Raw genomic sequence first — 144,179 nt, forward strand, 5'->3', positions numbered from 1 at the left:
GGACTCACCAACGCTCCAGCAACCTTCCAAGGTCTCTTGAATGATTTATTTTGTCCTTATCTCCGACAATTTATTTTGGTTTTCTTTGATGATATCCTCGTATATTCGAAGTCATGGGAAGACCACCTTACACATCTGCAAATTGTTCTACAAATATTATCAACTAACAGTTTCTTTGCAAAGGAGTCGAAATGCCAATTCGGAGTTTCACAGGTCGACTACTTGGGTCATGTAATCTCTAAGCAAGGAGTATCGGTGGATCCAACCAAAATTCAAGTTGTCTTGGAATGGCCAACACCAACTACAACCAAGGGGGTCCGGGGGTTTCTCGGGTTAGCAGGTTACTATCGGAAATTTATCCGCCATTTCGGAAGTATAGCAGCTCCTTTGACCCGTCTCTTGGGCAAGGATGATTTTCAATGGAATGATGACGCAGAGATAGCTTTCCAGTTATTAAAAGAAGCATTGACGTCACCCCCAACTCTACGTCTGCTTGATTTTACTCAATGATTTGTCACTGAATGTGATGCCAGCGGAATAGGACTCGGTGCAATTCTGACTCAGCATAATCAACCAGTGGTGTATTTTAGCGAAGCATTAAAAGGTTCGGCCATGGCACTGTCCACCTATGAGAAGAAATGTTGGCAATTGTTAAAGCTATAAAGAAATAGCGACCATACTTGCTGGGGAAACCATTTACAGTCCACACCGACCAACAAAGTCTCAAGTACTTACTGGAGCAAAGAATTACTACACCAGCACAGACTCGTTGGCTGCCCAAAATTCTTGGTTATGATTATGAAATTGAGTATAAACGTGGGCCTGAAAATCAAGGTGCGGATTCTTTATCACGTGTAGTTGAATTCCGATTTTTATCTATTTCTCAACCATGTGTAGATTGGTGGCCAATGCTTCAAAAGGAAGTCTAACAGGATTTCTTTTATAAAGACTTATTACAAAAAGGGCCATCTCAAGCAGGACCCACGCTACTCCAACATGACGGTGTGTGGTTTATAAAAGACAGTTTATTTAAGCCCCACCTCATTCTTGATTCCAAAGATCATGGCTGATTGCCATTCGTCGCCTATAGGTGGGCACTTTGGGTTTCATAAAACTCTCTCCCGTATCAAACAGAGTTTCTTCTGGTCTAAAATGCGCCATAAGGTAAAGGATTTTTTGCAACAATGTGATATCTGCCAGCGGTTTAAAACCGATTGTATGAAGCCCGCAGGATTGCTTCAACCGCTACCCATACCGACTCAAATGTGGACTGATGTCTCAATGGATTTTATTGAAGGTTTACCCTCTTCCCATGGGTATACTGTTATCATGGTAGTCGTCGACCGATTGACAAAATATGCTCATTTCGTAGCATTGAAACACCCATTCACGGCTGTCATAGTTGCCAAGGCATTTGTTGCCCAAGTGGTTCGCTTGCACTGAATTCCACAATTAATCGTTAGTGATCGAGACAAGGTGTTTATCAGCTCCTTTTGGCGAGCATTGTTCCAGTTACAGGGAACCAAGTTATGTATGAGCTCGAGCTACCATCCTCAAACTGACGGCCAAACGGAAGTTGTCAATCGAACTTCGGAGCAATATTTACGTTGTTTTGCAGGGAACCAGCCGCGAAAATGGATCGAATGGGTTCCCTGGGCTGAGTTCAGCTACAATACTTCCATTCACTCTTCTACCAAGATGACACCTTTTGAAGCTGTTTACGGTATTCCACCTCCAAGTTTACTAGCTTATGTACCAGGCACTTCTCGTGTACAAGCAGTTGATGAGTATCTATGTGACCGCGATGTCATCCTACGTGAACTACGGCGTAACCTTCTGTTGGTTCAAGAGCGGATGAAATGTCAAGCAGACCAACACAGATGAGAGGTATCATTCCTGGTGGGCGATTATGTGTATTTGAAACTCCAACCCTATAAACAGACTTCTGTGGTTTTTAGGGCCTCCATAAAGTTTGCCACACGTTTCTTTGGGCCATACAAAATTATTGAGAAGGTTGGTCTGGTGGCTTATAAACTGGCTTTACCTCCTGGTTCTCAAATTCATGATGTGTTTCATGTCAGTTTGTTACGAAAGCATTTGGGTCTAGTTACTCCAACATCTACCCAACTTCCCCCTGTTTCGGACACGGCAACGGTTCTTCCACAACCCGAGAAGGTCTTAGATCGACGTGTGATCCAAAAGGGTAAATATCGCCCAAAATCTGAAATCTTAGTGAAATGGGTGGGGGCACCGGCTGAAGATGCAACTTGGGAGAATGAGTGGCATTTCACCAAGTCCTATCCTGGTTTCATCCTTAAGGACAAGGATTCTTAAGGGGTGGGGAATGATATGGCCACATGAAGAGACCACAAAGGTAGAACCAGATATGGCTAAGGCTGTTGGTATTTGGGTAGTGGGTTAGTGGTTTAACAGTTATTAATTAGTGTTTATTCAGTTACTTTTAATGGGTTAATCAGTTCTTTGATCGTGGGAGGTTATTTTCGTTTTCAGAGTCATGGATAGTTTCTTGTATGGCTATATATAGCCGGGATGAAATGTAACAGATATGTGTGATTAATCCTGAAATCTATCTTCCTTACTCTGTCTTCTCCTTCTCCGTTCATATATTCTTCTTCATCTTAAATTCCTGTATCACAAATCCTGAAATAATTATAGGATATCGGTGCTATATATGTCATCCGTAGAACATAGATCATAATCTTCTGAAAGTAGCAACATCCCGAAAATGTATAATCTCCAAGTTTGAAGCAGCAAGGAATGACGACAATGATAATTCAAAAGTAGTGCCACCTCCGAGTTTGCAGCAACAAGGAATGAGGATGATGATAATTCAAAGTGGTGCCACCTTCAAGTTTGCAGCAGGAAGGAATGACACCGAGATTACTAAGCACAAAGCCAAGTTTCCTTGTACACAAATTTGATCAAAGAGACTTCTGATCCCCCTGCCAAGACACCACCGAGATTACCAGTGATACTGGATTATCAAATATCAAGAGAACGTCGGGAAGAAACCAAGAGACCAAGAGAAAAATAAAACTTCCCTGAATAGCAGCAGTAAGCGATGGATTACCAGACTCAGGATTCGCCATGGATAGAGGCGTTGTTAAGGACGAAGCATGCAGACTTTTGCAATGTCAGAATATAGAAGATTAACTATAGCATCTTTTGATTAATCACGTAAAGGGAAAAAACGCATGGAGTCCTAAAAATCATAGCTCTGATACTAAGTTGATTTATTGGGACTCTATAGATTACATCTTGGGTAAAGAAGATAAGGAAGAAGAAGAGAGAAGAGTGCACACATTAAGGAGAAAATAGGAGAAACAATAGGGCTATCGACTTTATCCAGACCCTCCCCTTAAGCTCTATTTATAGATGTTAAATGTACCAATATTATGATTATATCTTTCACCCTAGTAAGAGTAAAGAAGAGAAAAAAAAACATAAATTAATTACATCATTGACATTCCAACATATTCATATTTTCCAACACCAAATAAGATGATGTCATCCACATACACTAAGATCACCACAATCCCACATGATCTCCTTAGGATGAAAAGAGAGTGATCATAGTGGCTCCTAGAAAAACCAATGGACTTTACAACATTACTAAATTTTTTGAACTAGGCCCGAGGACTCTTTTTAAGTTCAGATATATTATTTTCTTAAATTGGCATACCTTATCAATCTCCCCTTGAGCAACAAACCCAAGTGGTTGCTCCATATACACTTCTTCATCCAAATCTCTATATAAATTGACATTTTTTATGTTTAACTGAGAGAGGGACCACCCTTGATTCACTGCCACTAAGATCAAAATTATAACAAATGACAACCCGGCCACTGGAGGGAAGTCTTAAAAATATCCATTCCATAAGTCTGAGTATACCATCGACTACAAGTCGAGCTTTGTATTTTTCAACAGTTCCATTTGCATGATACTTGACCTATAAACCCATCTACATCCTACAACAATAGCACCAGATAGTAGGTCACATAATGTCTTGTTAGATTTAGGATCCCATGAAAGGTACTCGACCAAGAGGGTGAGAGAGGAGAGAAAGAAGAAGAAGAGAAGAAGCAAAGGAGAGGAAGAAGGAAGAGAAAAGAGGGATGACTAAGGAGATGGAGAGAGAAAGAGAGAGGGTTTGAGAGAAAGCTGTAAGAACAAATTTGAGAGAGAAGAGGGGAGACTTAATGATCTACCCCTTGCATTGAGTCTCTATTTATAGTTTATGAAGGAAGGTCATAATGACTACATTTCCCTTAGGGCTACAAACCCTCAAAAGGAAAATACATAACTAGGCATACATTATCTTTTCTATTTACACCCTTGTGCCATTGTTATAAGAAGGACATTAATTTATAGCATTTGCCATCTCTTTGACGTGGGGAAGGTATTTACCTTAATGCCCCTTTAAGATGTCTTCCAACACTCTCTCAAGCTAGGGGAGAGAAAACGTCGTTGATACCCAACTTGTTGCATATAGTGGTTTGTATGTTGGATGTAACCTGCTTCATGAGTATATCTGGTGTTTGACCTCAAGATGAAAAATGTTTTGTTCTCTTGTGGAAGACTAGATTTGAAGTAATGTATATGACTGCCTAAGAGTCTTTTTGTGGACCCTAGTTCATTGAGGAGAGATTTGATCCATAGAAGTTCACTCACTACATGAGCTATAGCCCTGTATTCTGCTGCAGCATTGGATCTACCAACCACATTCTATTTTTTACTCCTCCATGTAATGAAGTTCCTTCCAACTAAGGTGTAATACCCAGAGGTGGACTTCCTGTTATCAAGTAATCCAACCCAATCAGCATTCACAATTCCTTCAATGTTGATGTGATCATGACATTTATATAGAAGTCCCTTGTCGGGAACTCCTTTTTAAGTATCTGAGGATTCTCTCCAGAGCTTGCCTGTGAATAACTTGTGGTTTTTGCATGTACTAATCGACCCCACTTATAACATATGCTAAATTTGGTCTGGTCACCATTAGATAGATGACTTTTCCAACAACTCTTTGATATTTTCATACATCCACATCTTCGTCGGAGCTTGTACACAACTTGGTGTTAGCATCCATAGGATTATCTATCGGTCGACATCTCATCATCCATATGTCTTCTAGCATATCAAAAACCTACTTCCCCTAAGATAAGATAATCCCATGTTTTGACTGGAAGACCTCAATACCCAAAAAATATTTTAGAAGTCCAAGGTCTTTTTCTTTGAATGCCTTCAATATATTCGCTTTTATTTCTTGTATTCCTTTCGCATCATTGCCAGTTAAGCCAATACCATCTACATAAACTGCAAGTAATACATTTCACTTCAAGGTATTCTAGAAAAATAAAGAATGATCAACGAAGCATCTTTGGAACCCAAACCGCAACATAGCTTGGCTAAATTTGTCGAACCAAGCTCGAGGAGACTATTTTATGCCGTATAGTGATTTCTTCAATCTGCATACCAACTCCCCCTCAACCACAAAACCAAGTGGTTGATGCATATGGATCTCCTCCTTAAAAAAAGGCATTTTTCACATCGAGTTGATGTGCCGACCAAGAAGAATTTGTAGGAAGTGATAATAGATTCATACCGAATTTAACTTGGCCAACGGGGAGAAGGTTTTCTCATAATCAACTCCATAACACTAAATATAGCCTTTGGCGATGAGACGAGCTTTAAGACGAGCCACGTAACCATCATAATTGTGCTTAATGGTAAAAACCCATTTACAACCAATGGGTTTCTTCGCGGAAGGAAGCGAAACTAAAGTCCATGTCTGATTCTCATATAAAGCAATCATTTCTTCTTCCATTCCTACCTTCCATCTTGGATGTCTCAGAACCTCCTACGAGACAAATACAGAGGAGATGGATGAAAGAAATTGACAACAAGGAGAAGACAATCGATGGTGAGAAACAAAATTTGATATAGGATGAGAAGTGGAGGGCCTTGTGCAACTCCCGCCTCCTGTCGTAGAGCTATGGGCTTAGGTGAAAATGGGTTTACTTCGGAGTGATCCGTAAAGTCCACATGTGTGGTGTCGGCCGTTGCTTCAAGGGGTTGAAAGAGATCTGCATCAAGTGGCACAACAGGTCTCAGAGTCGTTTGAACTTAGGAGAGTCTCAGAGGAGCATCTTTGGAATAATAAAAATGTGTCCTCAAAAAAAGTAACATCACTAAAGATAAATACCTTATAAAGAGAAGGATTATAGCAGACATAACATTTTTGGGTACGAGAGTAACCTAAGAAGATACACTTAAGAGACTCAGGATCAAGCTTACTCTTTTGGGGGATGTGACATGAACAAAACGTCCATCCAAAAACTTTTAAGGGAAGAGAGATGGAACCTTCATCAGGAAATAACAATGAATAAGGGGATTTATGTTTAAGCACAGAGGAAGGACCCCGATCAATAAGGAAGCATGCAGTAAGTATGGCGTGAGGCCAGTAAAAAACACATTCATATAATAGAGTAGACCACAGGCCACCTCTAGGAGATGTTGGTTTTTTCTTTCAGCTACACCATTTTCTTGAGGGGTGTAGACACATGATGTCTAGTGGATAATGCCCTAATTCTGACAAAAGGATTGAAATTCACTAGAGAGATACTCTTTGGCATTATCAGAACGAAAAACTTGTATTACCATGGCATGGGAAGACTTAAAGATGGAAAAAATGTCACTTAAACAAAAACAACCATGTGATTCGAGTAAAATCATCCACAAACGTGACAAAATACTTAACTTGTGAAATATCTGAGACACTCAATAGTCCTCATACATCAGAGTGAATTAAGGAAAAGTGAACAACATCTTTAATTTCAACTTGAGGAGAGTATGTGGTCATCTAGTGTTTGCTCAACTGACATACTTCATAGTTTAAACCAGACAATGTTTTTAAAAGGAATAATTGTTGAAGTGATGTTGTTGATGGATGTTTGAAAGTAATAAAGGCCCCTTGTTCATGGCCTCCACCAATCACCTACTTCATTGTTAGATCTTGAACAACACAAGAAGAAGGTGAGAAGGTGATAGAGCAATTGAAATATTTGGTGAGCTAGCTAACAGACAATAAATTAAAGGAAAAATAAGAGAAGTAATAAGACATCCGTGGGATGCAAAGATGTAGCGGAGGAGGATCTCTTCCCAAAAACACTAGTTTGGTATCCGTATGGTAACAAACGTGTCTAATAAACAGGGAGACATAGAATGTAATAGGCTTTTGTTACTTGTTAAATTCTCGGAAACTCCTGCATCAATGATCCAAGATGAAGAAGTAAAGAGCATATCTAAAGCAGTAGTGGCAGCAAGAATAGAAAAGGATATAGGAGAAGATACAACCATAGTAAAAAGGTTTGCAACTTTTACTTTCTTCGACACATATTGGGAATCAATTATAAATCCTCAAAAAACCCAAGGAGAGAGAAGAAGAGGGAAATCAGAATGGGAACCTTTAACAAATCTTCGTTTTTATGTTGTGCTTAGCATGGTCTATTAGGTTGAGGCGGGGCTTACGCTACTCTATTTCTTCCAGTTTTTTAGGTTAGGAATATTTGCTAACCATCCCGATTCGTAATGTTGTGTATGAGATGGAGAGTGAACGTGAGCTATCATCCAAGTGGGAAACCCATTATTCAGTCGAACGCTATTGGTTGCTATAGAAAGTAAATATTGCCTACTCTACTTGCCCATGTTGTAACTCCTCTTTGTAGTTTTCTGAACCATCTCCTTAACATAAGCACTCATATCTCATTACCAAATGAACAAAAAGTGCAGTTACCTCAAAAACACTCATTCAAAATTATAATATGAGGCCAAAAAGTATTATAAAAATTTTTAAAAATTAATATTGAAATAATGAGGCAAATTGTCCAGAGCGAGTATCTTCAAACCCAACCCTAGGTGGCCTCAAACCCTAGAAAAACTCGTTCCAATCCCTACTAGTCCATGAGTTCTATTATTATAGTATATTTTCCGCCAGTGATCACTATGCAAATGCATAAGAAAATTTTAATCCAATCATTTCTTAATTAATACAAAACTCCCAAATGTTTGGCTCCTGAAACATATATCTTGCACAAAGGGAACTTAAAAATGAGATAGGGATTAAAAAATAATAATAAAATCTCATTTAAGCAGCACCAGCACTTCCCTTGCCCTTCTTCCTCTGGATTTTCTTCGTGTAGAATTCCAGCTCCTTACCCTCCAAGATATACCTGTCAATGAGTGAATGAAAATCAAGTTACCTACAACCAAAACGGTATAAAACAAAGCAAAGACGAGTTTCCACAAGTGAGAATACTACTAAATCCATTTTTTCCCAAAAATCAAATATTTTACTTGCACTGTGCATCAACCCTTAAATTGGGTTGTGCTGTATCATTAAAAAACAACAAAGAAACAAAAGAAGAAACCCAGTCAGAGGCTGACATAGTATTAGGTTAAATTTTCAACTGATTGAAGGTACAAGTGGAGTTTCCAATCTTCCTAATGCTGGAAAGAGCAGAGTATTTAATGCTGGATTTTGCTTATTTACCCATCGGAACGCCCACACTGGCCAGGGCGAGATGAGATACAAGCCAAAAGCCTGCCACTACCAAATTGTTCTTCAATATGAGAGTCAAGTTTGTGATCCTGTTGGCGTTTCTCTATCTTCCTGATCACATGATTACTTTTCTTTGCCTCCTCTTGAGAAGCAGATTCACCTTCCTATCAACATCAGATTAACAAATTACAAATGAAGAAAAACATAGATGACAGAGTTGAATGTAGCAAGTGATCATGTTATTATAAGTTATTTTGAAAAGCAGGAACAAGAGATCTAGTTCTTTATTTACATAAAAATGGCTGAGACAGCCACGTCCTCCCAGGTATATCAATCAAATGAGTATTCATATAATCAAATCTGTAGTAACAGAGAAGAGCACTTTATAAAACCAAGAAATATATGCTGACTGCTCCTCAACTATGACGTTCTCAAGCAGTCAAACCCAAGGTTGGTCCAATTCAATAATTGGTAGAAGCCACCTGCCAACATACCCCCCATCGCCTGCCCAGGAGACCATGCATGGACACAACTGAAAAAGCCTACATAATGATATGTAAAGGTAGACAAGAGCAGGAGGAGAACAATACGATTAGACATGGCAATGCCTTCCCAGAGAATAAAAGCGTCTATTCAGTTGCAATCTCTACAGTTTTCAGGGATCAACATGGTTACTCCATTACTAACCCTCTAATTGCATTCCCAAACATGCCACATTTGTTCAAAAATAATAACAAGCAATAGATTTCATACTCATGCCAAATATTCAAACAATTAATCAAAAGAGTATTCGATTATAGCAATGAAATCATCAAGCAATACCATTTCTGAGCAATTTCTTTTTTATTACTTTTGGGAGAACTAATAAATTTTGTCTTGGAGAAATGGTATAATTGAACAGTCCAAAAATTATTCTTAGACTTAAATCATACTTAGAGCACAGTTAATTAGGTATTTCTAACCCCACTAGTAGAACAAGTACATATGATGTCAAACCATACAATTGCAGAAGAAAAAGAAGAGACAAAAAAACCATTCAGTCACATGTCAATACATTATCCAAGTAGAAAAAACTATAGAAGTGAAGTTCACAAATATTGGTTATCTTACAAGCCATATCAAATGTCATGCGTAATCCATAGAAATTTTATGTCTGGTCTTTGCACTCTCTTAAGTATACTCCCTTTGCTCGTATCTCAACTGGATCATCTTCAATTATGTTACTTTTTTGAAGGGCAATTGATTCTAATGAAAAATTTGGAACTCGGAATTTGCAGTTCAATATTTGTAACACATAATAAAGATAAGATCTTATAAAATTGAACATAGTGCTGGAACCATAAACGTGTCCATAACAAGTAACTTTTATTTTAAGAATTTGTTTCAATTCACATCATAAATGTTGGGAAAAGGACAAAAACCAAAAAATTAGATAAGTCTGCATTTGTGAACTTTATACAATTGGACAATAAAAAGCAGGAAGATCTTCCCCATGTCAAGGTAAATACCTTCCCTACATCAAGGAAATAGCAAAGGCTATAAATTAATGGTCTTCTCATTAGGATGACACAAGAGTATAATTAAAGAAGATGATGTATGTCTCTACTTATGTCTTTTTCTTTTGAGAGCTTGCAGCCCTAAGGGCATTGTAGCCATTGTAAACTTTCTTTTTCAACTATAAAAAGAGACTTAAGGCAAGGGGAAGATCATAAAGTCTCCCCTCTTCTCTATCAAATTTGTTCTCTCAAACTCTCTCTCCTTCTCTCCATCTCCTTAGTCATCCCTCCTTTCTTCCTTCTTCCTCTCCTTTTCTTCTTCTCTTCTTCTTTCTCTCCTCTCTCTCCCTCTTGGTCGAGTACCTTATAATAGGATCAGAGCTTTAGGTTAGGGATCCCGAAATTATGATGTTGGTTAATCAAGGTTTTATCAACTCTCTTGGTGGAAGTTGAGGTATTGAACAAGGTTCGGTTTTGAAACTATTTTGGCTCACAAAGACGAGTTTTTTCTTCTCTTATTTTCCTTGAGAAGAAAATTGTTATATATCTCAAAGAGTTGAAGGTTTATTAAACATGTTTTTATCATAAAAGATAGAGTTACTGCAACTTATATATTAGCTTCAGCTTGGTTGATATCGATGTGTTTAATCCATGTTATCTTAAGTAAAAGAGATCGGTTTTTAGATTGATACAGCTTGTGGATTTCTGGTTCTTTATTTGTTGAATGAAGTCATAGTTCCATGGTGCTTTAAGATTGAAAAACTATATTTACATACATAGAAGGTTTTAAGAATTAAAGTTAATATCATTGTTCAATTTTTTTTGAACTCATGAAGATTTTTTCTTTGAAAGGATACATGTTCTTTCACGTTAGAAGATTTTCTATCATTAAGATTAGCTCTTGATTTTCTTTCCTAAAAGTTTAAGATCTCCTTGTTTATCAAACATGTTTGTTATCATAGCCAACGGATCTCAAACCAAAGTTCTTGGGAAGGGATCCTCCTTCGCTACACCTTCACTTCCGCTTACTGATACCTTATTTGTTCCCCAGTTTCCCTTAAACTTATTGTCTTTTAGCCAGCTCACAAAACGTTTCAATTGCTCCATCACCTTCGCAACTTCTTCTGTTTTTTAGGATCTAACAATGAAGCAAGTGATTGGTGGAGGCCATGAACAGAGGGGGCCTTTATTACTTGTAGTTGTCTCCGGCGACTACAATTTCCACTTCTTAGATAGAGGAAAGATTATGGCACAACTGGTTCGGACATATGTCAGCAACATCGCTTCAACAACTATTTCCTTTTTTTGAAAACTCTGTCTAGTTTAAACTCTGAAGTATATCATTTGAGCAAACACTAGAGGATAACATATTCTCCTCGAGATCAAATTAAAGGTGTTGCTCCTTTTTTTTAATTCACCCTCGTGTATGAGGACCATTGAGTGTCTCGAATATTTCATAAGTTAAGTATTTTGTCACGTTTGAGGATGATTTCACTCGAGTCACATGGCTATTTTTGTTTAAAGAAAGGTTTGAGATTTATTCCATCTTTAAGTCCTTTCATGCCTTGGTAAAAACTCAATTTGGTAAAAACAAACAAGTTCTTTGGTCTAATAATGCCAAAGAGACGTATTTGGTGAATTTCAATCCTTTTGTCAAGATCAGGGCATTATCCACTAGACATCATGTATGTGAACTCCTTAACAAAATGATGTAGCTGAGAGGGGTAGATAGATCATAAATTTTCTCTTCTCTCTCAAATTCATCCTTGGACTTTTCTCTCAACCTCTCTTTCCTTCTCTCCATCTCCTTAGTCGTCTCTCTCTTCCTTCTTCCTCTCCTTTTCTTCTTCTCTTCTTCTTTCTCTCCTCTCCCACCCTCTTGGTCGAGTACCTTATCATGAGCCCATTTGCTTTAAGATGAGCCAAGGAACCATTGGGATTTTGCTTGATGGTAAAAGCTCATTTACAGCCACTGGCTTTCTTCTTGGAAGGAAGGAAGCAGAACCAAGGTATATGTTTGATTCTCATATAAAGCACTCTTTTCTTCTTCCATTGCTGCCTTCCACGGTTGTCTTCCATCTTATATGTTTCGGAGCCTCCTGATATGATTGTGGGATAGATATTAAGGACATGGATGGAAGAAATTGACAACAAGAAGAAAATATTCGATGGTGAGAAACAAAATTTAATACAAGATGAAAAGTGAAGGGCCTAGTGCAACTAGAGTTATTGGCCTAATATCAAATTGTAGACCAAATATGGTAGTTGAAAAAAGATGGATTTACCTCGAAGGGATCCGTAAACTCCACAAGTGTGGTATCGGCCGCTGCTTCAGGGGGTTGAAGGAGAACCGAATCAAGTAGCACAACAGGTCTCAAAGTGGTCTGAACCGATGAAAGACCCGGAGGAGCATCTTTGGAATAATGAAAAGTTGTATCATCAAAAAAAGTAATATCCCTACAGATAAATACCTTTAGGAAAGAAGGATTATAGCACACATAACCTTTTGGAATACAAGAGTAGTCCAAGAAGATACACTTAAGAAATTTAGGATCAAGCTTATTCTTCAAAGGGAATGTGACATGAACAAAACATGTGCATCCAAAAACTTTCAAGGGAAAGGAGACGAGGTCTTCATCAGGAAATAACAATGAATAGGGGGATTTATGCTTAAACACTGAAGGAGGCAACTAATTAATAAGGAAACAGGTAGTAAGAATGGTGTGAGGCCAATAAAAATGGGGCACATGCACAGAATAGACCAGGCCACGAGCTACCTCTAGGAGATATTTGTTTTCGGTGTAGGCACATGATGTCTAGTGGATAATGCCTTGATCCTGACAAAAGGATTGAAATTCACCAAAGAGGAAATCTTTAGCATTATCATAACGAAAAACTTGTATGTTTTTACGAAACTAAGTTTTTACCCTGAAAAGAAAGGACTTAAAGATTGAAAAAATCTCAGACCTTTTTTAAACAAAACCAGCCATGTGACTCTAGTGAAATCATCCACAAACGTGACAAAATACTTAACTTATGAAATATTCGAGACACTTAATGGTCTCTGTACATCAGAGTGAATTAAGGAAAATGGAGCAACACTTTTAATTTCAGTTTGAGGTGAATATGTTGTCCTCTTGTGTTTTTAAATGACATGACTTCACATTTTAAACTAGACCAAGTTTTCAAAAAAAAAAAAAAAAAAAAAATTGTGGAAGTGATGCTACTAACGGATATCCAAACTGGTTGTGCCATAATCTTGCCTTTGTTTGAGAAGTGAAAATTGCAGTCACCAGAGACAAGTCCAATTAATAAAGGCCCTCATATTCAAGGCCTCCGACAATCACCTGCTTCGTTGTTAGATCTTGAAAAACACAAGAAGAAGGTGAGAAGATCATGGAGCAATTGAAACATTTTGTGCGCTGGCTAACAATCAATAAGTTTAGGGGAAATTGGGGAACAAATAAGGCATTAGTAAGAGGAAGCGAAGGTGTAACAGAGGATGATCCCTTCCCAAAACTTTGGTTTAGGATTCTTCAACTATGGTAACAAACTTTTCCGATAAACAAGAAGACATGGAACATAATAGACTTTTATTACCTGTCAGATGCTCGGAAGCTCCTAAGTAATTGATCCATGATGAAGAGGAGGAAGTTGCAGAGATCATACCTAAAGCATATGTGGCAACAACAGCAAAAGATGATGTAGGAGAAGATACCATCATAGTCTTCAGTTTTTGCAAGAATTCATAATCTTCATCGGTTATAATCGTCTTGCCTTTTTGTGACTCAGGTTTGTCTTCATTTTTATTATATGAACTGAGCCCTAGTTGGCAATGGCCAAGGTTGGTTTGCGATGTAACTTTCAGCAGGTTTCTATTTGATTGAATCCACCACAATGAATCCAGACCCCGTAATTAGACCTCAAAGGACCAAATCTAGTCCTACCACCTCTTGCTAGGCCTCCTCTGTAATTTCTATCACATCCTCTAGTGGTAGGTGTACCTCTGTTATCAGAGTACATAGCATATGACAACGCAATTTGAGAAATGGAAGAATGGTCTGGTATCCGAAGTAAGGTGGCACTTATGTCATCAGATGATAGAAGTGACGAGAAGCTGAGAAGTTGACTCTTGGCCACCTCAAGGTATATTTACTAATGTTTCCGGCTATTGTTCTTGAACTGTTATATCAATGGAGTAGGGCTCAACATAGCCCGTGAAATCGTGCCAAGAACTCATGTAGATTGTCCCCTTGTCTGGTATTGAACATGTTTTGAATAACATCATACAACTTATGGAGTTTCTCTATGCTTGAGTACAACATCACACAAGCGTCCCATATTTGTTTAGCCGTCTCAAGGTGAACCACATTATTGGCCACATGCTCATCCATGCTATTTATCAATCAGCTAATTACCTAAGTATCATTCTTCAACCACTTAATAATGGAATTGTCATCCTCATCAATAGGTGGAGTTGGTTTGGTGAGATAGCCTAAGAAATCCCATGTAAAGAAAAACCTTTTAACCGACTGTGACCAGCTCAAGTAATTAGATACTTCTTTCAAGGATATAGTGGTAATCTTGAGAACATCACTCCTACTCCTCATGTAATCTTCAACCATAAGGAATAAACCAAAAATACTTTACTTATAAAAGAATTGTAACCCAAGAATGACCCACCAAAGAAGACTTGTATGAAAAAGACTTATAAAACTTTGCAAGTCTGAACAATGTGTTAATGCTCTTCTGATATGAGTAATGAAACACTTTGAACTAAGCCAATACGACAACCAAAAAATATGAACCAACCCAAGAGGAGGGAGACCAAGGCCAACCCCGACTAGAACCAACTTGGGAAAAAAAGCTAACCAGCTTGGGTTGGAGCCAATTTGGGAAAGGAGAAAGATCTAATCCAAAAACCAAAGATGTAATCTTTGTTGTAACTAACCATGCACTAAATATGGAGAGTGCATGCTAGCTGAGATCAACAAATAGGTAATGCATGTAATTATTTTCTCACTTAGGAAAGAAATTTCAACAAGAAATCAATTCAAGGAAGATCTGCCTTCATCAGCCACTTTCCAAAAATAAAATAAGAAACTATTCTTTAGTGTCTTAGGCGTCACTTCAGTAAATCATTCTCAATCCTTGATTTGCCATAAATATTTTAGGTAATGGGATAATTAAGTAAGGTAATTAGTAATCAAGGAGATCTTAGATATCTTAGAGATTTTTTTAAGAAGGAACTTTTCCTTCTAGTGGTTTAGCGCCAACAATTAACCCAAAGAACAAACCTTTGCTGCCTTTTTTTCTAAAATTTTTTTTTTGTGAAAGTCTATCTAATTTTGTCCTTACGTGGGAAGATCAAGGTATGTGAAATTATACACAAACTCAAGAGATCTCTATCAATTTTGAGGATCTTCTTAAGAAGAACATTTCCTTCTATAAGTCATGCGCCAATTAATCATGTAACTCCAGTCTTTTCTTTCCTTTTTTTCCTCTAAAAACTTTTAGGAAAGAAAATTAAGAGTCAATCTTAATGAACAACATGTATCCTTTCAAAAAAAAACTATTGCACCCATGCACTTCCTTCACGAATAAAAAAAAAAAAAAAAAAAGAACAATGATATCAACTTTCATTCTTAACAATCTTCAAGGTATGTAAATATAGTTTTTCAATTATAAAGCACCATGGAACCATCAATGAAATATCATGGCTTCATTCAACAAATAAAGAACCAGAAATCCACAAACTATATCAATCTAAAAACTAATCTCTTTTATCGAAGATAGCATGGATTAAACACACTGATGTCAACCAAGCTAAAGCTAATATATAAGATGCAATGACTCTTATCTTTTCTGATCAAAGCATGTTTAATAAACCTTCAACTTTCTGAAATATATAGCAGCATTCATCTCAAGGAAAACAAGAGAAAAAAAAACTACCTTTGTGAGCCAAAACAGGTTCAAAACCGAACCTTGTTCAATACCTCAACTTCCACCGAGAGAGCTGATAAAACCTTGATTAACCAACATCATAATTTCGGGAGCCCAAACCTAAAGTTATGAACCCTTTATAAGGTACTCAACCAAGAGGGTGAGAGAGGAGAGGAGGAAGAAGAGAAGAAGAGGAAGAAGGAACACAGGAAAAACGTGAGAGAGGGAAGGCCAAGGAGATGGAGAGAAGGAGAGAGAGTTTGAGAGAACAGTCTAAGGACGAATTTGAGAGAGAAGAGGGGAGACTTTATGATCTACCCCATGCCTCGAGTCTATATTTATAGTTGAGGAAAGAAATTTACAATAACTACAATACCCTTAAGGCTACAAGTTCTCAAAAGGAAAAAATATAAGTAAAGATACATCATTTTCCTTAATTACACCCTTGTGTCATCCTTATGAGAAAGACCATTAATTTACACCCTTTGCCATCTCCTTAATGTGGTGAATATATTTACCTTAATGCCCCTTTAAGATGTCTTCCAACATTTTTTGATGGGCAAGAGATTCTAATGAAAAACATGCAACACAGAAAAATTGCAATCCAATATTTATAACACATAATAAATATAAGATGTTATAAAATTAACCATAGTGTTGGAACCATAAATATGTCCATAACAAGTAGTTTTTTATTTTAAGAATTTGTTTCAATTCACATCATAAATGTTGGGATAAGCATTTGTAAACTTTATACAGTTGAACGGTAAAAAGAACCCAAAATGTTATAACCCAGATCATGGAAAAAGAAATTCACCATATGAAGCCATTGTTCTTACTACTCACTTCTGATGCCATATCTTTACTCCACATTCAACACTATGGTACACACCATCAAGACAAACAATAGCACAGTGTTGATGGAGTTATGCATGTGATGAGGAGAATAGAGAAAATCTAAAACACGAACCATTGAAACTAATAACTAAGTTAAGAGCTAACTTCACTACTCTTTTGACAAATGAATCAGAAACTCAAGGGAATAAATGAGCTAATCCTATAATTGATCATACTCAAATAATAAAATAGAGCTCAACAACGAAATCATCCATTATCACAGCATTGTCTAAACTATGTTGGGATCGGCAACACAAATCTTCCTCCATCTTGACATTTTTTTTACTATTAGGTATGTCCATGTCATAAGTGACACCTCTAAGGCACAAAGACTCGGGATTCCAAAACTTCTCATCCAGCAATGCATTCAAAAATCCTGATAAAGGTCGAGCATTAATGGTCTCAACAACAGTACAAAAAGTGTGACACCACCCCTACAAACAATTCTACTCAAATAAACAACTGATCATGCATCCACATATCTAGATAATAAAGCAAAAGATAAAGGAATATCAAACAAAGCAGCAGCATAAAATTTTCAAAGAAAACACGACATTTTAATTTCTGTACACAAAACTGCCCAGTTGCAAAAACCAATTGGAAGCATCTGTTCTGTTGCAGTTACCTATTTGATTTAGATAATGCCTGTGATGAAATGGGGGGAAAAGGACTGATAAATGCACAACTGTGAATGAAAATTCTCAAAATAAAAGTCTGTCAGCAATACATATATACTTCACACACACACACACACACACACAAAAAAAAACAGTTAATTAGGTGCTTGCTAATACCTCTCCTTCCTTCTTCACTGCTTGTGATGGCTTCTTCTTCCTTCCGATGTCAACACCATAGTGCTGCAAGTACCATTGCTTGAAGGGTGCAGCATCAACTTGAACTATGGCACTCTTGACCAAGGTTTGAGTTCGCACAAGCTCATTGTTTGAGGCATTATATACCACATCGAGGATACGAGTCTTGCGAGTGACTGCCTCGCTGCCCCATGAGTAGTTACCCGTGTCCAGACGCAGAGCTCGCCACTTCACATTACCTCCACGCACACGTACCCTTCGGACGGTCTTATTGCTCGAGAGCTTGGTATTTGCAGGCTGACGCCCAAGCTCGTACCTTTAAAAGTTAGAACTTAAATTAATTGAAAATAAAGAAGATACTCACAAGAAGAACTAGAAGAAGTAAGATACATTCCACCAGACAATACATTAAAAAAAATCGAGAGGAAATTACCAAATAATGAAGAGAAAACAACGATCGAAACAGGCTAAAGAAAGTTACGATCTGGATATTAAAAATATGTATTAACAAGATCATTTACAAAAATATAGAACACTGATGAAATTAGAGATTGATATCATCTTGAAACAATTAGCACTCAACAGAACCACTCAGAGAGTAAAAAAGAAGTTACTTTCGCTTCTTTCTCCATGCTTTCTTCTTACCACCGGTGGCGCGCCTCTTATGCATCGAATCCCTGGAAATGCCTGCGACAAACCAAAGTCATTCGGCATGAAGATAAGCATAAGATCACACCGAGAGAGCATGTGAGCTTGAAATTTACCCATTTTGCCTTGCGGAAGAGAAAGTCCCTAGAGGTCTGGTTTTGTACCTCCGGAGTATCAAGTGAAGGTCAAGGGAAAGTAAGAAGAAAGGGTTTGGCTACTATAAAACCCTAATGTCTTATTTCTGCTTTATATAGTAATTTACGAAAATAGCCTTGACTTGTTGCACGAGTGATGAGCGAGGAGTTACGTGAGTCGACCCGTGGCACGAGTTTGTTATAACTATTGATTAAACTAAACAATCTTATCAACATAAGTATGGTTGGAAGAAGTTGTCAAGCAATTTTTTCTCTACCTCAACACCGATCGTCTCCTCTTTCTCTTTTAGGAGGGTTAGTTCATAATGAACTTAAAATGAAGTGAAACTTTTAATTCTATCTTAAATGAATTTATTTAACTTTAACTTATCCTTGGGTGTTAGTGTAGACAAGTTCAAATGTACTGGAAAATAGATTCCAATATTAGTGTCACCAAATAAAAAATATGATATAAACAAGAGAACGAATAATTTTTTATAGAATACTTAAATAGAACATATAGTTAAATAGATCATTAACCAAAATAAACATAGTTACTATACATACAAGTGATTTAACGTGTAGTATTAAAATATATTAATACAATAATTAATGAAATACAATATTTTATTACTTAATTATTATAGTTTATTATAAATTAATACAATAATTATGTGTGACTAGAATAAATTATAAAAGAATATATTCATTAAAAAGTAAAAAATAACATAAACGAATATAATAAATAAATAAATTATTTTTTTAATAACATAAGATATATTTTACCATTAAAACTCACTAATTTAATATAGTAGTAAAAAATAAATATAATAAATAAATAAATATATTAATTTATCAATAGCATAATATATATTTTTACTTATTATTAATTAATAATATATTACCACAAAATGTAAACCCACTAGTTTAATAAATTATAACAATGGGATAATTAAACCAATTAATGATTACAGTTTATTATAAATTAATATACTAATTACGTGTGACTAGAATAAATTATAAAAAATTATAAAAAAGTAAACAATAACATAAGTGAATATAATAATGAATATAATAAATAAATAAATATACTATTTTATTTATTAACTAGGATAAATTATTAATAACATATATATATAATTAATTAAAACTTTAAAAAAAACATGCTTGAAAATGAACTGAGTTACTCGTAATAGTCCTCAATTTACAGTATAAAAGCAAACGTTTATGCCTTGGAATATAACAACGAGTTCGTACATTTAATATTAAAATCATCAACTTACTAGCTTAATACATACGAACGACAACATACATGTTCAAAAGCAATAAGATACAACCATCAATGATCACTCCAGATGCTAGTCGCCATGACATCTCGAAATTATGCGACTCTTGTGGATTCTAATGTACGCCGCCTCCGCATGTTTGTTAATAGGTTGACTTCATCCACAAAATAATAGTTATCATTGTTATCTCCATCCTCATTTACACCTGTTAATCGGACCTAATCACCTCATCCACCAAGTTCATCATCCTTATTATCATCTTCCAATTCAAACATATCATTGTAATCCTCTCTACGTATATAATTATGTAATAATCAACAAATTATTACAATTTTTATCTGGATCTTATAAGAAAACAGAGGACCGCCTTTCAACATTTGAAATCGAGCTTTTAAAACACCAAAAGTTCGTTCAATAGTATTCCTCAAAGATGAGTGCCTTCGGTTGCATAACTCTTATCATTTCTAGGAAGGTTATCTCCAAATTCTTGCAAATGATAATAAGTTCCTCAATATGGAGCCAAAAATCCTGGCATATTTGCATAACCAGCATCGACTAGATAATATTTACTTACACTACAAAATATATTCCACCTAAAATAATTGAAGATAATAATAGATAAAAAGAGATTGAATAAAAAAATATTATTTACCTTCAAGTACAAAAAGTAACTTCCCGAGTCAATGCGTTCTTCTGTACACGGGAATCAGTTACTAATCCCTCCCATCCAACAAGTACATAAGTGAATCGCATGTCAAATGTACATGTTGCCATCATGTTTTGTGAAAGATAGCCCTTTCTATTCCAAAACATTTGTTGTTCTTCAAATGGGATGTTTGCTTTGATATGAGTTTCATCAATAGTCCCAATACAATGCACAAAACGCTCATCAAGTCCAAATTCACCGAACACCCCTAGTAGACCCGTGTATGACTTTGTAGTCATTACGAACCGTACATTGTCAGTGATGGGGGTCGAGTTTCGTTAGTTAATTGATGCCCGTGTAGGTGACTCAACCTTTTTTGAACTAGACTAAACACCCCAAACCTTAAACCCTAAACCCTAAACCCTAAACCCTAAACCCTAAACCCTATCACCCCAAACCCTAAACCTAACCGAGAACCATGAAAAATTAAAAAGAACCAAAAACGATAAATCCTAAACCCTACAACCCCTAAACCGAGAACCCTACATTTTTTTTAAAAAACCCTAAACTCTAATTCTAGACCTGAAGGCTAAATCGTAGACCTTAAAAACCCTAAAAGCCCCAAACCATAAACCCTAAACACTATCACCCAAAAAACCAAGAACCATAACAAAATTTAAAAGAAACCTCATGTAAATTTTTTTATCAGATAACCATTACCCGTCATAGTAACTAGAGACACATGTAAACACAAACAACAACAACAAAAAATACCATGTAGTGGATATTTATAACACCCTAAACTCCTCACCACATGGCAAGATTACTCCAAAGCACTTCAAAAATATTCAACAATATTTTAAAATATTTCAAAATTAATCGAACTAATTCTAATGTAGATGACTAGAACAATACAAAGACACACTCATCAAGTCCAAATTCAACGAACACCACCTCGCAAAGCGCCATATGACTTCGCAATCACTACAAACCATACATCGTCAGTGATGGGGGTTGGGTTTCATTGGCTAATGGACACCCGCATAGGCGACTCAGCCTTGTTGGAACTAGACTAAACACCCTAAACCCTAACCGAGAACCCCAAAAAATTAAAAATAACCAAAACCCTAAACCCTAGACCTTAAAACCCCTTAAAGCCCCAAAAACCCTCAACCCTCTCACCCGAAAAACAAAAAACCCTATTTTTTTTTAAAAAAAAACCTTAAACTCTAATTCCAGACCTAAAGGCTAAACCCTAGACCTTAAAAACCCTAAAAGTCCCAAACCCTAAACCCTATCACCCCAAAAACCGAAAACCCTAAAAATATTTAAAAAAACCATAAACCCTTAAATACCTTGAATAATACCCTAAATACACTAAACCCTAACTCTAATCCCGAAATTAAACCCTATCAAGACGAAATTGAACCCTAAATCCCACAATTAGGCCACAATCAATACAAATTACGCACATAAATTAAAATTAAGTCAAATCAATTGAAAAAAAATTAGGGTTTTTTCTTACCTTCTAAAATTTGGGGGAAAAACACCGTCGAATGGGGAAATCGAAGCCCAATCGAAGAATTTGACGCTTAAATATCGAAAATCAAAGAAAATCGAAGGAAATCGAAGGACAGAAGAGGGGGGTTGGGAATGAGAAGAGCGAGAGGTAGAAGGGAGAGGAAGGTCGAGAGTGAGAAGAGGGAGGCCGAGAAGGAGAAGAGAGAGGGAACAAGAGAGAGACAGATAGGGAGAGGAGATGCGTAGACAAGAAGAAGGGAGAGGGGAGAGGAGATGTGAAGATGATGAGAAGGGAAATGAGGGAATTTTTTTCCTTCAAGGGGAGGGAGAAAGGCGTCCCGCACGCGATTCATGTGGATGATTCACAAAATAGGTATGAAACCTAATTCTCCCATTCTTGCCTGAGCACATTACCTAACGTGATTCAAATGAAGAGGAGATCATTTTGGACTAATGGCCTAATCGAATAAACTGAGTAATGAGGGAGTAATTCACGTCTGATTCATTTTGGATCTCATTCTTGAATGCATCTATCTACCACTAACCACAGCCCATGCTCCCTCTCGATTCGAAGTAAAATATTATTTTTATGAAACTGTTTCTTATTCCTGGAATTGTCTATTTTCTAAAATTAGATAGTAGGAAACCTGATTTTTCAGGGGGATTGTTTGGTCCATGAAATTAGATAATCGCAATTCCTGGGAACCTGATTTTTAGGGGGAGTTTGTGTTCACCTGTTGGTCTGTTATTTTACTATTTCTTTATTGAGTAATGTTATGAATATTCAACCAGTTTACATATCTTTCTTTTAATCCTTGACTCCTGTGGGAAGGGATTAAAGTTCAAAAGAGTCAATTTATCGGTTTGTTGAGTAATGTTTAAAAAAACTCCTCGATTTCAGTTGAATGGAAGGATTCCAGCAATTGTGACTTCAGTTGTGACATCTCTTCTACAATTGTGACTCTAGCAATGCTTAGGGACCTTTTTCTCTTTTTGAATCGAGTATTCATGAATGGACTGTTTATACCCGAATATCCCCATTTTCATCAACTATACTCGTTTCTTCCTGTGTGAATGGGACTTCTTTTGGAATTTCATTTATGTTTTTATCCTTATCTTCCTATTTTTGGTTCAATGTAAGTTTGATTTTCAGTGGTGTTGGTTCTAAATTTCTAATGGATAGCATGGAGTAAATGGATACCATTGAATGGAAGATAGCATGGAGTAAATGGATACCATTGAATGGGAGGACAATTTATCTGTTGACAACACTGTTGCTCAATGCTCTCTAACTAGATCCTCAAAATGAATGCAACAACCTTCTCAAAGAGAAATACCATGAGATGATAGCATTGTTGCTCAGTGCTCTCGAACTAGATCCTCAAAATGAATGCAACAACCTTTCTCAAAGAGAAATACAATGACATGCCATCTCATGCAGGCACCACACACGCTAGGTAGTCACTTATGCTTGCGTTCTTCTGAAGGAATTTGGGATTGCCCAGTTCATCTAGTTATGCTGCTTTTTCCATTTCCTTCTCAACTTTAAATCTTCAATGCCATGACTTTACAGCTAAAACTATAAAAGTAAAGGCTCCATTCACCCGCTATATTGTCCTGCTCAAGTAGTAGCTAACTGCCTTTGTGTCCTGATTACCCAGTTCATCTAGTTGTGTCGTTTATCATTTCTTTCAAGTGGTTGAACTAGTTTTTTGCCATGGCACTTAAGAACTGCACTTCATTTGACCAAAGCAAACTCCTTATTGGGGGGTGCAAGGCAATTTGGTTGATATGTCAAAAATAATGCATTCATTTTGTAGAAAATCGTGATTTTGGCATTGCTATGCTTCTTGTGGCATATAATAATTTCTATTTTTTTATTTTAAAAAAATAAAGAGAATTAACATCTTATTGCTTGAAATTAGGTGGAAGAATTGTATTCATTGGACTTGGACTCACTAAACAATTTCCGGTAATTTTTCATCTTTTTGCACTAGCCTTTTCTATTTCTTTACCACTTTGTTACTTCATGTTTTGATGGCATTTACTCTCTTTAATAGACTAGTATATGGGTTGATATTCCTTTTTAAGTTGTAAAAGAATATGTTTTAGTGGCATTTACTCTTTTTAAGTGGTAAAGCTTAAGGAGGATTCCCTCTCCCTTTTTTTTTCTCCCTTTTCTTTTTTCTCAAAAATAAAAGAGGGAGGGGGGGAGGTAATTTTTATGCTTGATTCATTGAGTAATTTTAAGAGTTTTAGATGGTTGGAGGGAGGAAAGGTAAGGGCATAATGGATGAAGCTTCCAAGAGAACATACGACTAATGGACTTTCGAGGAAGGTAGTAAAATGCTTGATTTGCTCATGGAGCAAGTCAATTTGGATAACAAATTGCCAAATGGAATTTGGAAACATGAAGTTTCACTGACTATGTCAATAAGTTTAATGATGACACATTGCACAAAAAGATGAATGAACAGCTTAAAAACCGCACGAGGACTTGGAAAAAAATCTATAGCCTCAACACTAATGGCTTTGGGTGGGATCCAACAACACATAGAGTAACTGCAAGTAAGACAGTGTGACAAAAATACATCAAGGTTAGTAAATTTAACATAGAAAGTTATGTTTATTGCATTATAAATTAGGATTTTAAGTTTTCTAAGAGATAATTTTTCTTGTAGGAGCACAGAGAACCCGATAAGTGTAGGCAAGATGATTGTCCACTATATGAAAAGCTAGCTTTAGTTGTTGGAAATTCTATTGCCACGGGGACAACAAGTCAAACATGTGTTGAGTTAGATAAAAACCTCTCTCATACTTGGGGCAATGATTGAGGAGATTGATAAAGATGATGCAATTAGAGAGATCCCTAAGTCATTGCCTAGCAGTACGAAGTCTACAAATGAGGCTCATCGAAGAGGCAAAACATCAACAAATTCTTGGCGTAGAAGGTTTTTTACTCGTCGTAGGAAGAAATCCCAACTATCTCCTAACAATGCTGGAATAGTCATTGAAACCATTAACAAAATGACATCAACCTTGTGCGGATCTTTAGTCTCATAGACTTCCATGGTACGAAGCGCTTTTAGAAGTACCTAACTTGCCTAGAGAAGTCAACTTCCATGCCTCAAAATTACTTGATACCAAAGATAAGAAGGATATGTTTGTCAAGATGACAATAGAAGTGTGGTATGACTGGCTGATATATAACTGAGGGGGGGTTAGTGCACTTTGTAAGTGTTGTGGAAAAGTGAAAGTAAATTACCTAATGAAAGTGAAAGTGAATTACTTGTTTGTGTTAGTGTACGCAATGAAAAGTGATGTGTAAAGTACTTGTTTGTGTTAGTGTACACAATAAAAAGTGTTGTGTAAAGTACTTGTTTATGTTAATATACAAAAAAGAAAGTGCAGTGTAAAGTACAGAGAGATTTTTTATTAATAAATATTTTGATAGATCTGACTTTTATAATTTTTACTTAACTTTTTTATTAATAAACTAAAAGTTATAGCTTACTTTTATAATATTAAAATTGTAATCAAATTGTAATTTTGTAATATCTAAATATCAAATAGTTATATAAAAAATATATTTTATTATATAAAGTTAGTCTATTATGTTATACTTAATTTTTTATTAATAAACTAAGATAGATTTTAACTTACGAAAAAAAATTAAATTAATTATTTTATTAATTAAAGATATAAAATAAAATAATACAACACATAGTTAGTCTAATTACTAATAATTAAATTAATAATATAAAAAAAATATTTATTTATTAATTAAATCTATAAAAAGTAAAATAATTACACAAATGCTTACTTTTATATATCAAATTAGTTGATGCAATTATTAGTTTAAAGTGTTTTAACTCTCACTCTTAAACTATTCATTATCCAAAGTATTATGTAAACAGTGTAATAATAAAAATAAAAATAACACAAATATAACTCAGTCAAGTATTTAATATAAAAAACTACAATTGTACATACAAAATACAACCAAAAACGCTTAATTTAATTAAAACATTATAGTCAATAATTTTGTTACATCTGAATTGTTAATACATCTCGAAAATATGATGCTCTTATAGATTGTATTGTAGACTCCCTTTGAGCACTTCTTTACGTATTCATATCATTCCCAAAGTCATCACCACAATCACTATTTTCATCCCCATTTGCATTGTTATCTTGACAATCTTCTCCACCAAAATCATCACTTGAATCATATTGCATAGGAAGCATAACAGTGTTGTCGTGTCATGGTATTTTTTTTTTAGAAAGGTTGTTGCATTCATTTTGAGGATCTAGTAAAAAAAATGTTGTCAACAAATAAATTGTCCTCCATTAAAACATAAATGATAAGCTTAGTATTTGTTTGAGTTCTCTATCCTATATGGGTCTTATGGGGGATCACTACCATTTATCCTTGTCCAATAAACCTACTAATGTTGACTTATAATAGCAATGCAACACATGAAAAATGAAGAACACAAAAGAACAAGGCAACACATGAAAAACTCATAAGGCAACCACATGGAGAAGAACTGCCAATTGTCAACAACAGACATCTAATTTTAGATAGCTCTTATAGCTAAAGTAACTAAAAAGAATCATAGACATAAAGTTTTTCTTCTAGTAGAGAGATAAACTGCAAAATCTAGCATCCATGCATAAGAATAAGCATATCTAAACCCGCAACTTCTTTCTTTCCACCTCCAACCCCATTTTCAACCATCATCTCCACAACTATATGAAATGAGACTAGTTTAAGTTACAAACCACTTTCGTTTCAAGTAAATCAGGCAGACCATTTGAGTGAATTTACAATAAACCTCACTAACAAAGAATCCTCCTCATCTCCAAAAAACTTCACAAATAATCATATATGTTTCATTTTTTCAGCTTAAACCTCCTAACTGAAGAACACATCCTATTCCATTCCCTCTCTCATCGTTGCCAATGATTCAAACTAGGCTAAAAGTTGAAAGAAAGCTCCAATATTGGTCTTGTTGGATTTATGAAAAAGAGAAATACTTCATTGACTTATTATAATCAAAGTACGTGAACCTCTATTTATAATAGAGGAAGGTAGTAGAGTCCAATTACAATAAAATTACATTTGTCCCAATTACACCCAAACTCTAACTCTTAAAGATAAGTCATAGCATAATTAAATAACTCAATATAAGTAAAAGCCAAACATTACTCGAACTAGAACTCTTCTAGGATGTGACCATAAGATAAAGATGCATTTGTGAGTCATTCTTGATCTTCCAACTTATGTGATAAGGATGCCAACTCTTGGTAATCATGGTGGGTCCTTGGGCCCATCTTGTGGGTCTTTCTTGGTCATGTGGCCCATGTTATAATACTCTTAGATATGTGGGCCTTTCTTAGTCGTGTGGCCCCATGTTATAATACTCTTAGATATGTGGGCTTTCCTTGGTCGTGTGGGTTGGTGCCCATCTTCCAACACTCCCCCTCAAGCTGGGGGTGAGAGAATATCATGAACTCTGAGCTTGCTGCAAATGATGAATAAATTCTTTTAATATAAAATGGCACATATTCCAATATACCTTCATCTTCCAACACTGCCCCTCACGGTGTTGCTCCCTTCCATGAGGTCATGCTGGCATAATATAAGTGAGAGTAAAAATCACTCCTAGCCGATAAGACATTGCTCTATACTCCTGTCCTAATGCTGGATGTAGGGCACACTCCGTCTTCTATAGGTAGTATGTCTATCGGCATTGCTCTGAAGTGTCCACCACCGTGTCTCTCCATAGGACAACAACTCTTAAGTGGTAAGAGTAATAAAAACCATTACGGGGGGGGTTGTGGATTTATTTATAATGGTGTCCCAATCCGGACACTGACACTCATGGCATTCCAACTGTGATATTTTTTAGAGTTAAATTTATCATGGTGTCCCAATCCGGGCACCGACTCTCATGGTGTCCCAACTGTGATATTTTTTAGAGTCAAATAAATTATGGAATGATAAAAGGTACTGAGGCCACCTCTTCTTAAATAATAATGTCCCCAAATAGGCATAATAACTGTAACTGAATATAACACAATTGTCTCCCAACTCATATAACAAGAACCAAAATAATAAACCTTGTAGAAGGACTCATGAAATAATTATAATCCGATATAAATATTTTTTTCATAGATGCAGAAACTTCATCTTTTGTGCACCACCTTTCTTGAATATTTTGGTCACATAAACTTATCCACAACATATAGAATAAAATACCTCTTTCTTGTACTTCTTCTACTTCTCCCCCTCAAATTGGGAGGTAATGGCAATGATCCCAGCTTGAACCAAATATCATAGATGTAACAATAAGCCCAAATAATAGAGATGTAGTAATAAACCCTTAAACCAGGGAGAATGAGATATTTTCTTAATATATCAACTCAAATAGTGACGCAAAACAATCGACTTAAATTTGGATTTTTCAATACAACATAATACCAGCATGACCTTGGTTCTTCCAATGCGAATATATCTTTAAATATAGATCATATTGACATGAAATTTTTTCCTTCTAAAAATAGACTTAAATACCTTTTATCAAAGTATAACTTCTCTTCATAAAATATAATTAGCAGAAGATAAATAATCTGATAGATTTCGGTCTCTGTCATCTGGCCGAACTAAGTACTGTTTCTCCTTTTTTTCTAGAATGACCATTGACTATTCCAAGATAAATATCTCCTTACAAAAAAATCATACCGAGAATTGGTTAAATATGTAAGAAAATAGACTTACATATATTTCTTTTGATATATAATTCTCCATATAAAGTCTCTTTCTTGATAGCAAAAAATACCTCGGAAGTTGAAGCTTTTTTATGCTGCTCGAATCTCTTTTCCAATCTGACCTGTGCTATTTCCAATATCGATTTCTCTTTGTAGATAACTTAGAGAAAAAATTGGTTGAATAGGTAAAAGAATAGACTTACATATATTTCTTTTGATACATATTTCTCCATATAAAGTCTAGTTCTTGATAACATAAAATACCTCATAATCTGAAATTTTTTGCTATTGCTCGAACCTTTTTGCAATCTGACCTTCACTCATTCAAATATTGATATCTCCCTGTAGATAACTCCGATTGGAAAAAAATCATTTTTCTTTGGAACATATACTCAAATATATTTTCGTAAATATATAATTTGTAATACAAAAAGCTATGTATAGAGGTGAAAACAAAAAGAAAACTAACTAGTGTAGGGACTGAAAAAGAAATACGAACCTAGACTTAGGGTTTAAGGTTTAGAGAAAATGATCACATTACCTTTGTGGGTTGACCAAGTCAACTCATAGAACCTGGTCTGATACCATGTTGAATTTATGAAAAAGAAAAATACTTCATTGACTTATTATAATCAGAGTGCATGAACCTCTATTTATAATAGAGAAAAGTAGTAGAATTCAATTACAATAAAACTACATTTGTCCCAATTACACCCAAACTCTAACTCTTAAAGATAAGTCCTAGCATAATTAAATAACTCAATATAGGTAAAATACAAACATTACTCAAATTAGAACTCTTCTAGGATGTGACCATAAGATAAAGATGCCTTTGTGAATCATTCTTGATCTTCCAACTTATGTGATAAGGATGTCGGCTCGTGGTAATCATGGTGGGTCCTTGGGCCCATCTTGTGGGCCTTTCTTAGTCGTGTGGCCCATGTTATAATACTCTTAGATATGTGGGTCTTCCTTAGTCGTGTAGGTTGGAGCCCATCTTCCAACATGTCTGTTTCACCATTATCACTTGAGCATATCAAGCTCAAAGTCACCAATCAAGCATAAATGTAGCATATCAAACACTTTGTCACCAACCCGACAGCTTGATAAGTACCCATTTCCGTGCTCGATGTACTTCCCAATGTCTACTTTCAAAGCCTTTATTTTATTTTTTCTTTTGGCAAATCTCCTTCCACAACACAAGCTACATAGCAAATATTTAGCCATCAAACAACATGAGCCACTTGTTAGAAGAGCAATGAGACAACCTACTTTTGCACAAAAATGTTTAAAATCAAGCAAAGAGAACCAACGTGAACCAAACAGAAACATTTCAAATAGTATTCACTGAGAAAAAACTACAAAATTAAGCAAACATAACCAAATGTTCCCCAAATTTAAAATCGTGACTTCTCCAAGTACTACTGAGTAGGAAAAAATAGAAACTTTTCGAATAGTATGCACTGAGAACAGACAAATTCAAAATAAAAGTACCTGGCGATGGAATGGGAAGACCCGCATCATAGGAAGAAAACCTCTGATTTTATAAACGAAAAAACGATTCGAAATGTGGAAGAAATACAAACAGTTTTAAGTAGCATGAAAAGCAAAAGGGAAACAAATCTTATACAAAAAATAAAATGAGATAAGAGGAAACAAATTCCGAACTAGGAAGAACAATTTAGCCTCATACCTTCAAATTCCAGGTAGAACAGTTTACTGTAATACCTTTGAATTGAAATGGAGCAGGAGACAGTGCTTGCGAAAGATTGATGTTGTCAAGAATAGCTAGGGATGGCGAGAGAGAAAGGATCAGCGAGAGAAGATTGTTGGAGAGAGAGATTGCAGAGAGGAAGATGAACGCACTGATTGGTGAAGAGACCAGTGGCGTCTTGCGAAGGCAGATGAAATGTTTATTAAGTTGTGGAGCCTAATCAATGCCCTACGCTGAGTTAGTACACCGGTCCACGATATATTAACGGTTGTTTCATTAAGGGTAGTTTGAAAATTTTACTCTTGTATCGCAGTTGCCCTAATTTTCTCTTTTAATTGAGGGGCAACACTATTAGGGTTTCATCATCATCGAGGAGCTGGAGTTGTAGCCCAAGAGAGGTTAGAGAAAACACCTGTAAGTGTGTGAGATTTCTCTTGTAAACTATTTTATCTTTATAGTGGATTACTGGAACAACGGAAGACAGGATATAGTATCACCTTGAGGCGAACCTGTATAAATCTTGTGTTTGATTTCGTGCTTGTTTTTCATTCCTTGTGATTATTATTATTGCTCTAGTTAATTTGGAGTTAGGGCGACTAATTCCTAATAACATTATTTTTGGATGAGGTAATTGAAAGAGTGAAAGTAAATTCACTTTCACTCGGGTTATGACTAAAAATGAGTGAAAGTGAATTACCTATGTAATTCACTTTCACTCCTCACTTACAGAGTGCATTAATGTTTTTTTTTTTTTTTTGGCACTTTACCTTGTGAAAGTGAAATACATCACTTATAAAGTGCACTAACAAGACCTAAATGAAATGTAATAGACTTACACACAATTGTTGACAGTGTTAACATTGATTTACGAGACAATTGATTTGTATTAATGATGTTGATTAATGAGTATTTATGGTTAATAGTGAATGTGTTTGTGGTTAATACAAGGAGTGATTAAGACATGGAGTATGTGGATAAACATTTATGTGAATGTGGGCAGTAAACGAATGTTTTTAGTTTTAGTTATTTGTAACAATAGGAGGTTGAAAATTATTCGTTGATATGATTTAATATTTGCGTTTAATACGTAGATGTTGAGACTTCTTTAATGGTACAAGTTGTGTTTTGTCGTTCAAATATAAATGCTCATTTGTGTTTGAATCATGTTTTCATTATTGAATGCCTATATTGTGGGTACCCATGGATAATCTACCATATAGGGAAAAATGTATTTTTATTCCAAATTACACAATTCTACTTTCTATCGTAAGATACTACTTACATCATCGTAATAGGCAAGTACAACGTTCTTATGGTATGGGTGGTCTGTGATATTTAAAAAAAGCATTAGAAAGATCACTTATTAAATTTTGGGAAGTTTATAGGATGAATCAAAATATTTTTCTCAACTTGGCTAAAATCTTGAAAAATAGATGACTCTTATTTGATACAAGGACAGTATATGTGGAAGAACAACTTGCATATTTTTGTCTTACTATTGGTCACCATTGATCATATAGTGTTACCTCAAAGATGTTTGATAGATCAAATTGGACCATTAGTATGTATTTTAATAGGGTGTTAGATGTTATTATCAGACTACAGTCTGATTACATCAAACGACCTTTCAGACATACTCATTCAAAGATTTTGAACAGTAACATCTATTATCCTTACTTTAAGGTAAGACGAATAATTTTAAGCTAATATCAAATATATGTTTGCATTGATGAAATTTGTGTCATTAGGATTATATCGGTGTCATTGATGATACTCATATTAAAGCACATATCACATTTGATCAACAAGTAAGATTTTGGAACGGGAAGGACTTCCTCTCACATAATGTAATGGCAGCATGTACACTTGACATGCAATTCACTTCTATACTCCCTGGATGGGAGGGGTCAATAGTTGATTTATGTGTATTGAAGTCAACATTAATAAGACGAGATAAATTTTGGGTACCTGAAGGCTATTTCTCTAGTCTATTTTAATCTATTAGTATTTTTAATTAATTTATGATTGATATATATTTTATTGTAGGCAAATATTACTTGTAGATGATGTATATGTAAATCTTCCAGGGTTTTTGGCTTCTTATCGAGGAACTCGTTATCATTTGCAAGAATTTAGAGATAATGCTCCTACACATGAAATAAAATTATTCAATCGAAGACACTCATCGTTATGAACTACTATCGAGCATACTTTTGGGGTTTTAAAAGCTCATTTCAATATATTAAAAGTGCTCCTTTTTTTATTTTGATGTCAAGGTAAAAATTTTGATTGTTTACTGTATATTGCATAATTATATACATATGGAGGATTATATCGATTTATTTGAATATGAAGATGTTTCAAGTGATGTTTCTAGTCGATATGATTATCAAGGTAACAATGCAAATGAAGATGAAGATAGTGATTGTGAGATGATTTTGATGATGGCGTGGACACGCAAAGAAGTACTTAGAGGGAGTGTGAAGTATAATTTGCAAGAGCATCATATTTTCAAAATGTATTAGCAATCTAGATGTGGCAAAATTATTGACTATTATGTTTTAATGAAATTAAAATTTTTAGGTTGTATTTTGCATGCACAATGTAAGTTTTTTATATTAAATATTTGAATGAGTTATGTTTGTGTCATTTTTATTTTTATTATTATATTTTTTTATGTAGTACGTTGGATAATGATTCTATCATATTTGATAAACAGTTTAAGAGTGAGACTTTGAACACCGTAAAAATAACAATTTGATTAACTATTTTGATAGTATAAAAGTATGCATTTGTTTAATTATTTTAGTTTTATAATTAATTACTTAATATTAATTCAATTTTTTTAATATTAATTTAGTATGAAAGTCCGCCAAATGATTGGCGGATCTGGGTGTGTGATCCCAATGTTCCATTAAACATGGATGACCTCTTGGCTGATTATCCTTTGGAAAGGAGCATCATGAAAAAAATTGAGCTAAAATATAATTTTTTTTAACAAAACCTTTTTAAAGCTTGCTTGTCCATAGTAGCATCTCAAGGGGTGAATTGAGCATTGGAATTAAAATTTTAAGTGATTTGAGCACAGTAAAATTAAATAAATGGACAAAATTATAAGGCATGCACACAACTAGTGTGTATCGAACCGAACCGGTTCGTAAATAACTCGAGTTTGAGGCTCGATTTGGTTCACGAGCTAGCCAACCGGTCGTTTACTTAAATGAGTCAGGAGTGAAACCTCTCCACTGCAGTCGGGACGAAACCTCTCCATCTCCAATCGGGACTAGGGACGAAAGGCGAAATCTTTCCAATCTCCATCTCTAGGATATGCGGGTTTTCGATTTCGAGCATATCCTGGAGAAATAGGTCATTCGGAATATCTGGAATGCGATTTTCTCTCGATAGCATTCAGATATACAGAATCGTTTCCTATTTCAGTCGCCGTCATCTTCAACTTCTTCAGTTCCTTCCTTGCTTTGTCGGATTTGGCCGTTGTTGACGAAGGCCACGAAATAGACAGGTAAGTCATCTCTGATCTGTTAGCTGTTCAAAAACCTAAATTTCTCCATATTAGCGAAGGGGAGAAATGGCGAAAGGGAGATGTGCCAAAAAGGTCATGAGTAGGCGAGCGCAGTACCTTCCCAATTTCTGATGACAGCCTCTAAATCTTGCCATACTCTGAGTACTTGTTGCACAACCATCAAATTTCAACTTCAAAGTTCCCTTGTGCCAAGAGGTCCTCAGTAGGTGATCAGAGCAGTACCTTCTCAATATCTGATGACACCCCTAATCCTGCTATACTTGGATTACCCAGCGTGCAAACATCAAAATTCAACTACAAGGTTCCATTGGGGGAAGGAGGGGAACCATTCTTCCATAGTGGCCGTGTAGTCAGCCCAGACATTTGGGCAACCGGCCGCCAATTTTTTGAAATAAAAGCGTCTTTTCCTCAAATTCTATCCTCTTGTTAATCCAAACGGCTATCATCCATGTGATCGAATATGTGACTTCTTGAATTGAGGAAACTTGTTATAGAATATTCTGTTGCTCTTCTCAGTCCATAGACCCCATGGAGTGTGAGCAATGTAGGCTGACAAGAGAGCTTTACCTAGACTTGGAAGCTGAGTGCCTTTGGCCATTTGGCTGATCATTTTAAGGCTGCCTGGGATGTAGCTACTAATCCCCAGCTTGTTTAAGAAGTGCGTCTAGACCTGCCAAGCGAATGGGCAATGCAGTATTAGGTGATTGATGGTTTCTTCTACTTCTCCACAAAAATCATATAGGTTGTCCAGAACTGAGTTCCCTCTTCTTCTAAGATTGTCTACTATGAGAATTTGGTTGAGGAGGGTGCTCCATAAAATTAGACTCACTCAACTGCAGTAATGTTGACAACAAAGGTTGCTTGCACGACTCCCTCAGAAGTCAATATTCATGCACCTCTCCAGTGGGACCCTTGGGAGCTGCCTGAATGGAAGGAAGAAGAAAAAATCTTCTGCATGCATGAATGGAACACCACATGAACCTCTGATATTCATTTCAGGTTATGACTTGTGTGCGAAAGCTTGTAAACTATTCACAGAGTAGAGAGCGGATCCAACTAATGTGCACTGTTGGACATACCTCTAATGGCTGAAGTTTCAGATTGGATATTTACTGGATCCAGATATCGTGATTCCTATTTCAGTTTAGTATAACTCCATTATTCCATATTCCTTGTTCCATATTTGGTTTATTTATGTTGGAACTCCATTATGTCTATCTGTAAAATTTGGATCTGTATTCAGATTGGGTCTGGATCATTGACATGCCTGCTTCACATTGAGTGGAAGCACACGATTAGACTTGTGAATTGTATTGTTGATTCTCTTGCTAGAGGCAGTGTTTCCTAGCAACATCTTTTTGTGGCTAGCACTCTTCTTCGAATAGTGATTCTTGCTGATTTAGTTTTTATGTTATTTAGGCTTCAATGTAATAGCTCGTAATTCTATCCATACATTCTCTTTCTCGTTGTTTTTGAAAAGAAAATAGGCAAGTAATTTAGGGCCAGTTACATCTCTTATCTTCATGGGGGAACTGTTATTTGGACCGCAGATAGATGCTTTACGTGGCATGAACTTCTATTGATGTCTTTGGCTGCTTAATGTTCTATTGTTTCTAGTAGATGAGATTCCATGACTGCTTATTTTTCTTTGACAGGTCTATTTTTGATAGTGAGAGTATCTTTTGATTTTGTTGAGCTTTGGCAATGGACTTCTTTGCCCAGGATGTTTCAAAGTTATGCTCTTCCATTCGGCATGAAGAAAAGAAGCTTAAAATCAAAAAGAGGTTTGCAATGCTCTTTAATTCCCTTCACTTGTCTGCAGTTGTTGCTATCCAATGATGAAACAAACTTTCCCATCCTCACTAAGCACATATTATTATCTAGCTGATGTGCTTGAATGCCAATATCAATGGTAAATGGCTTTGTGGTTTATGTGCTTTCATAAAAAATCTATACTGAATAATGCAGTTGGTTGATGGGATTGCCGTCATGGTCGAGATCTAGGCATGTTCAAAAGCATACTATTGTACCGAATCTTTTGAAAGATAAGTGAGTTACTTTTTTCTTTCTTAATGGTTTACCATTTTGGATTGATTGCATGAAGATAACTATGCTATTCTGTTTAAATTGCTCTCCTTGATGTTTTCATTTAACAGGACAATACTGATTTCTGGTTTATTGGTGGTTGTGATTTAGGTCTTTGTTCGAATCATTTCTACGAGACGAAGATGTAAGTTCCTTTTTATCGCATTTCTCTGAGTGCCTCCCAGTTTCTCTGAATTTAAAATTCCCAAAGATTGATTATCTTTAATGCAATGATTTTTTATTTTTTATTTACTATTATTTGAAAAAAAATCTTTTTTCAAATTTTTTTTTTAATAAGATTGTACTCTTCTATCTGCAGTTGAAAATATTCTTCTTTGAATTGTTCAAACTGCAATGAAAAGGCACATGATCACTATCATCTCTTTTTACTGATCATACCTTAAATTGTGATGATTCAGGTCTCTGCTGACATTGTAAAGAGATCTATTGAGAGGGGATACAGAGCGTTTTTGTCTAAACAAGAGGAGCTTTGTGTGGTTGAGGATTATGCACAATTATTTGACACTAAAATGGATGAACCATCCATCATATACAGGGTTATAACTTCTGATCTTGACAACCTAAGCAACTTTGGGCTCTTTTGCTTAACTAACATTCTAACAGGAAGCTCCATTAAATTTCAGAAAACTCGTCCTGTAATGAAAAAGCTAGTAAAGAGGCATCTTCGTAAATTATTCCTAGAATCAAGATACAAGGAGTACATAGAACCATTATCTCAAATTTTCATGGAGCAACGCAATTTTCGAGAAGATTGCCATGCATGTGTAACCCCAATCTCTGAGTCTCTTATCTCTGCCTTTAAGATGGTGCTAGGGAGACTAAGTGACTTTTGTACACTGACGTTACTTGCGATGCAAAGAAAGCTGAAGGGAGTCAAATATGTTCCTCAGTTGAAGTACCGATATGGTTGGAGCCGTGATCGCCTAATTCAAAACATTCACAGGATTTGCTCTCATATGCTTGTGGAACAGAATGCAGGAGAAGAGCTGTTGGAACCATTAACAAAAGCCATGGCAGTTGCAGCATTATCACTCAAAGTTAGTGGAATTTTTGATTTTCCTGTACCAGAGTTTCTTTATTTTCCTCCCGAGACAAAAGCAATACAGAATGAAATCCTAAAGGCCCTCCAAGCCCTTCCAAAGGTTAGGTATGTTGAATTGAAACATGTGCAACATATGCTAGATCCAAAAACTGAAATACCAACAAAGAAATTTCGGTCAACATTTAGAAAGTTGTTGATTGGGTATCTTTTTGAATGTGGGGATGTGGATGTTCCAAAAACTCTTAGAAAAGTGATTGCTTTTATAAATAGGAAGTCGCGCCGAAAATTCCAATACTATTTCTCAAGGGAAAAAATGGAAGAAGAGGTCGAATGTGTTTTAGATGTGAGTGCTCGGCTTAGTCAGCTGATTTGGGATATGTTGCCTGACCATGAATTTGATCAAGAATTTGCAGAAGCATTTATGGAGGATTCGGAAAGTGAGATTAGTGACAATGATGAATCAGATGTAAATGAGGATAAGAGTTCCAACATTTACTTCAACTTGTGGCTTGCCAATCCCCATATGAATCTTGACAAAAGCATACAGTTATGTGGATTCCATTCAGATGATGAAGTAGAGAGCATTGGGGATTCAAGGCCAAATGCTTCAACTCTTCATTTTACTAGTAGTAATGGAAGAAATGAAAATTCTAATAGTTCTTCTGATGAGATACCTAAACCTGAGAAGATTAATAATCGGTACCTTGCCATCAAAGATGTCTGTGATGAGGTGAGTCTAGTTGCTCATCAGCTTATTGGTCGTTTATTGGAGTCATTTGCGGATGTTGAAGATGTGGGTTTAGAACCCAATGTGAGATCATATTGTAGAGGGAGTGCACCAAGTACAGAAGATACTCGAGGTATAGTTAATGATATTTTCTTAAACTTGGCTTTTGATTACTCTGAGCTTCTGTTTTATGTATAGCTTTCTTCCCGCTGCGTATGTTAGAGTACATCAAATGGTGTTCAAACAATAAATCTGAGAAGAAAATTTGGTGGAAGATAATGGACAAAATTCAATGAACAAAATAAACGTAAAAGGAATGGAAATTATGTCCTCGCTTTTTGAGTTAAGACCATGAGGATAAGCAAAGGCCTGAAAACAGTAGTACTGTCAGAAAATACTTTGTTGCCCATCCATAATATTCTTAGTCTTTTAGGTTTTCCAAAATTTACCTTATCCCTTGAAGAAGTTTCTAGCTTGAACAAATCCAAGTCTTGAAAAATTCTGCAATTACTAATGGAGGAGATGTTTGGGTGATAGACCATCCAAAACCATCTAGATTTTGCTTGAGTTTTAAAAAGTAAATATTTATAGTTTTTTTTTTTTTTTTTTTTTTTGAAGTGGGTCACTGGTATGAGAGGAAATCACATCAGTTGGTAATTTTTTTTTAATGGTTAGATAGATAAATATTTTGAATGGTTAAATAGTATTATGATCTTGCAAAGACTATGTGGATCTTTGTGAGGTAAACATCACCTTGCATTGGTGATTCTATGGGTACTGGTAACAAGGTTACTTCTATGATTTTGCCTATTTGTAGGAAATTCGAGTGCTTGTTTTATATGTGCTTCAGTTACAGTTTTAAGCATTTTTGGTACCAGTTCAACTAACACGGGTTCATATCTCTGACTACTTCAAACAGTTGCTTTAGGAAGCTGGACACCTCCAAAGGACTCTGACCTAGTTCTTATTCAAGCAGTGGAAGAGATAATACCTTCTCTCACGAAGAGGTTTTTGTTGTCTTTCTTGTTCAATAATCTAGTTTTAAGCTGGTACTGCAATTTGTTTTCTTGCCGTCTCTTAATTATAGTCAATGCATTTTCTTATGTTTATTGCAGTGTAACTGAAAAGTTGAAAGAGTTGGAGTTACAATAACTTTCTTGAATCTCCTTTCCCTTCTACGGTGATGGTAAGCAAGGCCAATGAACATTCACTTTTTTTGGTTTTGAGGATGTTTTATTGAATCAGTCCTTTTGGACATGCTAATAGAAATGAATCAGTCTCTTTATTCTCCTTTACACAGGTCTTTTTTCTCTCTTCTACTAAAAAAGTTCCCATTTTGATTAAAAGCGTTGATTTCTCCTGTCCATTATGTTTGGCTGTTTTTTAAATTGTGCTGAATCTGCTTTTCTTTAACTCAGAAACCTTAATGGAGATTGAAGCTGTCACATGCGTATACTACCACCCATGAGTTTTCTTGCAAGTGCTCAAGGAAATATTCATCTGACTTCATAAGGTCTGTACATGATTTGTTTTCCTTGTCTGTGCTCTAGATAGGAGATCCTCTTGCTTGGGCTAGCTGGAGGTTTTTTATTTGCTTTGCACTCTTCTCTGATGGGGTATTTGCTTTCATAGACTGTTACTTTGATGGATTTTTGTTTTACACTTTTCAAATTCATGAGAGTTTGGCCTTGATCAAGTAAATTGCATGGAAAATTGAGAAATGATGATGGCGGATGAATTATTCTTGTCTAACTTGTAAGGTGAACATATTTTTTTTCTTCCCTGTGCTTAAATGTGAAGATCCTCTTGCTTGGGCAAACTTGAGACTCTTTATTTGCTGTGTACTCTTCTCTGAAGGGGGATTTATGTTTTACACTTTTCTGATTTGTGAGGCTGTGGCTATGATTATGTCCTTGAAAATTTAAAAATGGTGATGAGGTGTTTAAAATTAATATTCGTACTAGCATTCATCTAATGGGTTTTAGGGATAGGGAGGAACTCAAAATCTGTCCAGATTGTAAGAGAGGTATAGGAAATTTGGTTGGGTCAATGTGTAAAGAATAGCAAGGTAGTCATTAGGGGTGACAATATTTCACCTGACCTGGTAACTCCCCTTAACCTGAGTCATTTATTTGACAGGAACCTGTCCTTAGTTATAAATGGATTGGGTGCACTTACCTACAGGTTTGATGCCAGGGCTTCACGGGTCCTGGCTTAATTGTTCAAAAGAGTAAGAATTGACTGAATTGGTTCAGTTAAATAGATGTAAAATAGACCAAACCTAGCTATAGCTTTATTTTTCACTACTTTAAAACAACTTGTCTAACAATAGAACAACTTTTCTAACAATTTTCTAAAATTTATATTGTAAAAGTGTAAAATTGAAGAGTATAGGGAAGAGGTAAGAGGAAGAAGAGGGGAGAGAGAGATGAGAGAAGAAAGTTTACAAAGAACTGCTGTTGGGGGTCATGCTTGACCCCATCTTCTTTAATAACTTAACTTTAAGGATAATTACAATTAAAAACTACCCTTCAACTGTTTTTCTAACACTTCCCCTTAAGATGGAGCATATATATCTGTAAATCTCAGTTTGTTACAAAAATACTCACATTCACGTTTACCCAAAGCTTTAGTAAACACATCTCCAATTTGATCACTAGATGGAACATTGGGAGTGACAACTTCCTTCTTCGTATTGCATCTCGAATAAAGTGACAACCTACCTCAAATATGTTTAGTTCTTTTATGAAATACTGGATTCCCTGCAATGAATATGGTTGCTTCATTGTCACAATATATAGTCATAGACTCCTCTCTCTATATATTCAATTCTTTGACCATCGATATCACCTACATCAATTAATTGACTGTATGAGTTATGATTCTATACTCATCTTCAGCATTGAACAGGGCCACAACGTTTTGCTTTTTGCTCTTCTTGCTCACCAAATTACCTCCCAAGAACACACAATTACCAGTGGTAGACTTTTTGTCAAGTTTGGACCTAGCATAATCTGCATGCAAGAAGGCTTCTATTTTTAAATGATCATGGGGTTTAAAGAATAACCCCTTTCCAGACGACCCTTTTAAGTATCTTAATATTCTCTATGCAACCTCCAGATGGACCTTGCAGGGACAATCCATAAACTGACATCACTAACAACAAAGCATATGTCAAAGCAAGTAACTATGGCATATATCAGTTTGCCAACTAATTGGTGATATACTATTTTGTCATTGAGTTCATCACTCTCTTCATCATGAAGATCATACCCAACCTCCATGGGAGTCTCCACTGGTTTGTCACCCAACAAACCATACTCTTCTAACATATCATTGACATACTTCCTCTGTGTCAATATGAGACCTGCCTTATTTCTAGCCATTTCAATGCCCCAAAAATACTTTAAAGAACCCAAATCTTTAATCTTAAAGTGTGTAGCAAGATGTGCCTTTACCTCTTCAATACCTATCACATTACTACCAGATAAGGTAATAGCATCCACATATGCTAGTAAACCACAATACCAGATGACCTCTTCATGGTAAACAGTGAATAGTCATTGTGACTTCTAGAAAAGCCAAAAGACATAACCACTTGACTAAATTTCTAAAACCATGCTTTTGAGGGCTTTGTTTATGGCCATATATAGTTTTCTTGAGTTTGCATACCTTGCTAGTCTCCTCCTGAGCAACTTATCCAAGAGGTTGCTCCATATAGACCTCTTCATCCAAGTCGCCATACAAGAAGATATTTTTAATATTAAGTTGCAAAAATGACAACCCTTAGTTCACTGCCCTAGAAATCAAAATTCCTACAAAAGATAATCAAGCAACTAGGAAGAAGACCTTGAACACATCCACGAAATGAGTCTGAGTGTATCCCTTGGTTACCAACTGAGCCTTGTACCTCTCAATTGAGCCATCCGCCTTATACTTCACAATATATACCCAGCGACATCCAACCACTGTAGCACTGGGGGGTAAATTACACAAAATCCCAGTGCCTCTGTCCAGTAGGGCCTCCATTTCAATATCCATGACTTGCTTCCAATGAGGAGACAAAAGAGGGACCTAAGGGCTGGTGTTGAGTCACATACCGTCTGTGATATACATGTAGTGTTTTTTCTGTAGTACTAGCTGAAGGACTAGGAACATCCTCCACAAGAGTGGGGGCAACTGTCTCAGAACCAGTAGTAGATGGAAACACATCTATGGTGGATGAAGTAAAGAATGGAGTATCCCAAAAAAAGTCACATCTGCATATACAAATATCTTTTTAGTAGAAGGACAGAAGCATTTGTATCCCTCCTGAGAGTACCCCAAGAAAATACATTTTACTAGCATGAGGTATCTCTGGAAGAACCAAAGACGTGCAAAACATACACATCCAAAAACTTGGGGAGATAATGGAAATAATGTGACAGATGGCATCAACACTTGTGTAGGGATTTCACCTCCAAGAAGTTATTGAGACAACAAGAACTAAGAACCGCATTAGCCTAATATGATTTGGGTACATTCATAGTGCATGCCACTTCCAAGAGATGGCGATTCTTACGGTCAACTACTCCATTCTGCTATAGAGTAAAGACATAGGATGACTGATGTATAATACCATGACCTTGACAAAACAAATCACATTTTTTGTTCATAAACTCTAGACCATTACCAGTGTGAAGTATATGAAGAGGAGTATCAAAACGATTTTTTATTTCATTATAAAAGTGTTAAAACACATCAAATTCTTAAACTTCTCTCGTAGGAGATTTGCCTAAGTAGATCGATTAAAATTATCAATAAATGAAAGAAAGTACTTATGACCAAAAATATTGGGCACATGATAAGGGCCCCAAACATCAAAATGAACAATGTCAAATAAGTGACTATTTATGGATTGGCTTAAAGGAAATGGAGTCTGGGGATGCTTGCCCAGTTGACATGAGTCACATTGAAATGTAAGACTAGAAGGAAATGCAGAAAAAAAATTGAACCAACTTCGCAAGAGAGTGATGACCTAGCTGTAGATGCCACTGTAAAGGTGAACCTGCATAATGTAGAGCCTATAAAGAATCCTATGAGTGGCTCTCCAGAAAATATAATCCATCTCTCTCACATGCAGCTTGTTGTGAGATCCTGAAACACAATGAGAAGGATAAAACTTACAAAATAATTCATAGATTCAATGAATTGACTAACCGATAACAAATTAAGGGGAAACTTAGGAACAAACAATATAGACTGAGGTGACATGAATGAAGACGAAATTAATGTACCCATTCCTTTTACTGATGAAATGGATCCATTAGTTAATGTGACATATTTAAAAGTAGAAGACTCTTTTATTAGATAACAAAGATGCCATACTTGACATATGGGTAGTGGCTCTTGAGTCAATAATCCAGGTGGATGAAGGATGCACATAAAGAGTAGGCGTACCTAAACTAGCCAGCATGGCTGTAAGAATGGAAAACTGAGCTATAGATATTGAACAAAAAGCCACAATCAACTTTTTATACGTTGAACTAGCTATTGCATTTCATCAGATGCCCCTGGTGTAATATACACTATATACCCAGTAGATGGGTTTGTGCTCTCGTGAACAAGAAAGTTTGCCCATATAGGTTTACCAAATTTAGCCCAACACTTGTCAAAAAAATGGTTGGAGTAGCCACAATGAATAAATTTTCTATTAGGTCTATTATCATCCTTGCCTCTGCCTCTAGCACTTCCACCTCGACCTCTAACTAATTCTGAGTTACCCTAGTATTGAGGGCAAATATAGTAAAACTACTCATATATTTGCTTCCGTGGGAGATAACAGCAGACTCTGCGTGCAAGACTCTACTAAAGGCCGTGGATAGAGACTAAATATGCTCTGAGGCTAATAGCTGCGCTTGAACAACATCAAACTCTAGCATCAGGCCATCCAGAAATTTTGCTATATGTACTTTTCCATACTATTTTGTAGATTCCCTTTCATCAATAGTGAAGGGATGGAAAATGTTTATTTCCTGCAATACACCCACCTATTCAATATAATACTCTGTAACAGATCTCTGACCTCTCTTGATGTTGAACAGTCTAGTATGTAATTCATAGACTCGCGATAAATTGCTCTCCTAATCATTGATAGATTCTAAAGACACTCACATTTCTATCACTTTTATAAAAAAATGACACCCACATTTCCTTAGCAGTTTAGCAATTCATAATTTGATTCCTCAACTTGAAATCAATGTTGTTGATTAGCCAGGTCATAACCTGCGTATCTTCAACTTCCCAGTCATCATTTAGAGGAACAAGAGGATCTTCCCTAATGAACTTGGACTTCCTTTTAGCCTTCAGGTATATTCGAATTGACTTTGACCATCTGAAATAGTTTTGACCATTTAGTCTCTTAGATGTGATCAAAATCACATATTTTTCCTCAAAACTTCTAGATTCCCTTGAAGGGGTGATTATTTCACCAAAATCAGTCATAAGTACCACACAACAATCACAATTTGGGAATAAAAGCTTCAATCAACAAGATAGGTGTAGAGTAGGTGGGCCCTTCTTCTTAGAAATTAGGGTTTTTATGCGCACTGTGTTACTAAACCCAAATCACATCTAATTCCACCAGCTATTTGTGATTTTACTAGAAAAATATTGTAAATCACAAGAAATAGGGCTGATGTCATCTTACCAGTGGGTGAAACACGCAGAAAAGCCTAATATTGAGCTGGGCACAAGGAGAATTGGTACTTTCCAGCTCAAAGAATCCTTCGAGGACTCTATCTCAACATTAGGCTGCACGAAAGGCAGTTGAGGCCAACAACCCTTGGTTATGGATGACAAAGAATGAGAAAAACTTGATTTTTTTCCACTAGTCAAGCACAAACCTCGAGGGATCCCCTTTCTAAGAAGTTGCAGGCTTCAATGGAGAGAATTGATGAAGGATAGAGGCTTGTAACCAAGTTTTACTGCTCTGATACCATGTAAAAGTGTAGAAGTTAGAGGAAGAAAAGGGCAGAGAGAGATGAGAGAAGAGAATTTTATAAGAACTCTTGTTAGGGGTTGTGCTCGACCCCCATCTTCTTTAATAACTTAACTTTAGGGATAATTACGGTTATACCCTTATACACTTAAACTTAATTAACTCCTTATATCTCCCACTAATACTCAAATTACATCAAACTTGAACTAGAGTAGATCTAAACATGTAGAACAATATAAACCTACTCTAGAGATCACAGTTAATGTAAAAAGACAAAATTACCCTTCAACTGTTTTTTTTAACTTATATATTTGTTTCACTTATTCACATACATTATTGTCATACTTTGTGTAATTTTTATTTTTTAGCTTTTGAAGTGTTTTGACCTGTACCTGACCCAAAACTCAAAGGATCTGGTCTGTATTTGTAACCATTCAATAAATGGGTTGGGTTTGGTTCAACCCATAACAACAGGTTTAGATTTTTTTTTAAAAAAAAAGGCAAAAAAATAAAAGAAAGAAAGAAAAACCAGGTTTAGGTTAACCTAAGCGAAACCTGTCTAATTGCCGCCTCTAGTTGTGAGTAGCTGGAGCTTACTCTTTTGCTATTGTTCTATGAGGAGACCTCTGAGTTTTTGGAAGGTCAATTCCTTATTGAACAACATGTTGGTTAAAGCCAAAGTTGCACAATTTGCATTTCATTTTCCTTTCTCTGATTGTAAGATTCTGTATCTTTATTAAATAATGATTTGGAGCTCAATTAGCTGATTTGTTTTGATTGCAGTGTTAAAGTAATGGGAACATGGAATTGGGATTTTATGATTTTATGCTGCGGACACATGTTATGTATATTATATAATAGCAAGAGTTTGGCAGCATAGAGCATCTAACATACATTTCTCAGTAACCAATCTCTTGTTATTACTGCCCTTGCGTATGCCAGAACTATACTGCACTGATTCTCTTGTGCTTCTTAGCTGATGATATCTCTTTGGAAAGTTCCCTGAATGGACTACCTTCTCATTGGCGTCTTACAGTGGACTCTTGGCATATTGAATGTTAGAAGTTTCTAAGCCTCTCAGATGCCTTTTATTTCTGCCAATCTCCTCTGCTCACTGCCAGCTGATTTTCTTATCTTACTGTTGGGAAGAACGCTATTCATTCTTTCACCATTTTTGCTAATTTGGTCTGAAAATCGTCTCCAAACCTTGCTGTTTCATTCTATTGCTGCTGAAAACTTCTCCTCCTGGTTGTGAGGACCGCTGACTACTTCAGCCTCCCTTTTTTCTTTGTTCTTCTATTCACTTTGTGTTTATGGGGCTTTCTTCAGTCTCATCTTACAGTGTTGGCTTTCTGTTACTTTTTTTTTTCTACCTGCAACCTCTTTCTTGGCGATTTATCTTCCAATGAATGCCACTGGTGAGTACTTTCACTTCCCACACTTCTTAGTTGTTGAATTCCACTTGACACCCAAGCAATCAAGCAAAAATCTTTGAATGGGTTTAGATTTCTTGTTTTGGGGGGAGGGGGGGGGGTAGATATCCTCTTATGCATATATGTATATCCACCTCTCTTTCTCACTGTCTCTGTAACTATCCATCGTTCTACATCTATATCTATCTAGATGTTTTTCGTAAGGCTGGGTTTTTGTCCACCAGTATATTATTCTGGAGGTGATTTTGTGTTATGCACGCAATAACATTATTATTTTAATTGTTTTCTTTAATTTACTGTATTTTATTTCAGTTTTAGGCCACATGGGTATTTTTGGAATATTTCATTTGTAGGGGTATTCTTGTAATATTTTATCTTAAACCCTGTAAGGGTTAACCCTATTTAAGGGGTAAGAGTAATGAGACAAGGAAACATTGATTTTAGGTTAAACAAGTTTGGAGCTCTCCTTGACGAGTTCTAGGGTTTTCAAGCTTCCCTTTGGTTTGATATTCGCCTTCCTCTTCTTCATCCATACGGATCCTTGTGTCAGATCTGGGACCGTAACAACTGGTATCAGAGCCGGAACACAATGGGCTATTCATTTTCCCCAAAAGGATGAATTATTCTGGACGAGGTATGCGATTTAATGGAAAAAGTATGCAAAAATATGGAAAACGTATGCAATGATATGGGAGAAATGTGCGCATCGTATAAATCTTCCATTGAAATTGCTGCAATTGAAGTTTCTGCAATTAAGAGGGATCTCACTGCTACAGTCGCTTGAGACGCTGGCTCGGACAGGCAGGAGAAGCAAGCAATCAGAGACCTCTCTGTATCTCCGGCGGCGGCGACCTCCGAATTTGGGGATTCAGAAATTCTGAAACTGGAAGGGTATACAGCACACCCTTTGTCGGAAAATCCAGAATGTGCCAATGGACGCCGTACGTCTTTTCGAACCGAAGACGCAGGGAAATCCAAAGCCGAACAGCGGGGAGGTAATACAAATCCAAACAGGGGACACTGGACGATTTGGGGGCGACCTCAATTCCAAAATTGGGGACAAGGGAAATCTCCGAGTAGGAATGTCACGCGCAAAAATTCCGAGTAGGGCAATGGGACCCAGAAATTCCGAACTCAAACCACTTCTACTCACAGCAAGCTAAATCTTCCGGCGACTGTTCCGACCAGGACACAAGCGGCGAAGCCCTAGAGGGCTGCCCTTGGCCACCGGACACGGAGGAGGCTCCGTCGGCGCCGTTGGAAACAAGTCCGGTGGGATGTGACTTCCGGCCACCACCTCTCACTGTCAATCCAGCTATCGGCAGTCCAGCGGGGAACCCTCTGCAACGTATTTTGGGGTAAGCTTCTGAAATGCCATCGAATTTTATGTCTACAAGATTTTTCCATGGGGGTGAAGGGGCTCCAAGGGGCTGAGGGATGCTGCTCGAATTTTCGGACTGGGGGTTTTCTGTGCCGGGAGGCAGAGAACCAGCATCGTTTTGGCGAATTTACGGCTGGTGTGTATGAATTCCGAGAGGGAATTTTTCTAGGGACGCCGGGAACGATTGCAACATTTTTCTGGATGTTGTTTTATTTTTCTACTGATGCGCAAAGCAGCAGTGTGCCTCTTCCAATTTTTGCTGCACGCATGGATGAAGGACATGTTTCATATTCTTTGATGCTGCCATTTTTTTTGTGGACGAATTATGATGTTGTGGATGCACACTGCAACAGCGTGTCTGTTTCATTCATGGAGTTTCAGGAAATGGAGACTAATGGCTGCAAGACAAACGCCATTACGTCTCGGAACCTAGCTCTTGGCTGTTTGACAACAGGCTTGGTAGAAGAAGCACTGAAGACACTTCAGATCGGATCAGAGCAGACCACAAGCAGTTGGGATCGGCAATCAACACCGTGGATGGAATCCACACTGTTATTTGTTGAAATAATTGCGGATATGGGTGCTGCAACTTTGAAGAAAATATTTGGCGGGTATGGAAACATTACAAGCGATGTAGTATTGCGAGAAGGAGATGGGAAATTCCAATGTTTTGGATGTGTTAATTTTGAGAATGCAGCAGATGCTGCTCTTACCATTGAGGGGCTTCATGACATACAAATTGATGACAACGAGTGGTATTTTGGGAAGGTTCTGAAGAAATCATATGCTATCATAACAGGTAGTCCTAAAGGCCCTGCTATGATAGGAGATTCACAGGATAGTAAGTTAAATTTGTCATTTCTTGGTTCTGCAAAGTATGGAGATAATATTCTTGGTTCTGCACAGAAGGCTATTGCCAGTGGGGAAATGGTTTATCTGAACCTTGACTGGACAGAAGCACTGCCCCACCCAGACGACCGGGTGGAGTATGAGTTGTGGACAAATAACAATGATGAGCGTGGGCCTAAGTGTGACATGCTGATGCAATTACAGAAAACCCTGCCTGATCTTGTACAAGGTTTTAGTCCTGGTGCATCTATCCTGATGGTTTCTCATCTTGACGAGGACGCTTCTATTCCCACTGACCTTCCAAAGCAGGTGAACCTACACTCTCCTTTACAGTCGTGTGCAAGACCATGCATATCTGTTCCTGCCAAAGCTCCAGAAACTGGATGTGGTACATCTGCGAATTATTGTTCTTGTTATGGACCAAGTGAGAAGAGGAAAGTTTGGGAATCCTCATTGTCCTCATTAAAGTCAAAACAAGTTAAAGGTGGCCATCATATCAACTGTGAGGAAGTTTTCCATTGGGATCTGGCTGATGAAAGTGAATGTAGATATGATACAAACTTTGTCAAGAACTCTTTGGATATGGTGAGGGATAAATCAATATCCAATGTACTTCCTAGAAGTCCTCAGCAGATTAATTTTATGGAAGTTCATGGTGAGGGAAATACAGAGACTAACACTTCTTTTAAAGAAGTTGGTAATGAGGAAAGATCTTCCTGTGAATATTCAGTAGTCATGTTAATGAATATTGCTGATGATGTGAAGAAAACACAGCTTACTAAGATAGTTGAGGACCTGGGGGGCTCTATTACCTCTCATGGACGTTCTTGCACCCATGTTATCACAGGAAAAGCAAGAAGAACTAAATTTCTGCACTGCCTTGTGTTCTGGTACTTGGATAGTCTCACCTGACTGGTTGAAAACAAGCTTCAGGGAGGGGAGATTTGTTGGTGAGTCATGGTTTGTCCTAAAAGATGAAGATTATGAGCAGAAGTACAGGTCTGGGGTGGAAGATGCAGTTTTCAGAGCAAAAGCAAGACGACATGCTTTGCTTAAGGGATACGATGTCTGCATAGCCAACCATGTTCAGCCTCCAGCTGACACCTTAATGGCCATTTTGGAATCTGCTGGTGGAAATGTTCTTCGTGGACTTGAAGACGTGAAAGAACCTGCACGGACAATTTTCGTAGTGTGTGACTGAATGTATGGTTTTTTTGTGGCTGGGTTGAACAGTAGGACGAAGGGTCCACTGGTGGCTGCTATTACAGTGCAGAAAGGGGCTCCACTAGATGGGCGGGTTGGAGCTACTGCAGAGGTGATAAGAAAATTGGAATTGGACGGGCAGTGGTTTGATGAAATGCCTGGCAGAAAGGGGGAATACTGTCATTTATTGCTTAGCAGTTTGGGTTTTCTGGATTTGGTGCAAAGTATGTCTGGCACTGCTGCTGCGAGGTTTGGTGTGCGTAACTATGGGGCTAAAGCTGTGGTTGAAGGGGTTGCTGATCATGGTTATGAGTACATGACGGATGATACTGTAGCAGTACTTGGAAAACCTGGTAGCAACTGTGCTCTGGATGGTCCACTTATCCTTTATGTTTCTAAGATGATTCCTGCCTCTGATAAAGGTCGATTTATTGCCTTTGGGCGTCCCTTTGCTGGTAAGGTCTGCACTGGTATGAAGGTCAGCATTATGGGCCCAACTTATGCACCGGGCCAGCAGAATGATTAATATATACACGTGCTGGAGTCTGCTGCAGTTGTTCCTTGTGGCCAAACAGAGTCTTTGGTTGGATTGGATCTGTTCTTTACTGCTACTTTGACTGGTCAGGAAGAAGTAGTTGCTCACCCAATTCGAGCCAGGACGTTCTCTGTGTCTCCTATTGTGCGTGTTGCTGTCCAATGCAGCGTTGCTGCAGATCTTTCCAAGCTTGTTGACGGTTTGAAATTGCTGGCCAAGTCAGCTCATATGGTTGTTTGTCCAATTGCAGAGGGGGGTGGAAATATGGTAGCAGGAGCTGAAGAACTCCATCTTGAGATCTGCCTTAAGGATTTGCAAGATTACTTCATGGGTGGTGCTGCACTCATTGTTTCTCCTCCAGTTGTTTCATTCTGTGAGACTGTAATATGCAAGTCTCCTTCCAAACACATTCGGCTTCATATGGAAGCTAGCCCAATGGCGTTCTACACTCTTCCTTTGGATCCACATATGGGACAACTGTTTCTCATGGGATGTCTTTTCCAGTGCTTTGATACTGCATTAACAATTGTTGCGGCCATGCTAGGAGATGCTACTTGCGCACAGGTGGAGACGTCTGCGTCCAGACCCGACCTTCAAGCTTGAGGACAAGCTCTGTCTCCCAGGGGGGCTGTAATGTTATGCATGCAATAATATTATTATTTTAATTGTTTTCTTTAATTTACTTTATTTTATTTCAGTTTTAGGCCACAGGGGTATTTTTGGAATATTTAATTTATAGGAGTATTCTTGTAATATTTTATCTTAAACCCTGTAAGGGTGAACCCTATTTAAGGGGTAAGAGTAATGAGACAAGGAAGCATTGATTTTAGGTTAATTTTAGGTTAAACAGGCTTGGAGCTCTCCTTGACGAGTTCTAGGGTTTTCAAGCTTCCCTTTGGTTTGATCTTCGCCTTCCTCTTCTTCGTCCCTACGAATCCTTGTGTCAGATCTGGGACCGTAACATTTTGCCTGAATAAGCTTCCCTAAGACCTCTTTTCATTCTTTGAGTTGTTTGGTTCATTAGTTGTAGTTGTTTAAACCTACATGGTTGTTCAATTGCAATTTCTGCTCAGTGGTAAACAATTCCTTTCATGGTCAAAGCTTTACAAGAAGAATGGGTGTGATCTGTTTTTTATGTGACGGTATAAAGCACAAAACTCTGCTCTTAATGTTTTTAGGATACATAGATGAATTTCATTCCTGGCAGTTTTCACTTCAAAGTCCCATGTACCATGTTTCAATTTTATTGCCATTCTTATGAGATTATTTGTCATGTTATATGTGAATCAGCCTCACTGCCTCCATGCCATCCGTTCTTCTATTGAACTTTTTCTGCCATCCAAATTGCTCCACGTTTTTTTTATGTTTCTTCCCTTTCTTTAAAATAAAATATTAACATTTTAAAAAAAACAAGAAGATTGTTTCACGTTTTTCAACTCATTTTCCTTCTTCTAACCACATGCTGCCTTTTTATCTCTTTCTTATTAGTAAGCTATTGTTTTATTGTCATAGATATGCCATCCAAATCTCTTACCAACTGAGATGGGAGCAACTGCCATCCTATCTTCTATTGAACTTGTAACCATACAAAGTCAAGTCTGTTATACTATAAAGAGTGCTTCTTCGGCCAATATATGTGTTAGTTTGAGAATTTTTTAGTAGTATTTCAGCATGATATGGAAGCCAATGTAAGGATGGCATGGATTGCATCCATGCATGATCATAAACCATAGCTCTATTCGCTGATCTTTGCTTTGACCATAATTAGAGGATATTGATTTGTTGTATTAGCTGTTTGTTCTTCTCTTGAACATGTTCTCTTATTGGCCAACAATCTGTTTTCTCTTCGGTGCTCGATCTTTGTGTTGTTTTCATTTGAAAAAGTTCCTTTTTGCAATTTATTTTTTTTCTGTAATTTTAATTTGATGTCTTGCAGTTTCTCTTCAGTTGAAATAGGATTCAGAGTTGTTGTTGTGTGCTTAATGTATGGTTTTACTTCTTTCAGGTAGTCGACCTTCAATTGGACAAGTTATTGGCAACGATTTGTACCAAGTAAGTTGGATATTTTTTTTATTGTTTTATGTGTTTATTTGGAGTGCAACGGTGATGTAAGTCTATGTGGCAAGGAGAATTGGTTTATAATTGATCAGCCACATGATTTTTGGATTGTTGCGTTCCTTATATGGTGATTTTTTTTCAATTTATACAAGATCGTTTTTTTATTATATTTGGAGTGCAATAATGATACAAGTTCAATGGGGTGAGGAGAATATGGCAATATTTAATCCTCATGTTTTTTTTTTTTTGTTTCTTTTCACTTATTTTGTGATGTATGCAGGCAAATTTATTTTTGTACAGCATCTTTATGTGGTGAGACATGCCATAATGTTTGAGACAACTTTTTCTCTTTCGGTCTTTCCGTGGCTGATGGCTGAGACTTTTATTTTCTCTCTCGATTATCTACTAAAGAGTTGTTGATTCTTCTTAGGCCTCCTTCTATCTTCGGTAAGTGTTTAGAGTTTACTATCTCAGTGCATTTGGGTTTTTTTAGTTTGATTGTTTTTTTTTGGGGGTCTTATCCTTTTTTAATTTGTGTGTTTTCAGGTGAAGAGCTGTATCTTTAGAGAAAAGTGTTTTTCTCCTATATTTTGCTTTTGCTTTTTTTTTTTCCTTTGGCTACGTAGTTGGCATTTGGAGCTTAGGTTTTCTTGTCTCACAGTTTCCGTTCTGTAGCTTTTCTTCCCGAACCACTGATGAGGACAATTTTTTGCTGTTCGGTTTAAGAGATTGTCTGTGAAAAATGATATTTTTTTGTCATTCCCTTCTGCTCTTCTATTGATATTCACATCTAATTCAAAAATTCCTTATTCTCCTGGTGCTTCTTGTGGTATTATATTGTGCGTAAATTTGTTGAATAAAAACAAGAACAAGTTGTATTTACAGGTTGTAAGCATTGTGAGAATTCTAATTTGAGTTGGGAGTAAAAAAACGAGTAAGTTGAAGAAAATTAGGATCCTTCCAAACCCTTTTGTTGTATTAAATTGTGCGTAAATTTGTCTCTGTATTTTATTTCATTCACAAATTTGTTTAATTAAACTATGTCCGTGAAAGTTGTGTTTTGAATTTATTATGAAAAAAGATATTTGGAGTAAAGCCTGGGGAAAAACTCCATCTTAGCCAAAGTTTGGAAGAGTTGGGTTACTTATCATATTATCATAATATTAATCAGTATTTAAACGCAGTTAAATTGATCGAACTACTTCATTGGATTGACAGTCGGTCCGTTTTTATAACATTGGTTCTACTTTCATAAATCAAATTAATATAAAAATATTTATTAAATTTATTTTTTTAACCCTTAAAAATTCAAAGAGAATACGATAATTCTATCGAAACATCAAGTTTATCAAAGAGTGCTTGTTTTTAATTTTTATTTTATTTTTTTTATCAAAATCGATCCATTAATGGAAACCTAATTTGGACCCTTGAAGAAAAAGGGTATTTTATAAGAAGTATTACTGGGTATCCATTTTTTTTAGTGTGATCGTGTTTGGATTTACATTTAATGGCTTTTCCTCTAAAACCTACTTAGCAAGTTGTTGTCGGGTTCCCACAATCCAGGACTTACTTGGCTATAATGCGTCTAAAATTAACATCTTTTGGCTGGCTAGAAGGACATGTATTTGTACTTGACCTTTCACAACCACTCACACTCATACACGTGTCATCTCAACGTCTATACATGTTTACGCTTTTACCAAACAAGCATCTACATGTATTGGGACATCTATACGTTCACACTCATGCATACATAATATGGACCCCGGGTGGGGGGGATAGTCAACATGAATCAGGAGATGATCTTCATCCTGATTATTTAGTTCATCTAGTGAAGTCATTAGTGGTGCACCAGCACTTCTCCCACTCGGCATGCGACGAGCAACGGGGTGAGCCAGCGACGCCGACGATAGCGGCCAATGGGGGGCCGACAGTGGCCGCTAGGGGTAGCATCGAACCGAGCCAAGCCGAGCCCGAACCTGCATATGTTCGAACTGAGCTTGAGCCGATCGAGCTTCAACATTCATTTAAAACTTTTCAAAAATTACATGTCTTGAGTTCGAGCTCCAACATACATTTAAAACTTTTCAAAAAATGCATGTTAAATAAATTGTATATAAAATTATACATACATTTTACATAAAATTGGGCATGACCTCTACTTAAAATTGGACATAAGGGTGGCATCGAATCCAGCTGAGTCTGAACCTTCCTATGTTCGAGCTGAGCTTGATTTAAAGATTTCGAACTTGAGCTTGAGCCAACCTAGCCTCGAGCCTAAAATTATAATCGAACTTGAGCCGACCTAGCCTTGAGCCTAAAATTGTAATCGAACTTGAGCATAATAATTTTAACCGAGTTCGAGTTTGAGGTTAACCTACATTTAATACGCTACATAAAATATATGTCAAATAAATTATCTATAAAATTATGCATATATTTAAAAAAAAAAGAATGATAGGGGAGGTTCAGCATTGAATCTCGATAATGGATTAATCTTTTTTACCCCAAATATTGTCTAGCTTATTTTTTAATTTTTGAATTTGGCCATAAATTTACTATGGCCTCCTTAGTGCCCCTGATTGAAAATTTATATTATAGGAAAATATAAATATTTTTTCTAGGATACATATTTCCAAAAAACCTTTAAATAAAATCTTATTACTATTAGAGACTTACTAGAACATTACAAAAAATATTTTAAAATTTTCTTAGGAAAGTTAAATGGACCTCTTATTGCCTCTTATAGGGAAATAAATAAAAATTAATAATCAATCTAATATATTAATATACTTAGCGATAAATTTTTAATCAAATAAAATGTCAAACACAAAATTGTTATGAAAATTACCTCATGCTAAAAGTATTATAGCGTCAACTATCAAATACTTATTCAAAAATTTTTTATACGATTTTCTAACCCATCTTGGCAAGAAAATCTTACTTAGAAAATTATATGATTTTTTAATAAGAATTTATAATTAGAAAAATATTTCCAAAAAACATGAGGCACTAATAGTCCCTATATTTCTACTAAAAATATTTTTTCAACATTTATTGAAAAAACCATTAATAGTCTCTAAAAACGTATTCCTACTAAAATGTTTTTTCAATTTCTTTAAGAGCTATGAGGAAGGGACAAAGAGTTTTTTTTTTTTTTTACTTGTTTATGATCTCGCACGTGTGAGGGGATTATTTCTCCCAACTTAGGTCTCGACTATGGACTCTGGTTTTTCATCGAGACGATGTGGAGCTGGCGGCGACAGAAACAGAGGCAAAGAAATCGAAGGGAAGGGGATGTAGCGACCGGTGAGGAGCTGTCGATGACGACAAAGGCGGCCAGAGCGGCGGACAAGAAGGGTTCGGCATCCCCCCACCCCCGCTCCCGATCCCGCAACTCACGAGCCCGTTAACGAGCCGGCTCGCAAGCTTTTGAGTTGAACCTTGATTATGTATGTTAGCCTACGTATACATATACTGCCAATAAAAAATATGCTTGTCTACGGGAGCCCACATGAATGAGAGTAGGGCCATACACACACAAGCAAGCCCCTTCCATTTCTTTCGCAAACAAATTTTTTTTAACTTATTTATTTATAATATTTATCACATACTAAGTTAATTTATTTATTTATACTAGACCAATTGAATAACTGAACATAAATAGAAGACTAACATAACTAAAACACCTTTAACTAAGACTCTTCTGTAAGACATCTTGTAAGACTCCACCTTCTGGCTTTGTGAGACTTCTCACTGTGAGAATTATGTAAGACTTTTTCATACTTTATCTTCAACATTTTGGCTAGGAAATTGTAAATAATTACCCAAAAATTTTAGGGAACATTAAATGAATTTTATTGGCAATTCAAAGCACTCTAAAAACCTTTCTTGTTGAAATTTTCATGTAAACTAATTTTAAGAAAAAAAATGTTTTATCTTGGAAAGTCACATCATTTTCTCAAATTACTCAACATTCGTGCATTCTCAAGCTCATCTACATCTACTCTTGAGCTCAAAGGATTGGAGACTTGGAACTCTCTAGAAGAAGTTTGTCTCTCCTATATAAAACGGTGTAAGTTGTCCTTTTTACTCGTATACTTCTTATTTATCTTATGTGAGGTGTTATTGAACCCTGATCTAGAAGGAAAGAGCTTACTAGAACCAATCTCCTTGGACTTGGTTTTATAAATTTACCATTGTGGTTACAATACTTGGGTTCAAGAGGTGTGAAAGTGACCACTCAGTGTAAGAAGAGTCCAAGACAAGGATTGACATAAAAATGTCATGGGCACACCGAAATTGAAGGCTTTGGTGATGCAAATTGGGTTGGGTCTCCTAATGATAGAAAATTTACCTTTGGCTATGGATCAACAATTGGAGGCAATTTAGTTACTTGGAGGAGCAAGAAAAAAAATGTGGTGGCAAGTTCGAGTGCTGAGGCTGAATACCGGGCTATGACACTAGTAGTCAGTGAGTTGTTATGGTTGAGATCATTTATGATTGAGCTGGGATTGTAGATAGCCAGGCCCATGCAACTTCATTGTGATAATCAGACAACTATCCATATTGCAACCAATCCAGTCTTTCTTGAAAGATTGTTGAAGACATGCAAGTGGTATATCATGTTATTAAGAGAATGAGTGACATAAGTTATAATTAGTTATGAGTTGAGAGTTATTTATTGACTTGCTTATGTACTAGGACATTCAATCCCACCTACATAAGTAATATAGCGAGGAGGAGGAGGGTCATTGAGCTCTTCTCTAAACCCTAATCCTCACTCCCAACTCGTGCCTCTCACAAGCTCCTCTTCTCTTTTTTCTTCTTTCTTCTTCTCAAATCTAGTTCTAATGGATTAAACCATAGAATTTAACACTAGATTAGCTGAAGATAAGTTCACTGTGTGTCTAAGTATGTTGCTTCATTGGCTATTGAATTCCTCAAAGGTAGAGGTTGGTAAGCCTTTGTTTGTTGTTGTGAGAGTTCTTAGTCCTTGTGTAGGCAGGAGGTACTACGCATTCGTATGTGAGTTTACGCAAGTGTGTGTGGTGAGCTATTGCAAATCATTTTATGGATCTAGGCAAGAGTGCTTAATTATCTACTAAAAAATCCCTTTGTGACTTATGCTCGGTCGCTCTTTTACTTTGAAATTAATATTGAACATTAGAATTATTCAAAAGTGAAAATATACATAAATTAATTAAAAATAAAGTAAAAATTAGAAACAAAGTTAAGAAACCTATTCATCTTTCCTCTAGGTTTGTTCCACACATGACCTAGCAGATACCTCAATTTCAAAATTAAGGTATTATAGTCCCAACTATGGTATTTTTTTACTGAAATTGAGGTATTTTTCTAAAATGTGGTATTTATATTCAGAATTATGATATATAAACCAAACTATTATATTTACAATCTAACTTTGCCAAATTCAATTGAGCTTAGCAGAACAACAACCCTTTTTCATAAAATCAATTTTTCATCTATTACTCTTGGTTAAATATTACTGCATGTTTCTTAAAGCTCTTTACATGTAACAATCAAGAAAAGAAGAACTACTGATGTTCTAGTTGGATTAGTTTAAAGAAAGGTGAAAGACATCCTGTTCTTTTTGTCTTGTTCAGAGTGGCTGAAAGGAAAGTAAAACCTTCTTGCCCACAAAATTTCATCATTGATTCGTCACCAGTGCTGACTTCTGAAAGGTTGATGAAGTGTAATATGAAGAGTCTGAGGGGAAATGGCTCATATGTGGATCCCCAGCAAGGCCCTCAACGTAATAATAATAATAATAACAAACATGCAAAAACATGTAGGTATACAAACCTAAAAGGGCAGCCACCCTGGAGAAACTCCTCACTGAAGAAAAAGAATACAATCTCTATTTCCCTCCATCAAAGGCAAAGCTGAGAAGGCTCGTTTTCGATAAATATGAGATGTTTTGTATACAAACACACGAGGCTAGAGCTTGCCAAAGGCACTAAACTCCCTCAGGATGCCTCCCTCCATACCCATTTACTCCGTTTGCCCCATTAGCACCATGGTGCGACTTGTTAGAGCTCCCCCGCTTCCTCTTTATAACGATTGGCCAAGTGACGGCTTCTAGGACGAGAACCATGACGCCCAGAGCAATGAGGATGCCGATGTAGGCCCTCTTCCAGTTCTTGGAGGGGTCGAGGATGTCCAGACCTTTGAAGACGTTAATGACGCTGAGGACGATCACCGTGTATCCCACGAAGTGGTGGTAGATGTTCCAGTAGAAGCGGTACTTGTGATCCTTCTTGGGCCTGAGGAGCAAGGCAAATACCTAGAGGGCAATGCCAAAATCCGCTTCAGCACAGTCACTTCAAATGAGAAGAGTGATAAGAGAGAAATTGATTGGTTTGTGTTCTTTTTGTCTTTAGAAATGGGCCTCTAATGCTTTCACAACTGATAAAACTGAAGCTTCTTTGACCATTTAACAAATGTCTATTTGACTTTCTACTTCCCTTCTAGCAAATCTAAGAAATTGCTAGTGAAAGTGTTAAGAGTTGTTTCACATAGGATTCTCATGAAAAGTCTTGTCATTTGAGGATTCAGATTCATCTCCATTAACAGGTAGAGGTCAGTAGCTGAGGACGCATCGACAAGTAACTGTACCACCAAACCCAATGACCAAGTACCCTCACAGAGTGGTAGGGATAGAGCAGGTTTACCAAGATCTATACATTTATGCAGATTTTTAGTAAAATGAATCTTCAAATCGAGTGTGAAGATGTAGATACAGAGTAAAAGATTACCTGTAGAGTGCCCAGAACAAAGAGGGTGATTCCGATGTTCCGGTGGGTAGTCTGGGTGACTCCGGCAGAATCACTGCCGAGCTTCAGGCCCATACCCCAGCCGGCAACGCCGACAATGTAGGCAGATGATTGGCAAGCGACATGGAGGTAGAACCATGCTGGATCAGCTGACTTGAACACCTTCACATACCTTGCTATTACAGCACCAAGAGGCATCAGCGTGCCCCAGCTCAGAGCACTCAATACTCCATGGACCTGAACCCAGTTGAATCTCAGTTAGAAATTGGCTAAACATGTGATAAAAAATAGTAGAACAACCAAACTTGGAGAAGAAATGTAGACTTGTGCCCGTTGTTTCTCTATATGGGGATATGATTTTGTAAAAAAAAATCATTTTACAGGAAAAAAGTACTTCAAAATACATAAGAACTGTAGTGGAGCAGAGAGAATACACAGATTAATTAGATTTCCTTCATGGTTCACTCGATATTATTCAATAGAATCTTATGCTTTGAAACAAGAATGGCTAAGAGTATGAAAACAAGCCTTAATATGTGAGGAATTGAAGGGAAACAAAAGGCCAATCACCCATGTAGCAAATTTAAAGAGAATATAAAATCTCCAAGAAAAAATAGATGTTAGAACCTCATTAACCAAACCCACAACCTCTTCATTCAGATCATAGACTCAACAAAAAAATAAATAAAAAAAATCGAATCTGTAATTGCAGAAAACCCACTTCAGCATACAATTACACTTACATTCTTGCGCCCGACTCTGGAATCTTCAGAAGCCGCTCCCTGCCCAGAGAGTAAATCCAGAGTGCCAGAGGACTGTGTATTGCCTCCGCTGAACGGATGACTCTCAAGCGTTTCACCCGAAATCGGCCCTTGCTGCCACACTTGATTGATATTGGTGCGGCCATTGGGCAGCTCCACATCTGCGAAAATGGTCATACTTCCACCATCTGTCTCCGTCTTAATATTAGTGACCGCAAATGACAGTCTCTGCCTTTGCATCGACGGAGTATACGAGGTAATTTGTGTTGTGTATGCGTCTGAGGATCCATTAGAATACAGGACCCCAACGATAGCCTCAGCACCTCGCATGCCTTTGCCTGTCGGATTGATTGCCCACGCAATCCACCCTGCCGAAGATAGAGGTGCTCTGTAGGCGATGGCAACGCTTCCATTGCCTGCTGAGTAAGTCCAGTGAAGAAAAGAGCCCAAGTACGGTAAATCGTTGCAGGCAGGATAGAGCCTGTTCGAAAAACTTTGGCTCCTGCAGGTTTGTGCAGAGGCGGAAGAAAGAAACAGAGAAAAGAGAAGACAGAAAATGAAGATGGGTTTGAAGATTTCACCCATCGTGACTGATAAATAGAACTTCAAACACGCGATTCAACGCCTGAGTACGCCAAAAGCTGATCTTCTAGTGTCTGATCTGTCCACAAGATACCAAAAATTTATGATCTTGAATCAGCTGATATGTAGTTTGTAACCAAAACAAGGCTTTGTCCTATATGGGTACGAGTCTTTCAGATCAAAAGCCAGTTCTAAAGCAGCAAGACCAAGAAACCCAAAACAGCGGCGAGAGAGAAGGATGAGAGAAGATGTTTAAGAAGAAAAACATCAATTTCGTACAATGGGACCGATTCTCCGCGGGATCTCAGGCCGGATACTGGGCGTGAGGCAAAGAGAGATTGGCATGTATGTCTTTAAAAGAGGGAGGAAGTTGGGGTTGTTGACAGGTCTGGTGTGGAAGCTTCTCTTGCAGGGCCTGCGAGTCCAAATTCTAAAATATGAAATGATGGACGGAAAGGAGTTTGACACCGGACGGAAGCAGTCTCAGGAAAATCATTCCCCAATTTCTTAAAAATGCTGACCATATTTTATTGTCTGAGAGTTCCTTCTCTTTCTCCATCCAAAACTCCCCTGCTTTCCCACCAAACGGAGACTCCTCAGTATTCAAGTCCAACCACAAACACCCAAAATAATGTTAAATCTGTCGACTTCGTCAAACCTATCTTCGCCATTGTTTTAGATGGCTGAGGCGCCGAGCTTGGAGATCTGATCGACGAGTCTAACGTCGAGCATCTACATATATTGACGTATTTGAGAAGATCAAGCTGAAACAGAAGTCGTCATTAAATCAGGAATCCTCCATGTAGTGGAAATTTGTTGTTGGTATATGAGATTCTAAAATAAATATTGCTAGAATGTAAAATTTCAGAGTTAATGAGACAATTAGAATTCTTATACACATTTTTAAATAATAAAAATAAGTATTAATAGAATCCATTAAATGATTGACATAAATTATTATTAATTAAACTTAATAAGAAGTTATTATATTTTAAAATTATTAAAATTAATAATAAGTCATAATAATCATTATTTCACAATAAATAAGTTTAAAATTAAATAATATAATAATTCGTTTGTTTATGTCAATTTGGTTAAAATTGGGCCTATTTTTCTTACATAGGGAACAAATACATATCATATATCACAAATTCAAGCTTTGGTTTAGTTTTTTACCTTATACAAAATTGATTGGGTCTAGCTACGAACAACTTAAGAGGTATCTTCTCTATGACAAACTCATGTTAAATTATCCTCCCACACATTAATTCGAATTACGAACAACTAGTCTTCCTTTGAGACATAATGTATATGTATAACTACATACAAGTAAACTTTTTTATCATCAATAAAATTTATATTTATTTATTTTAATATATATATTTTATTAATCTTCAAATAAAATTTGTATATACTTAAATATAAAATACAATTACAAAGAAAAAGAAGAGAAAAAACGAAGAGTAAAAAGGGTTAGGTCTGTAACAAAGAAAGTCAACAACCTCCTCAATCCTCCCCTACCGAGTCACAATTCACAATTGGAAAGACAAAAAAAGAAAAAAAGAAAAAAAAGAAGAGCAAGGACAAAGAGTCCATTTAGGGGTACGGGGTTTTTTAGAACCCGACCACCTTACCAATTCGTACCTAACATTCACAACTCACAAATTGAAGAGAAGAAGAAAAGCAAAGAGAATGAGTCCACCTAGAGAGGTTGGATCCCCATGAACTGCACTCCTTCCTCGTATATCCAGTTTTGTTTTTTTGAATTTTTTTATTTAATTTATATATATTTCCTATATTATAAGATAAAATAGATGTATGTATATATGTATATACTAAACTTCAATAAAATAACATGTATATAAAAAATAAGAAGATGACTCAATTGGTCCCTAAATTCAATTTAATCCAATTAAACCAAACTCAGTCATCCAACCAGTTTGATGAAGTTATTAACAGAGTCGGCTGAGGAAGCCGCCGATTGAAGCCGTACGGTAGTCGTCTGGAGAAAGATTTAAAAGAAACAAAAAAGACTAACAAAGGCGAAATAGCCGTACAGGAGAAAAAGAACAAGGAAAGGCGACGCCGTTTGAAAGTCAAAACTACACCTACCGGCTACGACTCGTTTCCAGAGTTCCAATTCACCCACTTTCCGTTTTTCTTCGCCGAGTCCATCCAGGAAAAACACACACGCCTCCTGCCTGCATCAACACGTCTCTTTTCTCCCCTACCTAGAGGAATCTATCTCGTGTTTTCCACATTATGGGCCCACAGGCTGGACTGACTCCATCTCAGCTGTCTGATACTCGGATCAGCGTTTTTCTGGACAGCGTTTTGCGTGTCTTTGTCGAGTCAAAAGTAGGTCTTCGGAAAGTGAAATTGAAAGTGAAACTTAGGCAAATAAAATGGAATCTGTTTTTTGCTTTACGTATCCAGTACTCACTAAGAAATTTGACCCATTCTACTCGGAGAAGAAGGGTGTTTACTAAGGCAAATAAAGTTTCAAAGTCATATGTGGCTCTGAACTCTTGCAACGGTGATTGAGCTATCGTGGAAGGCAAGCAAATCCCAGATGTCTCCTGCTTCATTTTTACGATTTCTCCCTACTAAACGAAAGAAAGTCTAGCACATCTGCCATTTTTTTTTTTCCTTTTAAGGTTGGTAAGGCTGCTGCCATCCCTAACCTGGATCATTCTCCTGTGCACCACACTCTTTGAACCGACTTGGGTAGAGTTTACCCAATCGTATCAGACGTTGATCGAGTTTTAAAGCGAGTAACTGCAGTTTTGATAGATTGCTCCTCTACTGTGATTGTTCTTGCTTTGACTTGATTGAATTCGGTCAAGTCAAACAATTAGTATGTAGAATTTAGGACTCTTCATAATGATCTTGAGCCAAAGAAGGAGAAGAAGAAGAGAAGAAGAGAGAAAATAGAGAGAGTTTAGAGATCGAATTCCAAGAGAAGGGAGAACTTAATGCTTTACTTCTTAGCTATGGGCCTCTATTTATAGTTTTTATAATACCCTTAGGGCTATAGCATTACAAGAGAAGACACATAAATAAATAAGTAATTATAACTCCATACCATCTTATGAGAAGTCTTTGAATTTACCAATATGCAACCTCTTAGATGTGTGGGTTTGAGCCCAACTTCTAACACTCCCCCTCAAGCTGGAGGAGAAAAAATATTATAAATACCCAGCTTGCCACATATAAAAGATAAGATCTTAGACATAACCGGTTTTGTAAGAATATCCGCTACTTGTTCTTGTGATGAAACATGTTTGAGGGAGATTATACCCGCTTGAAATTTCTCCCGTATAAAGTGGCAGTCCACCTCAATGTGTTTAGTCCTTTCATGGAAGACCGAATTCGAAGTGATATGAATACCTGCTTGGTTATCACAATATACCCATAAAATCTCCTTTATAAAATCCTAATTTGGTAAGAAGGGACCTAATCAATAAGAGTTCATAACCCTATATTTTGCTTATGCATTACATCTCGCAACCGCATTTTGCTTATTGCTTCTCCATGTAACCTGGTTCTATTTAACAAGGGTGTAATATCTTGAAGTGGACTTCCTATCATAGGTGATCCAACCCAATTTGCGTTTGAGAAACCTTCTATGTTGAAGTGGCCATTTTCTTATGTAACAATCCTCTTCCTAGGGCTCCTTTTAAGTATCATAATATCCTTTCTAAGGCTTGCCTGTGGGTAAGTTGTGGTTTATGCATGTACCAACTCACTACACTTACGACATATGATATATTTGGTCAAGTTACAGTGATGTAGATAAGTTTGCCCACAAGTCTTTGATATTTGCCAATATAAATATCTTCTCCAGAACTTGCACATAATTTAATATTCGCATCTATAGGTGTGTCAGTAGGGCGACACCCCATCATTCCCGTTTCTTCAAGGAGGTCCAAGACACCCTCTGAGATAATATTATCCCATACTTGGACTAAAGAACTTCTATGCCTAGAAAATAATTTAGAAGTCCAAGATCTTTAGTTTTAAATTCATGACATATCATGTTTTTGATTTCTTGTACGGTATTTGCATCATTGCTAGTTAAGACAATATCATCAATATACACAACTAATAAATATCTTTCATTTTGAGGTATCTTTAATAAATATCGAATGATCTACTGAACACTGACGAAATCCAAACCGTAGTAGTGTTTAACTAAATTTATCAAACTAGGCCCGATGTAATTGTTTAAGCCCATATAAGGACTTCTTTAAGCGGCATACAAGCTCCCCCTCAATCACATAACCCAGTGGTTAATCATATAAATTTCCTTGCGTATATCACCATTTTAAAAAATATTTTTGACATCGAGTTGATAGACATGCCATGAAGAGTTAGCGGCAAATGATAATAGATACATACCAAATTTAACTTGGCAAAAGGAGAGAAGGTCTCCTCATAATCCATTCCATAACATTGAGTGTACCCTTTAACAACGAGACGGGCCTTAAGGTGAGCAACTAACCCATTCGGATTATGTTTGAATGTAAAAACCCATTTACAAGCCACCGATTTCTTACCTATCAAAAACAGTGCTAACTAAGTTCGCATTTCCTCATCCATAGCCGCCTTCCATCCTGGATGTTTTATGGCCACCTGATAGGATTATGGAATAGAGATGGAAAAAGAGATGCAAGGAGCTAATAACATGCCGAAGACAATTGATGGTGAGACATAAAGTTGGATGTAGGATGAGAAGTAGTACAAGTACGAAGTTCTTTTCTTAGAGCAATGAGCCGAGTATCAAACTGTAGACCAAATGGAATAGAGGAAGAAGGACTTACCTCAGTTGGATTTAAAAACTCCACAAGTGTAGTGTTGGCCGATGCTTCAGGGGGCGAAGTGACATAGGTATTAAAGGGTACAAATAGACAAGGAGTGGTAGGAGGGAATGACAAACCCGAAGGAGCATCATTCGAGGAATACAAGAGTAAAATTCTCAAACCGCCCTTAATGAAACAACAATTAATATATCGTGGAATGGGTGGGGGCTCTACCCCCACAACCTTGAGAGGAGGGCTTCCTGCCCCCTTCCAACCCCCACGGTGACCTTACCGTGAAGGTCGATCCATGTACCGACTCAGTGTAGGGCATTGATTAGGCTCCACAACTTAACAATGACGGTTCTTTCTTTCGTCAACACCATTTTGTTGAGGTGTGTAGGCACATGATGTTTGATGGATAAGGCCATTACTTTGACAGAAGGATTGAAAGTAGACAAGTACTCTTTAGCATTATCAAACCTAAGTACTTAAGTTTTCTTTCCAGACTGGGTTAATACCATAACATGAAAAACCTTAAAGATAGTAAATATGTCAAATATTTCTTTAAATAGATAAAACCAAGTAACCCGAGTAAAAACATCAACAAAAGTAACAAAATATTTAACTTGAGAAATATTGGAGACAATCAAAGGTCTACATTAGAATGTACAAGAGAAAAGGGAACAACAATTTTATTGGTAGGGTGAGGAGAATATGTGCTCCTTTGGTGTTTGCTTAATTAACAAACCTCACAATATAAATAGACAAAGACTTTAAATAAGGACATAAATGCCGAAGAGAAGATGTAGAAGGATGGCCAAGCCGGTTGTGCCAAAGTTGCACCTCGGATGGAGAGGATGAAAGTGCAACTAATGGAGGCAGGTCTAAGTAATGCAAACCCCCCTTTTCATTGCCTCCACCAATCACCTGCTTCGTTGTGAGATCCTAAAATACACAAGAAGAGGGTGAGAAGGTGACAGAGCAATTTAGATGTTTTGTGAACTGACTTACCGAGAGTAAGTTTAAAGGGAATTGAGGAACAAATAAAACATCTCGAAGTGGGATAGAGGGTGTAATAGAAGATGATCCCTTAACAAGTACTTTGGTTTGGGTACCATTAGCTATAGTAATAAACTTATCGGGAATACATGGAGATAAAAAAATTAGCATATGCTTTTTACTTGAGAGATGTTTGGATGCCCCATAGTTTATTATCCAAGATGAAGAGGAGGAGGAGGAAGAAAGCATACCTGAAGCAATAGTGGTAGCAGCCGTAGGTAAATATATAAGGGAAGACCCCATGAATGACTTCATTTTCTGAAATATTTCATAGTCTTCATGAGTGAGAGTCATCTTCCCGGTTTGTGATTCAGCCTTTTCTCCCTTTTTATCATTGGTAACGACGTCTGGAGTAGTGTGGCCCATTTTGGTTTTCCATGAAACTTCCAAAAAGTTTCCACAAGGTGGTTTTGACAAGCACAATAAGTGCATATTCAGGCTTTGTACGAGAGTAGCTCGGATAGGTTTTACCACCTCTTGTTCAGCCTCTTCTAAAATTTTTGTTGCGGCCTCGGTTGGATGATGATGTACCTCTATTACCTGAATATATAACAGATGAAGCATCATTATTTGAACTAAGAGATGGATTGGAGATTTGCAGCAATGTGACACTTATTTCATCAGAGGACGGTGGTGCAGAGGAGCTAAGAAATTGAGTCTTAGCAACTTCAAGGTATGACTTGATATTTGTCAAAAAAATTGTTGCCGCTAAAGCTTCCCTTTGCCTCCTTGAACCAAAATATCAGTGGAGTATGGTTCAGTGATCTTCCACTCTTGAAGTAGACCCCGAAACCGAGCTAAAAATTCATGAATATTGTCTCCTTGCTTAGTATTGAGCATGTTTTGTAGTACATCAAATAACTTTTGTAAAGAAGTCGTACTAAAATATAACTTAGTACAAGTGTCCCAAATCAGTTTGGTTGATTCTAAGTGGACAACATTGTTGGCTACATGCTTCCATACTATTAATAAGCCAACTAATTACCAAATTATCATCCTTAACCCACTTTATATAGGATTAACTTTCTTCATCAATCAGAGGAGAAGACTTGGTTATGTGACCGAGAAGGTCTCAAGTAATAAGAAACCTTTTTTCCGATTGAGACCAACTAAGATAATGGGATAGTCTCCTTAAGGGAATAGTAGTAATTTTGGGTATATCACTCTTACTACTTGTATTTCCTTCAGCCATCTTAAGTCAACCAATGCTTAGTTAACCACAAACAAGAGGCGGATATGACGAAGATCCAATCAAACTAAAACTCCAATTAAGATGACGTAATTGCTATAATGCAATATTAAAGAACTAATATGGACTGAAGTAGAATTGATACAATTCAATAATCAAGCTTGAGAAACAATTAAAGCAATGATATGCTGTCCAAAAAAAGAGGTAACCCGAGTGAGGTGGCTGCATTCCTCCCAATCCGAGTTTTAAACTCAAAAAGGACCTTAAGAGTCCAAAAAATTCGAACTTGTATTCAAACTAAAACCCCAATCTTGGGAGGCTAATGTTTTCCAAAAATATCCATTGTTCAAATTTGAAAATAATTCACTTAATCAAATTTGAAAATAATTCACTTAATCAAATTTGAAAATAATTCACTTAATCAAATTTGAATAACCTTGTTTCAAATACCAACCACTTTCAAATAAAGATAAGTCCTTATCCACTACATTGGCCACTAAATCAGACTCCAAATAAACCAAAAATTGTATCTTAAGTGGAGTAGATCAATTACTCACTCAATACCAATTCAAATCCTCTTTTTGGTCTTCAAAAACTCAAGAACTTGTGGTTGGTTCTTAACCCAAGCTTGACCTAACTTTTCCTTATGATAGGTGTCATATTTATCACTTAAAAAGACACATTTCCCTTACTCATTTCCAAAAATCCTTTAGGCAATGAAATTACTCATAAGTCTTAAAAGGGTTGGAGAAGGAATTAGCAACTCCAAAAAATCATAAATCACCAAAAACCAACTGCTCTTTGAGCTTGACAAAGTCCCTCAAACAATTTCTATATGTTTGGAGAATCCGAGTACCATAAATCATAAACCAACTTGATTTAATCCAAAAACTTCAAGTAAACTATTGGTCTTGAATAATGAGAGACCAAACTAAGTCTCATACAAGTCTCATATCATCTTCCATCATATAACCATCAATTTCATAATCAATAAGTCTTCATACCTTGTAGGCAGTTGATCTTGATCAAACTTGCAATATTTGAGTAGCAGATCAAGGTCGTAATATCTTTCAAACACCAAGTATTAGCTTTTACAATTTCTCATATGAAAGCCATTTGTTTCTTGATGTAATATAAAGATTAAGGGCTCGGTACATAATATGAATGTAAGGAAAAATATAATAAGAAATCACTTATCTTTCATTGGTTGAATCTCTTCCTTCAAGAGCACCTTGCATGAAACCTTCAATGGTACTTAAGCTTCACTTCAACGTGGAGTCCTAAATCCTCAACTCTGATACCATGTAGAATTTAGGACTCCATAATGATCTCGAGCCAAAGAGGGAGAGGAGAAGGAGAAGAAGGAGAAAAAGATAAGAAGAGAGAAAAGAGAGAGAGTTTAGAGATCGACTTCCAATTGAAGGGAGAAGACAGTTTGGACGAATTTGAGAATAGAGTAGAGAACTTAATACTCTACGTCTTAGCCAATGACTTCTATTTATAGTTTTTACAATGCCCTTGGGGCTACAACATTACAAGAGAAGAGACATAAATAAACAAAATAATTACATCTTCATGCCATCTTTAAGAAAAATCTTCTTATTTATCAATATACCACCTCTTGGATGTGTGGACTTTCTTCGTTGGACGTGTAGGTTTGAGCCCATCTTCTAACATTGATTAACCTTTATATTGGGGGGGTTAGTCAACAAACAGAAAATTTGATCTTCATCTTCATCTCATGCATCTACATGATCTTCATCTTCGAAATGGGTGTTAGTGTGGACAAGTTCATGTTCGAAATATTCGAAATAGGGTGTTAGTGTGGACAAGTTCATCTTCATCTTCATCTTCGAAATTTAAAACCATTGATTTTATTAATTATAAAAATAAGTTAATTAAACCAAGTGTTTGAGTTAACAATATTTTAATTACCACTATTAAATCACCAATACAATAGAGTAAATAAAAAATAAATATGATTAATGAATACAAAATTATTATATTAATAACATAAGATAGATTTTTTACATGGTATTAATTAATAATATATTTTTACAAAATTAAAAGTAATTAATTAATCAAATGATACTTTAATTATATTTTATTTACCAGAGACTTAAATATGAAGTTTAATATAGTAATAAAATTGATATAGTGCTGGGTTGTTGGGTTGTGTCAGGCGCTGAACTGGTGCCACATTAATTTTTTCCTAACTTAGGAAAATCAAAATTTCCAATAGTGTCTTCTTCCCACGGTACCGAAAAACTAGAGATCACGGCGAATAGAGAAAATAAATCCAGGCAGCTAATCAAGCTCCAACCTAATTTACTGAGCAGATCAATATGGCTTGTCCTCAAGTTCGGAAGTAGGGTCTGTATGCCGACATCTCCACATGTGCCCAAGTAGCATCTGCGATAGCTATGTCCACCATCTGGATGCCCAAAACTGGAGCTTTTTTATTTATTTATTTTTTTTAATTTTTAGTTGGCCTAGTCCGAGTTGGCCTGGGTTGACTCGGTTCAGTAAGCCCAGTCTGACGCTCGACTCAGTGTACTGCATTGATTAAATTTTCCTAACTTAGGAAAATTGTAATCGGATGACTTCTTCCTCCTTCTGCGGAAATTTTGCTGACAAGTCGTTTGCCGTTGTGCTGCCGAGATGGAGGTTGAGCGGAAATGTCGCCGATGGAGTCTCTTGCTTCTCCGGTGGCGAATCACAGCCCGTTGGGGCTTCGCCGCTTGGAGAGTTTCCGAGACGGAGGGCTCTTGGAAATCTGTTAAGCTCTGCTTCTCAGCCCCCTAGAAGAGAACCCTTGCGGAAATTTCGCCGACGGAGTCTCCTGCTTCTTTGGTGGCGAATCGCAGTCCATTGGGGCTTCGCCGCTTGGAGAGTTTCTGCGATAGAGTGCGGGAGAGAGGAAAAAAAAAAGGAAAACGAGGACGCGCGAGAGAGGGGGGTGCGAGGAGAAAGAGGGGAAAAGGAAGCGTCGCGCGTCCTTCATCTCAAAGAAGATCAAATATGGCCTTCTTTGAGTTGAAGTATTTTTAACCGTGGAGATGAAGGACCGCTTCATCCCCTTCATCTTAATGAAATGTCATCTGCACTCCACTAACGACTTCAACTGTTGAAGGGTGTCATGCGGTTGAATATCATCTCGGACTTCAAGTTGACTAACCCCTCCATTGTGTTGCTTTGAGTTGATTGAATTCCGTAAGTCAATCAATTAATATCTGTAGTGCGTATTGCCATAATTGAGTTAAACCAATTGTCAAGTGTTAATCTATTATATTATTTTTATCTTTTTTGAAACATATCTAAATGAATGCATTTGGAAATATAGACATCGAAGAGCATAGTTGAAAACTATCTTTGATTACGGGACACGCATCATCGTTTTCTTTTCATTTTCGTTATGTTATCCATTCGGGTATTTATGGAGTATGGATTACGATGTTTCAAACCGTATTCGGTAGGCTGGTGTATTTGTCTGTCCCCGACTCCTGTTTGGAGCATCTTTTACACTTTCCAAGTTTCTACCAAAGAAAGAAATTCCGAACTGTGCTCAGGCGAACCTGATTCCAGGTTCCCGCCACCTAGACTTCCCACTATGTATTCTGTTTAGCATCAGAAGGCAGCAATTTCTCTGGAATACTGGGTGGGATATCTGAAAATGGGGTTTCCCATTGGTGGTCGTTGGGAATGTCAGCTTCTGTTCAGATATCATCACTTAAAGGGACCTCTGTTTTTCGAGCTGAAAGGGAATCAGGCTTTAAATCTGAACACTAAGTTTTCGTCGGGAAGATTTCTGATTTGCAGACATAGCTCTAGCTCGTCTGATTTTTCAGAAAGAACAAGCCCGAATGAGGTAATCCCATTTTTGCAATTTGTAACATTTCAAACTGCCTACACGAGTTTTCCGAAAACAGTGGCGTTCTGTTGGAATGGAAGACCCATTTTTGCGATTATGAATTTCTTCCTTTTGTTTCTGGAGAATGGAAGAAGTCTATTTATCAGGTGCACAGGAAGTGAAAGTCGTCGATCTAGCTGTATTTCTATTTTCTGTCCTTTCACTTTCTCTAATACTTCTCTTGGGTGGGGTGGCCTGTTGAGGTCTTCTTCCTTCCTTCCTTTTTGTACTATCGTTGGCAAGACAATTTTATTTTACACGTGATTTTTGGCGGTTGTTAGAGGTCTGAGGCACTATAGTTGAAATTGTTACTTACAGTCTACTGAGTGTAACTGTTTAGTACGAGGAAACTTCGGTTTATTGATCTTTAATCTGGTTGTTAGAATGTAAACTTGGGTTTATTGGTGTCTCATTAATAGTTATCTGAAACCTTTATCAGTGCTTGAAAGCTTGTTTCCTAAGAAATGTATTTCAGAAACCAAAATTCTTCTTTAAATTTTGGGGGACTCCTTTGGAAACTCAAGAAAACATCCCTAAACTTTTAAGGACCTTGTATCTTAATTTGTTTGGAACTTAATAGAAGTTTGTTCTTTTATGCATTTCCTCAAAATAAGTGGTTAGAAATGAAAATAATTAAATTTTTTAGTTTGAATTAGTTATTTATTTAAGTAGGATCATATTATTTATGATAAATTTATAATTTATAATTTTTTTTCATTTATCTCAAAAGAATTTATCATTGATTTTTCTATTTCCTTTCTGTTGTAGTAACTATAGTCTCATTACTGTCCATTGACGACAATTTAGCTCACTGAACTGTAATCTGGCTTGTAAAAATGGAATGATTGAAGTTCTTTCTTATCGTTTCCTTTGTTGTTAAAATTATTACGATGATTTAACAGGAGTAAAAGTGACTCAATCTTTTGGCTACATTGGATTAGCTATCCTGTGTCCTTTCTTTCCATCTTTCCTCTGGATTCCTCCTTCAAGATCCATTTTAGACTTCCTGTCTATGTCAGAGTTTTTGATCTAGTTGTCAAACACTTCAGAGAGGAAACTGAATGATTTATTTGAATTCTGACCCAGTAATAGCACTGATCCACTTTTCAAATTTTGGTTAAATGGCATGCTCATGCACCTCCAAGCAATTTTCACAACTTCCTTTAATTTTCAGTGGGGCTAAACCTTTTTGCTAATATGTAAATACTTCAGATCCTATAGTAATAATCATGACATTGCAAGTGTTTAGCACTGATTTAGGTGGATCTTCTATATGTTCAGAGATCATGAAGTGCATCTCACATCTCAAGTTTAGTGTGTAGAGCTTTATTTTTTGTGAGGCTTTCTAGTTACTTCATAAAGAACAGCATTTGAATGATGAAGTCACCTCTGCCAATTTTTTGTTAAAGGTGAAGAAAGAGATAGAGAGATGTTATGAGGTGATACACAGGCTTGGTAGAGGAGTTATATATTTAGGTTCTTCAAGAGTAAAGGACAATCATCCACATTATCTGATGACAATGGAACTTGCAAAGGAGGTAATTAACTTTGAAGCTGAGCCTTATTCAACATATTGGGGACTAGATTTGGCCAATGCTATTAGTACATCTTTTTGATGCTAGTGCCAGCATATGCTAAATTTTATGCCTTTGATGGTGTAGGAATGGCCGACTTGAATCAGTTGACCAGTTTCACGAAGTTTAGAAATTATGCTGAAAGTTTAATATAAACTAGATAAACTCAGATAAAGGACTTGCTATAGCATGGGCCACAGGATGCTGAATTTGTCTCAAAGATTTGAAGTTATGAAATGGGGTTCAAGAAGGGTCCTAGATTTTTACTTGCTGCAAACATATGTTACTCATGCTGTATCTGTTCCTTTGTTTTAACAGATAGCAATCCTTTTGGATTGTGCAACATGGACAGGTGCAGGCCCTGGTCTCATGGATGCTGCCACTAAAGGTGCTATTGAGGCCAAGAGACCTGTAGGTGGGTTCAAGATAGCAAGAGAAGCTGGAGAGTGGACAACTTCAAACTTTCACTCTTACTTGCCTTCAGAAACTTATCTTACTTGTAGGTAAATGGTCATTTCGCTCTCTTCTTGCAGAAGCCTGTCCATTAAAAGTTGCCTTCTCTTAGCAACTTGAGATCTGATAAAGGTCACAATTATTTAAAGGGTTTCTTTCCTCTTTTTGTTTATGGCTACTTAATAAAAAAGAAAAGAAAAGAAACTGCACAGTGGATGATAACAAAAGTTTATTTTAGTGGGATGCCTGAGCTTATCTTTTCTGAGAACTTATCTTTGTTGAGAACAAGCATTAGGCTCACTGTCCTATGATTGTCTCTTATCTGAGGACAGTAAGCATGACGCTCAAGTATATTAAGCTTTCCTATATTGATCATTTTTCTAAAGAAACCTGTGTCACAGAAATACAGTTTCTGGAGATATCTTCTCGGGTAAGTACAGAAACTGACGTGAATTGGAATATGTCAGTCTAGTAAAATGTTATTTTCAGAAGCAGACCTGCATTGGAGTTCCTGAAGATTTTCTTTTAGGATTAGAGAAGTGCATGCCAATGTAGAACATGCAAGGATGTCAATGATGGAGAATGAAAAAACACCTATTTATTGGTTTCAGATGCCATTTTGAAGAGAGGCAGCAACTTGGTGCTATAGTGAACGTGATTTGGCACACATCTATGCTTCCTATGTGAAGTGAGAAAAGGAGGATTCCTAGTTTCTTAATAATCAACAAGTATGGTTGTATAAAGGGGATATGATGCAGATTTGATGCAATTAATTCAACTATAGAATTTAGGATCCCATGATAAGAAACTCAACCAAAGTAAGAAGTAGAAGGGAAGAAGAGGAAGAAGAAGGAGAAGAAAAGAGAGAAGAGAGTTTAAAGGAGAGATCGACTACCAAAGAGAGAGGGAGAGAGTTTGGACAAATTTGAGAAGAGAGGAGAGAACTTAATGCTTTACTTCTTAGCCAAAGGCCTCTATTTATAGTTTTAGAGAGTGTGTTACAATGACTATAATGCCCTTAGGGCTACGAGCTTTACAAAAGAAAAGATATAAGTAGACATGTATCTTTTCAACTAATTACACTTTCATGCCATCTTTATGAGAAGTTTTTTTATTTACCAAGATGCCACCTCTTGGACGTGTGGGCTTTCTTCCTTGGACGTGTAGGCTTGAATCCATCTTCTAACATTCCCCCTCAAGCTGGAGGTGAGAAAACATCATAAATATCCTGCTTGTTACATATAAAAGATAGGATTTTAAATGTAACTGGTTTTTTAAGAATATTTGCTACTTTTTCTTGTGATGAAGCATGTTTGAAAGATATTATACCTCCTTGAAACTTCTCCCATATAAAATGGCAGCCCACTTCAATGTGTTTCATCCTGTCATGGAAGATCTGATTCAAAGTGATATGAATCTATTTGGTTATCACAATATAGACCCATAAAACCTCCTTTATAGAATCCTAATTCAGTAGGAAGGGACTTGATCCATAGGTGTTCACTGATTGTGTGAGCCATAGCCTTGTATTTTCCTTTTGCACTAGATTTCACAACCACATTTTGCTTCTTACTTTTCCATGTAACTAGGTTCCCTCCAACAAGAGTGCAATATCCAAAGGTGGACTTCCTGTCATCAAGTGATCTAGCCAAATCTGCATCCGAGAAACCTTCTATGCTGAAGTAGCCATTTTTCTTCTAAAGTAATCCTCTTCTTGAAGATCCTTTTAAATATCGTAATATCCTCTCCAAAAGCTTGTCAATGGGTAAGTTGTGGTTTATGCATGTACTGACTCACCACACTTACGACATATGATATGTCTGGTCTAGTTGCTGTGAGGTAGATAAGTTTGCCCACAAGTCTTTGATATTTACCATTATCAATATCTTCTCCAAAATATGCACATAATTTAATATTGGCATCCATAGGTGTGTTAGCTGGGAGACACCCCATCATTCCCGTCTCTTCAAGATGGTCCAAGACATACTTTCTCTGAGATAATATTATCCCATACTTGGACTAAAGAACCTCAATGCCCATAAAATACTTAAGAAGTCCATAATCTTTGGTTTTAAATTCATTACATATCATATTTTTGACTTCTTGTATGCTATTCGCATCATTGCCAGTTAAGACAATATCATCAACATACACAGCCAATAATACCTTTCCTTTCGGGGTATCTTTAAAAAATACCGAATGATTTACAGAGCATTGACGAAATCTATAACCCTAGTGGTGATTGGCTAAATTTATCATATCAGGCCTGAGGAGACAGTTTAAACCCATATAAGGATTTTTTTAAGCGGCATACGGGCTTTCCCTCAACCACATAACTAGGTGGTTGAATCATATAAATTTCTTCGTGCATATCACCATTTCAGAAATCATTTTTTACATTGAGTTGATGGACGGGTCATGAAGAGTTAGCGGCAAGGGATAACAAGATACGTACCAAATTTAATTTGGCAACGGGAGAAAAAGGTTTCCTCATGATCCACTCCATAACACTGAGTGTACCATTTAGCAATGAGGCGGGCCTTAAGCGAACAATGGACCTATCTGGATTATGTTTGATCGTAACAACCCATTTACACCCCACCAGTTTCTTGCCTTTCGAAAGAGATGTTAAGGTCCATGTTTGATATTTCAAGGCCTCCTGAAATGACTGTGGAATAGAGATGGAAGAAAGCGAGACAAGAAAATGGCAACATGCAGAAGATAACCGATGGTGAGACATAAAGTTGGAGATAAGATGAGAAGTATTGCAAGTGCGAGGTTCTTTTGTGAGATTAATGGGTCGAGTATCAAATCGTGGACCAAATGGAATAGGGGAAGGACTTACCTCGGTGGGATCCGAAAACTCCATAGGTGTGGTGTCGACCGATGCTTTGGGGGGCTGAGTGATAGCGGCATTAAAAGGCACAAATGGATGAGGAGTGGTCGGAAGGAATAAAAGATCCGGAGGAGCATCATTCGAGGAATATAATGAGGTGTCCTAAATGTCACATCCCTAGACACAAGTAACCACTGAAGAGTAGAATTGTAACTGATATAACCTTTCTGGGTCCGAGAGCAATCCAAAAAAATACACTTCATAAAGTGAGGAGCGACTCTACTTTTTTGAGAAGATGTGAAATGGATGAAACAAGTGCACCCAACGACCTTTACGGGAAGAGAAAATGGGTCTTCACTATGAAATAGCACGGAATATGGAGTTTTATGACTAAGTACGGATGAATGTAACCTATTTATAAGAAAGCAGGCTGTAAGTATGTCATAAGGCCAATAAAAGTAGGGTACCTTCATGGAGTAGAGGAGGCCCCAGGCAACCTTAAGAAGATGGTGGTTCTTTCGTTCAACGGCGACATTTTGTTGAGGCATGTAAGCACAAGATGTTTGATGGACAAAACCATTATCTTGACAGAAGGACTGAAATTCACAAGACAAGTACTCTTTAGTTTTATCATACAGAAGTACTTGAATTTTCTTACCAAACCGAGTTAACAACATAGCATGAAAAGACTTAAATATAGAAAAAAATTCAGTTCTCTCTTTAAATAAAAATAGCCAAGTAACCTCGGTAAAATCATTAACGAAGGTAACAAAGTATTTAACTTGTGAAATGTTTGAGACACTCAAAGGCCCCCATACATCGGAATGTACTAAAGAGAAAGGAGCAACATTCTTATTTGTAGAGCGAAGTGAATATGTACTCTCTGGTGTTTCTTTAACTGACAAACTTCTCAATTTAAAGTAGTTAAAAACTTTAAGGAAGGAAATAAATGCCAAAGAGAAGATGTAGAAGGATGACCAAACCGGTTGTGCCATAAGTGTGCATCAGATGGACAGAATGAAATTGCAACTAAAGGAGACAAGTCCAAATAGTATAAACCTCCTTGTTCATGGCTTCCACCAATCACTCGCTTCATTAGATCCTGAAAATGTGATTGAGACAGAGAGTAAGTTTAAAGGAAATTGAGGAACACATAGGACATCATGAAGTGGAATGGAAGGTATAACGGAAGATGGTCCCTTGCCAAGGACTTTGGTTTGGGAACTATTAGCTATAGTAACAAACTTATCGGGAACACATAGAGATAAAGATTGTAACATATGCTTATTACTTGTGAGGTGTTCGGAGGCCTCAGAGTCTATTATCCAAGATGAAGAGGAGGAAGTGGAAGAAAGCACACTTGAAGCAATGGTGGTAGCCGCTGTGGGAGAAGGTGTAAGAGAAGACATCATTAAAGATTTCATTTTTTGAAAGATTTCGTAATCCTCATGAGTGAGGGTCTTTCCCATTGGAACTCAGCCTTGTCTTCCTTGGTAACGGAGGTTGGAGTAGCCGTGGCCCATTTTGGTTTACCATGGACCTTCCAACAAGTCTCCAAAAGGTGCTTTTGACCACCACAATAAGTACATACCCGAGTCTCTGTTCGAGAAGAGCTAGAACCGCTTCTACCACCTCTTATTCGTCTTCCTTTATAATTTCTACTGTGGCCTTGGAGGATGAGACACCTCTATTACCTGAATACATAGCATACGAGACATCATTATTTGAGGTGGGAGAAGTATCTAGAATTTGTAGTAAAGTGACACTTATATCATTGAAAGATGGAAGTGCGAAAGAGCTAAGAAGTTGATTCTTGGCAATTTCAAGGTAATGTTTGATATCTGTCAAACAAATGGCTGCCGTTAAAGCCTCCCTTTGCTGTTCTTGAACCGAGATGTTGGTGGAGTACGGTTGAGTGATCTTCCACTCTTGTATTAAACCGCAAAACCGAACCAAATATTCATGAATATTGTCCCTTTGCTTAGTATTAAGCATGTTTTGTAACACATCAAATATTTTTTTGTAAATTCTCCGTACTAGTGTATAACTTTGCACAAGTATCCAAATGTGTTTGGCTGTTTCTAAGTGAACAATATTGTTAGCTACATGCTCTTCTATACTATTAATAAGCCAACTAGTAACCAAATTGTTATCTGTAACCCACTTTACATAGGAGGGATCTTCTTCGTCAATTTGTGGAGAAGGCTTGATTAAGTGACTCAAAAGGTCTCGAGTAACAAGAAACCTTCTAACCAATTGAAGCCAACTAAGATAATTGGACAATTCTCTTAAGGGGATAGTAGTAATTTTGAGTATGTCACTCTTATTACTTATATTTTCTTCAGCCATCTCAAATCAAACAAATGCTTAATAAAGAACAAATAAGAAGAGCATATGGTACTAAAGCACACTCAAGATCTAATTATACGATTTCAAAATTTAAGAGTGAGTAAAACCGAGGTGGGAAGTCACTTAAAGTCATGCATAGGCTGCCAAATAGGTCAATTTGAATTTTCCAAACTGGCCAAATAGGGGAAGATGCCATTTCCCATGTATTCCAAATTTGAATAACAATTCGAATGCTTGAATTCAAATTTGGAATTTCAATCAACTAAAATCCACTTTCAAAATACTTCAAGATTTGAAAGAACTTTCACAACTTCTCATATGAAAGCCATCTTTTCTTGACGTAATCCAGATATCAAAGGTTCGGCATTTAGCAAAGAATGTGTGTAAATAATAACCGGAAATAACTTATCTCTTCATGGTTGGATTCCTTCCTTCACGAGTAACTCGTATGAGACCTTCATAATTCTTTTTTGTATACCTTAACATGGGGGATCCTAATCTCTATGCTCTGATACCATGTACAATTTAGGATCCCATGATAAGAACTTCAACCAAATTAAGAAGAAGAAGGGAAGAAGAGGAGAAGAAGGAGAAGAGAGAGGAGAGCTTAAAGGAGAGCTCGGTAACCAAAGAGAGAGAGAGAGAGCTTGGATGAATTTGAGAAGAGAGGAGAGAACTTAACCTCTTAGCCAAGAGCCTCTACTTATGGTTTTAGAGAGTGTGTTACAATGACTATAAGTAGACATGTATCTCTTCAACTAATTACACTTCCGTGTCATCTTTATGAGAAGTCTTTTTATTTACCAAGATGCCACCTCTTGACGTGTGGGCTTGAGCCCATCTTCTAATGTAAACTATCTTATTTTTCTAATATTGAAGTTTGTATAATGGATCATTTTTCTTAAGAAGAAAAAAACTGTTTGATGGAATCACTCAGAGAACTGCAAAAGATCCTCTTAGTTTACATCAGTGTCACATAAAAAACATCCTTGTTCAGAATAATTCTTGTTAAAAGACAAGTCCCAGAGTATTTGATCATTTCGCACATTTTCCACATTATATTTTTCTCTCATAGTATGGCTATTAGATAGATAATGTCTTATTTTATCTCTGGTTCAAATTTTATTTAATTTAGACATGTATTTTAGGATATATGTAATTTTGAGTATTGAGGGGCATTTTTTTCTTCTTATACATTTAACTTAAATCCTGATTATAAAGAAGCAGGACATGCCTTTCTGGCCATGTCTCCGAGGCAGCAAGGCTGCTCTTCTTCTAGACCACCTTTTCTCGCTTGTTGCTTCTATTTTCTCCCCAAATCATACATTTTTCAATACTGAATTAATAATTCACTGTTGGCGTGCATCTCAATCTAAAAGGCATGACGCTCATCGAATATTCATTGATTGTGACTGTGAAAGAGGCAGATGTTCTGCGTGTTTTTGATATCTCAAAGGTGACAGTGAAGTAGTTTTCAGATGGTTTATATTCAAGTGAATGAGAATATTCGGAGTCTCATTCAAGCACACTCTTGCAGCCTTAAAGTCAAAGATCAATATAGGAGATTATTGATGTCCATAAAATGTTTATGTGCCATTTTCCATATTTGTTTTACAAGACGCTCGACTCTCTTTATACATGTGATTCTCTATTTTTTGACAAGGAAGGCCGTTTTGTTATTCACATTTCAAAAGATTATTGTAGGTTTTTCTCTGCTAGAAAACATGGATTGGTGGATGCTGTAGTTAGAAATGGTGCTTCCGAGAAGACTGCTGTTGTTGCGTTACCTGGTGGGATTGGGACACTAGATGAGGTGTTTGAGATACTGGCTTTGATTCAGCTGGAAAGGATTGGGTCCAGGCTTCCTGTTCCGTTCCTGTTAATGAACTATGATTCGTTCTATTCAAAGCTACTAGACTTCCTTGATGACTGTGAGGATTGGGGTGTTGTATCAAAAGGAGAGGTTGCGTCGCTCTGGAAGGTCTGTAACAACAATTTTGAAGCTTTGGAGTATCTAGCTGATTTTTATAATATCCCTCAGAAGGAAAGAAATTACAGGGTTGTGGAAACCCAACATAGATGAATATCCTGAGACAAGTATTTTTTGAATTGAAATGAATTGAACGGTCATCTACCTCAGGTTGCATTTCATGTTATGATTTCTTGCAAACTAGCAATATGTAATGAGAATGATGTCTTTTAAACCTTTACTAGTTCATGGATTCAATTTCATCCATTCTTGCAAGCTTGCAGGATGCACAATGCATTGGTTGGGCTGCCTTGTTAGTGCCCAAAAGAGCAGTTGTGTATTTCAACGTCCAATCCAAATTTAAATTCATCATTTACCAATCCTAATTTGCAAGATGCAATTAGTGTGAATATTAAGATTCGTGCTTGTAATTTCTCCCCAGAATTCAAAACAACCTCAATAACTACGGGATGGTAGTGGGATGAACTACTCGAACAAACGTCTTCTACTAGGAATGGTTGTTGGATGGGTTGAGGGTGAGTTTTAGAAAACCCAATCCCGCCCTGCAACCTCGTCCTTTGTCCACCCCAAGATACTCCTAGTCCTGTCTCCTCCTTCCCTCGTCCCCACAATGGAATTGATTTTTTGATCTCAATCTCTACGTCCCTTACTTGCAGGCTAAAGAATATGTTTATTAAAAAAAGTTAAATTCTTGTAGCCATTATTATTTTGAGCATTGAATGAAGGAATTGTTGAAAAGCGTCTACTCCTTCATAGAAAAGGAATTGTTCGAATATAGTAAAGGTTCAAACAAAAGCTCACTAATAGAAGCTCCCAAAAAAAAAAAAAATGTTTGAACAAAATGGAATGTTTGAACAATGCTTAAGAACAAAAACACCTGTTGTAGAAGGAAAGTTTGAACAAAAGTGATGGTTCGAACAAGAGTTGAAGATTAAGTTTGTTGCAAAACAAAAAGTCTGAACAAATTGTTTTGTTCGAATAATGTTGCTTAGTATCTTGGTAAGAAAAACTTTCAAAACTTGATCTAGTTAATATAGGTCTCCAAAATCTCTAAGTGACCCATTTATGTGTTTAACAACTTGAAAATAAATTAAGTTCTCATAATTTTTAATCAAGCTTTCATCGAGTTTGCAAAAGGACAAAAATATCCCTTCTTAATCTCAATGGTTGAATTTGTAAATGTTGAAAACTCTTATTTAAGTTGTATTTTCCTAAAACAAAAGATATCTTGGTAAAAGACAAAAACATCCACGACCACTCCTAAACACTTATATACTTAAGAAACCAAATATGGAGTTTGGAATTGCATTTTAACTAAGCTTGCTTTTATACCATTTTTTGAGTCATTAATTCGGTTATCTGCTTTTCTCTTGTTGCTTCCTAAGGAGCTCAGAAGAGGACTGTATTAGAGGGCACTAGGAGGAGGTTTTTGTTTGACAAGGTTGCAAGTTTCTTTGAAACATTTTTTGGCTTTCATTGGCTGTATTATCTTCTTGGGAAACTTATCTAAAAGATTTGAGGAAAAAAATTAAGAAAAGGTTGTGAATTCAATTATCTAGTTGGCACATATTTATAGAAGGAAAGTTTCATTCTTGAAGCTAGCTGAGAGGTGTTGTTTTTAAAGATAGAAAGTGCTATTTTCTATAGATTTGAAGCCTTATTTTATTAGAATATTTGGTGAGACTTATTTTCTAATTGGTTTAAGAAAAGAAGAAGCAAAGATTGTGGGCTTGTAATTGCTAGGTGGTGCAATTAACAAAGAAGGCAAATTTCCCTCTATGGAAGATACCCGAGTTGGATTCTGGTTTGACTCAAGATTAATTATAGGTTTGATTTGATTTGAGATAGTTTCCTAATTGAGAAATATTGGAAATATTCTCTAATTGGTATGAGCAGGTTGTGATTATTATTCTTTTCCTATTTAAGTGCATGTTTAAAACAGGATAGTAACTTACCTTCTATTCTCTCTCAATTAAGATCCCCTCCAATCCGATTTGCCTATTTTAAGTTCATGTGTGAGAAAGGTATGAAATCTACCTTTTATGAGATATCACATGGACTCATCTTTGATGGATGGTTGATGGTCCTCTTTGTGATTCTTTTCTCATAAGTTGGCTTATATTTTTGTCTCCGTTTGCTTATTGGTATAAATTGTTTGCGATCGACATTTTGCATGTAGCTTACTTGCTGATTAACGACAAAAGACTATATGGGAATTAAGAGTGATCTTCTTAAAATTACCACCATACCCTTGAGAGGGCTGTCTAACTATCTAAGCTAGTCACAATCGGTTAGAGGTTTCTCATTACTCGAGACCTCTTAGGACATCTAACCAAACCAATACCACCGATTGATGAAGAAGATAGTTCTTATGTTAAATGGCTCAAGAATGATACCTTGGTAATTAGTTTGCTAATTAATAGCATGGAGGAGCATGTAGCCAACAATATTGTTTACCTTGAGACTGAAAAATAGATTTAGGACACCTATGCTAAGTTGTACTTTAGTAAAGAGAACTTATAGAAGTTACATGATGTGTTCCAAAATATGTGCAATACAAATCAAGGGGAAAATATACATGATTACTTGGCTTGATTTAGAGGACTGATTCAAGAGTGGAAGATTGCTTAGCCCTACTCCACTGACATCTTGGATCAAGAAAAAGTTGTGGGAGGCCTTAGCAGCAACCATTTGTTTGTCAAATATCAAACTATATCTTGAGATGGCCAAAACCCAACTTCTCAGCTATTCAACACTTCCATCATTCAATGACATAAGTGCAACACTACATTGGATAACAAACCCCTTTTCCACCTCTCAGACTGATGTATCATATGTTATATACTCAGGTAATAGGGGTACAACTTCTACCACCAGAGTGTGCGGTAAAAATTATAGAGGAGGTTGAGCAAGAGGTGGTAGAACTAGCTCTTGTCCTCCGAGGTTTGATAACGTGGTGTGCACTCATTGTGGCGGATTGAATCATCTAGTGAGTACCTGTTAGAAGCTTCATGGCAAACCAGATTGGGTTATTGCCAACTAGGACGTAGTTAATAGTAATGAGAAAAATGAAGAAAAATCTGAGTTACAGAAAGGCAAGAAGACTATCACGGATGATGATTATGAATTATTACTGAGAATGAAGACTTTGATGGTATCTTCTCCTACATCTTCTACTAATGTTATTGCCACCACTACATCAAGTATGATATTTGCTACTTCCTCCTCTTCATCTTGGATCATCGACTCAGGGGCCTCCGAGCACCTTACAGGTAATAAGAGTCTATTACCCTCACTTCCACTTACTGATGTCTTATTTGTTCCCCAGTTCCCATTAATTTTTTTGTTTGTTAGTCAGTTAACAAAATGGTTTAATTGCTCTATCACCTTCTCATCTTCTTCTTGTGTTTTCCAGGATCTAACAACGAAGTAGGTGATTGGTAGAGGTCATGAATCAGAGGGAGAGGGGGGGGGGGGGGGGGGGGGTTATCTGTTACTTGGGCTTGCCTCCAGTAACTATGATTTCCACTTCTAATGCAGAGGCAAGATTATGGCATAACAGATTAAAAAATCCTTCAACAACATCACTTTAGAACCTGTTTCCTTTTTGAAAACCTTGTTTGGTTTAATTTGTGAAGTCTGCCAGTTGAGCAAACACCAGTGGACTACGTATTCTCCTCACGTTGAACTTAAAGGTGTTTTTCCCTTTTTATTAATTCACTCGGATGTATGGGGACCCTTGATTATCTAAAAAAATTCTAAAGTTAGGCTTTGTTATTGCACTCTGTAAGTGAAATGTATTTCACTTATAATAGGTACAGTGCACAAAATTTTGTTAGTGCCCTATGTAAGTTCAGAGTGAAAGTGAATTCACTAGGGGTATTCAGGGGGGGTTAGTCCACAATGAAGTGGAATGAACTCCCCCCGCATTACCTAGTTCATAAAAAAATTACGTTGGTGTAGAAAGAATTGAATTGAAGTGAGTTTACACCGTTTCATTTGCTCAGGCAAAAAATGGGGGAAAGTTGATCCCTACCTATTTTGTGAATCATCAACTTTCCTCGCCCGACGTGCGTTGCTTCTGTTAAAGTCCTAGGCAAGAATATTTCCCATGAGGTCACCAATCCTAAAAGTTACTCTTGCCCAAGCTCGCTTAACTTCGAAGTTCTAAGTCAGATACCTAGCCAATACAACTCGAAAAGACTAACCGTTTAAGGTGCGGAAAGCCAAGTACCTAACTCAGACCACAAACTCTAACAAGAGTGGACAGAACCACTCTGACACCCACCCCGCCCATTCTGGAGCCGCTTCTCATGGGATACGAACACGGGCCATGGCGTGCCTAGCTCTGATACCATGTTAAAGTCCTAGGCAAGAGTACTTCCCAGGAGGTCACCCATCCTAGAATTACTCTTGCCCAAGCTAGCTTAACTTCGAAGTTCTGAGTCAGATACCTGGCCAATACAACCCGAAAAGACTAGCCATTTAAGGTGCAGAAAGCCAAGTACCTAACTCAGACCACAAACTCTAACAAGAGTGGACGGAACCACTCTGACAGCTTCTTCCCCCCCGAAACACGAAAAATTTCTCCTCATTCGCTGTTCTCCTCTCCCTCTCCCTCGGCCTTCGTCTCCCGACGATTTTTCGCCCCATCTTCTTCCTCTCATTTTTGCTCTATCTGGTCCCTCTCGATCTCCTTCGCAGAGCACGGGAGGCCGACCCTTTGTCGCAGAGTCTCTCGGCCTCCCTCTCCTCTCCCTCTTGACCTCCGACATAGAGCACGGGAGGCCGACCCTCTGTCGCAGAGCCTCTCGGCCTCCCAACTTCTCTTCTCTTTCGGCCTCCCTCTTTTCTCCATCTTGGCGTACTATCGGAGCATTGTCATCGCTCGCCGCCGTCGCCGTTGCCCGCTGCTGAGGAAGACGATGTTTAATTTTTCTTAAGTTAGGAAAAATTAAACCATCGTCATAATTGATTTAATTATCAAATTAATTAAACCATTATTTTTTCATTTTTTGTTAATATATTATTAATTAATAATTTGTAAAATATATATTATGTTATTGATAAATTAATATATTTATTTATTATGTATTTATTTATTTTTTATTAAAATAGAGAGTTTTAATGTTAAACTATATCTTATATTATTACAAATAATTTATTTATTTATTATATTCACTTATGTTATTTTTTACTTTTTATTTTATTTTAAATAATTTATTCTAGTCACATATAATTATTGTTTTAATTTATAATAAATTATAATCATTAAGTAATATAATATAGTTTTTCATTAATTATGATATTAATATATTCTAATACTACACATTAAATTACTTATAAGTGTAGTAACCATATTTATTTTGGTTAATTATATGTTTAAGTATATGTTCAATTTAAGTATATTATACAAGGTTACTCATATTCTTCTTTATATCATATTTTTCATTTGGGGGCACTAACACTGGAATCTGTTTTCCCCCCACTTGAACTTGTCTACACTAACACCCAAACATGAGTTGAAGTTGAATCAATTCATTTCAGTTCAATTCAATTCTTCACTTCAATTCAATGACCCCCCCCACTTTCGCTCCATTTACTCATAAAATGAGTGAAAGTGAATTCATACCATTCGACATGTGAATTCTCCTTGAATTACATCGGGCTGTCGAGTTGTCAAAGGGGGGTTAGTCAACATGAAGCCGAAGATGAAGATTAGCTGCATTATGCCGTTCATTAGTTTACGTCGTTAGTGGAGCGCCAGACTTCATGTCATCTGGATGCTGGGGATGAAGCGAAACATCATCTCCACGTTATAAAAAATGGAAAGTGATTTCCGGCCCTTTTTGCCATTCATCCGGATGAAGGGAATGCGGGGGTTTGAACCCCCGATGTTTTTTTTTCCCCTCTCTCTCTCTCTTCTCATTTTCGTTTTTTCTCCCTCTCTCCCGCACCCCCTCTCTCGTTTCCCTGCGCCCCCGACGCCCTGCTCCCTCTCTTCTCTCGGACTCTCCTCTCCGGCCTCCGTCTCTGCTCCCTCTCTTCTCCAGCCTCCGTCTCTCGGTCTTCTCTTGGACTCACCCTCTCTCCCGTACCCCCTCTCTCGTCTCCGTGCCTCCCTCTCTTCTCTCGGACTCTCTCTCCGTTTCTCTCTCTCGCTTCTCCCACTCTCTTATCCCTCTCGGCCTCCCTTTCTTCTCTCCTTTCTCCCTATCTGCTCCCTTTCAGCCTCCCACTCCCTTCTCTCTCTCGCTATTCTCTTTTCCCCCAAAATACCTTCCGATTTCGTTCGATTTTCCCCATTTTCCCCATTTCGATTTCTCCCATTTCCCCCATTCCGATTTTTTTAAATTTTATTACTATATTAAACTTCATATTTAAGTCTTTGGTAAATAAAATATAATTAAAGTATGCATTTGATTAATTAATTGTTTTTAATTTTGTCAAAATATATTATTAATTAATACCATGTAAAAAATCCATCTTATGTTATTAATATAATACTTTTTTATTTATTAATCATATTTATTTTTTATTTACTCTATTGTATTAGTGATTTAATAGTGGTAATTAAAATATTGTTAACTCAAGCACTTGGTTTAATTAACTCATTTTTATAATTAATAAAAGCAATGATTTTAAATTTAATGGAAAAATATTTTTAACTAATAATATATAAAAATATATAGTGTGTTAAAGTTAGTATTTGATAGATTTTTCCTATTTAATCATGACTTTTTTATGTTAAAGAACACCATATATTATCAATAAATTAATAACTAAATGTATTATATTCATTTATGTTATTTTTAACGTTATTTATTTATTTTTTATGATTAATCATGTGCACAATTAATTGACTCACGTAATTATTGTATTAATGTACAATAAACAGTAATCTTTAACTAATATAATATATAAGTAAATTAGTTAGTACATTAATATATTTTTGTTATACATTAAATTAGTTATTCGAGTAGTAATAATGTTTATTTTACCTAATTTAATGTTTAAATATTATATTTTAATTAAGTATACTTTACAAGTTACTAATTCTTTTATTTTTTGCGTTTTCCTCATTCGGGGGCATTAATACTGAAAATTGTTTTCCAGTGGACATGAACTTGTCCACACTAACACCCATTTCGAAGATGAATATCATGTAGATGCATGAGATGAAGATGAAGATCAAATTTTATATTTGTTGACTAAGCCCCCCCCTCCCCCCCTCACTTTCGCTCCATTTACTCATAAAATGAGCGAAAGTGAATTCATACCTAGGGGTGGCATCGAGCCGAGCCCGAACCTGCCTATGTTCGAGTCGAGCCTCGTCTTGAGCCTAAAAATCTTAACCGAGTTCAAGCCGAGCTCAAACTTCAACATACATTTAAACTTTTCAAAAAATATATATCAAATAAATTATATATAAAATTATACATACATTTTACATAAAATTGGGCATAACCTATATATATATATATATATAATACATGTATAAGATTGGGCATGACCCCTACTTAAAATTGAGCATAATCTATGTATATAATACATGTATAAAATTCGGTATGACCTCTACTTAAAATTGGGCATAATCAATATATATAATACCTGCATAAATACTCCATAAACACTCCATAAAATTGTCTATACATTCCATAAACATAGCCAAACAACAGATTGCAACATCCACTAATCATGATAAGTTTGCTAAGTTCATAACACCTTGAAATTTTGCTACTACTTGTTAGTGATGTGCTTGCCATATTTGTCAAAAGATTTTCATAGTTTTGTAATTACCTTGATTCAATATGCAGTCTATGCTTTGGCTGCTTCACGCATTCTTTGGCAAGTATGGTTTGACCACTCTTACAGAGTTATTCTTGGTTTCTAGAAAGCCTTACTCAAGCATTCAAATAATCAAAACTTCTCTTTAGTAGCATTATGCTATGGCTATTGTCCACCATATTTAGAGTTGTTTTTTTTTTTGTTAAATTTACCTACAGGCTGTCCCCCCAGCATTGCTAACACAATAAATCCTTAATAATTAGAAACTGCTAGCAAAATTTAATGAAAATCAGTACAGTGAAATATAAACTAACATTATATGTAATTATCTCCAAAACTTCGGCATTTGCAAGTACATGCATTGGAGAAACAAGATTGCCATTGACCTGCAAATAGGACAGAATGTCAACTTCATCCACGAAAGAATACAATTTTGATTAACTTGCGGAATCTGCAACTTCAATACTTGAGCAGGTTCCATCAACCATTAGTTATTTCTGTTGGCCTCACCATCAATATTCTCTTGAGAAACCATGCCATCAACTTTGGGAAACTCATTCCTCGACAGCCTGGACAACACAACTATACCACACAAACTGCTTATTTTTCCATACCTTTGCAGCCACCATTTTGTTGCCAATCTCAGTGTGTATTAGATATGCGTAATCAATCAAAGTAGCTCCCTTCGGTAGGTTTTTTATCTGCGTAAAGGAGAAACAACATTGATTATATGGTGTGCACACAGTTAACCACTATAAAATACACTATCTTTTTCTATCAAATCTTACCTCCCCTTTTGGTGTAAAAACAAAGACACGACTCCCCAAAAGGTCTCTCGCGATTGTATCTACAAATTCCCCTGAGCTCTTGTTTCCAACAAATTCCTCTAGCCATTCTCTAATAGCATTAAGCCACCCAATCTACAGATGGAAAAACAAAGAGATTTGTATTGTAGCATAAAATCCAAAATAGGTAATTCAATTTAGAGGGGTAAAGTAGAAGAGTCTCATAACAGAACTAGGTCCAAAACAGTTACATGTCTTTACCCTCAAGGCAATATCCGCATTGTTCATACAAGCAGCTTTCCCTCTTGAGTTCCTGCCATTGGATGAAGAATGCTCAACCAGACCAGTAACAGATCCTCTGCCACTGTAATGAGCGGCAATGCCTCTCTCCGTTTTTAGATCCATCTCCTCTGTCCTTAAGCAACAAAGTTTGTATTCAGAACACCGATCTTTCTCATAAGCTTAAAAAGAAGATTGGTATTGAGCCTATTATGAGTGATAATTCATTAAATATCAGAAATATGATTAATTAGCTTTTATTCTAAGTCTCTCCATTAACCGAGTTGGTTAAAGACATCTACTTGGTTTTTTTGATTAGTATTTGATTGGAGAATTTTTTAAATTGAATTGCCTATTATGGCTGAATAAAACATGAGTCACAAGAGTGATATACTCTGAATTACTACTGTACCCTTGAGAGGGGTACCAAATTTCACGAGCTGGTCCACATTGATTCGCTGATTTCTTATAACAAAAGACATCCTTGGTCACCTCACCAACCGTGGACCACCTATTGATGAAGATGATATTTTTTATAAAAAGTGGTTAAAAAATGGTACTCTGGTTATTAGTTGGCTTATCAACTGTATAGAAGAACATGTCTCTGATAATGTTATTCATCTTGATACGGTTAAACAAATTTGGGAGACATGTGCTAAGCTGTATTCTAACTCCGACAACTTACACAGGCCATATGATATCTTCCAAAGAATGCTCACCACTAAATACAGAGAAAATATCCACGAATATTTGGCTTGCTTTAGAGGTCTTATTTAAGAATGGAAAATAGCTCAACCTACCTCCACGGATGTCTCTATCCAAGACAAACAGAAAGAAGCCTTAGTCACTGCCATATGCCTTGCAAACATTAAACCATATCTTGAAGTTACTAAAAGTCAACTTCTTAGTACTTCTGCCATTCCCACTTTTGATGATGTATATGCCACATTACTTCTTATTCCAAATACTTCTTCTTCTACTACTGAAGTATCATTCGCTATGTACTTCAAGAATAGGGGATCATCATCCGATCGCGTCCGAGCCCGTGGCAGAAATTATAGAGGAGGATGAGGATGAGGTGGAAGGAATGGGTATGTTAGAACAGATGGGAAGGAATGCACTAGGTGTGGGAGATATGGCCACACTATAGATACATGCTATACCAAGGAATACACCTATTGTGGAAGATATGGCCACACTATAGAGACATGTTATAAAGTCCATGGCAAAACAAAATGGACAAAGGCGAATCAAGCATTAGTAAGTGATACAAAGGATGATCAGGCTATTGCATTAACAGAAAAGAAAACTCTTACCGATGATGAGTATGATTTATTCCAGAAATGAAACACTGATGGGTTCTACTCCAAGTTCCTCCTCAATTGCTATGCTTCAGGTATGCTATCTGCCTCCTCTTCATCCTGGATAATTGACTCAAGGGCCTCCGAGCATTTCACAGGTAACAAAAATCTACTACACTCAATTTCTCCTTGTCTCTCAGATAAATTTGTTACCATACTTGATGGTTCTCAAGCTAAAGTTCTAGGGAAAGGGTCCACTTCTGTTACACCATCACTTTCGCTCACATATATGTTGTTTGTTCCTAATTTTCTCTTGAATCTTTTATCTGTTAGTTAGATCACAAAATATTTTAATTGCTCCATCACCTTCTCACCCAATTCTTGTGTGTTTCAGGATCTTATAACGAAGCAGGTGATTGGTGGAGACCGTGAACAAGGGGGGCTCTACTACATGGATGTGCCTAAAATAAATACTGTTTCAACTAGTGAAACTGAGACAAATCTATGGCACAACAGGTTGGGACATCCATCCGGTCAATCTCTTCATCGTCTTTTTCCTACTCTTAAAGAAAGATCAAAGTTAAATTGTAAAGTTTGTCAATTGAGCAAACACCAAAAGACTACATACTCCCCTTGTCCAGAACTTAAAAAGTATTACTCCTTTTTCATTGATTCATACGGATGTATGGGGACCTTTGTCTGTCTCAAATATTTTCTGAGTCAAGTATTTTATTACATTTATTGATGATTTTACTCGTATCACTTGGTTATTTATTTTTAAGGAACGTTCTAAAATACCATCAATTTTTAAATCGTTTCATGCTATGGTACTCACTCAGTTTGGTCAGAAAATAAAAGTACTTCGGTTCGATAATGCCAAAAAATATACTTCAAAAGACCTTGAATCCTTTTGTCAAGAAATGACATTATCCATCAAATATCATGTGCCTACACTCCTCAAAAAAATGGTGTAGCAGAACAGAAGAACCGTCATCTTCTTGAGGTAGCTCGCAGTTTACTATATACCATGAAAGTTTCTCACTTTTATTGGCCGCATACCATCCTTACTGCATGTTTTCTTATAAATAGGCTATTCTCTCCCATTCTAGGTAATAAATCCCCACACTCGTTATTGTTGCCACATGATGATCCTTTTTCACTTCCATTGAAAGTCTTCGGGTATCAATGTTTTGTTCATATTAACTCCACAACACAGTAAACTTGATCCAAAATTTATCAAATGTACCTTTTTAGGATACTCTCACATGCAAAAAGGCTATGTTTGCTACAATCCCACTCTTAAATGTTTACTTGTGTCTAGGGATGTCACTTTTTTTGAAGACTCTTCATACTATTCTGACAATGCTCCTCCAGGTTTATGTTCAGTACCAAATTCTCTTCGACCGGTTGTACCCAGTGCTAGGGAAATTGCTCAACCCGTAGACACACTAGCTGATACCACACCTACTAAGTTTATGGATCCCATCGAGGTAAGTCCATCTTCTCCTATTGTTTTTGGCCCGCAATATGATACTCGTCCCATTGCATTGGGAAAAGAACCCAGAACTTGAACTAGGCCCTCTACTTCTCACCCCATATCTAAATTTGTGTCTCACCATCGTTTATCACCTTTATGTTGTCAATTTATTTCATCTATCTCCTCCATATCAGTCCCACAGTCCTATCAGGAGGCTCTAAAAAATCCAAGGTGGAAGGTGGCAATGGACGAAGAAATGCAAGCACTACATGAAAATCAGACATGGGTTGTAGTTCCTCTTCCATCAGGTAAGAAGCTTGTCGGTTGCAAGTGGTTTTTACAGTGAAACACAATCCGGATGGGTCCATTGCTTGGCTTAAGGCTCGCCTCATTGCTAAAGACTATACACAATATTATGGAATTAATTGTGAGGAAACATTCTCTCCTATGACAAAAATGAATTCGGTATGTATCTTATTATCTCTTGCGGCCAATTCTTCCTGGCAGGTGAATCAACTTGATGTGAAAAATGCTTTTCTTAATGGGGATATCAATGAAGAAATTTATGTACATAAACCACCTGGTTATGTGGTTGAGGGGGAGTCGGTATGTCGATTGAAGAAATCTCTTTATGGTCTGAAATAGTCTTCTCGAGCATGGTTTGAAAAATTTAGTCTAGCTCTCATACATGCTCAATTTCACAGATGTTTGGTAGATCAGTCCGTATTTATTAAAGACAAAGCTAAATGCAAGGTAATTTTGGTAGTATCTGCTGATGATATTATTTTAATCGAAAGTGATCCCGAGGTCATTCAGGAAACCAAAGAAAAAAATATGTGCAGAATTCAAGACAAAAGATTTTAAACTAGTTAAATATTTTTCTGGGGATTGAAGTACTACAATTAAGACATGAGATTGTACTTTCCCAAAGGAACTATATCCTTGAACTACTAGAGGAGACATGAATGATGGGGTGTAGACTAGCACCCCTATGGATTCAAATACAAAATTATGTTCAGGTATTGGAGAAGATGTAGATATCGGAAAACATAAAAGGCTAGTGGGAAAACTCATTTATCTCTGCATAACAAGACCAAATATATCATATGTAGTAACTGTGGTGAGTCAATACATGCACAAATGACAACTCAGTCACTCGCAAGCACTAGAAAGGATATTGCGATATTTGAAAGGAGCTCTAGGAAAAGGGCTTCTCTATAAGAATCATGGCCACTTCAACATCGAAGGATTCTCAGACGTAGACTGGGCCGGATCCCTTGATGAGAAAAAATCTACTTCAGGATATTGTATGATGGTTGGAGGAAACTTAGTTACATGGAGAAGCAAGAAGAAGAATGTAGTTGCACGGTCGAATACAAAAGCATAATATAGAGCCATGACTCACACAATTAGTGAGCTTCTATGGATCAAATCTCTTCTCACTGAACTAAGATTCTATAAAGAAGCTCCTATGGATCTATATTGGGATAATTAGGAAGCCATACATATCACATCAAATCCAGTCTTCCATGAGATAACAAAGCAGATTGAAGTAGATTGCCACTTCATATGAGAAAAATTCCAAACCAGCATATTATCTCTCAAACATATAACTACACAAAGCAAAGTTGTAGACATTCTCACCAAACCAGTCACTCATAAAATTTTGTCCACCATCTGCAGCAAGTTAGGCATTTACGATGTTTTCTCACCCCTAGCTTGAGGGGGAGTGTTAGAATGTGGGACCCACCATGAGGACGTGAGAAGCCATGAGGAGTCATCACACAAGCTGGCATGAGTTGGAAGATAAGAAGCACGAGCTGGAATGATTTGGAAGATTTGAAGATCAAGTGGGACCCACAAAGATAAAGCATGAGCTGGCATCTTCAGCCTATGGTCATGTCCTTATAGAAGAGTTAGAGTTAGAGTTTTGTTAGAATTCTAAATTATGTTGAGTTATCTTATCATGATAGACTTATCTTTAAGAATTAGAGTTGGAATGTAATTAGGAGAATGAAGTGAATTGTACATGGACTCTATCACTTCTCTACTATAAATAAAGAAAGGAGCTTGTACTTGGAATTAAATCATCAAAGGAAGTTGTTCTCCCTTCTCTCTCTCGTATAGAGTTCCCTTCTTGCCTAAATTCTTTCTTCTTCTCTCTTCTCTACCCGAGAGCTCTCTCTCTCCTTCTTTTTGTTTTTCCCTCTCTCACCTTGCTCGAGATATCAGTAATGGAGTCCTAAATTCAACAATCTAGAGTCTGGAAGTCCTCTATTTCTTTTCTTAATGTAGTTTGAAGTGGATATGGTATAGACAGTTAGTAGCATTAGGTTAAATCTTTTCAATTTTTAGGGCATGGCTTATCCATAACTTACAATTAAAAGAAGAAAAAAATCATTTTGATTGTGGTAGGTGGGATTCAATAACTCTATACAAAAATTATCTTTTTATTTTTAGACAAATAGTCATGGCCTCTGTACTAGTTGAATTCTTTTAAAGCATGACCTCACGCACATGCTTCTATTAAAAGTTAAGATCATTATTTTTAGCTTGTGAATGATTTTAACTAGCCATATATGATCCCAATTTCTTTTTGAGAGAGTTCTTGGAATGACATTTGTCTAAAAATAAGTCAGTGCTACTAACATAATCAAGTATTCAGGACAGCATGCTTTACGTGTATGATTTAATCCTTGAGTTGATTGCCTTTTTATATGGCTTGGTGATCTACATTCTTGAGGAGCTTTATTATTATATAAGTGTTTTTTGACCAGTTCAATTCTTCTAGTTAGCTCTATTTATGATTTTCTATACCAATATGCAGTGGATTTTTTTTGGGGAAAAATAACTTCCCTTGTCCTTTTTGTCAAGTGCAATGTGTTATTGTTATGGTCCCGGATCTCACACAAGGATTCGTAGGGAAGGAGAAGAGGAAGACGAAGATCAAGCCAAAGGGAAAGTTGAAAACCCTAGAGCTCGTCAAGGAGAGCTCTAAGCCTGTTTAACCTAAAATTAACCTAAAATCAATGCTTATCTTTCTCATTACTTTTACTCCTTAAATAGCTTTCATCCTCATTGGGTTTAAGATAAAATGTTACAAAAATACCCCTATAAATAAAATATTCCAAAAATACCCATGTGGCCTAAAACTGAAATAAAATAATATAAATTAAAGAAAAATAATTAAAATATAAATGTTATTATGTGCATAACATTATACCCCCCCTGGAAGAACGAGCTTGTCCTCATGCTCGAAAGTACGGTTTGTATACCGACGTCTCCCCCTGTTCCCAAGTAGCATCCACGGGAGCTATGTTCGCCCTCTGGATGCCAAAAAACTAGAGCATTCCCTCTAGGAACAATTATTATTATTTTTTTAATGATCAAATATTGGAAAGCATGCCGAATGTCGCTACATCTCTCCCAACAGCAACGCTGCCCTCCTTCAGTCCTAGACTGGTGTGAAACATCCCCTCACGATGGCCCCCCATTGGCAAAGTTGCACTGCCGATACATTGCCAGCATGGTAGCAACAACATCATGACCAGCCCCCTGGGAATGAGTAGACTCAGCAACACTGACCACCCCCCCCCTACAGTCGCTGCACCTGGAAACACTCAGAGGCCTAAAACCATCACGGACAACATGATTAGCATGGTGACGTTGTATGGTTGGTGGAACTGAACAACACTAGGAAGCCCACTACAGGGTTTTTCCTCGTCATCAACATCAGTAGAAACCCCAGCATTGCATGATCCAACCAGCTTTTCCTTCTCAAAATTCCAGACAGCACAAGCTGCTGCTCACTGTCCTGAATTACAGCTAACACCTCATCATACGTAAATTCCATGGTATTTGAGATCTCTACCGCTGCTGTTGGAAGCCATTTTAGATGAAATTGGTCATTAAGTTCCACATTCAGAGGGAAGTGATGAAAGGAGACCACCACGCTGACTACAACAACAGCAATAAGTTGAAATTGCATCATCATCTCACATAGAACCAAAGTCTCGGTAAGATAGTCCTCTTGACAGAACCCATCAACCATAATGGTAATAAAAAACATCCCCCTATCATATTTTGCACCAATTTAGAAACCCACCGCAAACTTCTAAGAATCAAATAGTATTCCCCTTGTCGTCTAGGCATTTCATCTAACCACTGCCTGTCTTCTTCCAATTTGCTTATCATCTCTGAATGAGCTCCTACCTGACTATCTAGTGGAGCCCCCAGAGGTAATTCATTGGCATTCTCATCTTCACCTTCTTCATACAACCAGTCTTCCACTTGCTGAAGTTTTGCTGAAAATTCCTCCTTATCCGACATAGTTACAAAGTTGTGATACTTGTCTTTAAGCTTGTTTCTCATGTCATAAACAAAAGATTCAACAACATTCTTCTGTTCTTTGGTTTCTTCCATCACTCTGTCTTGGAAAGCCATCTCAAATTCCTTTTCTACAGCCTTTTGAACATCTCCTGGCTGCAATGCACCATACACCAACTCTGCAACACACTCACTAGCTTTTATAGTACGCCTTGGCGCCTTTCCAAAAAACTTGGTTATTATCCTAATAATCGATGGAATACGATATCCTGATCCTACTACGTCAACAAAATTAATGTTTTCAATAGTAAGTCCAGCTTCCAACAAGGCCTTTTCAAGCGGGCCCTTAACCCTCGCCAAAATAGGAACAATAATTTGCTCAAATTCGTCCCTTTCGATGAATCTCTTCACATCCTTCTCATCCAGCAAACATTCAATATTAAGAGGTGCTGTTGGTTTTGCACGCAGAACCTTCTTCAACTTCTCACATGCAGCATGAAGTCTAGAACAAGCCCGAGCATTCTGATAAACATCAATCTTATACTCCTCAAATTTTGCTGCAAAGTGTCAGAACAAAACTTCAACGAAGTCTCTTTCTCCAAGAGAACGAACAATTGCATGTGCTAAGATCTTGAGCAGACCTTTCATGAATCCCACAATGCATACTTGCATGCTAGCTTGACCAACATCCACAAAAGCAACATTTAACTGATCATTTTCAGGTAGGGCCGTGTTATAGATTCCATACGCCAGAGTTGTTGCAGTGGTTTCATGCATGAACCTCAAAGGATGAAGGCCCGCAAGAGAAGCTGCATCCAAAATAGCTCTTCTTGGAAGTTCAGCGAAAGAGACTGGAATTTCAATACAACAATCTACAACTGCAGTAATCAAATTCTTCACTGCTATACTTTTAAGATTTGAAAGAACCATTCCTAAAGCTTGTGTTGGGGTAAAAATCCACATTTCCCCCAGATATCTAGCATGAATAAGAGGAAACCCATCGGGGCCTTCTGTTATAGAGAAAGGCAAAGAATGAAGATCAGACTGGAGCTCAAGATCAGAGAACTTTCTGCCAATAAGGCGTTTGATTTGAAAACTAGAGTTCTTCGGATTCATGATAGAAGAGGCAACTCCAACCGTGTCCACAAAACACTGTTGCTCTTCAAAACAAACCACAACAGTGGTTTCACGCTTAGATTCATCATTGAAAACCAAAAGATTAAGTCCCACATTGTCAATTTGACAATGAAGAGACGCACAGTTACTGTGCTCATCCATAGAAAACCAAAGCCAGCAGAATTTTTTTTTTCAGACGTCCCCAAAAAATTATTTCTATGGCTCCCGACATACTTCAAAAAATTGCATCTCGAAATACATACACCCAAGCCGAAATTCCATCACTTTGGAACTGTTTCTCTCCTTCATGAAACAGAAAACCATCGTCCCCAATTTTTGAGCAGCGTTGCTGCTGTTCAACTTTTTTGAGCCACATCAATGCCATGAAAAACTCATTTGGACCTAAAAATCTAGGGTGTTTCCGAAGCTTACCCCCAATTGCGTTGAAGATGGTTCCCCACTGGATTGTCGAGAGCGAAATTGTGACGGAGAGTGAGAATTTAGAAGCCAAAGCCCACTGGATTTGTTTCCGTCGGCGCTTCCTCTTTTTCCGATGATGAATAGTAGCCCTTTGTGGCTTCGGTGCTTGTATATTTGCCAAGATCGTGGAGAGATAGCCGAACTGATTCACCGAGATAGTCAGATCGAGATTTTTTTGTCTGCTATTTTGGAAGACATTCTGCTGGCTATGAGGAGTGATTTTTTGAGGTCGAACCCAATTCAATCCTTACTGACGAGGTTTTGGCAGCATATCCCTCTGATTTCTGATTTCCAAGGTCCTTCTCCGAGATTTTCAAGGTCCCCGGAGTCAGATTTGGGGTCGCACCAATGTCGTCTACTACCGACATGTTTTGGCAGAAACCCCTGCCGATTTCCCCAAATTTTGGTCCCCGCTGTTCAGCTTTGGATCTCTTTGTGTGGAGATATTGAAATTTTCTGAAGCATGGTCTTTCGCAGGGACTTCGGCTAGGAAACAGGACAAAATTTTTAATTTTTCTTGCCCGTGTCCTATTTTCCTGTCTGAGACAGTGTTTGCTACCTCTCGTTCAGTTCTTAATTCGTACTATGAGACTGTGAAATTTTTTGCGGCAGCCAGTTGCTTCCTTGTATTAAATTTTGTAATGGAAACGACATGCCATTCACGTGTTCTTTCCAATTCGTCGCTCCGGTCACATCTTTCTTCCTCTTCTTTGCGTAGGGCCATCCATTTTTTGTGAGATATAGAATAGATAGAATTGATCATTGTGTTCCCGATCTGATACCAGTTGGTATGGTCCCGGAACTCACACAAGAATTCGTAGGGAAGGAGAAGAGGAAGACGAATATCAAGCCAAAGAGAAGCTTGAAAACCCTAGAGCTCGTCAAGGAGACCTCTAAGCATGTTTAACCTAAAATTAACCTAAAATCAATGTTTGTCTTTCTCATTACTCTTATCCCTTAAATAGGGTTCAACCTCACAGGGTTTAAAATAAAATATTACAAAAATACCCCTATAAATAAAATATTCCAAAAATATCCTTGTGGCCTAAACTGAAATAAAATAATGTAAATTAAATAAAAAAATTAAAATATTAATGTTATTACGTGCATAACAGTTATACCTTTAAAATAGTTAAAATTAGATTAAATACCTGCAGTCCTTCTACATCTGTATGTCACCACACATTGAGCCCTGTTAAATTTAGGACCCCATGAATAATACCTTGATCAAGGGGAGAGAGAAAGAAAAAACGGAAAAAGAGAAAGGCTCTCCGGTAGAGAGAGATGATAAGGAAAATAAAGGAGATTAGAGAGAGAGAACTTCACACGAGAGAGGAGAAAAACAAAAGAGACTTGCTTGATATTTTTGAGTTAGAATCACCCCTATTTATAGTTGAGGAGGTGATAGAGTCCATGTACAACTAACCTTAGCATGCCTAATTACATTCCAACTAGAACTCTCTAAGATAAGCCTATTATGATAAGATTATATTATCTATTTAAGAGACTAATTTAACTCAACTACAAACACCTTCTTTAAGGACGTGAATCAAGTTAGAGAGCCAGCTCGTGGTCTTATCTTGTGGGTCCCACTTGATTTTCCAACTCATGTAGATAGAGGTACTAGCTCGTGGTACCTTTGTGGATCCCACTTGATTTTTTAATCTTCTATTCTATTTCAGCACATGTTCCTTATCTCTTAGCTCGAGTTACTTTGTATGTGGACTCTTGTTGACACCTTTCGAGCTCATGGTGGGTCCCACCAGCTTGTGTAGCCATGGTGGGTCCCACATTGTAACAAGCCCATTTAGAGAAAACTTGCCAGCATTTACTCTTTTTTAGTGGTAAGGAAAGGGCGAAAGGGGGGGTGGGGAGAGGGGGTGATTCCTCCGTTTTTTCTTCTTCCCTCCCCTCCACTTTCCTTTTTCAGCACCTACAAATTATGCTTGCTTCATTGTCTAATTTTTATGAGCTTTAAATGGCCGAAAGGAGGAAAGGTAAGGTAAAGGCATTATGGGTGAAACTTCAAAGAGAACGTATGACTTGTGGACGTATGAGGAAGATAGTAAAATGCTGGATTTGCTCATTGAGCAAGTCAATTTGGGTAACAATTACCCAATGGAGTTTGGAAACATGAAGTTTTCAATGATTGTGTGAATATGTTTAATTTGGACACAATGAATCAGAAGACAAATGAACAGTTGAAAATCACTTGCGAACTTGAAAAAAATCTATCAGCTCGTGACAACTTGCCTCAACACTAGTGACTTTGGGTGGGATCCAACAACGAAGAGAGTCACCGCAAGTAAGATAATGTGGCAAGATTACATAAAGGTTTGCAAGTGTAACATAGAATGTTATGTTTGTTGCATTATTTATCAGGATTTTAAGTTTTTTAAACAATTACTTTTATGTAGGAGCAGAGAGAAGCCGATAAGTATAGGCAGGAAGGTTGTCCACTACATGACAAATTGGCTATAGTTGTTGGAAATTCTATTGCCATGGGGATAGCAAGTCAAACAAGTGTTGAGCAAGAAGAAAACCTTCCTAATACTACAGAAGGGTCAATGATTGAGGACATAGATGAAGATGATGCAATTAGGGAGATCCCAACACCTAATGGTATAGAGTCTCCAAATGAGGCTCCTTTGAGAAGCAAAGCACCAACAAATGCTGGGGATAAAATTTCTGATACTCGACGTAGGAAAAGATCTGAACCATTTACTGACAATGCTAAAATGGTCATTGATGCCATTAACAATATGTCGTCAACCCTTTCGGGGATCTTTAGTCCTATACATGTTGATGCACAACTTCCATGGTTCAAAGCTATTGAGGCAATATCTAACTTGCCTAGAGAAGTCAAATTTCGTGCCCCACAGTTGTTTGACACCAAAGAGGAGAAGAATATGTTTATCAAGATGATACAAGAAGATCAATATGATTGGCTGATATGTAACTTCCATGAAATGTAATAGACTTACACATAATTGTTGACAGTTTTAACCTAAATTTATGAGACACATTTGATTTTGTATGAATGACATAGATTAATGAGTATTTGTGGTAAATAGTGAATGTGTATGTGGTTAATATGTGGAGTGGTTAACCGTTGACGTAAATGTGGGAAGAAATTGAATGTGTTTTTGGTATGACAAATTGGTTGAAAATTATTTATTGATATGATTTAATAATTTGTGTTCAATACATAGATGTTGAGACTTCTTTAATGGTACAAGTTTTGTTAACATTTTCAAACATAGATGATCATTTGAGTTTGAACCTTGTTTTCATTATTGAATGCCAAAGTGAAAAGCAGCTCTAGATATGCAAATTCCATTTCTTGCAATGCAAGTACAATTTGCAAACCCAAATAAACATTTCAAATTATAAGATCAATCTGTAAATAATCCTCAAACAAAGATTTGTTTTGAGAATAGCAACCCAAATGGTTTTGCTAAACTACACTAATGATTTGAAAATTCAAGGCACAAGTCGAAAATAAAAATCAACACGTATCTTAAAGATTTGAAACATGAGTTCCAAGGTACTTTGGTTTTTTTAAAGCAACTCAATTAAATAGAGAATATGAAATTTAAGGCTTAAAAGTAATTATTGGTTGAGTGTAAATAACTTTACAATCTAGGAACATCAATTGTAGCAGAAAATAAAAGCTAAAATAACAAGTGATTTAAAAATAAGAGTTCTATCTTTCTTAGCATACAAATATCAATTCAATCATCTGAAGATTTGAAAAATCTCAAATAGACTTTCTAGAGAATGGAATATAACTTGACAATTACTAGGATTAGTTCTAGCATGAATCCAGGCTTAGGCTTATTAAAAATCTAAAAATAAAAGCTCTTATGAACTTAACTTTTTGAAAATAGGTTAGATTGAGCTTTCCATAACAAATTCGTTCTCCACAAATGATTTGAAAGTATGAGTGTACTTTGGAGAGTCTCCCCTTAATGTGGCTTAGCTTCTTTCATGAAATGAGAGAAAATTGTTTTAAAAACAAAGCTACAATGTTCTAAAATAGGCTATTAGGTTTTAAAGGATAAATTTGTCCAATGTGGCTTAGATTCTTTCATGAAATGAGGCAGAAAATTGTTTTAAAAAACAAAGCTATAATGTTCTAAAATAGTCTATTAGGTTTAAAAGGATAAATTTGTCCTCTTTTGAAACCCATCTAATACTCGATGAAAAATCAATGAAAATACTTAAAATGTAAAGCTCGAGCTTTTGATTGTAACAAGAGGTCATTAATTTTTTTTGAGAACTAACATGGCCAAATGGAGCCCCAAATCCACTTCTGATCACGTTGGGAAATTATTATTTGAATAGTAAAACTTGTTCAAACGACTTTCACTTCTTGGAATACTACTCTGATTTTTGTTTTAAAAAAAAATTTATTCGAAGAACTTTTGCTCCTATAGCTTTCTACTTCCAAAATCTGTTCAAACAAAAAGATGTGTTTAAAAATGTTTGCTCTAGAAATTCCATCTTATAAAAAACTGATGTCAGTTCGAACATTGTTTGATTTCCTGTCTCTTTGTAACCCTACCATACAAATTTTTTTCGAACACTTGAAAATTGTTTGAATAATTTTTTTTCTTTTTGGCTTTTGGGGTATAAACTTGTCTTTAAAATCTATTCAAACTTCACTTAAAACACAAGATTATTTTCAAATGTTTGTTATAAAAAAAACTTGATGGAAAGAGATCTTGTGACCATTGTTTTTCCACTTTATCTTCCTTTGTGATAATGACAAACACCTTTTTGAAAATAAAGCTCAAAGTTAAAATGCTTGCTTTTCCAAGCAAGATTCATGAAACTAACTTAGAAAAGAGCATTTCTAAGCTCCTTGTTACAACAAGCCAACATACAAATAACTGTTGCATATAAAGATACTAGGCTCATGGCTTGAGATTTATATTCTTGCTTTTTAAATTTAAATTTTTTAAGTTTCTCTTCCTCACTTCTTGCTTTTTTATTTCTAGTCCCTGTAACTATCCTTTCTTTGTTTTTCAGACATTCTATTTTCTTCCCCATTATATATATTTTTCTTATCTCTCTCCCTTTTGGAATCATAAAAAGATACAAACATAAGCTTACTTAATCAAGTGCTTAATTCTCCCCCCTTAGTTAATCTATTGAAGCAAAAGACAAAACCCATCAATTTCCTAAAAACCACCATTCATCACAAAGTCAAAATCCTCTTTTGAGGGATCTTGAGACCAAACATTATCTCAATTTTCACAACCACACATTGCTCATTTCGAAATGATAAAACCTCAGCTTAAGTACAAATTTAAGGTTGGTTGGGGAATTGGGGTGAAGGGGGGAGGGGGTGTGGGGGTGGGGGAAGGGGAGACTCTTCTTATGGATCTGAACTAGCAAAGCCTCCATGCTAGTGATAGTCTGTTGTGCAGCCTCCTAGAGGTTGGGCCTCATCCTCCTATGTGCTTCTTTCTTCTTGACCTTCTTTTTCTACCTCTTCTCAATATCTAACCTCTCTTCTCACAAGTTCATACTTCCTCCATTTTATAATCTCTTATATTCTTCCATGTCTTCACCTCTAATTTCATAACCTCTCTTTTTAATCCTTCATTATTCACTTTTATCTTCCCTTTTCTACTTCTCATTTTGTCTCTGCACTTTGCTCCTTGGCCTCTTTTGGCCTCATATTCGATGTTCTCAATTCTTAGGTGACTTTTGATGAACTTTTATAGTCATCAAGGAAGAAGAAACTCAAAGGCTTTTCTAAGTACCCGAATTTTGATGATAACAAACTTATACATTTGATGATTTTGTCCTAAGTGTGAGTAGATTGGCTTCAATTTGAAAATGTAATAAAAGGAGACGAGTCCATGTTATAGGAGTCGAGTACATATGCAAAAGGAAGACGATTGCATTCAAAACGTCAATCTCTAACACTTCAAGAAATAAAAGGGGTTGAGCCAAATGCTATATGGAGGTGACAACATACTACTATAGCTGAACACAAACAAAAAGGTAGGGAAATGAATTTTAAAAGTCTTTATGAGCAAAGACTAGGAAAAAGTGGAGTCGAGCACATGCACATGGAGTTGAGTGCATGCACATGGAGTGGTGCACACAAGCAATAAGCCGAGCTTAGAAAAACTGATTTCAAATCAAGCTTATGTTGAACCACAATAGGAGTCGATCCCAACCCCATAGGGAAGGAGTTGACCCCATACAATCAGCTTCAACAAATAGGAAGTTGAACCTAACTAAAGTAAACTTTGGACTATTTAAGGAGTCAACCCTTGGTGGAAAAGATAGTATAAAAGAGTTGATTACATCAAGAGGATTCAATTCAAACATAAGCTTTTGAACAAGAAGGAGTTGATCCCTGTAAAAAGGAGTAGACCCCTATAGGAGACAAAAGATATGAGATTCATGCTAGATAGAGGATTTGATGTTGGCTCAGGTGGCTTCTTGAGAGGAGGGTGAATTGAAATATTCAAATTAAAAACTTGTATGTGTGATAAAAAATTCAAGCATAAAAGTAACTCAAACTAAAGAACAACATGCACACACCATAGGGACAAATAGATTTTTTGTTATCAATGTTCCCCTAGTTGTAGTCACCACCCAAGAACCCTTTCTTGGGAAAATCCACTGTTTTCTCTAATAGATAGAAAATTAGGAAAGAGATTCCGACTCTCTTTGGCCACGTACCGCTAATTACACGAATTTACACTGCAAGAGATTGCAGCTAGATTCTAGCTCTTGCTAGTCCTTTCTAGCTAGATTAATAGGTTTTAGATGAACCTTTCATAAATACATAAAAATAAAGGGAAAAAGTTACACCCTTACTTGAATAGATGCTTTTCCTTGAGAGATTCAAGCTACCTCCTCCTTTCTAGCACATTGTAAAACGATTAAGAAGTTTGTACTATGGTGAATGCAAAGATGATTGAAAGAGAATAAGGTTTTCAAACTATGTGGCTCTCTCTCTTTCTCTCTAAAGAACTTTTTGATGAAAATTTGCATGATAAAGGATAGAGGCTTAATGATATGCCAATAAATGCTCATTCACTTCTTCACTCACGGTTTGGTGGGGGTATTTATAGCTTTCCTAACTCAAACTAGCCATTATTTGCCTATGTAAATCAGTACCTTCATTGATTTAAAGTGATAGATCATTGTAAAGTGATAGGATGAACCGGTCGTAACTGCTACTTTTCTGTTAGATAATGACTTATTGATTGATGGACAAATCGATCAATATGTTACCGTTGGTCCAGAAAATTTAAGTTGATCAATATTGCCTGTGTCTAATTGATCAATTGAGATCCCCTCTGGCTATGCATTACAAGTATTGATTAGTGTATTTATGATTTATGTCCCTTAATAACAAGGTTTTGACTAATCGATCAGTCAGGTATGGTGATCGATCATTCCGTGTGAAATTAGCTTGCCAAGATAGTAATGATCGATCATGCATTATAGAATGAAATGGCTATATCCTAGATGATCAATCAATCGACTATGGTTGATCGATCATGCTTTATATTTTTGGCTTGCACAGTTGGATGATCAATCATTAGCAGTGGTTGATCGATCATTCCAATGCCAGTTTAAAAGTGTAGACTGTTCAAATCATGAGAATTTTTCCTAAGTGCTCTAGCATGTTCTAAATTATGTTTGTGATGATCCTAAACATGTATGTATGCAATTTTATAACTTAAAGCTCCAATTTCACAAATGTACTTAAGGAAAGCTAGTTTAGAATGCTCTCTTGCAAAAATGACTGAGTTTAGGCATTTGTCTATTACACTTGAACTCTAGTATTCTCGTTGTCTTCTTCCTTATGGGTGTTTCTTCAAAAGTTGTTCTTCAATTGTGCTTGAGGAGTTGAATTTGGCTCTGAGGCTTTAGACCTTGAGATGCTCTTAAAGGTGAAGTATCTGAAATACTTGGATTTTTAAGTTATTAGTTCAATTAACTTTTTTTATTATCAAAATTAATGTGGGAGAACCTATGGTCAACATTCGACTCTTAATAGAGCCATTTAAACATAACGAATTCCCGAAGCTCAATTTATAGATTAATAATCTTACCATATTATAATTATGCCCCTAGAATTTAAACTAATTATAGCAATGTCATCTTTATGAGATGACTCTTTATTTACCATCCTGTCATCACTATGTGGGCCTATGGGCATTCTCCTTCTATCTGTTGGGTTGGGCCCATCTTTCACCTCTCTTGGATGTGTGGACCTTCCTTGGTCTGTGGGCTTGAGCCCATCTTCTATCACACTTATACGTGTGGGCCTTCTTTGGTTGTGTGGGCTTGGGCCCATCTTCCTCCAAAAATAAAAACTTTCATATAATTAGTTTTTTGAAAGAAAGCTTAGTTTGCGTTGTGTATCTCCTTTCTTCTCTTTCTTGTGTATTGATTTAGCCTGAAGAATGGTTATTAGGAATCATATGCTTAAAAGCCCTTTGAAATGTGAAGCTAGTTGCAAATCTGACCTCCTCAAATTATTTGGAAGTATGAGTGTCTTTGGAGAGTTTCCTCTTTTTGTGACCTTGATTCTTTCATGAAATGCACATTTTTTTTAAATGAAGCTCTAACATTTTAAGATAGAGTCGTTAGGTTTAGAAAGGGACTTTTTATCCTCCTATAAAATCTGCCGAATAATTAATAAAAAATAAAAAAATACTTCAAATTTATGGGTTTTGCTATTGATGGCAATCATTTGAAAATGTTTGAGACACAAAAAGGATGAATTGAAGCCAAAAATTCACTTCTGAACATGCTAGAAAAACCCTTCTTGAACAATACAAATTATTCATAGAACTTTTGCTTCATTAGATGCATCTTCTCAACTTTTTTTTTTTAAAAAAAATTGTTCGAACAACTTTTTCTCCACTAGCTTTTTACTTCAAGGATCTGTTCGGATAGAACAATTTTTCTCTCGAAGCTCCATCTTGTCAAAACATTTTCAAATATGGTTCAAATATTGATATCCATTCAAACATTTTATTCTTTTTGGCCTCTTTTTAGTTTTATAAAAATTATTTGAATACTTGAAACATGCTCTAACATTTTTCTTATTTTTTTTGTTTTGGGGCATAGATTTGGCTTAAAAAAGTTTCAAACTTCACTGAAAATAGAAGATTACTTCCTAATGTTTCTTATCATTAAAACTTGGTGGATAAGTATCTTGAGACAAACATTTTTCCTACATGAATGAATTTGCATTTTGGACTTTTCTTTTTTAATATGTTTATCATAATAAAAAAATGGGGATAAACTTGGGAGGACTTTGTATAAAGTTTGTTATTACACCAATTTTTGTATATAAGAAACATAAGAAACAAATGGTCTTCTTTAATTAATTTTGTGCAGGTCCTAAAGTCATATTTGTGCCACAAAAACTCAGATCTTTCAAATGAGGTTAAGTCATACCATTGATATAGGATAAATAGTACAACAGAAAAGGAAGTTCATTCAAATGAAGTGTTGGAAGACATCTCAAACGGGCATTAAGGTAAATACTTTTTCCACATCAAGGAGATGGGAAAGGGTGTAAATTAATGGTCTTTTTATAAGGATGGCAAAACGGTGTAATTAAAATAGATGATGTATTTCTACTTATGTCTTTTCTTTTTGAGATCTTGTAGCCCTAAGGGCATTATATTCATTGTAAACTTGCTTCCTCAACTATAAATAGGGACTTAAGGCAAGGGGTAGATCATTAAGTCTCTCCTCTTCTCTCTCAAATTCCCTTAGTCTTTTCTCTCAAACTCCCTCTCTCTCTCTCTCTCCTTTCCCTTAGCCGTCCCTCTCTCACCTTTTTGGTCTCTTCCTTCTTCCTCTCATTTTCTTCTTCTTTTCTTCTTTTTCTCCTCACTCACCCTCTTGGTCGAGTACCTTATCATGTGATCCGAAATCTGACATGGTATCAGAGATTTAGGTTTGGGTTCCCAAAATTATGATGCTGGTTAATCAAGTTTTTATAAACTCTCTTGGTGGAAATTGAGATATTGGCAAGGTTCAGTTTTGGACCTCTTTTGGCTCACAAAGATAAGTTTTTTCTTATCTTCTTTTCTTGTGATGAATGCTACTATATATCTCGAAAGTTGAAGGTTTATTAAGCATACTTTGAAAAGAAAAGATAGAGTTATTGCATCTTTTATATTAGCTTCAACTTGGTTGATATCGAAATGTTTAATCTTTGTTATCTTCGATAAAAGAGATAATTTTTTAGATTGATAAAGCTTGTGGATTTCTGGATCTTTATTTTTTGAATGAAGCCTTTCTATTCCATTGATGGTTCTATGGTCCTTTATGATTGAAAGGATTTATTCACATACATTGAAGGTTGATATCATTGTTCAAAATTTTTGTTTTGAACTCGTGGAGGTGCTTGCATTGGAGAAAGACTTTTTTTTTTAAAGGATACATGTTGTTCTTTCACGTTGAAAGATCTTCTATCATTAAGATTGGCTCTTGATTTTCTTTCTTAAGAGTTTAAGAGGAAAAAAAAGGAAAGAAAAGGCTGTAATTGCATATCTCTTAGGAAAAAAGGAAAGAAAAAGCTAGAATTGCAGTTGCGCATGAATTATAGAAGGAAAGTTCCTGCTTTAGAAGATCCTCAAAATTGATTGAGATCTCTTAAGTTTGGTATAATTTCACATACCTTGATCTCCCCATTGGGTTTTATCCCACATAAGGAAAATATTAGAAAAATTTTCCCAAAAATATTTAAGAAAAACAAAGAAGCAAAGGCTGGTTCTTTGGGGTAGTTGTTGGCACCAAACAACTAGAAGGAAATGTTCCTTCTTAAAAGATCTCCAAGATACCCGAGATCTCCTTATTGGTATGATTACTGATTACCTTGCTTAATTATCCCATTGCCTAAAATATTTAAGGAAAGTCAATGATTGAGATTGATTTGCTGAAGCGGGCACCTAGGACACTAGAGGAAGGTTTCCTATTTTATATGTTTGGATAGTGTCTGATTGAAGGAAGATCTTCCTTGATTTGATTTCTTGTTCATATTGTTTCCTAACTGAGAAAACAATTACATGCCTTACCTATTTTTTTATCTCGGCCAGCATGTACTCTCTTTATTTAGTGCATGATTAGTTGCTGGAAAGATTTCATCTTTGGTTTTTTGGTTAGATCTTCCTCCTTTCCCAAATTGGTTCCAACCCAAGCTTGGTAGCTTCCTTTTTTTCCCAAGTTGGTTCCAACCAGAGTTGGCCTTGATCTCCCTCCTCTTGGGTTAGTTCATATTTTTTGGCTGTCCAATTGACTTTGTTCAAGGTGCTTACATTACTCATATTAGATGAGCATTAACACATGGTTTGGACTTACAAAGTCTTAAGTCTTTTTTCATTCATGGCTTCTTTGGTGGTTAAATCTCGGGTTACAATTCTTATATAAGTATTTCTCTAAAGATTACTTGGGGAGTAAGAGTGGACTTCTCAAGATTCCCACTATTCCCTTGAAAGGGTTATCTAATTTCTTGAGCTTGTGACAATCGGTTAAATGTTTCTCATTACGCGGGACCTCTTTGGACATCTCACCAAACCAGCTCCACCTATTAATGAGAAGGATAACTCCTCTATTAAGAGATTGAAGAATAATACATTGGTAATTATGTGGTTGGTAAATAGCATGGAGGAGCATGCGGCCAACAATGTGGTCCATCTTGAGACAACCAAAAAGATATGGGACACTTATGTAAAGTTGTACTCAATCACAGAGAACCTCCATAAATTGTATGATGTTATTCAAAACATGTTCAATACCAAACAAAGAGACAACCTACATGAGTTCTTGGCACAATTTTGGGGGCTGATTCAGGATTGGAAAATTACTCAGCCCTACTATACTAATATATCAGTTCAAGAAAAGTAGCAGGAAGCCTTAGTAACTACTATTTGTTTAGCAAATATCAAGCCATACTTTGAGGTGGCCAAGACTCAACTTCTGAACTCCTTGACATTTCCATCATTTGATGACATAACTGTCACGTTACTGTGGATACCAAACCATTCTTCCACCTCTCACATTGGGGTGTCATCTGCTATGTACTCAGGTAACAGTGGTACACCTTCTACCACCAGAGCGAGTGATAGAAATTAAAGAGGAGGCCGAGCAAGAGGTGGTAGGACTGACTCTGGTCCTTCAAGGTCTAATAACCTAGTCTACACTCGTTGTCAGGGACTAAATCATTTAGTGTAAACCTGTTGGAAGCTCTATGGCAAACCAGATTGGGACACTGCCAACCAAGCCTCAGTTCATAATGATAAAAAATAAAGACAAACCTGAGTCACACAAAGGCAAGAAAAATATAACCGATGATAATTATGAATTCTTGCAAAGACTGAAGACTATGATGGTATCTTCTCCTACATCTTCTTCCACTACTGCAGCCATTACTACTTCATGTATGATCTCTGCCACTTTGTCCTCTTCATCTTGGATCATTGACTTAAGAGCTTCCGAGCATCTGACAAGTAATAAAAGTCTTTTACTTTCCACGTCTCCTTGTTTTCCAGACAAGTTTGTTACTATAGCCGATGAATCCCAAACCCAAGTTCATGGAAAGGGATCCTCCTCTGCTACACCTTCGCTTCCGCTTACTAATGTCTTATTTGTTCCTCAATTTTTCTTAAACTTATTGTCTATTAGCCAGCTCACAAAATGTTTCAATTGCTCCATCACCTTCTCACCGTCTTCTTGTGTTTTTTAGGATCTAACAACGAAGCAAGTGATTGGTGGATGCCATGAACAGGGGAGCCTTTATTACTCTAACTTGTCACCAGTGACTGCAGTTTCCACATCTTAGATAAAGGCAAGATTATGACACACATCCATCAACAACTTACTACAACAATTATTTCCTTTCTGGAAAACATTGTTTGGTTTAAACTGTGAAGTATGTCAATTGAGCAAACACCAAAGGACATCATATTATCCTCGAGCTGAAATTAAAGGTGTTTCTCCCTTTTCCTTAATTCACTCCGATGTATGGGGACCATTGAGTGTCTCGAATATTTCACAAGTTATGTATTTTGTCACGTTTGTGAATGATATCACTCAAGTCACATGGTTGTTTTTGTTCAAAGAAAGGTGTGAATTTTTTTTCCATTTTTAAGTCCTTTCATGCCATGGTAAAAACTCAGTTTGGTAAAAACATACATGTTTTTTGTTCCGATAATGCCAAAGATTACATCTTTGGTTAATTTCAAACATTTTTTCAGGATTAAGACATTATCCATCAGACATCATGTGCCTATACCCTTAAAAAAATGTTGTAGCCAAAAGGAAAAAAAAATAACATCTCCTAGAGGTAGAATGTGGCTTGCTTTATTCTATGTGTGTGCCCTATTTTTATTGGCCTCACATCATTCTTACTGCCTGCTTTGGTATTAATTTGTTACTTTCTTCAATGGTTAATCATAATTCTCCCTATTTATTGTTATTTCCTTGTTCGTGTCACATCAGAAGAGTAAGCTTGATCCTAAGTCTCCTAAGTGTATCTTCTTGGGTTACTATTGTAACCAAAAAGGTTATGTCTACTATAATCCTTCTCTTCGGAAGGTACTTATCTCTAGGGATGTTAGTTTCTTTGAGGACACGTCTTTTTATTCTCCCAAAGATGCTCCTTCGGATCTTTCATCTGTCCAAACAACTCCAAGACCTGTTGTGCCACTTGATGCAAATCTCCTTCGACCCCCTGAAGTAGCGGTCGATACCACACCTGTGGAGTTTATGGATACTGATGTGAAATTTAATTACATAAGCTTTTATACCTCGTAAGCGTACGAATCGTTCATGTAATCTAGTGGGAAGCGAGGGTCATATCCATAGGGAGGACTGAATTTTGTGTATTCTTTAGTCAACTAGCCTAACCAAATATGATGAATTAATCTGAACTAAACACTAATTATATCCTAAATTATCAAGCAATAATCTAATTAACTCCTTGCACAACAGGAAACGTCAACTCTGGATTTTACCATGATTCGTGCCTCTCTCGAGCGCCACGTAACCACGAATCCGGATTCTCAATCCTTGCGTCTAGCCCCTCTCGGGCGCCTAGAGTTAATGATAGAGATCGAATTACAATAAAATGCAGAAAATAAATTTTCTATTGTGATGATGCTAAAATTATCAACTCTGGATTTTATCGTGATTCGTGCCTCTCGAGCGCCACGTAACCACTAATCCGATTTCTCAATCCTTGCATCTAGCCCCTCTCGGGCGCATAGAGTGAAAGATAGAAATCGGATTAGAATTCCAAAATCTAGCTTAAATTACAATCCTACCCTAACTGTCTAATTTAATCAAATATCTGGAAAACAAATATTCAATAAACATTAATTCTCAAATAAAATTTAATAAACATTCAAAACCTAAGTTCAAACTATAGGAAAATTAAATTAAAAAATGACGGATTACTCCCCTTCTCCTTCCTCTCGCTCGGGCAACACAGACTCATTCTCACGGGTGCTGCAATTTCTAGAAATTGATGGCTTCGGGTTGCAAGAGCAAGTGGTCGGAGGTAGAGACGACGCCGACGAAGAAGGATAGAAACCCGCGGATGGAGGTGACGAACGGCGTTTGATGGAATGGAGCCGAAGTCATCTGACCGGCTCTCTCGAGTTTCGATTAGAGTTGGAATAGCTCCAAAAATGGTCGGACATGGGTAATCAACGCCGGAGGATGGTCAGAATGCGGAATTGGCGCCAGAGGACCCCTCTCGGGTCACCTCTCGGCCTGTCGAGCAGAAAATGGTAGCGTCGAACTCACCGCGACGGAGACTCTCTCGAGCTCTCCTCGGGTCTGTTCTTGGTTGCCTGATGGTGATGGACGACGGTGATGAACGACGTTCAGAGGGAGCCCTCTCGGGTCTCCCCTCTTCTGATCGGTAGCCCTTTTTCCCTTTCAGTCAATGATCCCCCCTTTCCCCCCTCCCGAGCTCTCTCTTCTTTCAAAACACTGTTAACCTAAAAATCTCTCTTTCACTAATGGCATTTTGGTAAATAGCTCCTTCTCCACCAAAAATCTCCTGAAATTCCATAATTGAATCCATAAAAATCATTTCAGAAAGAAATAAACCCTATAAGTAATGAAATATAATTCAGCAGAGAAAAGTATGCAATATAGACAGTAATTAATGCCAAATTCAATAAATGCACGTTTCATTTGAAAACCGATAAATAACCACCTATAACACAATTATAAGGGCTATTCTATTATAATTAACCTAATTCTCAAGTCAGAATCTGGCATCTATCAGATACCTCCGAGGTAAGCCCATCTTCACCTATCGTATTTGGTCTTCAATTTGAAACTAGGCCCATAGCTCTACAAAAAAACCAAGGAATTGAACTAGGCCCTCCACTTCTCATCCATATCAAATTTTGTTTCTCACCCTTTGTTGTCTTCTTCTTGTTGTCAATATTTTTGCATCCATCTCCTCTGTATCTGTCCCACAATCATATCATGAGGCTTCGAGACATCAAGGAAAGAAGACAACAATGGAAGATGTTGAATTTAGGATCCCTTTTTCAATACTCAGAGCAAGGGAATATAGAAAGAAAAAGGAGAAAAGGGGAAGAAGGCTCTCAGGTAGAGAGAAGAAGAGAAGAGTAACAAGGTGTGAGCCAAACAAAGAGAGAGAAAGATTTACTCAAGAGAGAATTGTAGAACTTGATTAATTCCAAATTACAACACCTCTATTTATAGTAGAGGAAGTGATAGAGTCCTTATACAATTAACCTTTAAATCTCCTAATTACATTCCAACTCTAACTCTCTAAGATAAGTCTATCATGAAAGGATAACAAATCTAATAGAGTTCTAATATAAGTTGAACTATAACTCTTCTTCAAGAACGTGGACATAAGGGAGGAGGATAGTTCGTGGGCTTATCCTTGTGGGTCCCATGTGATCTTCCAGCTTATATTGATAAGATCCCATCTCGTCCCACTTGGTCTTCAAGTCTTCTAACTCATTTAAGCTTGTGCTTCTTATCTTCTTAACTAGTACTAGCTTGGGTGAGGACTCTTCTTGGCATCCCACATCCTCATGGTGGGTCCCACTAGCTCGTGCACCATGGTGGGTCCCACATTGTAACACTCCTCCTCAAGTTGGGGATGAGAAAACATTGTAGATGCCCAACTTGCTACAGATGATAGACATAATCTTGTGAGTGATAGGCTTGGTGAGAATATCTCCAACTTGACTTTGATATAATATATGCTTTAGAGATAAAAGACCCGCTTGGAACTTTTCTCATATAAAATGGCAGTCCACTTCAATATGCTTTGTTCTTTCATGGAAGATTGGATTCGATGTAATGTGTATTGCTACTTGATTATCATAATATAGATCCATCAGAGCTTCTTTGTAGAATCCTAATTCAGTGAGAAGAGATCTTATCCATAGGAGTTCACTAACAATGTGTGCCATGGCTCTGTATTCTGCTTCTGTACTAGACCGTGCTACTATATTATGCTTCTTACTTCTCTATGTAACCAAATTCTCTCCAACCATCGTACAAAATCCCAAAGTAGATTTCCTGTCATCTCGGGATCCGGCCTAGTCTGCATATGAGAATCATTCGATGTTGAAGTGACCATGATTTTTATAGAAAATCCTTCTTCCTAGAGCTCCTTTTAGATATCGTAATATCCTTTCAAAGTGCTTGCCAATGACTAAGTTATGGTTTGTGCATGTATTGATTTACCACACTTACTGCATATAATATATCTGGCCTTGTTACACTCATGTAAGTAAGTCTTCCCACTAGTTTCTGATATTTTCTGATATCTACATCTTCTCCAGTACCTACACATAATTTTGTATTTGAGTCCATAGGAGTGTCTACTGGTTTGCATCCTAGCATTCTTGTCTCCTCCAATAGATCAAAGGCATACTTCCTTTGGGATAACACAATCCCATGTCTGGATTGTAATACTTCAATACCCAGAAAATATTTGAGTAGTCTAAGATCCTTTGTCTTGAATTTAGCACATATTTTTTCTTTTATTTCCTGGATGCCCTCGGAATCACTACCAGTTAAAATGATATCATCAACATATACTGCCAGAATTACCTCGCCTCTAGGTGTGTTTTTAATAAAAACTGAGTCATCTCCAGAGCATCTATAAAATCCTGCCCGTATGAGGGCTTAACTAAATTTCTCAAACCATGCACGAGGGGACTGTTTTAGACCATACAGAGATTTTTTTACTCGACATATTGACTCCCCCTCAACCACTTACCTAGGTGGTTATTGCATATAAATTTCTTCTTTGAAGTCCCCATTCAAAAAGGCATTTTTCACATCAAGTTGATATACCTTCCAGGAAGAGTTAGCTGCCAGAGATAATAACACACGTACCAAGTTCATTTTTTCTACTGGAGAGAAGGTTTCCTCATAATCAATTCCATAACATTGTGTATAACCCTTAGCCATGAGGCAAGCCTTCAGCTGAGCCACAGATCCATCCAGATTGTGTTTCACAGTAAACACCCATTTGCAACCAACGAGTTTCTTATCTGATGGAAATGGGACTAGAGCCCATGTCTGATTTTCCTAAAGTGCCTGTATTTCTTCATCCATTGCTGCCTTCCACCCTAGATGTTTGAGAGCCTCCTGATTGGACTGTGGTACAAATATGGAAGAAATAATAGAGATAAATTGACAACATACATGGGACCAACAATGATGAGACACAAAATTTGATATGGGATGAGACATAGAGGGTACGGTGCATGATCTGGGTTCTTTTCTTTGTGCAATGGGACGAGTATCATATTGTGGGCCAAAAACAACTGGAGAAGATGGACTTACCTCGGTGGGATCTGTAAACTCAGTAGGTGTGGAGTCAGCCGGTGTTTCTGGGGGCTGAGAAGTTTCTGCAGTACAGGGCACAACCAGTCGAGGAGAACCTGGTACTAAAGATAAACTTGGAGGAGCATTGTCAGAATAGTATGGAGAGTCTTCAAAAAATGTGACATCCCTGGACACAAGTAAAAGATGAAGAGTGGGATTCTAACAAACATAACCCTTCTGTGTACGAGAGTATCCTAGAAAGATACACTTGATAGATTTAGGATTAAGTTTACTGCGTGTTGGGGAGGACATTTGGACAAAACATTGACACCTGAAGATTTTCAAGTGTAGTGAAAATGGATCATCATTTGGTAACAATATAGAGTAAGGAGATTTATTACCAAGAATGGAAGATAGTAGACGATTTATAATAAAACATGTGGTAAGGACTGCATGAGGCCAATAAAAGTATGGAACTTTCATGGCATATAATAAACCTTGAGTTACCTCAAGAATATGACAATTTTTTTGTTTGGATACACCATTTTGTTGAGGAGTATAGGCACATGATGTTTGATGGATAATGCCATTTTCTTGATAAAAAAAGTCAAGTTCTTTGGAAATGTATTCTTTGGCATTATCAGACCAAAGTATTTTTATGTTCTGACCAAACTGAGTGAGTACCATAGCATGAAAAGACTTAAAAATCAATGGTATCTCAGAACGCTCCTTAAATAGAAACAACCAAGTGGTACGAGTGAAGCCATCAATAAATGTAATAAAATACTTGATTTGAGAAATATTTGAGACGCTCAAGGGTCCCCATACATCGGTATGAATTAATGAAAATGGAGTAATACTTTTGACTTTTAAACAAGGTGACTATGTACTCCTTTGATGTTTACTCATTTGACAAACTTCACAATTAAACTCGGACCTGAATTTAAGAGTAAGAAACATATAATGAAGAGATTGTGAAGATGGATGTTCCAATCGGTTGTGCCATACCCTTGTCTCATTTTCATTGGTGGAAACAATATTTATTTTTGGCACATCCAAGTAGTATAGCCTCTCTTGCTTCATTATAAGATCCTGAAATATACACGAAGTGGGTGAGAAGGTGATAGGGCAATTAAAATACTTTGTCAACTAACTAATAGATAATAGATTCAGAGGGAAGGTAGGAACAAATAGAATATCAGTGAGTGGAACTGATGGTGTAATGAAAGTGGATCCTTTCCCGTGAACCTTGGTTTGAGAACCGTTAGCTATGGTAACAAACTTATGTGAAAGACATGGAGATACAGAATGTAATAAATGTCTGTTACCTGTAAGATGCTCGGAGGCTCCTGAGTATATTATCCAGGATAAAGATGAGGTAGATAACATACCTGAAACAATGGTGGCAGCGGTATTTAATGAGGAACTTGGAGAAGAACCCATTATTTTCTGAAACAACTCATCTTCATTAGTAAAATTTTTCTTTTTAGTTGATTTTGTGGGCTGATCATCTTTTGTAACACCTACCAAAGCTTGATTAACCTTTGTCAAGTCTGAGTTGTCGTTGGCATTATAACATATTTCTCCATAGTGACCATTTTTTCTACAATAACTCCTTTCCTTGTAATAGCACGTATGGATAGTGTGGCCATATCTTCCACAATGAGTGCATTCTTTCCACAATTTTTCATGCTTTTGATTAGCCAACTAATCACAATGGTATCATTTTTTAACCATTTGTTATAAAAAATATCTTCTTGATCAATAGGTGGTCCACTGTTAGTGAGATGACCAAGTAGGTCCTTTGTTATTAGAAACCTCCGAACTGATGTGGACCAACTCATAAAATTTGATACCTTTCGTAAGGGTATTGTGGTAATTCTGAGTATACCACCTTTGCTACTCACATTTTCTTTAGCCATAATAGGCACTTCAACAAAAATAATTCTCCAAAAAATTCTTATCAAAATATCTAAGTAGATTCTTCAAACAACTTGGTGCATGGAGAAATTTAGCATTGACGCTAAACAATCATTATTCTGATTTTTTTCTGAGTAAATAACCATTCATAATATACTCAATATAAATTTTCTATATCAGGGGAATCTTGTTCCCATGAATTTTTTTTTTCAACAATCTGATCATGGATTGGTCTCTGTTAATAGAAATTCCAAACCGACAAAACTGCTTTGATAGATTTTTCTAGATCGAGAGACATTTATATCCACAATATCATAAGATGAAAAACATTCACATACTCATAATTTAATCATATTCTAAATCTGGAAACCAATAACATGAAGTAATAAAAAAATAATGAAGGAACTTATATCACACTTTTTGGTCTTCCTTCACAAACAGCCTTCTATGAGTGGTGTTGATCATATCTTCTTAGAGCATTCCTTTTGATGTAGGGATCCTAAATTTAATGCTCTGATACCATGTTGAATTTAGGATCCATTTTCGAATACTCCAAGAAAGGGAAGAGAGAAAGAAAAAGGAGAAAAGGGGAAGAAGGCTCTCGGGTAGAGAGAAGAAGAGAAGAGGAACAAGGTGTGCGCCAAGCAAAGAGAGAGATTTACTCAAGAGAGACTTGTAGAACTTGATTAATTTCAAATTACAACACCTCTATTTATAGTAGAGGAAGTGATATAGTCCTTATACAATTAACCTTTAAATTTCCTAATTACATTCCAACTCTAACTCCCTATGATAGGTCTATCATGAAAGGATAACACAATCTAATAGAGTTCTAATATAAGTTGAACTATAAGTCTTCTTCAAGAACAAGGACATAAGGGAGGAGGCCAGCTCATGGCCTTATCCTTGTGGGTCCCACGTGGTCTTCCAGCTCATATTGATAAGATTCTAGTTTGTGGTATCTTTGTGGGTCCCACTTGATCTTTAAGTCTTCTAACTCATTTCAGCTTGTGCTTCTTATCTTCTTAACTCGTGCTAGCTTGGGTGAGGACTCTTCTTGGCATCCCACGTCCTCATGGTGGGTCCCACCATCTCGTATACCATGGTGGGTCCCATATTGTAACAGAAGAGAAAATGAATGCTTTATATGAGAATCAGACATGGACCTTGGTTTTGGTTCCTTTTGAGAAGAAACCTGTGGGTTGTAAAAGGATTTTTACCGTCAAGCACAATCCTGATGGTTTGTGGCCCATCTTAAAGCCCGTCTCGTCGCCAAAGGCTATACTCGGTGCTATGAAGTTGATTATGAGGAAAGATTCTCCCTGGTGGCCATGTTAAATTTGGTACAAATCCTATTATATATTGCTTCAAATTCTTCTTGGCCGGTATATCAACTCGATGTGAAAAATGACTTTTTAAATGGTGATATTAAGGAGGATGTCTATGTGTGTCAACTACCTGGTTTTGTGGTTGAAGGGGAGTTGATATGCAAATTGAAGAAATCATTATATGGCTTAAAATAGTCTCTTCAGGCTTGGTTCAAAAATTTTAGCCAGGCTATGTTGCGGTTTGGGTTCCATAGATGCTCCATTGATCATTCCCTATTTTTCAAGAACACCTTGAAGGGAAGTGTATTAATGGCATTTTATGTGATGCTAAAGGAATACAAGAAGTCAAAGAAAATATATGTAAGGAATTCGAAACAAAATACCTTGGACTTCTGAAATAATTTTTTGTTATCGTGTTTTTCTAGTCAAAACATTGGATTATCTTATCTCAGGGGAAGTATGTTCTTGATCTGCTAGTAGTCACATGGATGATGGGATGTCGACCAATAGATACTCCTATAGATGCTAAAACCAAGTTGTGTGCAAGCTCCGACAAAGATGTGGATTTGGAAAAATATCAAAGATTTTTTGGGAAACTCATTTATCTTACAGTAACTAGACCAAATCTAGCAAATAAGTGTGGTTGGTCAATACATGCATAAACCACAAGTTATTTACTGGCAAACTTTGGAGAGAATCCTCTGATACTTCAAAGGAGCTCCCGACAAGGGACTTCTATATAGATGTCACATTCACCTCAACATTGAAGGATTTGTGGATGTTGAATCGGTTGGATTACCTGATGACAGGAAGTCCACCTCTGGGTATTTCACCTTAGTTTTATAGAACTTGGTTACGTGGAAGAGTAAAAAATAGAATGTGGTTACTAGATAAACTGCTGAAGTAGAATACAGGGCTATGGCCATGTTGTCAATGAGCTTCTATGGATCATATCTCCTCACTGAATTAGGGTTCCACAAAACGACCCATATAGAACTCTACTGCAACCAGGCAACCATCCACATTACTTCAAATCTAGTCTTCCACGAGAGAAAAAAATAAATTGAGGTAGATTCCCACTTCATACCTTAAAAAATTTAGGCTAGCATTATTTCTTTCAAACATGTTTATTTTCAAGGACAAGCACCAGATATACTCACCAAGCAGGTTACATCTAAGATATAGACCACTAAATGCAACAAGCTGGGTACCTACAATGCTTTCTCGCCCCCCATCTTGAGGGGGAGTGTTGGAAGACATCTCAAAGGGGGATTAAGGGAATTACCTTTCCCACGTCAAAGAGTTGGAAAAGGGTGTAAATTAGTGTCCTTCTCATAAGGATGGAACAAGGGTGTAATTAGATATATTGATGTATTTCTACTTATGTCTTTTCCTTTTGAGAGCTTGTAGCCCTAAGGAAAATGTAGTCATTCTAACCTTCCTTCAAAAACTATAAATAGAGACTCAAGGCAAGGGATAGATCATTAAGTCTCCCCTCTTCTCTCTCAAATTCATCCTTAGATTGTTCTCTCAAACTCTTTCTTTCTCTCTCTCCATCTCCTTAGCTATCCCTCTCTCACCTTACTCCTCTCTTCCTTCTTCCTCTGCTTTTCTTCTTTTCTTCTTCTTTCTCTCCTATCTCAGCCTCTTGGTTGAGTACTTGATTATGAGATCCTAAATCTAACATGAAGTGAAGTAATTAGAATGATTTGCAATATAGGAGGAAAAAAAATACTCAAGAGTCCAAATCATTTGATCACTATTGATTCATTTAAATGATTGCAAAAATAGTAGTTGAAGAAAAGTAGAGGAGGAAATTCGTTTAAATGGAGATGTTCGATATTCCAATAACTCTCTTAAAGCAGAAGTTGCCCAAAGCCCTTAGGCATTTAGATGCCACTCCCTAGAAGGTCCCAATTTTTTTTTTAATGAAAACAATTCATTCGAATATAATTTCCAACTAGAAGTCCCAAAAGAAGAGATCAATTGAATTGTTTTGCCTAGAATATTGCAGAAAGCATCTCTCAAGGTCAATAGATCAGCAACTTCTGTAAGTGACCTACCATTATGCTCAATAACTCAAGCTAAAAATTTTAATTAGTGTTTATAATTTTCATCAAATATTTGATGGATCTTAAAAGAAATATCTCTTTCAAAACCTAACATCTTTATTTCTAAGCATTAGAGATTTGTTATTCAAGTTGATTTTCTTATCAAATAAGCAAGGAAGCATGTCATAATGAGCATGATACTATGCAAAGCCTTTCAAGACTTTCAAATCACTTTTGGCTGTTAATTTGGGCGAAGAAGAACACAATCTTTCAACATCTTGAAAATAGCTAATTACACAGAGCTTAAATTTCAAAATATGAGTTTGTACTTACATCTAAATCTGAGTTATTAAATTTTAACTCATGTATTTTAATTTCAAATATTTGCATACATGTAATAAATCATATTGTTGCCAAAATTTTTATTTTGCCTTCGCATTGAGTTGGCCCTCGCAATAGCTATGTAGACTAGGCTCTTAACTTCAGATTATCTTTGTGCACTTGCATTATCTTTGTTGAACTCATGTTTGAGTATACTTTAAAGTCATTTAGCTTTGTTCAACAGTTAATTTTGGGCTTGAATTTCAATAATTGCTCCATTTGACGTATTTAATAATGGCTGCAATTTTCAATTCTGATTTGAGTTTTCCTAAAAGAGCCCTTTCAGTTTATAATCAAATTATTTGGGATTGTAGTCGAGCCATTGTCAAAACTGGAAGAGTATAAAGGAGGGACGCACCAAGCAACCTTTATTTGTAAGCTAGATCTACTCACTTCTTTGGAAATTTTTTTGTTGTTGTAGTTGAGTGCTCTAGTTGTTGTACCTTTTGCAGGTCTAAACTTGTATAGCATAGTGAAAGTTCTTGTAAGTCCCTTTTTGGATATTTCTATAATTGACATTTCTGGCCTTCAAATTGTATATGTTGTTGGACTTTTATTTAGTGGATTAAGCTCCAGAATGTAGAGACACTTTAGAAGTAGATGTAGCAACTTGATTTTGGATTACATACGACTACAAATAAGTGTATTCCTAGTGGTGCTTGATTTTATTTGATTAAACTTTAACTTCAAATAAATTTTCAAATAGAAGTTCACATCAAAGCGAAGATCACATATAACACAAACAAAAGAATTTAAAATTGTCTGTAAATTATACTCACCTATTCAGCCCCTCTCTCCCCAGGTTTGTGCCTTCCTGAGGTCTGATATTCTTTTTTCGTTATATGGTAAACTTTGAGAAGTCTAACATGAATGAAAACATTAATGAGGACTCAAGGAAAGTGCTTTTCTTCTTCTTCTATACTCTCAAGAATGAATGACAGGTGCATGGTGCATGTGATATAGATGTTCAAACTAGATAAAAAGCTTCTTCCACATGAAGTGACAAACAAAGCTCTTGCAATGATGAACTAGAATACTTGCAACTTCTTACTAGCATCACATTGTACTTAACCATCCTTAGCAAAACTCTACTTTCCCCCACAAAAATCAAGCAATTTAAAATCCATTCCAAAGGAAACCAAAGAAATTTATTCCATGATGTTCCCTTAACAAAATATTCCCTTAATTTTTTTTAAAGGAAGTTAAATTTTTAAGGGATATATAATGAGCAAATCTACCTATCTTTTGTAATGAGCAAATCTAGTTATTTTTTTCCACTTATACAAATATTGATGTATTTTAATGACTTGTATACATGTAATGTTTCTATAAATTTAGTGATTTTCTTCTTATTAGCAAAGACTTTCTTAATGCTAGGCCCAAGAGTAAAGAAATACTTAAAAATTTAAAAATATTGTCCAAAAGAAGAAATAAACTCTACAACCAATTTGAATTAAGTCCATGTCATGATTTGTTGGGCTAGAACATACGACTTTAAATCTTGAAAGGTCAAAATCCGATATAGCTAACAAAAAATGTCCTCATGCAATATGACACGCGCGTAGGGATCCAGCCTAAATCTGACATGTTTCAATCGTTTCCTTTGGCGGAGTTGACAATGGAGAATGTTGAAGGACGAAAATATCCTTATTATCCTGGATTATATTCTTAAATACAAAAATATTATAAATTTTTTATATTATTTAAATAAATAATTTTGTCAAGCACAAAAATGCCTATTATCTTGAACATATATACTCAATTAAGTATAATTTGAATTTATGAATCTACCATTTGCCTTTTTTATTACATAAATTAAACTATTTATTTTTATTAAATATTTCATTATCTTGCAGTATTATAAAAAAAATTTAACTTATCCTAGACAGGATTTAAAACTTTATTCATAAAAATAAAAAATAAAATTGAAATTGAAAAACCTTATTTGGGAAAAAAAAAAAAGAGAGATGCTTTACTCGACAGCAGTCCAAGCTGCTATATATCCTTCAGAGTACGCTCCTTTCCTTGACAAGCTTGCAGTACCTTCCGATTGTTCTAGAATTCTTCTTTCTCTAAGTATTCCGGTGGCCACAACCGCCGGCCGTGCGAACTTCAAGCGCACCTGGATTTTCTAGATTCCGGTTAAGGTCAGATGTCCTCCATCTCATTTCAAGCCTTTTTTTTTTTTTTTTTTCGTACTTTATTTGTTTCCAATTCAGCATGCAAGAAATTCATGGTTTTATGGGTAGTTCGTCTCCGTTTTCAACAAATTCATTCCCCCTGGTCTTAATTTTCGATCTTCAATGTCCTCAAAATGAGATCTTCTATCACAAGTTCCCTTTTCTCAGTTTTTTTTTTTTTTTTTTGTTCACGAACGTTTTGAGATGTAAAGCCTGTTAAGCCCGATAATCTGAATAAAAATATGATGAAGAAGAAGAATGCATGTCCTTGTTTTCCGATAATCGGTAATTATACATCTGAAAATGGAAAGGGTTACCTGAAATTCTCCTCTCCTCTCGATAGTACAGGTACTCCTGAAAAGGGATGGGTTCCGCCACAAAGAAGATGAGGAAGCTGCATCCGGCCAGTCTGCCCGGCGAAGCTGATTTTATCACAACCTTACCAGAAGGCATACTTCAGCACATCCTCTCCTTCGTCCCGACAAAAACTGCTGTGCAAGCCAGCATATTATCGAAAACTTGGAGGTACCATTGGGTTTCTGTGCCATATCTGTACTTCGACGACGATGAGATATTTTCTGCTGGATTTTCAACCGACAAGCTCTTATGGATCACCGATTTAAGACAAATAAGTCTTAATTCTGTACGAGCGAAAGCTGTATGGCCTCGGTACACGGAATTCATAGACTCCGTTTTGCTTCTTCGTGATGGCACCACGAAATTGGAGAAGTTTACCATGCGCTTCCGTTGCTTATGTTTCGAACTCATCAAGTTCTGCTACTGGATCACCTACGCAGTGAAGCACGAAGTTGAAGAGATCGATCTTGAAGTAGGATTAACCGGGTTCTCGTACAAGAAATCAGCTTCATTGCCGCAATGCGTTTTCTCCAGTCAGCGTTTGAGGAGCTTAAGGCTCAGCCTCCGCGAGTCTTTTCTCTTTCTGCCCCCGGTCATCACCTTCAATCACCTAAAAAAACTGCATCTGAAAGCGATTTACCTTGTTTCTCAAAAAGGAAGCTTTGATATCTTCTACAACTGCTTAGTCCTCGAAGATCTTATCATGGAGTCCTGCACATTCTACAACTGCTTTAATGTTCATATTTCCGGTGACCGACTGAAGCGCTTCGTTCTTATTAACGACTGGAAGTGTCACCACAAGTTTGAGATCTTCCTTTCTGCTCCAAATCTCTTGAAGCTGGAGTACATATCCCGACCTAATGGGATTAAGAGCTTCTCTTTCAGCAATCTTTCTTCTTTGGTTGAAGCAGTAATCGACTTGCGAATTGCTCAGGTGCTATTAATTAATTTTATATTGTTCAATTTCATGTTTCTGTGATTATTTATGTATATGACACATTTGTTTCTCATGCCAGTTGCTTTCGAACGCACCGAATACATCAATAAGCAGGTCCCCTCCATTTGAGAATCTGAAGCATTTGAAGATAATCACTTGTCTTTACAACACTTCCTATACTCACGTTCTCCTCTCCCTCTTTCGTTGCTGCCCAAAGCTGGAAACTCTTGTGATTGAGAAGGAGAGGGTACCTTTCATGGATCTTCTTGTTCATTCAGTTGAATTTTTCCTTTTCCATTTTATCACCTACAATCATCTTCTTACTTCCCAAGAATTTCATTTTTAGTTTTTGCCAAGTTTTCTCATGGATGGAAAAATCATTTTTCATTTGATCAATTTTGCCAATGAAAAGTTTTTTTCTAGTGGAAAAATAGTCTCTTTTGATCAATTTTTCTACTGAATAAAATTTTCTTGGGGATCTTCTAAACTTTCAGTTGAATTTGGTCTTTCAATTTATGTACTATAATCATCCTCTTTTTTTCTCTAACTTATAATCTGAAAATCCTTTCAACTTTTGATGTCTATGCCTTCATTGGGAAAGAACATGGTAGGAAAATCATTTTTTCTTTGATCAAATTTTCTAGTAGACTATAATTTCCCTCTGACAGGTTTACTTGTGTTTGTGTCATCAATAATCAATAATTATTTTTCTCATAATTTGGAATGAAAATTTTCATTCCATAAAACTAAAAAATATGCTAAAAATAATTAGTGAATAATTTTTTTTTGTAGTTTCCTTTTGTCAAAAATATAACCTTAGTCATAGATAGTCAATACCAATAAGAATTTCAATATTATTCTTAGAATAAAAAATATTAGACTTATAGTGTCCAATTGAGGTTTTGTTAGTTCTTGTCAATTTTTTGGATTAATAACATCTGATCTATGTAGATCTATATCAATATCATATGTTATTTTTTTAAATAAAATATTACTCATGTGGAGTTGGATCCTGTCTATGGGAGAGTTTAGTGATAATTCATTTGACAATTCATATGGTTTGCTATGTTCGAATTGTCAAACTGTTTGTTTTTAATATTTGAAAATGTTAATGCAGCCAATGGAAGGTCCCCATCAGAATAGGCAGGAACTTTGTGAATGTGAAATGAACTGTTTGAGGGAAGTGGAAATTGTCGACTTTATGGAAAGAACAAATGAAGTGGATTTTTTGGAGATTTTACTGATGAACTCTCCAATCTTGGAAAAACTGAATGTCAACTTTCTAAAGGTCCGAGGAAAAGATCACAAGAAGATCATCAATACTTTTAGCAAGAAGTTGCTAGCAATGCCAAGAGCTTCCTCAACTGTAGCTTTTGTGTTGACCTGAAAAGTGACAAGCTTATAAGAAACTCTGCTTCTTTTGCTTATTTTATTTTATTTTCTAGCTCTTTTCGTTGTTTTAATTTTATTTTGGTAAAGTCCTCTTTATTAGAAATACTTTTATGTTATCAGAGTGGAAAAACTATGGGAGTCCATTAAACCGATTATCCAAAAGTGTTGACTTGGATGGTTAACTTGAATGTGTTTTATAAATTTTATTTTGAAAGTATCAAGAGCTACTACTCCAAAATACTTTTTGGGTGTCATGAGCTTGTAGAACCATGCCTTGTGAAATCCCAAAGGGTAAGCCTCTTTTTTTTATGGGTCAACAATATTTAATTTTCATGTAATTGATGTAGTGGGTCTAGGAATTAGCTAGTTATCAATATATGGACCCAGTTGTTATCCAAATGTTTCGTATCCCACATAAATCCAATGATTGTGATGATAAAAAAATATTGCTACTTTGGTACAGACTTATTATATATAGTCAACTTGAGTAGATGTTAGCTACCTTACAATCAACATAGTGAATAACTTGAAGTGGTTTGAAGTGAAAAGTCAAGGAAGCAGAAGATATTAAAAGTTACCAAAAACTGCAAAGAAGTGAATTTGAGTTTCACCAAGAACTCATGTAGTTCAAGGGGTTGGGGTTGATTATATAAGTCACAGTAAAGTAAATTCATCTCAAACTCTTATTTTTCGGGGCAATAAATATTTTTGAGGATTTTTACTAGAAAATTTTGCAGCTACAATATGAGAATCAATATGCACGTACAAGTGAAGATATTACCAAAAAGAACTAGATCAAATTTCTTTCCAAAGACATTGACATAAATGGGCATTTCAAGAGAAGATGGATCTTTATAAATAAAAAAGGACTTGTCAACAAGTTGACTTGGAAAAGGGAGACATTCCGGTTGGGTGTTCATGTAGGCGCAAGGCCATTGTTTCAATTGAAAGGTACAAGGCTTGTTACATTCCTAAGGGATCAACACAAAATTGCCTTGATTATGATAAATATTTGCATCTTTTAGCTGCGTAAAAATCAGTCTATGGATTTTACTTAGAAACTATTTGATTAATATCCAAACATTTTGTATCCCACATAAATCCAATGATTTTGATGATAACAAAATAATTGCTACATTGGTGCAGACTATAATATATGGTCAACTTGTGTAGATGTTAGCTACCTTACTATCAACATAGTCAATAACTTGAAGTGGTTTGAAGTGAGAAGTCATGGAAGTCAAAGATGTTAAAAGTAACGAAAAAATTGTGAAGAAGTGAATTTGAGTTTCACCAAGAACTCATGTAGTTCAATGGTTTGGGGTTTATTGTATAAGTCATAGTAAAGTGAATTCATCTCAAATTATGCTTCTCCAGGGCGTTAAATATTTTGAGGATTTTTTTCTAGAAAATTTTGGAGCGCCAATATGAGAATTGACATGCGTGTGCAAGTGAAAATATTAAAAGAACTAGATCAAATTTCTTTCCAAATACATCGAAAAAATTGGTCATTTCAAGAGAAAATGGATCTTTATAAATAAAAAGGACTTGTAATCAAGTTGACTTGGAAAAGGGAGACGTTCCGGTTGGGTTTTCATGTAGGCACAAGACCATTGTTTCAATTGAAAGGTACAAGGCTTGTTACATTCCTAAGGGATCAACGCAAAATTGGCCTTGATTATGATAAATATTTGCATCTTTTGGCTAAGTAAAAATCGCTCTATGGATTTTACTTAGAAACTATTTGATATGGACCCGGTTGTTATTCAAATGTTTCATATCCCACATGAATCCAATGATTTTGATGATAACAAAATAATTGCTACTTGGGTGCAGACTATTATCTAGTGTCAACTTGTGTAGATGTTAGCTACCTTACTAGCAACATAGTCAATAACTTAAAGTGGTTTGAATTGAAAAGTCATGGAAGCCAAAGATATTAAAAGTAATGAAATATTGCGAAGAAGTGAATTTGAGTTTCACCAAGAACACATGTAGTTCAAGGGTTTGGGGTTTATTGTACAAGTCATAGTAAAGTAAATTCATCTCAAATTATGCTTCTTCGAGGCATTAAATATTTTGAGGATTTTTTAAGGGATATATAATGAGCAAATCTACCTATCTTTTGCTTATTTTATTTTATTTTCTAGCTCTTTTTGTTGTTTTAATTTTATTTTGGTAAAGTGACAAACTTATGAGAAACTCTACTTCTTTTGCTTATTTTATTTTATTTTCTAGCTCTTTTCATTGTTTTAATTTTATTTTGGTAAAGTCATCTTTATTAGAAATACTTTTATGTTATCAGAGTGGAAAAACTATGGGAGTCCATTAAACCGATTATCCAAAAGTGTTGACTTGGATGGTTAACTTAAATTTTATTTTGAAAGTACCATGAGCTACTACTCCAAAATACTTTTTGGGTGTCATGAGCTTGTAGAACCATGCCTTGTGAAATCCCAAAGGGTAAGCCTCTTTTTTTTTTATGGGTCAACAATATTTAAATTTCATGTAATTGATGTAGTGGGTCTAGGAATTAGCTAGTTATCAATATATGGACCCAGTTGTTATCCAAATGTTTCATATCCCACATGAATCCAATGATTGTGATGATAACAAAATATTGCTACTTTGGTACAGACTATTATATATAGTCAACTTGAGTAGATTTTATCTACCTTACAATCAACATAGTGAATAACTTGAAGTGGTTTGAAGTGAAAAGTCGAGGAAGCAGAAGATATTAAAAGTAACTAAAAACTGCAATGAAGTGAATTTGAGTTTCACTAAGAACTCATGTAGTTCAAAGGTTCGGGGTTGATAATACAAGTCACAGTAAAGTAAATACATCTCAAACTATGCTTCTTCTGGGCAATAAATATTTTTGAGGATTTTTTGCTAGAAACATTTGCAGCTACATTATGAGAATCAATATGCGCGTGCAAGTGAAGATATTACCAAAAAGAACTAGATCAAATTTCTTTCCAAATACATCGACATAAATGGGCATTTCAAGAGAAGATGGATCATTATAAATAAAAAAGGACTTGTCAACAAGTTGACTTGGAAAAGGGAGACATGCCGGTTGGGTGTTCATGTAGGCACAAGGCCATTGTTTCAATTGAAAGGTACAAGGCTTGTTACATTCCTAAGGGATCAACACAACATTGCCTTGATTATGATAAATATTTGCATCTTTTGGCTATGTAAAAATTGGTCTATGGATTTTCCATCGAATCTATTTTGATCTGGACTCGGTTACTATCCAAACGTTTCGTATCCCACATAAATCCAATGATTTTGACGATAACAAAATAATTACTACTTTGGTCCAAACTATAATATATGGTCAACTTGTGTAGATGTTAGCTACCTTACTATCAACACAGTCAATAACTTGAAGTGGTTTGAAGTGAGAAGTCATGGAAGTCAAAGATGTTAAAAGTAACGAAAAAACTGCGAAGAAGTGAATTTGAGTTTCACCAAGAACTCATGTAGTTCAATGGTTTGGGGTTTATTGTATAAGTCATAGTAAAGTAAATTCATCTCAAATTATGCTTCTCCAGGGCGTTAAATATTTTGAGGATTTTTTTCTAGAAAATTTTGGAGCGCCAATATGAGAATCGACATTCGTGTGCAAGTGAAAATATTACCCAAAATAACTAGATCAAATTTCTTTCCAAATACATCGAAAAAATTGGGCATTTCAAGAGAAAATGGATCTTTATAAATAAAAAGGACTTGTAAGCAAGTTGACTTGGAAAAGGGAGACATTCCATTTGGGTGTTCATGTAGGCACAAGACCATTGTTTCAATTGAAAGGTACAAGGCTTGTTACATTCCTAAGGGATCGACGCAAAATTGGCCTTGATTATGATAAATATTTGCATATTTTGGCTAAGTAAAAATCGGTCTATGGATTTTACTTAGAAAGTATTTGATATGGACCTGATTGTTATCCAAATGTTTCGTATCCCACATAAATCCAATGATTTTGATGATAAAAAAATAATTGCTACTTTGGTGCAGACTATAATATATGGTCAACTTGTGTAGATGTTAACTACCTTACTATCAACATAGTCAATAACTTGAAGTGGTTTGAAGTGAAAATTCATGGAAGCCAAAGATGTTAAAAGTAACGAAAGACTATGAAGAAGTGAATTTGAGTTTCACCATGAACTCATGTAGTTCAATGGTTTGGGGTTTATTATATAAGTCATAGTAAAGTAAATTCATCTCAAATTATGCTTCTTCGGGGCATTAAATATTTTTGAGGATTTTTTTCTAGAAAATTTAGGAGCGCCAATATGAGAATCGACATGCGCGTGCAAGTGAAAATATTACCCAAAAGAACTAGATCAAATTTCTTTCCAAATTCATCAACAAAATTGGGCATTTCAAGAGAAGATGGATCTTTATAAATAAAAAGGACTTGTAAGCAAGTTGACTTGGAAAAGGGGCACAAGGCCACTATTTCAATTGAAAGGTACATGGATTGATGCATTCCTAAGGGATCGACACAAAATTGGCCTTGATTATGATAAATATTTTGCATCTTTTGGCTAAGTAAAACTCAGTCTATGGATTTTACTTAGAAACTATTTTAATTTGGACCCGGTTGTTATCCAAATGTTTCGTATCCCACTTGAATCCAATGATTTTGATGATAACAAAATAATTGCTACTTTGGTGCAGACTATTATCTAGTGTCAACTTGGGTAGATGTTAGCTACCTTACTAGCAACATAGTCAATAACTTGAAGTGGTTTGAATTGAAAAGTCATGGAAGCCAAAGATATTAAAATTAATGAAATACCGTGAAGAAGTGAATTTGAGTTTCACCAAGAACTCATGTAGTTCAAGGGTTCGGGGTTTATTGTATAAGTCATAGTAAAGTAAATTCATCTCAAATTATGCTTCTTCAGAGCGTTAAATATTTGAGGATTTTTTGCTAGAAACGTTTGGAGCGCTAATATGAGAATCAACATGCGCGTGCAAGTGAAAATATTACCCAAAAGAACTAGATCAAATTTCTTTCCAAATACATCAACAAAATTGGGCATTTCAAGAGAAGATGATCTTTCTAAATAAAAAGGACTTGTAAGCAAGTTGACTTGGAAAAGAGATACATCCCGGTTGGGTGTTCATGTAGGCGGAAGGCCATTGTTTCAATTGAAAGGTATACAGCTTGATGCATCCATACAGGATTGACGCAAAATTGGCCTTGATTGTGGTAAATATTTTACACCTTTTGGCTAAGTAAAACCCGATCTATGGATTTTACTTAGAAACTATTTTGATTTGGGAAATCATCAAATGGAAGTAAAAATACCTTCTTAAATGTGAATTTATAAGAATGATTCATGAAAGTTCCACTAGGATTTTTGGAAGGACAAAAACAAAGAAAAAATATGAGATAAACTTAAGAAAGTAATGTATCGATTAAAGAAGTTTACTAAAATTTAAAAATTAAACTAAGGATCCATCTTGAAAAATAAAATATGGCATTAACTAAAGAAAGTAATCAATGTATGAATTAAAGTGATGTGGGAGTTTTGTTTAGCTAGTTTAATTTCAAGATGCTATTTTGAAGTTCCAATGTAAGTGGAGTCATCTTGACTATAGTCTCCAGGTAGACAGAGGGGGAGAATGTGTTTGTGGCAGATGTTTAAGTGGATGACATGATGTTGCTAAGTACAATTTTTTAGTCCAATTTTAAAAGAGCTTTGGAAACCAAAGGCTAAGCTTGAAATACAAATTCTCTATGGGACAGGTCAGTTATATATATCCAATTTGATTTGATTAGGTTTTGCCACAATTTCACCCTAATCAACTCAATTTGACGAGTCTATTCACTAAGATGATTACTTGATTGTGAATTGAACTAAAATCGTGCTCCTAGCCTTGACCCATCCCTTCCCCTCTAAGACAAATCACTAAGGAGCCACTTTACATCCTCATATTGTGTGGTCAGATACTGTTCTTGCTTCTTTTCGTGTTTCTATCGCTAAAAAATGATGTTGCTAAGACATCTTACTTCTTATAAAACTACATCCAAGCTTATTATTAGAATCTTTTAGTACATATAATGGTGATAATTTTTTTTTTTTATTTTAGATCATCAAATTGAAGTGTATGAACCTACTTTAACTTTGAGTTCCAAACACATCATACATTTAATATGTGGTACTCAAAAATTAAATTTTTAATATGCTTATTCGCTATGCTTATATTAAAATCTTAGAAGCATTAGATTTATTATTTCATGTGCTTAAATATTTCAAATCTGTACTCCATAAGCTTAGGTATTTGATATCTTATTTATCTTTGATTTTATGTATAGAGATAAATAGAAATGAACTTTAGACATTATAAATAACAAGCTAGAATTCTATTTTTAGACCAGAATGCATTTCATCATTAACTATGCTCAAAGTTATCAAACTAGTGAGCCTACATGAAAATTTATTGTTTGGTTGATGCGCATTAACAGCAGCACAGTGTGCATCAAAATCAATGAAAATATATAGCATTTATTTTCATCCTAGGAATCATCTACTTTTTGTTGTTTGGACAATTTTAACTTTGAATGAATATGGAAAGTTATTGCAACCAAAGTGGTAAGAAAATCATAAGGGTTGTTTAGATAAATAGAGTAGAGAATAGAGTAGAGAATGAATTTTGTGGAAAGGTGTTTGGCTGAGAAGAAAATGAGAAGAGTATTGAGCCAATAAGAGTTCTCTGGGTTGAAATAATCTCAAAATCCTCTAAAGTCACAAATTACATACTATTTGTGCAACAAACGATATCTAACACATTCACCTATTGTTCTAATAAAACCAAAATTTATGTAGAACTACACATGTACCAAGCTAGGGGACGGGTACAAATTGTATTTATTTTTACAAAGACTAAGGGGCGTCACCATAAGGGAAATTTTTTTCTAGAAAATCTGGGGTGCACTACTTTCGACATATGAAGATGAATTCCTTCTATGATTCCTCAACTTTCAACTTTGAGGACAAGGTTGATACTCAAGAAGAAAGGAATGATAGAGACCCAAAATTACCCCCAACGAAGAAGAAGATAAGAAGACGAAAAAAAGGAAGAAGAAGCAAGAGAAAAAGGTGGTGTTGGAAGACTTCTCAAAGGGGAATTAAGGTCAATACCTTCCCCACGTCAAAGAGACAGTAAATGGTGTAAATTAGTGTCCTTCTCATAAGGATGACACTAGGGTATAATTAGAGAAGATAATTTTTGTCTTTTCCTTTTGAGAGCTTGTAGCCCTAAGGGCAATGTAGCCATTGACACCTTCCTTCATAAAGTATAAATTGAGACTCAAGGCTAGGGGTAGTTCATTTAGTCTCCCCTCTTCTCTCTCAAAATTTTCCTTACATTTTTTCTCTAAAACCCTCTTTCTCTCTCTCCTTCTCCATAGTAGTCCCTCTCTTCTCTTCTTCTTCTTTCTTTCCTCTCTCATGTTATTGGCCGAGTACCTATCATGGGATCCTAAAGCTAACATGGTATATAGAGCAGTGTGGTTTTGGATCCCGAAATTATGATGTTGGTTAATCAAGTTTTTATCAACTCTCTTGATGTAAGTTGAGGTGCTGATCAAGGATTGGTTTTGAACCTCTTTTGGCTTAGAAAGATATTGAGTTATTACATCTTATATATTAGCTTCAGCTTGGTTAATATGAGTGTGTTTAATCCATGCTATCTTCGATTAAAGATATTAGTTTTTCTAGACTCATACAACTTGTGGATTTATGGTTCTTTATTTTTTTAATTAAGCCTTGCTATTCCATTGATTGTTCCATGGAGTTTCATTATTGAAAGGCTATATTTACATATGTTGAAGATTGAAGATAGATATCATAGTTCAATTGTTTTTTTCTTGGAACTCGTAAAGGTGTTTGCATCTGTGCAAGATTTTTTTTTAAACACATGTTGTTCTCTCACATTGGAAGGGATTCTGTCATTAAGATTTTCTCTTGATTCACTTTTCTAAAAGTTTAAAACATAAAAAGGGAAATAAAAGGCTAGAATTACATGATTAGCTGGCACATGACCTATAGAAAGAAAGTTCCTTCTTCAAAAGATCCACAAAATTGATTGAGATCTCTTATTTTTTGGTATAGTTTTACATACCTTGATCTTCTCATTGGAGTTCATCCCACATGAGACAAGATCAAAAAGCCTAACCATAATTTTTTTTAATGAAAAAGGCTACAAAGGCTGGTTCTTTTGGTTAGTGGTTGGTGCCAAAAAACTAGAAGGCAAGGTTTCTTCTTTAAAGGATCTCCAAGATATCTGAGATCTTCTTCTTGGTATGATTATTAATTAATTAATTACCTCCCTTAATTATTCCCTTACCTAAAATATTTAAGGCAAGTGAAGGATTGAGATGGATTTGCTGAAGTAGCACCTAAAACACTAAAAAAAGGTTTCCTATTCTATTTTTGGAAAGTGGTTGATTGATGGAAGATCTTCCTTGAGTTGATTTCTTTGTGAATATTCTTTCCCGAGTGAAAAATTATCACATGCCCTATCTATTTGTTGATCTCGGCCAGTATGTACTCTCCTTATTTAGTGCAGATTTCCTTGGTTTTTGGGGATAGATCTTCCTCCTTTCCCAAATTGGTTCTAACCCGAGTTGGTTAGCTCTTTCTTTCCAACTTGGTTCCAATCTGAGTTGACCTTGCTCTCCCTCCTCTTGGGTTGGTTCATATTCTATGTGGTTGCCTTATTGGTTTGATTCAAGGTGCTTCCATTATTCCTATCAGACTTATAAGTTTATTTTACAAGTTTTCTTTGGTGATTCCCTCTCGGGTTAGAACTCTCCTATAAGTAAAGTTTTTTTGGTTCATCTCTAATGGCTGAAGATCACATGGGGAGTAAGAGTAACCTTCTCAAGATTACCAGTGTCCCCTTGAAAAGGTTATCTAATTACTTGAGCTGGTCATAGTCGATTAAAAGGTTTCTCATTACACAAGACTTCTTACGACATCTCACCAAACCCACTCAACCTACTGACGAGGAGGACAACTCGTCTGTTAAGTGGTTCAACAATGATACATTGGTAATTTGTTGGTTGATAAATACCATGGAGGATCATGTGGCTAATAATGTGGTCCACCTGGAGACAACCATACAAATATGGGATACTTGTGTGAAGTTGTACTCTAGCGCAAAAACCTCCATAAATTGTATGATGATATTCAAAGCATGTTAAATACCAAACAAGGGGACAACCTACCTAAGTTCATGGCACAGTTTTGGGAGCTAATTCAGGAGTGAAAAATTACTCAGCCCTACTCCACCGATATATTGGTTCAAGGAAAGTAGCGGGAAGCCTTAGCGACTGCTACCTTCTTAGAAAATATCAAACCATACCTTGTGGTAGCCAAGACAAAATTATTCAGCTCCTCATCACTTCCATCATTCAATGACATTAGTGCCTCCTAACTTCGGATACCGAAACATTCTTCCACCTCTCAAACTGGGGTGTAATCTGCCATGTACTCCTGTAACAGGGGTACACCTTCTACCACCAAAAGGCAGGGTAGAAATCACAGAGGAGGCAAAGCAAGAGGTCGTAGGACCTGATCTACTCACTCAAGGACTGACAACCGGGTTTGCACTCATCGTGGAGGACAAAATCAGTTAGTGGAAACCTGTTGGAAGCTGCATAGGAAAAAAAATTGGGCCATTACCAACCTGGCCTTGGTTCATACTAATAAAAATGAAGACAAATACGATTCACACAAAGGCAAGACAACTATAAATGATGAAAATTATGAATTCTTGCAAAGACTGAAGACTATGATGAAATCTTCTCTTGCATCCTCTCCCACTTCTACTTCAGGTATGCTTTGTGCCACTTCCTCCTCGCCATCTTGGATCATTGACCCAGAAGCCTATGAGCATTTGACAGGTAATAGAAATCTATTGCATTCCATGTCTTCTTGTTTATCAGAAAAATTTGACACCATAGCCAACGGATCCCAAACCAAAGTTCTTTGGAAGGAATCCCCCTTTGCTACACCTTCACTTCCGATTACTGATGTCTTATGTGTTCCCCAGTTTCCCTTAAATTTATTGTCTGTTAGCCAACTCACCAAACGTTTTAATTGCTCCATCACCTTCTTACATTCTGCTTGTGTTTTTAAATATCCAACAATGAAGCAAGTGATTCGTGGAGGCCACGAGCAGGGGGGCTTTATTACTTGGACTTGTCTTTAGTGACTTTAGTTTCAACTTCTTAGGAAGAGGTCAGATTATGGCACAACTGGTTCGGACGTCCATCAAGGGAATCACTTCAATAATTATTTCCTTTTTATAAAACATTAACCAATTTAAATAGTGAAGTACGTTAATTAACTAAAGACCATAGGACAACCTATTCACCTCGGGCTGAAATTAAAGGTATTGCTCCCTTCTCCTTAATTCACTCTGATGTATGGGGGGACTAATGAGTGTCTCGAATATTTCACAAGTTAAGTATTTTGTCAAATTTTTGTATGATCACCCGTGTCACATGGTTATTTTTTTTTAAAGAAAGTTCTAAGATTTTCTCCATCTCAATTCGGTTAAAACATACGATTTTTCCATTCCAATATGCCAAAGAGTACATTTCTGGTGAATTTCATTCTTTCTGTTAGGATTAGGGCATTATCTGTAGACATCATGTGCCTACACCCCTTAAAAAAATGGTGTAGCTGAAAGGAAAAAAATATTTCTCCTAGAGGTAGCTCGTGGCGTGCTCTATTCCATGAATGTGCCCTATTTTTATTGGCCTCGCGCCATTCTTATTGCTTGCTTCCATATTAATTGTGTTGAATCTAGGATCCCTTTTCCATAATTCCAAGCCAGAGAAAGAAGAAAGAAAAAGAAGAAAAGGGAAGAAGAGCTCTAGGGTAGAAAGAAGAAAAAATAAAGAGCAAAGAGAGGTTGCACCAAGCAAAGAGAGAGAGAGAGAAAGTAACTCGAGAATGAGATGTGTAACTTGATCAATTCCGAATTACATCTCCTCTTTTTATAGTAGAGGAGGAGGTAGAGTCCTTATATAATTAGCCTTTCAATCCTAATTACACTCCAACTCTAATTCTCTAAGATAAGTCTATCCAAACCAATCTACTAGAAGACTAATATGAGTTGAACTAGGACTCTTTCTTCATTCACGTAACTATAAGGGAGAAGGCCAGCTTGTGGCCTTATCCTTGTGGGTCCCTCATGATCTTCCAACTCATCTTGATAAGGTTGACAACTCGAGAGATATTTGTGGGTCCTACTTGATCTTCAAGTCTTCTAATTCAATTCAGTTTGTGCTTCATAATTCCTTAACTCGTGCTTGCTTGGGTAAGGACTCTTCTTAGTTTCCCACATCCTCATGGTGGGTCCCACCATCTCGAGCACCATAGTGGGTCCCATATTGTAACACTCCCCCTCAAGCTGGGGGTGAGAAGACATCATAAATGCCCAACTTGCTGCATATGATAGACATAATCTATTGAGTGACCTGCTTGGTGAGAATATCTGAAAATTAACTTTGTGAATGCTTCAGAGATAAGAAACCAGCTTGAAACTTTTCTCGTATAAAATGGCAATCTACTTCAATATGCTCTGTCTTTTCATGGAAGACTGGATTCGATGTAATGTGTATTGCTGTTTGATTGTCACAGTATAGATCTATTGGAGCTTCTTTGAAGAATCCCAATTCAGTTAGAAGAGATCTTATCGATATGAGTTCACTAACAGTGTATGCCATAGCTCTGTATTCTGCTTCTGCACTCGACCGTGCTACTACATTTTTATTTTTTCTTTCCCATGTAACCAAATTTCCTCCAACCATCGTACAAGATCCTGAAGTAGATTTTCTGTCATCTAAGGATTCGGCCCAGTCTGCATATGAGAATCCTTTGATGTTGAAGTGACCATGGTTTTTATAGAGAAACCCCCCTTCCTGGAGCTCCTTTCAGATATCGTAGTATTATTTCAAGTGCTTGCCAATGACTAAGTTGTGGCTTGTGCATGTATTGACTTACCACACTTACAACGTATGCAATATTCGGCCTTGTTACACATAGGTAAATAAGTCGTCCCACTAGTCTTTGATATTTTCCAATATCTACATCTTCTTCAGTGCCTCCACATAATTTTGTATTTGCATCTATATGAGTGTCTGCTAGTTTGCATCCCATCATTCTTGTCTCCTCTAGTAGATCAAGGGCATACTTCCTTTCGGATAGCACAATCCTATGTCTGGATTGTAATACTTCAATACCCAAAAATTATTTGAGTAGTTCCAAGATCCTTCATCTTGAATTTAGCACATATTTTCTCCTTTATTTTCTGAATGCCCTCGGAATCACTCCCAGTTAAAATAATATCATCAACATATACAACCTGAATCAACTTACCTCTTGGTGTATTTTCAATAAATACTGAGTGATCTGCAGAGCATCTATTAAAGACGGCCCGTATGATGGCTTGACTAAATTTCTCAAACCATGCCCGAGGGGATTGCTTTAGACCATATATAGATTTTTTTTAGGTGGCATACAGACTTCCCCTCAACTACATACCCAGGTGGTTATTGCATGAAAATTTCTTCTTTAATATCACCATTAAGAAATGCATTTTTCACATCAAGTTGATATATCAGCCATAATGAATTGGCGGCAAGAGATAATAATATACGTACTGAGTTCATTTTTGCCACTGGAGAGAAGGTTTCTTCATAATCAATTCCATAGCACTGAGTATAACCCTTGGCAACCAGTCGAGCCTTCAGTCGTACAATTGACCCATCCGGATTATGTTTGACAATATAAACCCACTTGCAACCAACGAGTTTTTTACCTGTGGGAAGAGGAACCAATGACCATGTATGATTGTCATTAAGGGCCTTCATTTCTTCATCCATTGCTGTCTTCCATCCCGGATGTTGTAGAGCCTCTTGATATGACTATGGAACAGATATGGAGGAAATAGAAGAAAGAAACTGACATCATAAAGGTGAGAGACGATGATTAAAATGGGATGAGAAGTAGAAGGTCTAGTGCATGATTGAGGTTATTTCCTTTTAGCAATAGAACGAGTATCATGTTGAGGACCAAAAATAATTGGTGATGAAGGACTTACATATGGTGGATCTGTTAACTCGGCAAGTGTGGTGTCGGCCACTTGCTCTGGGCGTTGAATAATCTCTATATCACAAGGCACAACCGGTCGAGGGGAACCTAGTACTGAAGACAGACTAGGAGGAGCGCTATCTATATAAAATGAGGAGTCTTCAAAAAATGTTACATCCCTGGACACCAATAAACGTTGAAGAGTAGGACTATAACAAACATAACCTTTTTGTGTACGAGAGTATCCCAAAAAGATGCACTTGATAGATTTAGGATCAAGTTTATTGTGTCTAGGTAAAGAATTATGAACAAAACATAGACATCTGAAGACTTTCAAAGGTAATGAGAACGGATCATCATTCGGTAATAATCAAGAGTAAGGAGGTTTATTACCAAGAACGGTAGATGGTAGATAATTTATAAGAAAGCAAGCCATAAAGACCGCATGAGGTCAATAAAAGTGTGGAACTTTCATGGCATATAATAAACCTCAGGCTACTTCAAGAATATGACTATTTTTCCATTCGGCTACACCGATTTTTTGAGGAGTTTAGGCACATGATGCTTGATGGATAATGTCAATTTCTTGACAAAAAGAGTCAAGGTCTTTGGAAACATATTCTTTCGCATTATCAGACTGGAGAATTTTTATTTTCTGACCAAATTGTGTCAGTACCATAGCATGAAATGACTTAAAAATGAATGGTATCTCAGAACGCTCCTTAAAGATAAACAACCAAGTTGTGTGAGTGATATCATCAATAAATATAATAAAATAATTTGCTTGAGAAATATTGGAGACACTCAAAGGCCCCCAAACATCAGTATGAATTAACAAAAATGGAGTGACACTTTTGACTTCTGGACGAGGGCAGTATGTACTCCTTTGATGTTTACTCAATTGACAAACCTCACAATGAAATTCTGACCTTACTTTAAGAGGTGGAAACACATAATGAAGAGACTATGCAGATGGATGTCCCAACCGATTGTGCTATAACCGTGTCTTATTTTCATTAGTAGAAACCATATTTATTTTTGGCACGTGCAAGTAGTAAAGCCCGCCTTGTTCATGGTCTCCACCAATTACCTGTTTCATTATAAGATCATGAAAGACACATGAAGTGGGTGAGAAGGTAACCGAACAATTAAAATATTTTCTCAGCTAACTAATGGATAATAGATTCAAAGGGAAAGTAGGAACGAAGAGAATATCAGTGAGCATAAGTGATGGGGTGACAGAAGTAGAACCTTTCCCTTGGACTTTGGTTTGAGAACCGTCAACTATGGTAAGAAATTTGAGTGAAAGACTTGGAGATAGAGAATGTAATAAATTTTTGTTACCTGTAAGATGCTCGGAGGCTCCTGAGTCAATTATCCAGGATGAAGATGAGGCAGATAGCATACCTAAAGCTGTAGTGGCATCAGTAGTTGTGGAGGAACTAGGAGAAGAACCTAACATTGTCTTCATTTTCTGAAATAGCTCATACTCTTCATCAGTAATATTTTTCTGTGCTGCTGATTTTTTAGGTTGTTCTTCTTTTGTATCACTTATAAAGGCTTTATTAGCCCTTGACAATTCTGAGTGTCCATTGGCTTTATAGCATATTTCTTTATAATGGTCATATTGTCTACAGTAAGTGCATGCCCTGTAATAGCACTGATCTATAGTGTGGCCAAGTTTTTTACAATGAGTACATTCTTTCCCATCTGTTCTGCCAGCACGAGTCCTTCCACCTCTTCCTCTTCCTCCTCTACAACCTCTACCTTGGCCTAGGCCGCGGTCAGATGATGATCCTCTATGATTGGAATACATAGCGGATGACATGTCAGTAGTGGAGGAAGAAGTGTCTGGACTATGAAGTAGTGTTGCGCACACATCATCAAACTTTGGGACAACAGAAGCACTCAAAAGTTGACTCTTGGCAATCTCAAGATGAGGTTTAACATTTGCAAGATAAGTAGTAGTAATTAAGGCTTCCTTCTGTTTGTCTTGGATAGAAATATTTGTCGTTGAAGGCTGAGCTAAGTTCCACTCTAAAAAGAAAGCATCTAGAGCAGGCCAAGTATTCATGGATATTTTCTCCTTGTTTAGTATTCAACATTCTTTGGAGAATATCATAGGGTCTATGTAGAGTATCCGGGCATGAGTACAATTTAGCACATGTCTCCCAAATTTGTTTAGCAGTGTCAAGATGAATAACATTATTGGAGACATATTCTTCCATGCTATTGATTAGTCAACTAGTTACCAAAGTATCATTTTTCAGCCATTTCATATAAAAAATATCATTTTCATTAATAGGTGGTCCTCGGGTGGTGAGGTGACCACGTAGGTCTTTTGTTATAAGGAACCTCCGAACCGATGTGGACCAACTCATAAAATTTGATACCCCACGTAAGGGTATGGTGGTGATTCTCAGTATATCACCTTTGATATTCATATTTTCTTCAGCCATGATAGGCCCTTCTTCAAAAAAATATTCTAATAATAACACCAAGTAGTACTTCTTCAATCAACTCGATGTATGGAGAATTTTAGCATTGATGCTAAATTATTATTCTGATTTTTTCCTCCAATACCACTCATAAGAGACTGAATAACAATCTTCTATATCAGAGAACTCTTAACCCACGAAAAAAAATGTTACAATGTGCAGCCCACCATGGTGCTTGAGCTGGTGGGACCCACCATGTGGATGTAGGCTATCAAGAAGAATCCTAGAGGACTTGGGACACTAAGAATAGTCCTCTCCAAAAGCAAGCATGAGTTAAGGAATCAAGAAGTATAAGCTGAATTGATCTAGAAGACTTGAAGATCAAATGAGACCCACAAAGATCTCACGAGCTGGCACTCTTATCAAGGTGCGCTGGAGGATCATGAGGGGCCCACAAGGATAAGGCCACGAGCTGGCTTATCCATTATGTGCACGTGAATAATAAAGGACTCGTAGTTCTACTCAAGTTAGTCTTCTAGTTGTTTAGTTTAAATAGACTTATATTGAAGAGTTAGAGTTGGAATGTAATTAGGATTGAATGATAAATTGTATAAGGACTCTACCTCCTCATCTACTATAAATAGAGGTCTTGGAAGTCAAAATAAATCAAGTCACACATTCTATCCCGAGTTGGTTCTCTCTCTCTCTCTCCTTGCTTGGCGCATCTCACTCTTTTCCTTTTATTTGTTTTACTCTACCCAAGAGCTTCTCCCCTTTTCTCTTTTTTCCTTTCTTCTTTATCTTGTTTGTGATCATGGAAAAGGGATCCTAAATTAAACATGGTATCAGAGCAGCATATTTAGGATCCCTCCACAAAGGAATGCTCTAGAGAAGTGATGATCAACACCACTCAAAGAAGGCTCTTGTATGAAGGAAGAACACTAGCCGAGAGATAAGTGTTCAAAATTTTTTTTATGCTACTAGTTCAAGAATTTAGATGATGATTTAAGGATGAATATTTGAATACTTTCATCTTATTATGTAATGGATATGCATGCCCCTCTATCTAGAAGGAGCTATCAAAACAGTTTTATCGGTTTGGAAATTCTGTTTGCTGAGACCAGTCCATACTCATATTATTAAAATTTTCTCTCTCATGGGATAAGAGTTTTCTGATATAAGATTTCTATTGAGCCTCTTATGAATGTGTTTCTGAAAAAAAAATTATAATTTAGCATTGATGCTAGATTACATATACCGAGTTGATTGAAGAAGTGCTACTAGGTGTTATTATTTGAAGTTTTTGAAGAACCTATCATGGCTGATGATAATATGAATATCAAAGGTGATATACTAAAAATCACTACCATACCCTTACGTGGGGTATCAAATTTTATGAGTTGGTCCACCTCGGTTAGGATGTTTCTCATAACCAAAGACCTACTTGGTCACCTCACTACTCGAAGACACATGTTGATGAAGATGATTTTTTTATATAAAATGGCTGAAGAATGATACTTTGGTAATTGGTTGGCTGATAAATAGCATAGAAGAAAATGTCTCTAGTAATGTTATTCATCTTGACACTGTTAAACATATTTGGGAGATATGTACTAAACTATATTCATGCCCTGATACACTGCATAGACCCTATTATATTCTCTAGAGAATGTTGAATACTAAACAAGGAGAAAATATTCATGAGTACTTGGCCCGGTTTAGAGGCTTTCTTCAAGAGTGGAAGTTAGCTCAACCCTCCACCACTGATATTTCTATCCAAGATAAACAAAAGGAGGCATTAGTTACTGCTATTTGTCTTGCAAATGTTAAACCTCATCTTAAGATTGCCAAGAGTCAACTATTGAGTGCTTCTGTTGTCCCAAAATTTGATGACGTGTGTGCAACATTACTTCATATTCCAGAAACCTCTTCCTCCACTACTGATGTGTCATCCGCTATGTATTCTGATCATAGAGGATCATCCTTTGACCGCGACTGAGGCCGAGGAAGAGGTTATAATGTTGGCAGAACAGATGATATTAAATGTACTCATT

The 144,179-nt window shown here is 36.5% G+C and overlaps 5 protein-coding genes and 1 pseudogene across 10 annotated transcripts; 3 read left to right on the forward strand and 3 right to left on the reverse strand.

Annotated features, from left to right (window-relative positions):
• Window positions 1-8,033: 8,033 nt before the first annotated feature.
• Window positions 8,034-18,579, reverse strand: LOC137965850 (small ribosomal subunit protein eS8-like). The gene is made up of 5 exons (XM_068812218.1): window positions 18,495-18,579; window positions 18,345-18,417; window positions 17,713-18,046; window positions 8,574-8,746; window positions 8,034-8,253 (listed from the first exon to the last, which is right to left on the reverse strand). Exons 1-5 carry the CDS (start codon window positions 18,496-18,498, stop codon window positions 8,169-8,171), a joined length of 669 nt encoding a protein of 222 aa, XP_068668319.1. The 5' UTR covers window positions 18,499-18,579; the 3' UTR covers window positions 8,034-8,168.
• A 15,137-nt stretch (window positions 18,580-33,716) lies between these two features.
• On the forward strand, window positions 33,717-53,116 carry LOC137965933 (uncharacterized). Of its 4 annotated transcripts, none has more exons than XM_068812335.1 (12): window positions 33,717-33,973; window positions 34,994-35,136; window positions 35,650-35,778; window positions 35,963-36,043; window positions 36,191-36,224; window positions 36,499-38,002; window positions 38,789-38,876; window positions 38,985-39,055; window positions 39,288-39,382; window positions 52,255-52,301; window positions 52,588-52,754; window positions 52,854-53,116. In XM_068812335.1, exons 3-8 carry the CDS (start codon window positions 35,699-35,701, stop codon window positions 39,019-39,021), a joined length of 1,824 nt encoding a protein of 607 aa, XP_068668436.1. In that variant the 5' UTR covers window positions 33,717-33,973; window positions 34,994-35,136; window positions 35,650-35,698; the 3' UTR covers window positions 39,022-39,055; window positions 39,288-39,382; window positions 52,255-52,301; window positions 52,588-52,754; window positions 52,854-53,116. The 4 variants fall into 4 exon arrangements, with proteins under 4 accessions (XP_068668436.1, XP_068668438.1, XP_068668435.1 ...); XM_068812337.1 differs by lacking the exon at window positions 34,994-35,136 and having other exon boundaries at window positions 36,499-36,636; window positions 36,724-38,002; XM_068812334.1 differs by lacking the exon at window positions 34,994-35,136.
• Window positions 53,117-58,078: 4,962 nt separating this feature from the next.
• LOC137965789 (cytochrome b561 and DOMON domain-containing protein At5g47530-like) lies at window positions 58,079-61,127 on the reverse strand. The gene is made up of 4 exons (XM_068812135.1): window positions 60,727-61,127; window positions 59,848-60,526; window positions 59,087-59,341; window positions 58,079-58,614 (listed from the first exon to the last, which is right to left on the reverse strand). The coding sequence occupies exons 2-4, from the start codon at window positions 60,448-60,450 to the stop codon at window positions 58,288-58,290; spliced, it is 1,185 nt and encodes a 394-aa protein (XP_068668236.1). The 5' UTR covers window positions 60,451-60,526; window positions 60,727-61,127; the 3' UTR covers window positions 58,079-58,287.
• Window positions 61,128-71,035: 9,908 nt separating this feature from the next.
• Window positions 71,036-80,928, forward strand: LOC137966525 (probable cytokinin riboside 5'-monophosphate phosphoribohydrolase LOGL9). Of its 3 annotated transcripts, none has more exons than XM_068813175.1 (4): window positions 71,036-71,365; window positions 72,817-72,945; window positions 73,300-73,484; window positions 80,324-80,928. In XM_068813175.1, the coding sequence occupies exons 1-4, from the start codon at window positions 71,171-71,173 to the stop codon at window positions 80,700-80,702; spliced, it is 888 nt and encodes a 295-aa protein (XP_068669276.1). In that variant the 5' UTR covers window positions 71,036-71,170; the 3' UTR covers window positions 80,703-80,928. The 3 variants fall into 3 exon arrangements, with proteins under 3 accessions (XP_068669276.1, XP_068669275.1, XP_068669278.1); XM_068813174.1 differs by having other exon boundaries at window positions 73,300-73,480; window positions 80,314-80,928; XM_068813177.1 differs by lacking the exon at window positions 72,817-72,945 and having other exon boundaries at window positions 73,300-73,480; window positions 80,314-80,928.
• A 14,788-nt stretch (window positions 80,929-95,716) lies between these two features.
• On the reverse strand, window positions 95,717-97,843 carry LOC137965203 (heat shock 70 kDa protein 14-like; annotated as a pseudogene).
• Window positions 97,844-124,229: 26,386 nt separating this feature from the next.
• On the forward strand, window positions 124,230-126,546 carry LOC137965204 (F-box/LRR-repeat protein At4g14103-like). Its single transcript, XM_068811570.1, has 3 exons — window positions 124,230-125,156; window positions 125,239-125,406; window positions 126,277-126,546. Exons 1-3 carry the CDS (start codon window positions 124,230-124,232, stop codon window positions 126,544-126,546), a joined length of 1,365 nt encoding a protein of 454 aa, XP_068667671.1.
• Window positions 126,547-144,179: the final 17,633 nt, after the last annotated feature.

Source organism: Aristolochia californica, unplaced genomic scaffold (genome assembly GCF_029961685.1).
Source record: "Aristolochia californica isolate CCGP_79_NKW_82.1479 unplaced genomic scaffold, dmAriCali1.0.hap1 SCAF_5, whole genome shotgun sequence".
NCBI classification, from domain to species: domain Eukaryota; kingdom Viridiplantae; phylum Streptophyta; class Magnoliopsida; order Piperales; family Aristolochiaceae; genus Aristolochia; species Aristolochia californica.

What these genes read in the sequence shown, in the direction of transcription:
- LOC137965933 (XM_068812335.1), top strand. Translation starts at nt 35,699, where the DNA reads ATGGACTTCTTTGCCCAGGATGTTTCAAAGTTATGCTCTTCCATTCGG. An exon ending in CATTTCTACGAGACGAAGAT is followed by an intron (nt 36,225 to 36,498) that starts GTAAGTTCCTTT and finishes GTGATGATTCAG; the next exon opens with GTCTCTGCTGACATTGTAAA. An exon ending in ATACCTTCTCTCACGAAGAG is followed by an intron (nt 38,877 to 38,984) that starts GTTTTTGTTGTC and finishes TGTTTATTGCAG; the next exon opens with TGTAACTGAAAAGTTGAAAG.
- LOC137965204 (XM_068811570.1), top strand. Translation starts at nt 124,230, where the DNA reads ATGGGTTCCGCCACAAAGAAGATGAGGAAGCTGCATCCGGCCAGTCTG. An exon ending in TCGACTTGCGAATTGCTCAG is followed by an intron (nt 125,157 to 125,238) that starts GTGCTATTAATT and finishes TTCTCATGCCAG; the next exon opens with TTGCTTTCGAACGCACCGAA. An exon ending in TTGTGATTGAGAAGGAGAGG is followed by an intron (nt 125,407 to 126,276) that starts GTACCTTTCATG and finishes ATGTTAATGCAG; the next exon opens with CCAATGGAAGGTCCCCATCA.
- LOC137965850 (XM_068812218.1), bottom strand. An exon ending in GCATGGAGAAAGAAGCGAAA is followed by an intron (nt 18,047 to 18,344) that starts GTAACTTCTTTT and finishes TAACTTTTAAAG; the next exon opens with GTACGAGCTTGGGCGTCAGC. An exon ending in CAGTGTGGGCGTTCCGATGG is followed by an intron (nt 8,254 to 8,573) that starts GTAAATAAGCAA and finishes ACTCATTGACAG; the next exon opens with GTATATCTTGGAGGGTAAGG.
- LOC137965789 (XM_068812135.1), bottom strand. Translation starts at nt 60,450, where the DNA reads ATGGGTGAAATCTTCAAACCCATCTTCATTTTCTGTCTTCTCTTTTCT. An exon ending in CCAGAGTCGGGCGCAAGAAT is followed by an intron (nt 59,342 to 59,847) that starts GTAAGTGTAATT and finishes AACTGGGTTCAG; the next exon opens with GTCCATGGAGTATTGAGTGC. An exon ending in TTGTTCTGGGCACTCTACAG is followed by an intron (nt 58,615 to 59,086) that starts GTAATCTTTTAC and finishes ATTGCCCTCTAG; the next exon opens with GTATTTGCCTTGCTCCTCAG.
- LOC137966525 (XM_068813174.1), top strand. Translation starts at nt 71,171, where the DNA reads ATGGGGTTTCCCATTGGTGGTCGTTGGGAATGTCAGCTTCTGTTCAGA. An exon ending in CAATGGAACTTGCAAAGGAG is followed by an intron (nt 72,946 to 73,299) that starts GTAATTAACTTT and finishes TTGTTTTAACAG; the next exon opens with ATAGCAATCCTTTTGGATTG. An exon ending in TTCAGAAACTTATCTTACTT is followed by an intron (nt 73,481 to 80,313) that starts GTAGGTAAATGG and finishes ACATTTCAAAAG; the next exon opens with ATTATTGTAGGTTTTTCTCT.